A 144,179-nucleotide genomic window follows, 5' to 3' on the forward strand; every position below is an offset into this window, starting at 1 on the left:
TGAGCCACTGAATACCCATCGCCATTGAGCCATTAAATACCCATCGCCATTGAATACAATACCCATCACCATTGAGCCACTAAAAACCCATCGTCATTGAATACCCATCACCATTTCGCCACTGAACACCCATCGCCATTGAATACCCATCACCATTGAGCCATTGAATACCAATCGCCATTGAATACCCATCACGATTGAGCCACTGAACACCCAACGCCATTGAGCCACTGAATACCCATCGCCATTGAACACCCATCACCATTGAATACCCATCACCATTGAGCCATTGAATACCCATCGCCATTGAATACCCATCACCATTGAGCCACTGAATACCCATCGCCATTGAACACCCATCACCACTGAGCCACTGAATACCCATCGCCATTGAGCCATTGAATACCCATCGCCATTGAATACCCATCACCATTGAGCCACTGAATACCCATCACCATTGAATGCCCATCGCCATTGAGCCACTGAATACCCATCGCCATTGAGCCATTAAATACCCATCCCCTTTGAATACCCATCACCATTGAGCCATTAAATACCCATCGCCATTGAGCCACTGAATACCCATCGCCATTGAATATACATCGCCATTGAGCCACTGAATACCCATCGCCATTGAGCCATTGAATACCCATCACCATTGAACCATTAAATACCCATCGCCATTGAGCCACTGAATACCATCGCCATTGAAAATCCATCGCCATTGAGCCATTGGATACCCATCGTCATTGAGCCACTGAATACTCATCGCCATTGAATACCCATCGCAATTGAATACCCATCGCCATTGAGCCACTGAATACCCATCGCCATTGAATACCCATCGCCATTGAGCCATTGAATACCCATCTCCATTGAATACCCATCGCATACCCATCGCCATTGAGCCACTGAATACCCATCGCCATTGAACCATTGAATACCCATCGCCATTGAGCCACTGAATACCCATCGCCATTGAGCCATTGAATACCCATCGCCATAGAGCCACTGAATACCCATCGTCATTGAATACCCATCGACATTTAATACCCATCGACATTAAATACCCATCGACATTGAAGACGCATTTACGTTTTAAACGCATCGTCGCTGAATACCAGTAGCTAAAAAGTTGAATATATTGAGTACTTTGGCATGTAAAAGTTTTACTTTCGAAACCATTTGTAAACGTAGGCTATGTAGTCAGCGCGAACTGATCGTCCGTCTGTCAACCCTAGTAAAACCGCTTTTAAATTGAACAGCCACAACTTACAGTGTACTTAACTATGAAGGACCCACTTATGTGTGTTGGATTAATTAGTAACCATGAAAGGAATGCGTTGAAAAGTTTGTTTTATAATTCAATCCTTATCTCAAATATTTGATTCCTTCGGGATACAGTCAAGTATACTCAAAATAAAGAGTATGGTTAACCTCCTTTTACATTTTTCATGAGATAGGGACATTCTTTTGTTTTGCATGTTACAGGGAATGCACTTTAAGTATCCGATTTACAAATAAGTTTGCCAGTGTCCTCGGGCCATACAGACAACGTTTTTAAACTTGAATGACCCCGTATATAGTTGGTACTATTTGAAAGCGTATTGCATTGCTTGCTGGTCACTTATATGTGACTGAACAGATGAGCGATTATTCACTACATATACATTTATAGTGGTATTCCAATGCCAAAAAAGTGTTGTTTTTAGTATATCTTGTACATAATCTTTCATGTAAAACCGTTTCAAATGATACCCAAATCATATGGAGTCGTCAGCTAAAAAAAATGAAAATGCACATTCTTGTACATTGGATACTTTCAAGGGACACGCTCATGTTTTTGGACCATTTTGTTCATGGTAATAAATCTGAAAATACTTATATCATAATTATTTTACCCTTTAATACCCAAATTGCAGAAAGAAAATAAAATTAAAGTGTAAATAAAAACCATGCCGGTACAGTCAATAAATTAATAGAAAACTGACTCGTCCATACGAACACTTACATATTAATTAGCTCAGTAATAATTTGACCTTTGATCCATTTGTTGAAAACGTTACGAACGCTTTTCAAATTCGTGGACTTAAAAGACAGTATTTTGGTATATATCAACATTTGTTGAAGGGTTCGTCAGTACTGCTAGTTTTGACACTCCTAATGATAACCACACATTATTTTGTCATTAAAAGTGCTTTTTACAAAACATGTATCTTTAAAATATACTCCAATTTATTATATACTCCAATGAAACAAGAGCTCCGTGAATCATCAGACCTTTTTAAACATTTAGTGAAGAACCAAGGTTTTAAAAGTAGTAGAGAAATTTGTCAATACATATTGTTACCAAATTCCATGAGAATGAATAGAAATTGTTGCTTAAAGAGGGTTATCCGTGGTTTTCAAACAATTTACCCAGTGAACTTGTATTTGACACGACTTGACCAATATTGGTACTTGACTTAGATTGTAAGAGGACAAGCATCTTAGCCAGTTGCTTTAAGATTTGTTGGCAAATGTGACGGCTAAAGGGTTAACAAGTTTCGTTTTATTCAAATATTTGACCTTTTTATCTACTTTTGGCCGGCATGACCTATAATCGAGCTTGACCTATAGTTTATAGATACATATATCATTTCTGGCGAAGTTTCATAGGGTAAGCCTAGTGTCTTCTCTATAGATTATATATTTGTGTTCGAACGTTTGACCTAGTGACCTACTTCTTTGCCAAACATGACCCGTAATAGAACTTGATTTATATCGCATTAATACACACATCCTTGTCCAGTTTCGTATATATCGGAGATATTATGTTGCCTCTAGAGTGTTAATAACATATTGGAACATTTGACCTATTGACCTAATTTTGAGCCAGGCATGACATGCAATAGAAGTTTACCTAATTATATAGGTACACACATTTCAACAAAATTTCAATACGATTTGATAAGGGTAGCGGCAAAATTACATTATACTAGGATAAGGGGGAAAAAATATAATTTTATATTAAGTTTAGGGGCAATCATTATGATAGGTCAAGGGTAGGGGCGAATTACAAGAAACTAAGAGTTATTGGTCCCTGATTAAGAGAAGGGGCAAAATAAGTACAGATGGTGGAAAAGGGGATAAGAATGCCAGTTTCTTTATGTTAAAGCTGTTATCTGCAAATATAATTAATATAATGAATATACTGTTATGTTCACTCTTAACTTCGACGAAAATAAGGCATATGCAAGTTATGGGTTGCTACGAAATATCGAACTGGCGATTGCTGCGCGGACGCATATCCGGGGATACGACCCGGTGTCGTTCAGAGATATTTTTGTTAAGTGGGTAGAGAGACACCCAAATTGTGTCTGTGCGTGCGGCGAATATATTGAAAAGGCGGAACGTTAAAGCTGCACTCTCACAGACTGAACGTTTTGACCAAATTCTGGAACGAGACAATTTTTACGAAAATCCATAGAACCGGTTTAAGCCATAGAACGTTATTTTTCGAATGGAAATTTGAAAATCTACGATCTGATTTTTTGTCAGCAATCTTTTATCATTGGCTTGCAGATATTTACGTAAACATTTGCCCTTTCCAAGACAAAAAATAAAAATGTTGTAAATATGGTATATCTGTGAGAGTGCAGCTTTAAACGTGACGTCGTGTGCAAAGTGCTCCGTGTTGTTCATGGTTATGTGTAATACGGTGATGCAAATTTATTGTATGTTGTTTCTTTCCTGTAGATTTTGAAACACCACTTCCAAATACATTTGTCTTCCGTACTGTTGTATTATTTTGGTTTTAACGTAAAACAGTTTCGATATCATAAGCAGAGTCCAGAAACTTTACGACTGACCCTCGTACGTGTCCATCGGTAACTACATGTATATATATAAGCTTAACAAATCTGAATAAAATACAACCTTGTACTTTAGTGTTGTATAACCAACTCAATGGGTGTATATTTATAAGGCCAACAAATAAAACAACACGATGGCGATAATAAACTGGTGATCAAAGGATTAAGGCTCTATAATCCCCGATAAAGAAGACCAAGTGTGTCTTTTAACTGATGTGTTTGTTATGTGATGTCCAAGGACGAGACACAGGCAGCTAAGGTTTATTGATACTTGAATTATTTATGAAAGCTTTTCTGTCTCGATTTACATTCTAATATACTTGGTCGCCATAAATAAATAAATAAACTGGGACTTTATTGGTTTTATATAACTCTTAAAGTGTTATGTTTTAACGAGAGAGTACTTTTATTTTTTACCTGCAGTTTACCCGGTTGGCTCGAACTCACAGGGACCGGCGAAAATACCTCGAGCCTTGGATAAATTCGAACCAAGCGGGATTGTTTACCTTCAGTGTAAAGAATCAGTCCTTAACATCTACTTTGAACCAACGAGGAATTCGAGCCAAGCGAGTTTGAGCTAACGGGGTTTGGCTGAATATGATTCACACTTTCGGGTCCGGGTGGTGAATCTTTCATGTCAATTTGGTATAAGATTAAAAGTGCATAATCTACACAAGAAGGCAACATTTCAGAATTAAATCAGCCGCATGTTGAATTGTCAAGAGGGAGGTCCCAAAGACACCAACCATTATATCTGGTGCAAATTCTTGGTTTCTTCCAATGACAATTTCCTACAGTTCATTTAAATGCTTAAGGAGACATAAGATGTAAGAGAATGCATTTTCCTGCCCCATTGAGATAACGCGGAGATTAAATTCATATTGAAACTCGGGATACAGACCCATAATCCTCGCTCATTGGGGAAGACCAATAAGGTTAATATGACTGAGAATAGTTCCTGGTAAATAGCATGTTTACGACCCCCGGGCACGGTAGATATCTTAAAGGGACTCGCTCATGTATTGGCTTCAAATTATGTTTTCCGTATAATGCGTCTGAAAACACTTTTATTACAACTATTTTACTGTTTTATACTGAAATTGCAGAAAAAATACATCTAAAGAATAAAAAAATATTCTGCTTTTAGAGGGGTGCTGACGCTATTCAGAATCGTGGACTTCAAAGACAGTATTTGAGCATATATCAACACTTTTGAAGGGTTTCAGCCGTCAGTATCTAAGTTTTAATACTCAAAATGATTTGTCAAACTATAATTCGTCATACAATAAAGTGCATTTTGCAAAAAGAAAAACATGAACAAGTCCGTTAAAAAACTCACAATCCCGTCTGAAATTAATTATACGCGTCGTATTTCCTCAATACAAGGATAATCATTCGATCTGTTTCCTGAATATAGGATCAAGTTTCAAGCTATTTAAACTTAAAAGTGCCGCTTGAGAACCATATAAAATAGTTTTTTACGACCTCTTGTTGGAAAATAAATCCTCGGTTTAAGTGAGTTCATAAATTAATGGGTTATCACGGATAAAGGACATGATATAATTCAGAGAAGCGGCGCCCGGAAGTAAAAATAACCGATTGGAGGCATCTGATAGGTCAAACTATCGGCATAAGCTATACCATGAAAATAATGAAAATATCCATAGATTGTATTCTATGGATATTTTCCTTATTCTCATGTTACAGCTTTGTCAAACATAAATACGTTCGTAAGATTAAAAAAAATGGGATGGGAGTGACCAAAGGCAAGACAAAATACAGTATTACCTTACGCTGGAGGGGGTGGGGTGGAATATAACCTATCCTTTCAGTCATTGAATATAGGCAATAATTTAGCAATAGGCTTAATCATTAAGTATTTCAACTTTCGCGGGTATTCAAAGGTTCGCCTACTGTACACACTCCATGTGTCAGATTTTGCGTTGACGAGGTGTCATCCAATGAGGCTGTATTCTAAGTCAGTTAGAAAATAGTCGATGTCATTCGCTACGCTCTCTCCGCCCATTCTTAATCATTGACATCATCTATTTCTGAAAGCATACTAAGACTTTGACAATTTTTCGGCGCGATTGAATTTATTACATGCAACTGTGCTCATTTACAAAGGAAGTTTTGCATAAATTGACAGCCAAATCTTGCCAAACGACTTTTTAATATCTCTGAGTCACGCGGGGACTTTTGGAAAACAATCGCTTTTATATTTCAAATAATCAAAGTTTTCAATTTATTTCGATTTTTACATAACATTTCTTCGTGCATGCATAGAAACGAAAGTCAATCGAAAATACATTTATTCTACATAACTATAGTGTAATATCTTACAAGAGCGCGGCAAGGGGTTCCAATGCTCGTCTGTTGTTGGTTTGAAATCGAATACATGGTTCGGAAATTATTACACCAGTGGTATAGGCATTTCGGTCTAGACCATAGTCTCTGGCAACTTGCGTTTTAAGTTATACATGGCAACATGCATTTTTAATTCTACATGACATCATGCATTTTAAGTTCTACATGGCATCATGCATTTCAAGTTATACATGGCAACACGCATTTTAAGATCTACATGGCAAAATGCATTTTAAGTTGTACATGCATTTTAAATTTAAGTTATACATGGTATCATGCATTTTAAGTTATACACGGCATTATGCATTTAAAGTTATATATGGCATCATGCATTTAAAGTTATATATGGCATCATGCATTTAAAGTTATACATGGCATCATGCATTTAAAGTTATATATGGCATCATGCATTTAAAGTTCTACATGGCATCAAGCATTGTAAGTTATACATGGCATCATGCATTTTAAATCATACATGATATCATGCATTTTGAATGTTTTTGAGAATAAAACTTGTCCTGACGGCGACAACAAGGACACAAAGGCTATGACAACGCCTCGTTCTTTTTTCTTCTTTGAAAACACATCTTAACTAGAAAGAGTAGACGGTTACCATAACAACAGTTAAATTAAAGAAGTTTATTCGTCTTTATAATGCAAAACAGTTTTATAATATTATCAGAATCGACAACGGTGAAATGGGAATCTTTTAACAATTAGGTACATCTTAATAACACATTTACATAAGTTTTCAACATTATACATTTGAAAAACAAACATAATACAATTACCACTGTCACTTATAGTGGATTATAAACCCTGTCAACCTTTTACTAAGTTTTGTTATACTATTTTTTTCTTATTTTGACGAAAGTTGATAGCTATTAGAATCACTATCGAGCCTGTTACCTGGGTAAAAACCATTTTGAGAGACCACGAGAAGGTTTCCCAGGTGGGGACTGAATCCACGGATTTTAGAGTGAGGATCTGACACCTGTATCGCTTAATCAGTCTAACGGCCTGTAACTTAAGAGTTGAATGTATACTGTAACTTTACTGTTTTTTTAGGCCATGCTCAGGGGCGAATCAAGGATTCGAAGTTAGAGGGGCGAACCTTAGGGGCGTACCCTTTTTACTTGCGCTCATCCCTCAGAAACAAAATTTATTTGGTTTAAAGTGTTGACAGGCGTTTTCCCCAAGATAAAATTAACAATTTCTAGTCCTAAATGGTGCATTTTGGGCGTATTTTATTACTTTTCTTCTGCTATATCGAAATCAAAAGTAAACTTGGAAGCTTTTAGGGGGGCGCGCGCCGGGTTACCCCCTCCCCCCTGAATCCGTAGTATTACATAGAATCCATAGTATTGCTAAACTAATTTGGTTTTGCGTCAGACTACGCACGTATGCAAGTTTCAGTAATGGCATCAATTACTAAAAGCCAAACTCGGCAAAAAATATGATTTCCTCATTCTTAAACTCTTCATGTGACAACCGCAAATCGAAATCAGGTATCTCTAGATCTACTTTTTGACATGACATATTAAAGAATTAATGCGCCGGGCTTACAAATTGGGGCGTATGGGGTGGTGATACAAGGCAGGCTTTGCAACTTTATAAACTTTGTTATTATTCATAGTTCGGGTAGTTCCAGAAATTAACACGACGCGGTCTGTCAATCAAACCAGCCGCTAAATAATCGATTGACCCATCATCGTCCAGTACTTAAAGTACCATTAAAAGAAAATTAGCGCATTTTGCCATACGCTATATCTTGAGTTATGGTTACCATGACAACACACGTGTGTATTTATGACCTAATGTCGTGACATCAGCTATGGTCATGGTCGCAACACTTAAAAAAATATGACTTTAATTTAAACATTTTTTTCTCAATAATATGAAAGTGCTATCTTACTGTTTGCTTGCATTTTGGGCTTTGGTGTTTAATTGTATTCTGATTTTCGATAATTTTTCTTTTTTCTTTCAAAGGTACATACGACTTTAACAATTTCTAATTCTCCACTATATATAATAATGAAAATGCTTCCCGATGGTAAAATACCCCAGAATTCCATATTAAAGAGTGAACGTAGAAAGGTTCTATGTGTCAATGAATAAAGTACGTAGCATATTTGAACCCCTCCCTACCAACTCCATCCCCCCCACCCCCCGAAAAAATAATAATAAAATACATCATATTTGTAATACTGTCGCTAAATTAATATATGCATGCAAAAATTATTATACTCATTTTTTTAGACAGTTACTTTGCAGTGAATAAACATAGTGCAAATACTTAATATACAACGCTAAAAAGGGCCTAAGAGAGGTAACTCTTGGACATAATACGTACGTAAAAACAATCGCGCTTAGTTCCCTTATCATTATATTTTCGAAAACAGATATAACACACATCTATATGTATAAGAAGTTATGTATATGCTTTCCAGGGTTTTACTTTGTAAACAATATTATATATCTAAGGATAATACCAGACAGAAAATCCCAATGCTGAACACTGAGTTTAAATATGAAGGATTATGCTAACCCATGATACTGACTAAGAGGCCTTATGTTTATAAAACAATCATTGTCAAAGTCTTAATATAATATATTTTATTTGTGTGTCAAAGACTAAGGATCAACTCAGATTCAGCCTCAAATCAGGATAAAAGGGCTTGTAACCTTGTTTAAGTGGTTTGAAAAGCCATGTATATCCATTTCAAGCTATTCATACGTGTTTTAAATGCAAATGCTCAACAAAAATCAAACTACAACTAAAGAGAAAATCGAATGCTCTTAATATTATTGACCACTTTATCATCACTTTAATTATCAGTGAAATATGGTTGATAAAACATTTTATGAAAGTCAATGTTATGAAAATTTCGTATGTTTTGCTGATGACAAAAACAATAGAATTGGCGTTATTCTCAAATTACACTCAATTTATTGTTATTTTAATGGTTTTAACCCTCAGTTATATAAATAACAAGTTTGATTGTTTCGGTAAGAAATCTGATGATATATTTTATAGATATGTATATACTACAATCATAAATTTATAGGCACTAAGCAAAAAGGTATCTTTAACAATATTATATCTTAATAAGTCATTAACATAGGTTTTAACATCATACATTTGAATAGCAAATATCATAATACAAGGTTAAGGTATTTCCTCATTCAAAAATACATTCTATATATAAATGTACCAATTCTTGTTCCTTATTTTGTTCACACAAAACTGTTATTACTCATGTGGTACAGTATTTCATAACAATTGAATGCAACTTTACCAACATATCATAATACATGCCAGAAACTATAAAAAAGCAGACATATATTGAAATAAAACCTTTTTAAATGTGTGAATACAAATTTAACATTTCGTAACAATATGTAATATAAAACCAAGAAACTACGAAAGAGCAAAAAATATGAAAATAAAACCTTGTCAAATATGACTTTCATTAGAAATTAAATTCAATAAAAACTACGGCTGTCACAGGATATGATGAAGGCCCCGAATAAAAGCCTTTTTAGAAGGGAGGCAATTTGAAGGCTTGTTAAAAGTCAACCAGGATAACTATGCAATATAGACCATGCAGTAAAAATTTTGCTCTTAGATCCTTAACATTTTTCTGCAATATACTTTTGTATTGAATTTTTTTCGAAGTTCTTATTCACAATTAACTCACCCTATTTTAAAATTAATCAACAGAAATATCATATGTACATTTACACATACTTCAAAATATGGCTAAATTTTTAAAGTTCCTACATTACCTGTGAAAGTTAACACTGCAATCTGGTCCAAGCAAAAGTAGCATCAGTATATATCTTAAACACTTTAAATATCAATGGGAAGTAACTCTCAAACCTATGGATCATAGAGTTATGATTCTACAAATGGGTACAAACACTTATTGCCATCAACCAATTTCATTATTTCACTATTTAATCGAATAAATTTTTAAACAATATACTTGTTTACCAAGAAAGAAAAATTGGGAGCAAAAAGTCAATTAAGTTTGTTTCAATTGTGTACATGACCCATTGTTATTAACCAATCTTTAAAGTTAAAAAAATAACAAGGGAGGCAATTTGGTAATAGTGGGCCATATAGTTATGGTTCTTGTAAAACACGCACCATCACTGTTTACTCTATGACTGCTTCAAGTTTCATTCACTTTCATCAAAAATCTGATGAAAGCAAATCCATTTGCTAATACCCTTTGTTTCAAGGGAAACAATTTAGGAACAATCATAAATGGGTTGCAGAGTTGTGATTCCTTAAATATGCATGAGTCTAAAAATGTATTACTTTTTATCAATATTTCCATTCACTTATTTTAATAAGTAATATGATGCTTAAATGTGGATAGACAGACGAATAGATAAGGTGACTGGCTACCTGCAACTCATTTTGATGGGCCCAAAATATCCCATAACTCAACAACATACGGTAAAGTTTTACTTCAGAACAAATACTAAATATTTTCAAGATCATTTAAAAAAATTCAAACGTATAAAGCAGATTTGATTTTTTTTTCTTTTATAAACATTAATCACTCGTTTCAACATGATAAACAAAACATCCAAAACAAAACAATTACATTGACCAATTATCTTCAATATCAAGGAACACAACAGTCCAGTAACAATAACAGTTCTTAAAAAAATATATGAATTATTAATTTTAAGTAACAACATATTTCAATAACAATCAAATGAACACTCAAACAAAAACAAAAAAAGAAAAAGGTTAAAATGAAACAAATATATAAAACTTCATACAACCAATGAAAGACTTGTAGTTTAAAATTTATGCAGGAAATATTTGCCCACTTTAGTCAGTTCCATTTTGTTCTGATTGACATAGAGCAGGCAATCAGATGATGACGGATGAACATAACTGATTCTTGCTACCAAAACAGCAAAGTCATTTCTTGCAATTTTAGTTAAAACTTGCATATTTTTTTTATTCCTTGCAATGCTAGTAAACAAGAACCTGTTAATTCTGATCAATGTTGGTTGAAATATCAACCAGTATATTCCTTGCCAAGCTAGTTAAAATATAAGTTTATTCCTTGCAATGTCACATGAAATACCAATCAGTCCATTCTTTAAAATCCCCGATGAGATGAGAGGCAGTCAGATTCTTTTAATGTAGGATGAAGTAACAAGTCATATATGAATATTGCTGGATGAAATAACCAGTCTGTTGCTTGCATTGTCAGAAACAAAAAACAACCAGTCCATTCCTTGAAATCCCGGATGAGATGAGAGCCAGTCTGTTCCTTCCAATGTGTGATGAAATAACAAGCAGTCTTTTCCTTGAAATCCAGTATGAGATGACAACCAGTCTGCTTCTTCTAATGTGAGATGAAATAACCAGTCTAATGTAAATATTGCTGGGTGAAATAACCAGTATCTATTGCCTGCACTACTCATTGGTTTTCACCTGCTGGTTATCACAAGTTTTCAGCAGTTTCTCCTTCAGGTTTTCGGCAGACCGACCTTCATCAATCTCAGTACACAGGTTCTTCCACTAAAAGTGCAAACATATATATATTAAATTCATAACAGTGATGCAAATGAGATTGATCAATGATTGATTATTCTAAAATAAGTTATATTTAAAGCACCCACGACCTGAGTCATTGAGATTTAACACGAGCACTTTGATGCTGCACTCACACAGATTGAACATTTGACAATTTTTTATTTTTTTTGTCTTGGAACGAGCCAATTTTTGCAAAAATCCATGACAACCAGTAATATAAGACTGCTGACAAAAAATAAGATCGCATTTTTTTTATTTAAGTTCAGAAATTGATGTTTGATGCATTTTTCTTACACCATAAGTAACAATTTTAGCTGTAAAAGATTACTTTTTGAACGGAAATATGAAAATCTGCGATCTGATCCTTTGTCAGCAGTCTTTTATCACTGGTTTGCAGATATTTAGCAAAAATTTGCCCATTCCAAAACAAAAAGTAAAAAAGTTGTAAAACAATGAATCTGTGAGAGTGCAGCTTTAAGGCAAGGGAATAATTTTAATAAGAAAATCGGTCAAAAGATCAGAGTCAATGTCATCCAAGGACAACATTGATAGTAGTAATCAAAACTGAACACATGGTCCAAATTTCATTGATGTAGCTTTAAAATTAAGAAAATAGGTTACATAGTTATAGGGCCAGCTTTAACCATTTCTTTGAACTATTTGGAAAGGGTACCACCCAGGGAACATCAAAACTGTTTCATCAAAATCTGACCCTTTTCTTTCTGTCAATTTGTCCAGACAAATTGAAACCTCTTTCATCAGGCTTAACAGTGGTTAAAACACACCATGTTCTTCCACCATTCAAAAATTGTTAGCTGAATATCATTCTGAACAGCCCCAATAAATCTAGACACTTTCTGATGAATTAACTTAAACAATTGGCTTTTCTGATTGACCAGTGCATACAACTTCTTGCAACCTGAACCAATCATCCATATCAGAGCTTTTTGCTACCTTGACCAGTGGTCCATACAATGCTGATTCTGATTCAGGCGTTGTATCATTAGTGTCAGGCATGTTCTTATCACCTGAATTACCCGGAAAGCTTGGTAGATGAGTAAGCTGGAGAGTTTCTGCCCTTTTTGGTTTGCATTACTTCTTGTTTGATTACTAATAATCCGATTTTTAATCAATAACGGGAAAAAAAAAAAAAAAATATTATTGATTAATCAGACCATCACAAACTGTAACCCTTATTTACATATAATAAACAGTGAATACTACCCTCTGTTATAGAAAACAAGAGGCCCAAGAGGGCTTATGCTCTACTGGCATGGCTCTTGTGTTCATTTTCAATACAGAGCATGTATGTATGAGTAATAGGCAACAAATATATAGTTCACTTTTTGTTTGGGTTAGCTAAAAAACGCTGCATGTTAAACATCTGAGAAGAGAAAGTGTTGTAAGCAGATTAGTTGCATGAACTATTTTAATATGTGCCAAGTAAAGGTAATCTGAGGGTAAAAAAATATTTGCTTTCAAAACTGTACTCATGGTCAAAATTTCATTTCTATAGCTTTAAAAATAAAAAAAATTGGTCAAAAGATCAGTCAAGGAAACCTGAGGACAACGCTGATGCTTGTTTGCAAAACTATGCACATGGTCATAATTTTATTGCTGTAGCTTAAAAAATTAAAAAAATAAGTCAAAAAAGGTGGGGCCAGCTTTTGCCCAAAGGGCATGATTTCAAATGTTTTGCTAGACAGTCATCATATGATGCTCCAGAACAAATATCAAAGGTATGGTCCTTGTGGTTTGAAACAAGAAGATATTGAAAATATTTCTTAAATAAGTCTCTAGGAAACTTGTGACCCCCGGGGGCAGTGCCAGTTTTGACCCAAGGGGCATAATTTGAACAACCATGGTAGTGGACCACTAAATAAAGCCTTGTTCAAAATAGCAAGGATCTGCATAGCTGTTTCAGCCAAAAAGGTTTTTAACATTTCCCAATTGAAGTATACCAAACCTGTGAACCCTGGGCGTGGCCAATTATGACCCCAGGGGCATAATATGAACAAACATTTACAAGCAATTGTGACTTTACATGTAAACTTGGTTAAAAATAGACTTTGCTCATGTAGACTTGGCTAAAAATAGCATTTTTTTTAAACTTTCAAGACCCATAATCTAGGCATGCATGGGCAGATCTGGCTGGTTTCCGGAAGGAACCAAGCTCTAATGGATATCTAAATACTGTACAAGTTTCATCGAGATACAATCAAAACTGAACACTGTATTATGTTCACAAGCAATTGTTTATACAATAGCAATTTTTTATACTATCAAGGCCCAAAATCTAGGCATGCATGGGCGAATCTGGCTGGTTTTCGAAAGGAACTGAGCTCTAATGGATATCTAGATACTGTACAAATTTCATCGAGAAACAATCAAAACTGAAGACTGTATCATGTTCACAAGCAATTGTTTACAGACACACTGATTTTTTATACTTTCCAAGGCCCATAATCTAGGCATGCATGGGCGGATCTGGCTGGTTTTCAAAAAGGAACCGAGCTCTAATATATATCTAAGTACTGTACAAGTTTCATCAAGATACAATCAAAACTGAAGACTGTATTGTGTTCACAAGAAATTGTTTACAGACGCATGGATGCACATACTACGTACACATTACAATCGCATAAGCTCTTCTGGCCTTTGGCAAGTAGGGCTAAAAAGAGTTTAAACCCCTTTAATATTTCAAACCCTATTATGAAATGAAATCACGTTAAAATGTGCTCCTTTCCAATATTACCACACTATTTCGAGCACCTAGCTGGAACACTACTATCAACATTATCATAGTACCTTTACATAAACTTAAAAACTTTTAAATACCATTTCCATTTCCTCTCTTAGAGCAAACACAGCCTTCTCCCTGTTGGCCACCAAGTCTTCAAGGTATTGGTATCTCAGCTTTTTACGTGCCCGACACTCCCGTGCACTCTGTCTGCTGCGCTCAAGTTTTGCCCGAACATCCATTTTCGCCGTCTTCCTGCCTGGCCGGCGCCCAGCTCGCCTCGCTGGTCGATCTCCCGACATCTCACTGGGTCCTGGCTGCTCTGTCTACAAAATGTCCAAACATATACATGTATTTTTATGGTAATGACTAAAGTTAAACAAAATTATTTAAATGGCAAATTAATGCTTCACAACTGTTTTAAAGCTCCATTTCACAGATTTAACATTTCAACAACTTTTATGTTTTGTGCATTTGTCTTAAAGCATTAGTAACAGTTTAAGACATAAAACATGAATTTTCAAACGGCAATATAAAAATATGCGGTCTGATTTTTTGTCAGCAATCCTTTATCATTGGTTTGCAGATATTTACGCAAAAATTTGCTATTTCCTAGACAAAACAATTAAGAAGATGTCAAAATGGTTTATCTGTGAGAGTGCAGCTTTAAGCTTTGAACATTTACATGATTTGGTTTTACACAAAAAACATGAAGAAAAATCTTGATTTTGTTTGTTAGCGTATCTTAATAAATGATAACGACAATAGATGCACTTAAACTGAAAAATATAGGCTTTCATTAATGAGTATCCACTAAATTACCGTATTGATGATTAATTTAATAACTATCACGCCATCTTGTCAAATCCTTCATGGCCAACAAATTGGCCAGTAATTGGATGTTAACGTTTATATTAGCCTTGAAACACTCTGTAAGCAAAGTTAACCCGATTTACCTGCTCTTCTTGATGTTGTGGTGATTCAATGATCTGAAGTTTGCTGTCTAAATCCTCTGTGTTATTCATAAGTTACAAAAATAAGATTTACGTGAACAGCTAAACATCATTTCATTCTTTGTTGTTGTTTTGATCATTATGTAAATAGGTTGCACGTTCCATCGTATAGTCATGTGACCGTTAATCAGCCATACGATTCGTCAAGTTATGAGATCATGGCTTAAAATAGTAACATATGTGGAAAGCTGCTTGACATTATTGCGCAATAGTTAAGGCTAAACACCACTAATTGTTTTTGGAAAACTATTTATAACCAACTAGCATTATATAACATACTCGCTTCCCCCCACACAAATTCTTTGTTACGAATATGGTTTAGGTTTTAAGCATGACTTTACAAATATGTTAGCTATGCAGTTTTCATAAACTAAAAATACTAACTTTGACCCAAAATAGATGAAGGGTACACGGTACTATTAAAACTTCCTATATATTTCTGAATCTCATATGCAGTAATTTCCCTTGGCGCACAGCGACAAAGGCAGTTTAAAAAAAATAACATAGCTTAATTGGTTGTTTTGCATATATTATTCGAAAGAATAAATTCCAAAGGATTATATTCTTTTTTATCCCCGTTGTATTTATAAAAGTGTGTTCACAAAAGACGAATACAATTGCAACAGTAACTGTATTATCAACAATAATGTATGTGACCTAACATGTTATCATTGAAGTGAATAACAACTTCATTTTTGGGTGATCTACATGCATATTTTTCTTCTGTTTTTATTGCGCCCATATATGCATCATTTTTTCTGGTGATTTCAATGAGTGGAAAAAAAACATAGCGGTGAACTGAAAGCTAGCCTCCAACAATACCCTTATAGCTCAGTGGTAAAGCGTCCGCTTCGGGGCGGAGAGTCTCGGGTTCAATGTCGGGCAGCTTCATACCGATACATGTTAAATAATTGTACCAGAATATCCCTTGTCTATGTAGTATTCGGGTACTGGTTTAATCCAGTAAAAGTTGTCTCCATTGTATCGGTGCTTTACACAGGGCACGATAACGAACCAAACGGTCTTTTCTCTTCGAAAAGAACTAGGGTATCGCACTCGGACATCCTTTTCTCACACTGTGTTTCTATACCCTATCTTATATATGGATGCTCCTGGGAATTGCAGTCATTTATGGCTTTTACAAACATTAAGTTGGGATGGCACCACTGCAGGGTGAAACCGTAATGCAGCCAATGGGCGAAAGCAGATCTTCATAAACTGCTAAAACAATTTTAAATCAATCGTGAGGTCACACGACCAGGTCAGGCCATAATGTAGCCAATGAGAGGGACTCGCGCGCAGATGGGACTCACCACAATGTGGGTGAGAGCAGATGAGACACAAGGCCAGGTCAGGCCACAATGTGGCCAATAGATTCGGGTGGCGTTCGTAAACTCTTAGCTATACGCCAAAGGGCGACATGTCGAGCCCGTTGAAAGCGCCCTTGGCACAGACAAAATGTCCTCCATGCAATTGCAGCACATAATAGCATGTATAGTTGAAATAAAACGTGGAACATGCGATACTACATCTCATCATGGTGACCATCCATGGCAAGTGTTTCGAAAATCCTATAATGAATGGTAAAAATAAAGCCCGGACAATTTAAGGCTTAGTCCAGACCAGTCCTATCAACAGTATTCGCATTTAACCTTTAAGTGTGACCTTGACATTTGAGGTACAGATTTGGGATTTGTATGCGACACAGCACTTAATCGTCATAATCGTTCATGTCAAGTTTCTTGGAAATCTTGTAATGCTTTGTCAAGAGGCAGCCTGGAAAAGGTAGTCCTATCAAGAGTACGCATTTTAACCTGTGACCTCGACCTTTGAGGTACATACCGGAGTCTTCACGCCGCCTTATCATTTTCAACGGTCATGGCAAGTTTTTGAAAATCCTATAATGCATTGTCAACACACAGCCCGGTCAATGATCATTTTAACCGTTGGCCTCTAAACTATGTCGAAGTCGTTACGAGCTAAGGAAAACCTTCGAGAAAACGAACATTCGATATAACTAAACTGCAAACAAATGAATAACTAAACCAAATACATTCGTAAAAAGTTTGACATAGCCAGAACGTCGAGATAACAGATTAAGACATAGCGAGTTTCGAAATTATGAATTTGTTTATGTAGTTTAACCTCAGATGGTCACAACAGAGTGGAAAGACCAACTAAAATAGTATTTACACGGACGCGAAACAGTGGCTCTTGCTCTTTTAGTTTTATAAAAGAGCCAATGGCTCTTCCGAGCTAGAGCACCATGCCTCAAGCTCCTTGGCTTTTGGCTCCAGCTCAACCCAGAAAGAGAATAAACATGCTTATTCAGGTAAAGACGTGATCTTATTTATTCCCGGTAAAATAAAAGCACTCGATTATCCTGATTTTAACTTAAATGTTATCTTCTTTAGTGAAATTAGGCTGAAAATTGATGAAAATATTCTATTTTCGTTTGTACACATGCACTTGATTGATTGGAGAATCGTTCTTATAACTCCATTAACTGTATGTTAACAAAATAACCGAAATATGTCTTATGTGCATATTAAACGTATTTATATGCATTGAATTCCCAGATTTCTAAAAAAAACCTCAATCATGATATTAAGTAAAATAACGAGCCATACGAACTGTTTATGATGATGTCTGCTCTAGCTCGGAAGTGTCAATAACTTTTTTATGTGTATAATTGAAAAATAAGCTTGGATGTTTTTAAGTGAAGTTTTCTTGAAGTATCAAATGAAATGAGATTTGTAGTCAGGTACTGCGCTACCAAATCGGAAACGATTTATAGTCAATGACCTCTCTATGTAAAGCACTTGGAACTAACAGGAGCTTCTACAAGGAAGCACATACATCTCAGAATTACTGTCTGTGTGAATGTTTAATTTAATATATACGTTAATCGAATATAAATGGATTTCTGCGCTAGATCACTCGACTTACAATTTGAATCATAGCTGAAACGACGGAACCAGCGCCTGTGTCCCGTCTGAATATGGACGATTGTTTAATACGTACATAATGCAACATTTGGCGGGTGAGCTGTTCTTAACGGTCCAGAGTGGCAGGAAGTTATCACTCTGTGAATTTTGAACCATACATAATCCCGATTTGAACAATGCTGTCAACTTTGTTACTAGCACCAGGACTAGGACTCGATGGAGTAGTGTTATTTCTGCTTGCAACGCATTACCGCTGAACAGACATTGCACCAATAATACGTACGTCACGCAAATGACTGACGGACGTCGTATTTCAGATATGGTTGTTCGGTTTTAAATTGCCATGTCCAACTTTGTCAAATAAAATATTTTCTCCTAATAAACGATTAACCTCACAACCATCTTGCAATCTGGCTTTGCTGTTTTTATATGGACATAACGTAAAATATGTTATCTCATGATAACGCCTGATCACTAGCCTGCCCATACCAAAAATATGATTGTCTCTGTAATTCACCTACATGTTAGGCTAGTGGTTATTCAAAATTGTACACACCTGTGAAACAGTGATATTTCAGTTGTAAAGATAAGACATGCGTTTTTTTCGTGTTTTTACTTAGTTGTAGGAACGAATGTGGAGTTAATTGTTGGAACGATATAGGTATAAAATAAAACCCATACGTCGCTCTACCACAACGTTATATTTAAATGATTATGCGTCGTCGCATCAATTTCAATGCATAGTATATATAAATATATAACAAATTCACCATCCATCACACCATTTGTAACTGCACATTCGATTGTATACCTATTGTTTTACATCAGAATTTTGATTATTAAAGTTTTAAAATCTGAGAGGCAATATTGTGCTAGTAGAAGGAACTATACAAAGACAAACAGGATGTTTTTTTAAATTTATTTTACAACTAATTAATTCATTTTCATAATCGATTAATGCATTATTTCTGAAGTCGTGGACATGCATAAGTCTCCGTAATTGGATACGACGGACAAACTCACCTCACATGTAATCATTTAGAAGAGCTCCGACAACCACAAATCAATTCGGCCGCAAAATGTCCATTTAGTCATTGCTTTTATTTGGCGAGTTATTTAGAAGATGCTGACGACATAATTGTTTAGAAGACCAAATGTAAACTGCAAACTATTACAGGATAGTTGTTTTAACATCCAACGAAATCATTAGCATAAATTTGTATTTGAAAACTAAATAGCATCAAGTGTTCAGGCTTAAGACGCCGCCCCCGGATCGCCCACCAGATTCACATTTAATCATTTAGAAGTACATTAAACATATAACAAAGCCAATTTTCTGTTAAGTTACAAAAAAGACTGCCGAATTTCCATTTAACGATTAATAGGTCCTATTAAAAGAGTTATTTAGAAGCTCGCACACTGGCTAGTATCGAGTCATTTGGTAGGCATTTCGTGCTGAACACTAAGAAACTCAGCATCAACATGTACTCTGCACTAACAATTACACACTAGTGTTTGTTGAGACCCATGGTGTTGCTTTATGTTCAAATATTACTTGTGATAAGTAACAAGTCATTAAAGAATTCATAGTAAATTGTTTACTACAATGTCTTAGAAATATAAACATAAACCTAATAATGATCTTTATATGGGCACCCATAGAGAGATATTTTTAACATTGACAAAACAATCCATTAACAGCCTTTATACTTGTACACTGGATTAAAGGAAATTCTTATGTTAAAGCTGCACTCTCACAGATATACCATTTTTACAACTTTTTAATTGTTTGTCTTGGAAAGCGCAAATTTTTGCATAAATATCTGCAAGCCAATGATATAAGATTGCTGACAAAAAATCAGATCGTAGATTTTCATATTTCCGTTCGATAATTAATGTTTTATGGCTTAAACCGTTACTAACGCTTTAAGAATGCATAAAACATAATTTTTTAACTTAAATATAAAAATCTGCCATCTAATTTTTTGTCTGAAAACGTTCTTATATAACTGGTTTCCATGGTTGTCAAAACGTTTTCAATCTGTGAGAGTGCAGCTTTAAGATGTAAAGAACTATATCAAGTTACAGTGTTTATTATTGGCACACTTAATAAATAAATGGCAGGCCGTGCAGTCTGGAGCAGACCTATCGTTTTAAAGACCTTAAATAAATGCTACTATTCTTGGTGTTTAGCGAGAAATGCCTATGAAATGCTTTTGTACTAGGCTGAGTGCATAGTTCAACAAATAATTGACTATGGCAGAGGCACAAGTCTGAACAGTTATCTAAATGCGTTCAAATAGAATGCATACAAATATGTTTGCGATGTTAAAATGTAAATAAAAACAACGATTCTTAATTCAATCATCAACTGTATGAATCACACTACAACCTCATCCAAATACAATGTTTGTATTAAGAACACAATTTTGGAATAAAAATAATATACAATGAAACTCCCCAACAAATACAGCCATTATTAGCTCTTGGTCACACACTCAAGTCTTCACAGTTCTGGTTCCGAGACAATACATGTTTATTAGCAGGGGTCATATAACAGAAGCGCCTTAGTATGTTAAATATGTAAAGACCAATAGCCACATGTATTGTTGACTATATATATTGCATTTTGGATATCATTTTCTCAAGCAAAAGTACTTGAATCAGGAATTCCTGACTGGCTTAATGAAAATTCCTATTATAGTCCGAACTCACGTTAAAAAAAGAAGAAGTAAAAATAGATTCCTGTCCCATGACTTTCAATTTCATTCAAAGTTTAAACCGTCCACAACAACACTTTAAATTTCTATCATTTTGTTACTTGATATCTCTTTATATTTAGAACCCTATCAAATCCACTGTTTAGTTTTAGAGCAGACATATGGACTATGGAGAGCTAATAGTGAATGTTTATTATATGCAGTTCAAATAAACAATGATCTTATCACTAGTTAAGCGTACGTTTCACTTAAATTTCTGTTAAAGTTTTATTCCAAGGGTGGAATGTGAAATGCTAAATCTATACTATCTGATTAAAATTTATTAGCTCAGGTTTAAAAAAGATAACACCATTAACAACCAAGCATAAGATTGTTTAAGAAATAGAGCATTTCAAAAATTTACACTCAAATAAAAACATTCTAAAATGTTACAGTAAAATTACATGAGGAATTTTCTTGGAGAACCGGTAAACACCTTCATGTACACACAATTAACCAAGACAGTAAAATCCAAAATCTCAATAATCAAGGAATCTGAGAATTAACTTGGTACTGTGGTTGCAAATAATTTTATGCATTCTGTTCTGTGGTTGCTCCAAAAAATGTCATTTTTTAAATAAAAGAAATTCTTCAGTATTTCAATAAAAGATGGTCCAACATCTTTTGAAAGGGATGCAGCATCAAATAATTTTCTGGTTTAGCCAATTCTCGGCCAACGCTCTAATATATGTGTGTATTTCCAAAAATCTTTTTTGTTCGACACCCTTAGTAGTGAGTTTAAGGTTCTTGACAGCAATGGCAGTATTAGTTTAACTTATGGTTATCTCAATCCTTTCTTGTTGTTTCAAATCCTCCTCCTCTTTATTCACTTCTTTGTCACTGTGCTTTTTCTTTGTACTTTTCTTGCCATCCTTTTCTTTCTTTTCCTTTTTCTTTACTTTCTTTTCTTTGGGTTCTTTATCATGTGATTCACTTTCCTCTCCATACTCATCTTCGTCATACTTGTCGTGTTTCCATGGCTCCGCGGAACTTTCGTACGTACGCTGTTCTGTAAACCCTGTCAATTAAACAGGCATAATGATTAAAAAAGAAAATCATACAGTTGTTCTATGTGAAACACATACAGTGGTAATATGTGAGAAACATAGTGTTAATATGTGAAACACATACATTGGTTAAATTTAAAACACATACTATGGTAATATGTGAAACACATACATTGGTTAAATTTAAAACACATACTTTGGTAATGTGTGAAACTCATACTAAGGTAATATGTGAAACACATACATTGGTGATATGTGAAACACATACACTTGTAATATGTGAAACACATACATTGGTGATATGTGAAACAAATACATTGGTTATATGTGAAACACATACATTGGTAATATGTGAACACATACATTGGTAATATGTGAAACACATACATTGGTAATATGTGAAACAAATACATTGGTAATATGTGAAACAAATACATTGGTTATATGTGAAACACATACATTGGTAATATGTGAAACACATACATTGGTGATATGTGAAACAAATACATTGGTGATATGTGAAACAAATACATTGGTGATATGTGAAACAAATACATTGGTAATATGTGAAACACATACATTGGTGATATGTGAAACACATACATTGGTGATATGTGAAACAAATACATTGGTAATATGTGAAACACATACATTGGTAATATGTGAAACACATACATTGGTAATATGTGAAACACATACATTGGTAATATGTGAAACAAATACATTGGTAATATGTGAAACACATACATTGGTAATATGTGAAACACATACATTGGTAATATGTGAAACACATACATTGGTGATATGTGAAACAAATACATTGGTAATATGTGAAACACATACATTGGTAATATGTGAAACACATACATTGGTAATATGTGAAACACATACATTGGTAATATGTGAAACACATACACTTGTAATATGTGAAACACATACACTTGTAATATGTGAAACACAACACATACACTTGTAATATGTGAAACACATACACTTGTAATATGTGAAACACATACACTTGTAATATGTGAAACACATACACTTGTAATATGTGAAACACATACACTTGTAATATGTGAAACACATACACTTGTAATATGTGAAACATATACATTGGTAATATGTGAAACACATACACTTGTAATATGTGAAACACATACACTTGTAATATGTGAAACACATACACTTGTAATATGTGAAACACATACATTGGTAATATGTGAAACACATACACTTGTAATATGTGAAACACATACACTTGTAATATGTGAAACACATACACTTGTAATATGTGAATCACATACACTTGTAATATGTGAAACATATACATTGGTGATATGTGAAACACATACATTGGTAATATGTGAAACACATACATTGGTAATATTTGAGAAACATACTATGGTAATACCGGGGTATGTAAAACACATATAATATGGCAATATTGAATCAAAAGAACTCATTCTAGTAACACTTGAATGTACCACTGCGAATACAAAAACCCCTTTTTGAGTTAATTATGAATGCTTGTTACAAAATTTATGTGTACACCTTTCACCTTGCTTAACACCGATTTATACTTCGATAGAAACCGAAACATACTGCAACTGAATATTTAGCAATGTTTATCAATTATTTTTCAACAAAGGTCAACCATGATCAAACTATCTGAGTATCCTACCAGGTTTGTATCCGCCCCTGTAGAACCCCCTACCGCGACCCCTTGGCACGAACCCTCGTCCTCGCGCCCTGAATCCGCGTCCCCTTTGACCCCGGCCTGGGTAGCGCCCTGTCTGTAGGTACATCTGCTTGCGTTCCCAGTAGTTCATATCATCACGGGAACGGCTGTCATGCTGAAATCGAGTACATATGTATAAGTTAATGATTTTGTGCAACAACATTTTAAGAACAACGTCCAAAAATATTATTTCCCTGACCTTCTCAGTATCACCATGGAGACAGTTGCCTTCGATAATACGATATGGACACTTTCGTTGTGATTCGGTTGACCACAAGAATCTATTTGTCCATAATCACTCTCTGAAAATTTTTTGGGGTCGAAAAGCAGACACCAACACAGATCCTTTGCAAAAAAGTAGTCTCCATTTAATAGTAATGGTAATACGGACAGCAATAGTAACAATGACAAATAAACACTGTGAACAACCCACTACCCCTAGCACTGGTATAAACAGTATTCAATTTTCAAGTATCGCTTCAAATATTCTGTGATTCCGGAATGGACTAGACAGGATCACTGCAAAAGGATGAATATGTATCTTCAAACAGTTTTTGAGTTACCACCAGATCAAGTATTTGCACAAAGACAACACCAATGCTATTGAAATACCTTGAAGCAATGAAACAATGAAACGTCATTCATACCAAGAAATATCTGAAGTTCCGCGGCGTGGCTGTTGGATTGTTTTCCCAGTCTTCTTTGAACTTTCCTGAAAAAAATAGAAACCACTGAAAACTTGCAGAATGACAAAAATGTTTGGTGTAACAGGGAGCATTTACCTGGAAGTACAAGAAATGTCAAGTATTAAATTACATAAGCATTTAAGAGAAGTAAAATTCAAAGCAATTTTTATTGGTTTTTCCTAATTAATTAAAATATATAAAATGTTTAAGCACATACACAAGTTGTGAGAGAAATATTTCAGAAGCATCAATTGCACAAATCCAGTCATCAATTGAAATTGTTCCTATCTACCGTATTTAATAACAAACACAACAGTCTGAAGGGTGTTTGACTTTTATAGATCATTAAGGCGATACAGGGATGTGATTGACCTGGCAGACCATTTTGGCAATGGGTTTGGGCAACGCTTTAGGTAGGCCAATGCAAATGGGGAAGCACCCTAATGCAGAAGCAAAATTTGCTTTTAGAAGCTATTTTGAGGGTTGTTCTGAAATCAAATTTGAAGTAACTTACGTGTCAATACCGACAAGAAATAAAGTAAAAACCAAAAACAACAACAGAATTCTTTATTTCATATTTTTTTCAAGTTGCACCAATATCCACCGGCAAATCACATCCTTGCATTATTTATTTTTTAAGAGCAGCATTTAGTTCATGGTAAAACTATCAGGTAACATGCAGATCAGTGTTTATAGGAGAAAAACAAAATCAAACTTGTATTCTTACCTTTTCTTATTGGTGAAAAGTACACAATATTCAAAATTAACGTTATTTTTGGTTTGTTACCAAAATTAAATTAAAATTCAAACTCAACACCATCATAGTGTAGAGATGACATCCTTTCTCGGTAGATATTACACAGATAAATGTTTGATCCCCACCCAACCTTCCGAAATGCAAGGAAAAATAAAATCAAAATGGTTTAAAAGTGTGAGTATATTCAAGGTCATCTTGAACCTTTTCACTTTTAACCACTTGTGGTGGTATACAACAATTGATAGTTTTATTTCAATTAAATAGAATTTAATAATTCATGTATCTTGTGTAAAATGTGAAGCATTTCTTGATTACTAGACTGCACAAAATAAACCAAGATCAATGCTGAATACCATCACAAAATGTTTAATTTACACTTCTTCCATTTATGGACTAAAACAAACACTCAAAAACACACAATAAGTCATTTATTCCCAAGTACATTACAAAAATAGTTAAATAGCACATGATTAAATTCTAGAAAGTATACCAAAAGAGTATTGCAGCTTGTGACACTGCATCAACCTTTCAAAATTTAAGCCAAGTTGAGGCGTCAGACCCACACATAAACTGGATAAGCTAGCCTTCAAGTTAATCCATTTACCTTAAGGTTAAATTTTGATGCCTGTAGTTATAAGACTGATTATTACTGTTGATAGGTTCAAGTTTGCCAAATGTTTATTGGCTGGTCAATATTTATTCATTAATTGGTTGACCAATCATATTGCCATATTGGCAAACTAACCAAACTGTAACATGTTGATTACTTATCCAGTTTTACACAATAGCTGCAGCAGACAATTGTATGAAACCTGTTATGTGTTTTGATTGGTCAATATTTATCCAGTAATAACTACTGACCAATCAAATAATTTTAATGAGTCAACCAGCCAAAATAGAACTTGTAAGCAACTTATCCAGCTGTATTAAATAGGCTGTAGGCGACCCCATATGATTATGGTATCACTTGAAAGGTTTGATTTATTTTTTTTGCACACATAACTCTTTCAAATGATTTAAAATCAATATGTGACCAGGCATCCAAAATTCACATACATATATCTGTGTATCAGGTATCTTAACAGAACATTATTCTTCATAGAATTACACTCTTCCATAATAATACATGTAAGTTTTAGAACAAACAAAAAGTACACTGACATTTTACAACATTAAAAAAATAGACTGTTAATTTTTAATAAAAAATAGATGTCTCCCCCTCTGCAAATGTCTCAACATGGTGAACATTTGTGGCAAGTAATTTCAAAATCCTTCAAGTCGGCCAAGAGATATCGAGCAGACACAAAATGCAACCATATGACCTTTGACCTCTAGGTGTGAACTTGACCTTGAACCAAGCTGGTTGCAACATGGGCTCTGAACATCGTCTTAATATGGTGAACATTTAAGCTGTTCAAGAATTATGGAGCGGACCCAATTTGTGACGGACAGACAACTCGAGCAAAAAACTTTGTCTCACCATTTTTTCGGGAGACATAATTTCAAAAAAATAAAATATTATGGCACTTCTGGTTAATACATGAAGAAACAAGAATTTGTGAACATGATTTAACCCATAAGAATTGAAAAGAAAAATACTTGAGCAGGTCAAATAATGAAACCCTTTGTCTTACAAAGAAAGTGATCAATATGAAACAAAATGAATGAACATTTCAATGTCCTCAAAGTTACAAATGATATCAAGAATCAACAATAACATCAATAAAACAAAAATAATTCATATCATCTGTACAGATATTTTTGAATTTAGAATGGATTTAATGGAATGTTGTTGGCATATCAAACTATTTACACATTTGAGTTAAATCAGGGCTTTTCAGCAGAGGCAGAAATTCGACTACCAGTACCTCCCCATTGAAAAAAATGCCTCCTAATCTTTTAAACATTTGTTTTCTAACATTCTTTGTTTTAAAATCAATAAAATCATTGAATCATTGTTTGCACTGATGTCATAGTTTAATTTGTTTCTTATTGTATGGCAATCGTCCATTATTTTGACTAAATGAGCTTAAAGCATTGACTTTCTCAATTTGAATCACGTACGCATTAAAATACCCCAAAATGGAAAGATTTAACCTCTTCAAAATTTTTGCTAAAAAAGCCCTGTAACTACAATAATTCTTTTTAAAGGAAAACAAAATCATCTGACACAGAATAAACCTTTCAATTCAATAAATAAAACATTTTTAAGCATGATTATTGACAAATACTATAAACAAGAGTGCCACTAAGCAAACAATAATGCTCATCTGTTTTTGGTAAAGAAAGGGGCATAACTCAATAATTATTAAAGCGCGAGTAATGGGCCTTGTTGTACATGTGATATTCTCTCTGACTACATGTATGGGTATATTTTGAGTGGGTTTCAATTTATGGCCAAGGTTCAAGTTTTGCCACAACGGCGACAATAGCACCACGGCTATGACAACACCCGAAAAACAGACAAGCCTAAACATTGAATTATAACAAAGAACAAACAATGAAAAATGTATCACATAAAGCAAAAATACTCTGTAAATTTCTGAAACCAGAGAACATAATTATGAAACAAATACAAAATGTAGATAAAGATTACAATCTGATTAAAATAACCGGTATGGCAAAACTGTAGCATTTTTTTTTTATCTTAAGTAGCCTTTTAAAATAATTGTGTGACATAAACAATGTAAGTTTTATGAAATTTAAAACATTCAAAACTGTAAAATAGAACATCTCACTTCGTCAATTATTGTTCATTAGATCTCTGACTTAGAGGAACAAGCACAAAGTTTATTCCTGGAACCTTCTCCGCTTGCTCTGAAAGTTTGGGTTATAAAAGTTCTTACGTTTGTATTGGTAATTATTATTAAACGGACGGCTAAACTTGTTGAAACCTGGCCGGAAGAATTTCTTTTGCACAGAGGGAAACTTGTGCTTGTTCCGACCTACATACCTGTGCACCGGTAAGGACAGGGCCTTCATATCGGGAACAATGTACATGTTCCGCTCGACAATCGAGACTAGAGAGCTTTGCAAATTCTCTTCAAACAGAGAGATGCTGTACTTGGTCAAATTCATGTGAATATTGTCCTTAAATTTGAAGTAAGTTCCAAACTCCCGATAATCGTGTGGCAGACGCATGTAATGGCCGCCCTTCTCTAAAACATGCACAGCAATCTCGCCGTTGACGGCCCTCCGCTTCTGGTCAACAGTGTTCAGCTCGTCCCTCTCGCCAATGCTCTCCATTAACAAGTCAATCCAAACAATCTTGGTCTCGGAAAAGCGCTTCATCAACCAATCAATAAGCTCGGTGGTGCCAGTACGAAACTCGGTCTCTGTCGAGTCAGCAATTTCCGACCCACCAACATGCAGAAGGATGAAGTCCGGCTTTGTCCGGTCGTATTCGTCCTCGACAAGGTCATGTATGTCCTTGAATGGTGGAAAAATGTGAGATAAATTTCATAAGTAAAAAGTTTCTTGGTACCTTTTTAAAATGGTACTCCCTATTTTTAACTGTATGCAGATATTCACTTGAACAGATACATACCCCGGTAACTTAAATAAATTCAATTTTCAATAGAATTTCACTTTCCTCAAAATAAAGCATTTTCAATCATATTTATAAACATCTGTTAACAGAGCTCTTATTTTATCTTTTACAAAGTCTAATCTTTGTTACAAGCATTTACTTTGACAGGAATAACAACTGATGAATAATCGTGAATATAACTGGTTTGCAAGTTCTAAGGATTTCAGCCTAGGGCAGGTTTAAGGGCTCAGGAGGAACCTGTTAAGAATGTTGAAAGAGCCTTTCACATCCATTAAAGTGCTCCTTACTATTTCTCAGGCAAATGTCCTGCAAAAAGGCAACACTTTACAACTGCACTGGAAGCTGAAATTGAAAGCCTTTTATCCTACTTTCAGGATTAATTCTTACTTTTATCATCCCCATTAGTATAAATTAAAATTAGAGCTTATATGAATTGTACAGTGTTGTCGCTTGTTTGAAATGTACAGTGTTGGAGCTTGTGTGAATTGTACAGTATTGGAGCTTGTGTGAAATGTAGTGTTGGAGCTTGTGTGAATTGTACAGTATTGGAGCTTGTGTGAAATGTACAGTGTTGGAGCTTGTGTGAATTGTACAGTATTGGAGCTTATGTGAAATGTACAGTGTTGGAGCTTGTGTGAAATGTACAGTGTTGGAGCTTGTGTGAAATGTACAGTGTTGGAGCTTGTGTGAAATGTGCAGTGTTGGAGCTTGTGTGAAATGTACAGTGTTGGAGCTTGTGTGAAATGTGCAGTGTTGGAGCTTGTGTGAAATGTGCAGTGTTGGAGCTTGTGTGAAATGTACAGTGTTGTAGCTTGTGTGAAATGTACAGTGTTGGAGCTTGTGTGAAATGTACAGTGTTGGAGCTTGTGTGAAATGTGCAGTGTTGGAGCTTGTGTGAAATGTACAGTGTTGGAGCCTGTGTGAAATGTACAGTGTTGGAGCTTGTGTGAAATGTGCAGTGTTGGAGCTTGTGTGAATTGTACAGTATTGGAGCTTGTGTGAAATGTGCAGTGTTGGAGCTTGTGTGAATTGTACAGTATTGGAGCTTGTGTGAAATGTGCAGTGTTGGAGCTTGTGTGAAATGTACAGTGTTGGAGCTTGTGTGAAATGTAGTGTTGGAGCTTGTGTGAAATGTACAGTGTTGGAGCTTGTGTGAAATGTACAGTGTTGGAGCTTGTGTGAAATGTACAGTGTTGGAGCTTGTGTGAATTGTACAGTGTTGGAGCTTGTGTGAAATGTGCAGTGTTGGAGCTTGTGTGAAATGTGCAGTGTTGGAGCTTGTGTAAAATGTGCAGTGTTGGAGCTTGTGTGAATTTTACAGTATTGGAGCTTGTGTGAAATGTAGTGTTGGAGCTTGTGTGAAATGTACAGTGTTGGAGCTTGTGTGAAATGTACAGTATTGGAGCTTGTGTGAATTGTACAGTGTTGGAGCTTATGTGAAATGTACAGTGTTGGAGCTTGTGTGAAATGTACAGTATTGGAGCTTGTGTGAAATGTACAGTGTTGGAGCTTGTGTGAAATGTACAGTGTTGGAGCCTGTGTGAAATGTACAGTGTTGGAGCTTGTGTGAAATGTGCAGTGTTGGAGCTTGTATGAAATGTACAGTGTTGGAGCTTATGTGAAATGCACAGTGTTAGAGCTTTGTGAAATGTACAGTGTTAGAGCTTGTATGAAATGTACATTGTTATTTCAAACTGTTCATATGAAATTAATTTTAAAACAGTTTTCAAATTTCAGTTGTTGACTTTAAATAGTAGTTATCACATCGAACTGAGAATATGAAAAGTTCTGAACATTTAAAAATCTGTCATTATAATCGATCCAAAAGCGTTAGTTCAACGGATCAATAAAACAAATTAAGAAAGAGGTAAAACCTTCAACATGAGTTGCCTTCGTGTAAGCCAGACCAATTCCCAGTTACGATCCTCTAGCCCTAGACTTAAACTGTTGCCACGATTCATCAAGTTGTTGCTTACAGCACCCAAGTGGTTGGATCCGATCAACCAGATAACACGACTCCCACCACCTTTCCGGCCTCCTAGAAAAGCAATGGAATATTCTTCTAAAGAAGACAAGACTTTACAACTTGTTTTTGAAATATGAATAAAAAAAAGTAGATTAGCGATACATATCTTCTAGCCTGGTAACTAATGACAACTGATATGGTTCAATTGAATAAAAGCATATACTCCATGGAGTCCATATTCTTTGACAAATTTATATATACCATGGTCTCGTTTAACCAAACAATTTTGAACAAACAAACGGAGGTTTTATGTGCAGCATATTAAAATAACATTATTACATTTCAATATTTTTTCTACAAAGATTACAGTTCGTCAAAAATACATTTCAATTAACATTTCCCCCAGTGATTTTTTTAAATTATCATATATATATATGCCTGTGCCTCGACATGGGAAAAATACAAAATCAGGCCAAAATATCTAATTAATGGCAAATATAGATGTTTTCACTTTTTTATGCTTACGTTATGCTGTGAAGGATTCCTTGTTAGTCTTGTCAAGATTTCATTTAATTTTCAAAAAATAATTTTTGGAGAAAAGTGGACATTCTCAAGGGGAAACAGCCTTTAGAAGGCAGTATATTGCACCAAAATAACACTGTGCCCATAATAAAAGACTTGCCTGTTGAACGCATGCCTCTGTCATCTCTGTAAGCACAAGTTGGCTCATCGTCCCTCGCTGACCGTCTCGATCCAGAATCATCCGAATACCTTCTCCTTCGTCTCGGCGTACCACCCTCACTCTTCGAATCGCTAGAACTTGATGAACTCCGTGAATCCCTCTCACGCGAATTCCTGTCCTTCTCACGAGAAGCCCTATCTTGTGAATTACTCTCTTTCTGAGCAGTTTTAGTTTCCCCAATAAACGATCTATATGCTTTCGGCAAAGAGCCTTCTCTTTCTCTTTTTCTGTAGTTATTGGCTTTTGCAAACATTTTCTTCTTTTGTAAAATCTCCTTAAATGTTTCCTTTTCCTCATTGTCGGAGGCCCATTTGCCATAAATATCACTCCTCATCTGTTTTTCATATTCCTCGACAGACTTTACTCCTCCCATGGCCTGTTGTTCAGTTTTAACACTGGTGTTTCCTTGTATAGAAATACGAAGCCCACCTTTAAAAATGGAAGGTTGCTCTTCCCGATCCATATATGCTTTTGGAAACTCCGGAGACTTATCATTGGACACTGACATATCATCATCATGAAGGCTTTTATCCACCTCTTCCTTTTTCACATCAGTAGAACTCTTGACCTCTTTTTCTTCTTCCTTCTGTTTCTCAGAGCTTTTTCTTTTTCTTTTAACTTTCTGCTTTTCAGAATCCTTTCTTTGCTTTTTCAACTTCTTGCTTTTTTTAGCTGAATCTTTCTCTCTTTCAACAGATTCTCTTTCATATTTTACATCATCCCTGCTTTCTTCAGATGAGCTGCGACTACGACTACGACTTACTGAGTCCCTCCTCCCAACCGAATCTCTACTGCGCCTATCCGATTTACCTCCCTTTTCAAATGAATCTCTACTATCTTCAGTTTCATCTTTAGCTATTTCTTTAGGTGATACTTTTCTTCTTTCGGAGTCAGAATCTCTGAACTTGGTGTTCGAGTCATCTTTTTCAACAGACTCACGTCTATCTCTCAATCTATCAAAGGCATCTCCACTGCGTCTGTCTAAATCCCTTTTTCTTTCAACTGAATCTCTGTAATATCCGTCTGACTCTTGACTGCTTGCAACTGATTCCTTCTCCTGCCTTAATGAATCCCTGCTGCTCAAATGAGTATCTCTACCTGATTCCCTTCTCTCAGTTGGTGTGTAGTTTCTTCGTTCATTTGGTGTGTAGTCTTTACGTTCATCTGGTGTGTAATCTGCTCGTTCATTTGGTGTGTAATCGGCTTGCTCACTTGGTGTGTAGTCTGCTCGTTCATTTGGTGTGTAACTCCGACGCTCATTTTGTGTGTAATCGTACTGTGATCGTTTCTCATGCTTCTGCCGATGATCGCTAGTCTGCAAGTATGGTGGCGAAGTCACTTCAGGGGGAGGAGTGAAAACCTCCGGCTCGGTTGCAGGGGTATGCACTCTTTGTGCCGAAGAGACTGGGGCATATCTGGAATCATGGTGGGGTGAAATATCCCTATCTCTTGGTAAAGGCGCATGTGAGTCATCCTTGCGTGAAGGGGGGGTATCCCCATGAGTCCTGTAAAGCGGAGAAATATCCCGATGAGCCAATGGCGGTGAAACCATCCTTGGTGGTTCGTCTGATCGATCATTGTCAATTGGCAGTCCCGTCTCTTCATCTAAAAGACCCTCGTCAACCAAGCGCTCGTTAAGCTGGTGTTGTGCGCTCTCAACATGCTCATTGGCGTGGATTTCAGAGTACAAACTGAGCTGGCAAAGTGTGCAGAAGCCCCATCGCTCGACTGGAGACTCTGAAAACAGATGTAGTACATTAAAACAATAATAATGGTGGATATGTTTAGTAGTTGTGCTCTACACGGTTTAAAAATAGAATATACATACTAAGTGTTTCCATAAATCTTAAACAGGATAAACTTTAATGATACTGATTAAATAATTTTAATACTTTTTTTTATTCATGCAATTAAAACATTTCTCTAAGAATGTGTATTCTCACTAAAGATGTACACATGAAGACCTTTTAAATTACACAACATGTATTTTTTTACAACTTTTAAGGTTTTTTTTTTGGTTATTTTTAAACTTCTCCTTGTTAGTGGTTTTTCTAACTAGGGTGCATGCAAACGGCCCACAACACCAGCTTATACATTTCCACTTGCATAGCAAGTGGAAAGGCTAATTCTTACCAGTATGCACACAACTCTCGTCAATATCTTTAAGGGCAATACATGTGCACGTGTACAAAGAATACACGCCACTCTCTAGCAAGGGCAAAAGGAATAAAGAGCAACTCCAATGAAGGTGCAATCAAATATTCATCACAGGAGAGAAAAGATAATAGAAGCCTCTGTTCTCAAGATGAACTGCATTCTCAATATAAAATGACGATCTCCCAACGAATCGATGTCGTCAATCCGTGCAGCTTCCTGTTCACATTGCCAAATATTTCATAAAGAGTAAACTGTTTCAAGTCTCAACTTCAGCACTTTCTCGGGAAGACAAAAAGCAAACTGTTCTATGACCTCAGCGGGTTTTTTTCCACAAAGCTAGAAGCAAACTGTTCCAAGACTTCAGTTTTTTTTCACAATGTAAGAAGCAAACTGTTTTAAGACCTCAATGTTTTTTTTTAACAAAACACAGCAAAAATCTTCTCCAGTAAACGTTTTCATTTAAACACTTCTCTGGTATAACATTTTCATATAATAAATTCTCTTTAGATGCATTCTGAACAATTTGGAAGAACAAAATGCTTCCTTTTTTCATACAAATTGTGTCCCTTTTATAAGGATGTTCAGCACCCTTATACAACAAGATTACATGAAAACATGACTGCAATTATGTGAAAAATCAACATCATGCTTAAACTGATTTATTCTGTGATTCAAAGCAAAACCATAACAATGAACACTTATAAACTTCATGGTTCAAGCACTACTTCAATGAATACAGTAATTGGATGGAAAGGATTTCGGAACTAAAATGCAGGGTAAAAAGATCTATTAGAAGAGATTTTTGCAAAACAAAAAAGATTTCTTTTTATACTGAGAAACAAAACACTATCAAAAAGATTAAGTAATAGCGAAAACACATTGCAAGATGTTCATGTATGTAATTCAATGGACAAAATAAACAAACACAAATAAGATGAGCCTTGTTCTCATGTTAAAACATACATGTATACAATATTCGTAATTTTTTTTTAACTATTATCCCTTACAAAGGGTAGGGAACTTCTATCCACAAATTCTTACCATTTTGCATATGGTACAAACTACAAAGTATGTATTCAAAGTCAGTCTGTTAAGGATTTGAGATTGCTTGAGTTAATCGATCTTTGCGGTGGCTGACTTGAAACAGGTGGCTGATTCAACACTGGCGGCTGGCCATAAATTGCTGGACTAGGGGGTAGAAATGGGGGGTAACCCGGCACACTGTAGGGTAGGGGCATGCCTGGAAAGTAGGGGTAGCCAGGATACATGATGGGGGCTGGGGGCAAGGCACCGCTGACCGGTGGCCCTGTAGAATGAGAGGGTGAATAGTGGGAGCGCTTCTCTCCTCTGTGGTCATCATGTGAAGACCTTCTACCATCTAAATTGGACTTAAATTTCTCCCTTGACCTACTTCTGCTCCTTGACCTTGACCTACTAGATCGAGATGAATACTTTCTTGGCCTACGACCTCCACTTGGTGACCTTGACCTGCTTGACCGAAATGAAATATTTCTTTGCCTACGACCTCCACTTTGTGAATTTGACCTAGATCTACAAACCCTAGACCTTGACTGTGACCTACTCCTTGATTTCCTTGTAGGACTCCTTGACCTTTGACCCCTGTTAGGTGACCTACTTACTGACCTGAAGGATCTACTACCACCTTTCCTAGATTTTGACCCAGAATTGTTTGAATACCTTCTTTCTGACCTATTGACCTTTGACGGTACACCACCTGACCACATGCGACCATGGGCAATGTTGGAAATGGGTGGGCCATAAAATGGAGGAGGGAAAGTATTGAACATTGGTGGGGCATCCATAAAAACATTTCCTCTTTCATTTCGGTGGGCAGATGGTGTAGAGCCTGATTTAGACGATCCAGCTTTCCTTCTTTTCTTTGCTATATAATCACTAACAGGGACGGTCAGCCATTTCATCTGTTCTTCCGTAATAAAGCCCAACTGTTCACCACTTAAATGGAAGAAATTCTCCTTTGTAAGGTTATTCAGTTGCTGAGGGGTCATGTGAGGCACAAAGTGGTAAAAGACCATGGGCAAGTGAGGTACTTGGAACATGTTCAATTGCTCTCCCGTAAACTTCGCAATCTGTGGGGGTGTAAACATGAAAATATCTTCTGGGTTCAGGGACTGAATATTCTCCTTGGAGAGCATACAAATGTAAGCTGGGTCAATTTCAGGAATGGATGGGGATGGCCATTGAATGTATGGAAAGAATGATCCATGACCAGTTATGAAGTACTTAATCCCTTTGTGTAGCTGTTCTACATAGGCTTTCATACCTTTCTCATTTAAGTGGAGGAAGCCATCAGTTTGAGACTTAAAATATTTCTCTTTCAAGTTTGTGCGGAATTCATTATGGTACAAATAAGCCCCGCCAACTTCTTCAGAAACAAAGTACTTCATTAAAAAGCAATTAATGCGTCTCCTAGATTTAGCCAAAGTTTTCCCTTTGGCCGCATTACTGTGCCAGGGGGGCAAAGCTTGCGACCATACCAGAACCACACCAGGAAACTCCTTCAAAATCCATTCACAAGCTGCCTTTATATCGTCCACTGCATCCACATTGCGTCCTTCACAAACATTTTGTTCCCCACACTGAAAAATGATAATTTCCGGACGTTCATCTGGATGACTTTTCATCATGAACTTCACAGCCGCTCCGATATCCGCAGTCATCATTTCCATTTCTCCATGGAGACGGACCGAAGAAACATCCTCACCAAGCAATGTTGAAAGGCTCAAATCTTTGTTCATCTCGCAAAAATGCATAAGGTCCTTTATAACAGAAGAGCCTATCACCCAAACAAGCGGCTTGGTCAACTGTCGTCCTGAAAATAGATATTGGTAAGTTGACTTTATTTAATAACAAGCTAGGTTTATTTTGCTTCACATGTCTGTATTAAAACTAACATCATTACCAAAGCAAATACGTAATTTACAGATCAAGTACCAAATTAAATAATTCCGTTTTCATAAATACAACCATTTCCTTCAGTCTGGCATTTAGCTTCCTTATTATAACAAGTACTTGATCTTTTTAAAAAACACATATGGTCAATTGCTTGAACAAACTTTACCTTAAAAAGTAGTTCATCAAATGTGACAACTTACTACACCCGATGATATCACTACTCAGTGACTTCAGGCATAAGTAAGGCAATCACTACATATTGCAAATGCCGGCAGTTACTACAATCAATCAACTATTGACAATTGAAAATTACACCTTAAACAATTAAGATTAACAAAATCAACTAGAAACAATAATGGTACAAATTTCTCAATGCTTGGTTTGCTATACAGCAAGTATTGATCCTATGTGAGAGATCTTGGGTGCCAAACACCTAGATCTGGTATTTTGTTTGCTTCTAGGCTAATCCTTGTAGAAGTTTTAAGCAAGAACTAAGCCTATTCCAAATGTTAAAATACTCCATTTCAATTCAGTCCATCATTATTGTTTATACTGTCTAAACTGTCTCAATGTCTTCAAAACATTTTCCAAACATTTCCTTGGCAACGCTTTTTCAACCTTCCAATAAAGCAAACCATTCAACTATTGCCTTGTCTTAAAAGCCATAACCGTCCTTTCAAATCAGCTCATCTTCCAATTTTACAATGCAATACCATCAGCTCGATCCGTATTAATTTAGTTTCTGTAAAAAAAACAAGAGATGTATAAATTTATTGCAACAACAGAATATCTTTCTTAGGAACAAATCAGGAAAGACAAACCTACACGTAAATACTGGAATTGATTATAAACATCCATAGAACAAATTCAACACTCACCTCAACTCAGCATTTTGCCCCGATCTTTATATACAGATTATTTGCTGCATTTATGCTTTTATTAATTTCTTTTTTCCCTTGTTCCTGGCCTGGATCTAGTCTGGTCATCTTCGCTTTATTTCAACAGCTCAATTTCAGTTTCTATACCATTTATTTAAACATCAAAATTGCCGCTTTGATTTATTTTTTTGTATACTCTTATACCTTTACCTTTCGTTCCCTGAAGTTTTCGTTATCTTTTTTCCCCCATTTCATCATCTCCGTCATACTTAAAATCAGCTCTACTTTTATCAACTTCCGCTTTACTTTTCATTTCATTTTTGATACTTTAGTGACCAAATACATTCTCTGCTCCCTTTATTCGACCACGGCTACTCTGTACTTTCACCAATGAACATGGTAACCATTGGTTACCAACCCTTCAGGTTTCTTTTCCTATATGTGATATCTTTGCTCTTTGTTATCACTTTATATAGACCTGTGAACTACTTTACCTGGACGGTTCTTGAAATCTGGTAAGTCTTGTTTGTATGACGATCGCTTTCGGTCCATGTCTGTAAATGTAAATATTTTCTTTTATAATCATTATTTTACAAAATACACTTCTAGTTAAACAAACCATTGTTAAAATTAATCTTCATACAGGCTACTTTATACTAGTTTTACACGGCATGGTAAAAATCAGTCCAGTCCGGCAAATTGTCGGTTTTCAGAAGCCGTTAGCTTACCTTGTGAATGTCTGTCTGGTGATACATCGTCTTCCTCCATTCTACGCGCATCAATACGACTCCTGGAGATACAAGATGGTCACATTTACAACTGACTGTATAGCATTAAATGGTAAGATTGTGAAATATTTTTTTAGTTTGGATTAAAACTTTATGATCATATTTACGAACAAACTTAACATACTAGTCAGTGGAAACCTAATATAACTGAGCAAATCACAATCACTAATATCTTCAGTCAAATTCATATTTAATTAGCTCTTCACAGCCAGGGACCAATAACAACTCCTTCTTCCAGCTACAGCTTGATAGAATGTATTAATTTCCCCTTAGCACCTTGTTCCTCTTCTGCAGCACCCTGTTCTTCTAAAACCTGGTTTAAACCCTACATGTCTGCTTCTTGCTGTTCATATGGGGGGGGGGGGGGGGGGGGGGGGGGGGGGGGGGGGGGGGGGGGGGGGGGGGGGGGGGGGGGGGGGGGGGGGGGGGGGGGGGGAGGGGGAGGGGGAGGGGGAGAGAGATTAAGGAGAAAGGTTTTAAGACATCAAATAAAAAACAACTTTTCCCACCTTGCATCAACCATGCCGCCCTCAGGTTTGCGCCGCAGTAGACTGTTTCTGAGATCCCCTGGGTCCCGAAAGTTCTCAGGCTGGTCACCATGTCTCTGCTGCGATCGGTAAATCCTTTCATACCTCGGGTCTGGCTTTGGGTCAAGTCTGTTCACAGTAAATATGTTTCTATCAATCAATGAAATATATGTCAATCAAATTTCGTGAAACAGGGTTTATCTGTTACACTGTTTGCAAATTAACTCAACAAAATGTGCTTGGCAATCAGTTAAACAAAGCAGGATTTTCACCGAGGAGACAGTCAATTTGTATCGCCCAACCATATCAAGGTTACTGTTTTTTTTTGTTTTATGTCAAACTTCTTAACTTATTTCTTTATTTTATAAGCTTTATAAATGCAGTTTCTGCTATAATTTTATTGTTGACATAGCAGGGCTTTCACCATTTTTGTCCCTAACATACTTTTTAAATCCTGGCTAAAACACTTGTATAGATAAGTTATCATGTTTGCAACAATACTGAATATAGTACGGCCATGGATGCATGCTATGGTCTTCAGTTTACCTTGTTTTAATTTGACAAGCAAAAATGCAAACTTTCTCATATGACTTCTGCAATGTTCAATGCACTTCTCACAGTAGAAAACTTTCAAATTATAAATAAATCAGTGGTCGAAACTAGTACAAGCCCTGCATTGGTAAAATTCTATAAAACAGAGCTTGTTTAAAAAAACGGACACCAAGCACCAGGTATTCATTTTAGTGACTTATTTTGATGACAGGTTAATTAAAAATTATAATTTAAAAAAAAATATTTCTTTTTTTTTGCTAAACACCTCATATACCTACCTCACTGTCACAGGGATGTCCTCATATCTTTGTGACCTGCAACATTTAAATGAGCCAAACTATGAGCTCATGCTTTTAAACACATGTCTGACAAGAACTTAAGTTCTGCCATTTTTTAGGTGTTGTATCTTTTAAACCAGTCTTAACTAGTGTTACATTTAATTTAAGGAGGGAGTGATATGATCTAAAAAAAAAAATTTAACTGAAAATAACTGAAAAATGTCAAAGTATATTTCACTAACACCTAAAACTTTGAATGTTCCCTACCGTTCATGTGATCGAACCATCCTTCTGTCCACATATGGGTCATCTCTATCTGTCCGGTGAGTGACACGGAAATCAATCTCATCTCTCATGTCATCTCTGCGATCATCTCTCCTCGGCTTGTCAACAGGCTTGACAGAGATGGTACGCTTTTCCACATAAGCCTCTTCATCTAAAATATCATCGTGATGAAACGCCTTGATTTCATCTCGGTCAAAAATTGCTTTCTCATAATACTTTTTCCGATGCAGCATTTTAAATGTTTTCGTGTTGAAATCATAGTTAACAGGGACGTCCTCATCATCGTATAAATGAACATTAGCTGATGGTCCCCGATGTATCCCAATTGTGATGTTCTCCTCAAAATCAAATGGCCCTGCAGCTTGTTGTTCCAAAGTCTCAAATCTTTTGTTTAATCTTTCCATTTTGGGACCCCGGTTGACAATAACGACGTAGTCAATTTCCCGTTTTTTTCCTGTGCCAGCTGAGGGGAAAAGTGGGGCACGCGCTGAGGAAACGTGTTCTGAGCGTCCAGAAGAATTGTGTTCAGAGCGGGAAGAGGAAATGTGTTCTAGGCGTGATTTTCGACTGGGACCTGGGGAAGGGGACCGGCGACGGTGATCATATGGGCTAGTCTCTTGCTTTAATCTGTTGAATAATAGAGGTCTGTCAAGTTTAACAATTACCACAATGAATTTAAACAAAATTAATCTGAACAAGAGCTTTAAGAACTATACAAGATGTGCCCATAATATACAATTTCTTGTACAATACAAAACCAAGTGTTTAGAAAAAGCTTAAACTTGCAAATTTCTAATCATGGAGTCAGACATTTACACAATGCAATCCATGATACATGTAGTTCTCTGACCCTCTGTTTATATTACATTTTCATTCAACTATATGACAAGCAACTAACAAAAGTTTCATGAAAGGCGACAAATTATTGTCCATTTACAATGGTTAAAATTAGCAAAAGCCTGCAAACGCTGCACTGGTAAAATGCCTTCTTGGCTTTCTCAAATTCTGCATTTTATATAGCAGGGGTTGTTAACACTTGATGCCAAGCACTAATGTAAGAATTCAGGCATGTTCATCCAAAAGTCTTTTTTCCATGACTGCATTGAAAGCAAATGAATAACTAAATAACACAATGTTTGCTTACTTTTTGTCTCTACTGTAAGGACTTGGCGTGCGAGATCGGCGTGCGGACCTCTTATCAGGAATATCTCCGGAATGGGGCTTCACCTGTTGTCTAGCGTAGTCTCTCTCTGACGACTGAGATCTATGACGTGGGGACCATCTTTGACTGCGCTCTGGGCTCCTTAACAACACAGTCAACACAACTTGTCAAGGTGCGAATAACCATTCATAATTAGAATTTTGTTTCATCTTTCCCAAATGGTGGAAAATACCTAGTGAGTTGCTAGTAAAGACTTAATCAAATCTAGTCGCTATCATTTTGATTGATATTACCATGTCATTTGCAATAAAAGACATGTTATCTCAAACATGGAAATTAATTATGTATAAGCATTTACAATTCTTGTCTTTCATTCAGGTACTTCCTAAATATTATCATTATTATTAAATTTATTACTATTATTATTGATTTACAATATGCAATCATTTCAAGTATTTCATTGAACTGAGGAAAAATAAAAAAGCGTTAAATGGTGAACATAGTCTTTGTAGGCATTTATTGGTTCAATTTGTATCATCTTTATATAGCTCTGAAAACATCTAGAAGTCTGAAGATGATTATATAATTATGAATAATTTTAGAATGTATTTCTCATGTAGTTATCGGAAATAGTGTTAAATATTGATGTTGTTGAGAAGCTGAGGGAAAAATTGCTGGTGCAGTTAAAGCGTCATATACATACAAAAGAACACATACATTCTTTAATATTGTAAAGGTATATAAAACACTGGCAACCAAATATTTTCTAATTTATTGAAGTTAAATTCAAAACTTGTTGCAAATTTTAAACCTTTAAAAAACATGAATAGGGAAAAATAATTAAATTCATTAATTTAATACAAATTTTAAAACTGTTGTAAGGCAAAGTACTTAACCACATATTTACAGTTCTATGCTCAACAAATACCTTTTTCTTGGAGGTGATCTTCGTCGTTCCCTAGAGCGTGAACGGTCTCTAGAGTAAGACCTTGACCTTGATCTTTGACGCCTCGGTGAATATGACCTTGACCTTTCGCAGACAAGAAATCAATTAATATTTATTTCATTCAATGTGATGCAGTCTCATCAGTGATTAGCCCATGAGCAGCACAAGTAGATGCTAATGCTTGTCTCTTTTTTCAGCTGATAAAGGGGCAGACTAAATATCATTTTATTATTTATTACAACCAGTTTCGCTTCAAACTCTTCAGGGTGAATCACAATAACAAATGAAAGCCATCATAGATCCAGTGTCACCAAAAAACATTTGTTCATAAAACAGATAAATGGGGACAAATTATATGCTCGGGCACCTCTGAATGAAACAACCTCCATTTAAACTTATGTAAGGCCACTAACAGTTTTCTTTTTTTATATGTAAATGCAACATAACAATTCGAGGGGTGAATGCGAAAAGGTTCTAAGTGACATTAAATAAAGAAGCAGATAGAACCTTTTCGCTTTCACCCCTCGAATTGTAACCCAAAAATGTGCGTTGACATCTCGACGCCTTTGTCAGGTGCAAGGTGCTTTGTGATAAACCTATGAGGAAAAGCCCTTTGCGCTCAACCCACAACTGCCAGAACACTTGCACGGTGCTCTAACCACCGAGCTAACCAGGCAGCTGGTTCTAACCCACACACTACAGCATTAACCTTTTTATTTATTCAATGAGACCCCGATTGTTGCCGAAACTGTTGGAAGTACCTGAAATGTTTTATGTGGCCCGAGTTGAAATGAAACCAAGCAATCACCAATAGTGAGTATTGATCATAAAAGGGTTGGTAAATGTGACTCACATTATTTTATTGTGTTTTATGATAAAATGTGATAAAATTTCAATCATTTTTCCGGCCAATGGGATGAATTATTGGACAGGCAAATACTGCAATAGCGAAAGTTGGACTACGTTTACACGCGTGTTACCCAAAATACATAACAAGAGGAGAAAAAACAAGATTTGGTTCGTAATATGTGCTATTATTTTAAACCTGCGATCTTTGTTCCTTGGCGATGCTCGCCTTGGTTGGGGCATCTTGCAATATTTAGTATTTGTCAATTTGTTTTAACTTCCTCTTTGCTCGCCATTGAAATAACGCCTCGTGTAAAATCGATAAATCAGGTTATCCAATCAGAATGACTGTGACATAGCCGGAGATAACCGGAAAATATTTCGATCATTCGTCCGGGAACAGAGGAAGTGACGTTACTCATTTTCAAGATGGCAGACTTTGACGCCTTCGATAGCACTCCCCAACAAAATACCGAAGAAGATCCTGCTGCCGACTTTTTGGCGAGAGAACAAGATGAACTGAAAGGTCTTGAAGACGACAACTTTGGCACAGAACAAACAGATACTGGTAAAATGCGTTTTAGAAATAGAAACAGCGTGGTGTTGGTAGCAGTCAGATTTTCCTTAAAAATGGGCGTTTTAACCTTTATTATGTTAAAAAGATAATCAATTTTTTGTACATTTCAATTCAACTTAAGGTATCCATGTTGTGAAATAATTGGACGGTTTGTACTTCTTTATATATTTATATATATGATTTTGACATTATCAATAATTCATTATAACATGCAGGGTTGGAATTTAACTTTGAGGAGCACTCGCAAAATTTTGCGAGTGCATTTTGAGGCAACTCGTAAAATGAAAAATCAACTTGCAATTTTATAATTTGCTTTATTCCCTTATAATATTGTCAGTATCAATCTTACGTGACTCGACTACTAGAACTTGTTGATGGCTTATTCAATTTGGGGGGTACGAAAAGACTCATCAGATGCTGGCCACTTTTTGATAACAAAGCTGTCCAATAATTTGACATTGTTCACTTTGTATATTTACCCTCGCCATCGGGTAATACCGATTCGGCAAGCACGCTACACATTTCATTAAGTATTAAAAACAATAGCATAATAAATTTAAAGTAAATAAAGCAACAGTAAATGTAGCGTCTATACTTTGACAGTTGGGCGGAAATATATACAAAGGTTGATGGGGTTTACATATAGTGCGCGAAAGAGCTAAATTTATCCAATTATTGAGCTAGGTGATTACGTCATTTGTATTCACTTTGTATTATGCACGCCTCGGAGCATCCCGGAAAGATTCGAGATAAAACTCGGTCTATTCCATATTTGTTCTATTTTTGAAAACTTACTAGAGCGTGACTCCGTACTGTCTTCTTTATACTGGTAGTGTAAACATGCCATTTATAGGCTGTTTACACTCGACTACGTTGCAGAGTTAATTTCATGTTTATTCTATTTTCCTTTTAATACTTTGTGGTCTAGAAAAAGCCACTCGCAGAATTTTGCGAGCTTGAATAAAAGTCACTCGCAATTTGCAAATGTCGCTCGCATTTTGCGAGTATGCGAGTCTAAATTCGAACCCTGACATGAATCAGAAACATAATGAATTTTGTCTGATCGTCCCAGATCGTAAACCAATATGAACCGTTTCAGTCTGGGCTGTACCATTTTTAGCTCGACTATTCGAAGAATAGGTGGGCTATACTACTCGCGTCAGCGTTTGCTTCCGGTTAAAGTTTTAGGGCAAGTTGGGATTTTCACTTATAAGTCCAATACCCTTCATTCAATTGACTTAATACTTCACACAGTTGTTCAGGGCCATCACATGATGAGGTAAGATAACTCCATATTATTCTTTACACAGATTATGGCCCCTGATTGACTATGGAACTTAGGTTAAAGTTTTAGGGCAAGTTGGAATATTTATTAATAACTTCTATATCCTTTGTTCAATTGACTTAATACTTCCCACAGTTGTTCAAGACCATCCCTCATTGAGGTTACATAACTCCATATTATCCTAAATACAAGTTATGGCCCCTGATTGACTTAGGTTAAAGTTTAAGGGCAGGTTAAAGTTTTAGGGCAAGTTGGGATTTTCACTTATAAGTCCAATACCATTCATTCAATTGACTTGATACTTCACACAGATGTTCAGAGCCATCCCATAATGAGGTTAGATAACTCCATATTATCTTTTATACAAGTTATGGCCCCTGATTGACTATGGAACTTAGGTTAAAGTTTTAGGGCAGGTTGAGATATTGTTTAATAACTTCTATACCCTTCATTTAATTGACTTAATACTTCACACAATTGTTCAGGACCATCACCCAATGAGGTTACATAACTCCATATCCTTAATACAAGTTATGGCCCCTGATTGACTTTGGTTAAAGTTTTAGGCAAGTAAAAGTTAAGGGCAAGTTGGGATTTTAATAAAAAAACTTCTATACCGTTCATTAAATGCACTTAATAATATTCAAAATTATTTACGACAATCTTACAACAAGAAAAATAACTCCGTTTTAAGCCTAAATACAAGTTATGGCCCTTGATTTTTTTAAATTTCCTTTGAAAGGCATATTTGTATATTCTTAACCACATTTTCATAATGGGAAATCAAGTTATTTGAATGACTTGCGTCATTGTTTGGGCGGGCTGGTGGGAGGGCAGCATCAAAGTCACGTTATGTATCAAATAATTTTAGTTAGGTTTGACATAAAGAGACCAAACTTGGTATTATTACATCGTTATTGTATTCTAAGTCAATGCGGCATAGTCGAGCGCACTGTCTTACGACGGCTCTTGTTTAATTTTGGCAATATCATTGGCAAACCTCTGCTGCTTTTTTCCCCAATCTGAGTATAATGGTCTGCTAGTCCAAATAATTGTACGTTGACGGATTTTTTTTAGATTTTTGATATGTCAAATCTTTCACGTACAAATTGTTTAGTATCAAAAGTGGGTAGTTGTTCCGATCAGGATTCCGGGTTAAAGCATATAGCATCTATAAAATATCATTAAAACAAGAAATATTACCAGTTAATGTTATTTTATATTAGTTCCTTACACAAAAAATAAATATCCAACTTATAATTATGAGTTTGATGGCTTTTCTTCATTTCATTCTGTCAAAACATAACAATATATACATGAAGGGCACCTGCAAGGCTTCAGGGCACAGTTTTAAATCGCTCGGAACATTTCGGCCATGGCCGAGTTGTTACGATTGTATAACGAGGTCTATCTCGAAGCTTTGTCGGAGGAGGCCGAGTTATTACGATTGTATCGAGTTGTTCCCCTTCGCATAATTGTTGTCTGTGCCAGTCAACTTTCGTTTTATTGGAAAGGTAAACAACTTGTTTTAATGCAATAAATGCTTGTTTAGTGCAAAATAACATTTCACTTACATTGTAAAATATGAGTATAACTCTTTATAATCAATTTCAACCATAAAATACTTCACTTTAAACAATTTCAATATAACACCCCCGTTTTTTGCACATTCCCGTTTAGACGTTAGGGATTGGAAGAATCCCGTATATATAACACGTCTATTATTTTGGACTAAATGGTCTGCTAATGGGCTGTATAGGTAAGCTGCCGTGTCGGTTCAGCACTGCAGACTCAAACCTTCCAAACTGCAGAGTATGGGGCACTACCATCTGAGTTAACAGGGCATCGGGATCTTTTCAATGCACACTACATTTAAATTATCTTTATGTGATTTTTCTGGCAGAATGAAAGTCTAGACCATATTTTGAAATGATTAATTGAGGTGTTGAACAATGAGGTTATTTTTTTATTTTTTTAGAATGTTTTGTTAACATATTTACAGGTGCTGACTTTTTTGGTGATGAGCAACAGGGAGGAGACCCATTTGGTCAACAGCAGACAGACTTTGCCCCCTCCCCTACCCCAGGGGATGTCTCTCAGCCAGCTCAGGTAAACAGAATTAAGTTGAAATGTACAATAACAGAGTTGTGAAATTTGTCTGACCCAATATAAATATATTTCATCAACTTAATAATCTTATATCCAAACATCATTATTTCTCTTTTCCTTGTCAGATGTCCTGAATTAACTGAAACTACCCCAACTTCTCAAATGAAAATGTTTAAGAAATCTTTAGTTATGAAATGATGAAGCTAAAATGCAAAATGTGAAGGCAATTGTTCCTAATAACATGAACACATAAATGAGATGATCATTATTGAATCTCAAATAATCTATAATTAAATACTAGAAAATATGCTTGGTATAATTAAGTTGGTCATTTTTCAATTTACCATGATTGAAAAGAGCTTATCATTAATTATTAGCTAATGATTTCCAATATATGGCTTGTAAATGTATCATGAACATTTGCAACTGTAGTTTAATGCCTGAAACGAAAACAAAGTTCTGGACAATCAGCATTTTAATGATTCTTAGTAAGGAATATGTTAGAAATTTAACGATTGTTGGTTTGACGATTGTCTAAAGTTTAGCAATTTTTAGAAAAACAATCAGCTCTATGTATAATAGACAATCGAAACCTTGTTCAATATATAAAAAAATAATTAAGTAGGACCAAATATCTGATCCATGTACATATTTGGCACTGCAGTTTGATAGTTTTGACGAAAATGTGCCATCAGGGGAAGCAGAAACGGTAAGACTCTAGGGACAGGGATGCTTACATTGTACACCGCGCCCTTGACTCATGAAATGAAATATGTTTTTCCCATATAAAGATAATGATTCTATATATCTTTAGGGATAGGGAGTAAAATTCTATATATCTTTAGGGATAGGGAGTAAAATATGTTTATCAAGGTGGCTCATAAGACCAAATGGGTAACCTTGACACAAAAATATACAAAATACACATTCCTTACTTTTATACGCCATGTTTGAAAAAAAAATATGGACGATTGAATCTGGGAAAGAGCCATGGGTATTTACTTTTCTGGGTTTGTTAAAGGCATACAAATTGCTTTGAATGCTCTCATAGTGATGTGGGACCTGTTCAATTAACATGAAACCACCCTTATCATGCATGCCTGCTTTAAATTCTTGTTAGACCAGGGAGAGACAGGCTTAGTGGTATTGGTGTCTGCTTCTAAGCCAAGAGGTTGTGGGTTTTAGTCCTACAAGGAATCTGTTCACATGGCCTCTATATAGTATTCATAAAACATATTAAGTAATTTCATCGCTTTCGTAATATTTCATAGCCAAACTAAGATAAAAATAAAAAAAATGCATTTATTGATGAAATTTAATTAAACAATATTGAAAAAAGAACTTTTGGCAATATCAAGAAATTGTATTCTATTACAAATGAGATACTTAAATCAGGAGAAGAACTTATGTTAAGAAATAAACAAGAACACTTAAGGTGTTTGATGAATACCTCCAGAATTCTGCTTACAGCTGTCTTTACAATAAATCTATAAATAATAAGTATTAACTTGTAAGCACTTGTTACTGAACAATAATTTTTGTTGATTATGCATTGTAGAAGTTTAATTTACAAATCATTTCCCCAGATTGGCAAACTCCATTTATTAACGACTTCATTTTCTTAGCATGTAATGCACATGTCCATATGGATATTTATAACCTTAGCAATGAAATGAGACAATTTTGGTTACAAGTTTGTTATTGAAATATAATATGATTTATTCATATTTTGCAGGAGACAGGAGGATATAGCGCTATCACCCAGGTAGACAAGCAGCGTGCTGAGCCTGAGAAGATAAAAATCTGGCGGGAAGAGAACACACGCAGGATTGAGAAGAAAGGTTTGTGATTGGCCAATCAGCACAGCACTTCTGACTGAGATTAGAGATTAGTTTTACTTTCATGTCTTTTATAATGGAATCATGAGGCTTATAAATAAAAATGACTGCCAAAATGTTCACTATATGACTTAAGTTAAATTTGATGAATAGTGATGCAATTTGGTGCATAGGTAGCTCCAGATGTGAAGATATAGCTTGGGGTTGCTAATTTTGTGGGGTCAAAAAGGCTGGTACTAAAATAGAAAAATTATTTCCTCTCAATAATCTGAGTTAGGAATGATGTCATGGTGTTGAAACTTGGTATATGCTCATGTGGTTCCTTACATTGGGATTGCCTATGGGGTCAGTTGGACAGGTTTCTGTTTGTAAAAATTGTTACACTCCATTGGTTAGAATAAATGAAGAAATGATACTTGTTGTGTGAAGATATACCTTGTTTTATTACTTTCATGAAGTGGGTTTATTTAGCAATTGGGGAATGGATTGTATAGCAAAGACATTTGCACCAACACTAAGAATAGGTTTCCATTTTGCTTCACTAGTCAGCAACCTTGGATTTGAACAATAACTACTTAATAAATCTGAGGAAGAAATAATACTTGCTCAGGCTAAGGACCAGTTAAAACAGACTATTTAAATGGAACTTCATGTTGTCAGAACATGCACAAATAAAAAGGATATATATTTCAGATTCTGAAGAAAAAAAACGTATAGAGGAATGGCGCGATATTGCCAAGAAAGAGCTTGATGATTGGTATAAACACCATGACGAACAGCTGAACAAGACTAAGGAAAACAACCGGTAGGTTTGTTATGGTCGACACCACAGGGCTTGAGGAAAGTTTAAAAGTTTTTGCGGTGTTATTGGCTTGAAACGAAACTCATTTATTTTGTGTTTCCCTGTAATTTCAGCGTAAATACTGAAAAAAATCTGATTGTTTATTAAATGATGTTGCCAAACATATATTCATGTATGTAATTGTCAAGTATCAATACAGGTTGTACTGTAGAATTACCACCCATATATTTGAATTGTCAATTTATTTTAAAGATTGTATATAAGGTTTACATAATGCATTCTTCACAAAATAGTAGAATCTGTATAAAAATGGTTTAATTGTAACTGGCAGGCATGCTAAAATAATGGAAAAACCTGCATATGATGAGTTCCTTATAACGAACATTAACAAATCCATTGAAAACCTTTGTATTCCTGTAATCACCTTTGCCATTTGTCTTTGAATCTGCAACAAATTGCTGTGGTTGCCTTGTGTTATGTTTTTTTATTTAGGTCATTAGAAATGACTTACAGCTTTAAGGTTATAGTGAAATGCATGTACTAACAATTAGATTTCATTAACAATAGTCATACGAAAGGTTGTTTTTTTGCTTTAAAAATACTTAAAACATAAGGAGAATATTATAAAGGACATTGATGATATTTTGTTGTTTCATTCATAAAAGAATTCAATTGAAGCTCTTGTAAGTATTGTAAAATTGTAATGCTATGAATGACATCATCAAAAATTATGAGTATGCATTATATGGTTGTGATGTGGGCATTTTATTTGCATTGAAAGGGGTGGGATTTAATTTTCTTTTGATTATTGGCAGAGGTTATAAGTTTAACATTCATTTCAGCAGCCCATCAAACAGAACATTTCCTTTGAAAATATGCATGTTTTTCTAAAAGCAGAATATTGTTTACACACATGAATACAAAGATTTCCCTTTAAATCTTCAAAAATATCTTGAGAGTGAGTCCATGGCAAATATTCTGGCTAGGACCCCCATTTCCACTTTACTCGGCATCATCAGGAGCCCAAGCTGAAAAATCGTAAGGAATACCCTGATATGAATATTTTTGGGATCAAAAATATGAACTATTTGTCCATCTGAGTGGGAAGTCATGGGTTCTATTCCAGGCATAATTATGCAAATAGCAATTTGTACAGTCTGTCACATATGTTGGACACATGATAAAATAATTCTTCTCTCAGATAACGACTCGCATCACATTCAGGCTTGGTTTTTTGCAAAAATTATTACCAAAATTTACCAACAATTATTCAAGGATAGATAAAAAAAATCAGGTCAAATCGGATTTCATTTTCAAAATATGAATTCCCCCAGATCTCTGAAATAAGCCTGAAATGGAAAAGGAATAAGAAATGTCAAAAACTTAAATATACTATGGTATGCAGGCAATTGTATATTCTGTGGAGAATATCTGCATTCTCTTTGTATAGTCAAATGCATTTACTATACAGCAGTGGTCAAAATTAACACTGGTAAAATGTCTTCCGGGCTTGCTCAAATGTAAATAGCAGGGCTTGTTAAAGAATTTGATGCCAAGCAATAGTTATAAGAATTCAGGCTTGTTCATCTTATTTCAATGACTGATGTAGGGCACTATGTCTATGTACATGTTACATTGTATGATATATTCTGAATGTAACAGGGCTGATTTCCAGATCAAGGCTTCTAAATTATGGCCCAACCTCCGTGAAGAGACTCAATTATATTTTCCAATAGTTATATCATTAGCAATTCTAAAGAGTACCTTTCTAAAGTCTAGCTTGATCTATGGGATCAAGTTATTTGTTGGAAGTCCCCAACTAGATGTGCCAATAGTTCCATTCAGTTTTCACGTCAATTGGATGGACAATTGGATATAGGGCCCATGCGCGAGACTGACATATTCCTTCCATATTTGAATAGAGTAACACTTGCCTTATGCCGACCCTTCAAAACGCTTTATTCTGTTGATTGGGCTTGCAGTTGCACTTGTGTATAAATCTATACGTCCCTTCCTTCCTAACATTTTCATGTCATCTTTCCTTTCCGTGTCTAGCTCTGGACCGTAAGTGATTATATAAATGTTCCGTACACTTGTATGTTGTGTTTGTCTGGTTTAAACAAGGAACTATATTCACCAACTACTTCAGTCTGAATTTGATACTGAGAAAGTTAATATTTAAATTCAAAAGAAAGTCATCAATATTATTCCTTTTGAGGAAAAGTAAGTAGTTGATAGTGAACTGAGGCATGTTTAACGTGTAACTCACATTTCATCATCAATATGGATATTATTTTGCTGATTTTTTTACAAGAAAATAAAGGTTGGCTAATTTGCAGCTTTTGTCTCAAACACAGACTCCCGATGTTGGTGAAAATGGGCCCAGTGTTCTCAATAAGAACAGGCCGCTGACGATAAAAGGCATCTTCAGGCAAAATTTTAGCCTTTGCGAACTTAAGGAATGAGCTCTCTTCTATGTCTTCAGAATTAAATGCTACTTTATAGGTTTTGGCCTGTTCAAGTTATTCTATTTGAGAATACTGGAAAAAATACTGTGAAATCATTCATTTTAATGGTGGTTAATTTCAAACTTTGCTTATAAATGAAATTATTTCATATATCAAATTAACTAGGCACAACTCAAACTTCAAATCCTTATTTTAGACAACTATTATTTGAATATTATTCTTCACTTTTTGATGGAAATTAAACCTAACAAAAAGATGATTTCACAATCTTTGTGTTGTTTGCTTAGAGCTGGGTAGCATGTTATAGATGTTTTGTCTTGTTTGTCTGTCTGTCTGTCTTTTTGCTGTGAATCATTAATATTCTTTCTTCCAAGAGTTAATGGAAAATATTCTTCACTTTCAAAATATGAAATGTATCCAAGAAAACTGAAAAATAAAACACATGTTATAAGCCTCTATAAGAAATATACAGACCTTTTAAATCATATAAACTAGAGAGGCTGGGTGTGATGGGGCTAACGAAAGCAAAAATGTCTTGTAAGATTTTTGTGTACAGAAGCAGACAAAATTAAATGCATAGAAGCATTGTTTGCTTGCTACGGCTTGTTAAGGTGTGATCACTCTTTAATGATATATATGGATGTGAATTTTATCTTGACAAGTGAGAGCATCATCAGAACCCACACATTATTATTTTGATTATTGTACAGGAATGAGGATATACCATGGGAAAATAGGCTAGCAAAACTTTGTCATACTTTGTAATGCATGAATATTCATGCGAAACTTATCGGCTATTTCTATATTGTCTGACCAATTGGTTGGAACTTGTCAAAGTTAACAACAAGGTTAATGTCAGTGTTAATGTCATTATTGCATACTTTCAAATCTTTCATTTTGTTCTTAGTTTTGTGCACACACCTGTGATCTGCAGTATTTCTTTGAAGAATTGATACAACTGCATCAGCTGTGCTTGTTTAGTTTTTACGTATGAGCACAACATACAAATTAAATATTTTAGCTTAAGAGTAAACAACGATGCCGTTATTCACATTGTTTACTTGAAGGAAGCTCCTACAATTTTGACATATTGCATATTGCTATTAGACAAATATATTTGTGTTGGAAATGGGAAAGAAATATATCTATATATAGAGAATTATGGGTTAGTGCAGTGGGTGGGAAATTTATCTGGCAAGGGCGTTGGAATTCATTGGTTCGAACCAAGATCGAACCAGATCGATTCCCAAGTGCAGCCAGATACAAAAAAACAACGCATCCCCGCCACTTTACCTATTATTCTGTTTATTCTGTCAGATAATATGATATGTTTCATTTCATCAAACACTGGCTTAAAACATGTTTTTATGTTTAAGTATATTTCTTTAACTACTTAACATGTAAAAGGTTAGGCAGATTGTACAAGATTTTTAAGATAGATCTTCATGGATACATGATAGGTATTGGATCATTTATGAAGCATGGTCAATGTTGTTTTATTTTGTGTAAAATATTGTGCAATCTTCATTTCAATCATTTTGTTATTAAATTTGTCATTTGTTGAAAAAATTATGTCAGGAATTGTAATGACATGTTAGCTCTCATTCCATGAAATGAAATGTTCATGAAAAAAAATGTTAGCTCTCATTCTTTTTAAAACATTGTTTAACAAATTATATTATAATTGATATAATAAGAAGCAAAATTAATACCCACTGCCTGCACTTACACATTAATCTTTATGTTTATCAGAGCAATTTAAATTCTAATGAAAACAATCCTATTTTGATTTATTTCCACCATTTATACCATGACGCTCTGCTTCATCATGTACGGTGGGACTAACATTGTATGCTCCTTTCTTTATATTTAGTACTCATCTTAAGTAAGGTAAATGAAATGAAGTACCAGGATTGCCAAAGATCGCGGTACTATATTCATAAAATAGTTTGTTTTTGATTTACCCAGGGATTTACTTTTTTGTTTCATGCATAGCTGTGTACATAACACAATTTTACTCAAATTTCAGAGAATCAGAAGCCGCTTTCGTCGCAGATCGGGACCAGACTCAACCAGGAGAAGAATGGGAGAAAATCTGCCGATTGTGCGAGTTTAACCCGAAAAACTCCAAAAATACAAAGGATATTTCCAGGATGAGGTCCATTCTCCTTCAGCTTAAGCAGACACCCCTAGTCAGATAAATGGATCAGTCCATGTTATAAACTTTTGAACACAATTTAGCGCATAACAGCTAAACAAATTTTTCAAAATCTGAAGAGAGTGACGTTTCAGTAGTTTTACCCGGTACAATACAGTAAAAGGAATAAATCACTCTCAGAAGTCTCAATTACACAAGAGGAATTTATCTAGATAAATAATTGCCAATGAAATGATTGATTTTGTTAATATTAAAGACAAGTTGTCCAAAAAGATCAAGAATATCTATGTTGTTATGAATGTTTAGCATATCATTAAACAAAACAAAACATAAAAGTTTGAACCATATGTTTGGTACAAATAAATTGATGAAACAGTTTCATTTGTAGAAAGAATAATGTGTGTTGTGATTTGTGCAATATTATGCAAAAATGTCAGATTTTGTTTTTCGAAGTTTTGTAATTAATTAGTGTACGGATTTTTTGCGTGAAAAACAGTGAAAATTATCACATTCCAGTTCTATAATAATAAAAATATTTTAAATTTAGCATAGGTTTGTCTTCATTGTGTTTATCAAAAAAATATTACAAAACTGTCCTGAAAAACAGAAGTATTCACACATTAATTTTGTTTTTAAAAGTATATGTTGTATTTATATGATTACCATAGAATAAATATCCATTATGTACAGTTTGTTGCTTTTTAACCTGACTACTTAAAGATTTCAAGTTTTTATATTTTTTGAGATGGAAAAAATTAATTGCATGACCTTGAAGCGTGTCCCTGACCTCTTGACAAATTGCTATTCATGGATTCATTCACCTTGAAATGTGATCTTGACCTTTTGAAACATTACTATTCATGGATTCATTGACCTTGAAATCTGTTCTTGACCTTTTGACATATTACTATTCTGGATTCATTGACCTTGAAATGTGTTCTTGACCTTTTGACATATTACTATTCATGGATTCATTGACCTTGAAATGTGTTCTTGACCTTTTGACATATTACTATTCTTGGATTCATTGACCTTGAAATGTTTCCCTTACCTTTTGACATCCGACTTCTTGGATCCATTGACCTTGAAATGTGTCCTTGACCTTTTGTCATATAACTATTCATGGATTCATTGACCTTGAAGTCTGTCCCTGACCCTCCAACAAATGACTATTCATGGATTCATTGACCTTAAAGTGTGCCCCTGACCTTTTGTCATAAATATTCACGTCCCAGGTGTACCTCAAAGGTCAAGGTCACACTTAGAGGCTAAATGTTAAAATGAGTACTTCAAGAGACTTGCATTGAATTTTCACCATGATCAGGTTGGGTATCGGGCACAAGTTCCCGATCTGTACCACAAAGGTCAAGGTCACACTTCAGAAATCAAGGTTGAGATGATTCCTGTATACAGGTCTGTTCCTTCTCAATGCCTTTTCTTTACCATGCATTATAGCATTTTCAAGAAAGTAGAAATGGTGTGCGAGACAAAGCTGTCAAAATGGTTTTGTGTATGTGCATGAGCACATCTCTCGGGACTGAACCGTGTCCGGGCTGTATCTTGACCATGCATTATGAAATTTTCAAAAATATTGCCATGAAGGTTCACAATGATGAGGTGGGGTATCATTCATGATCCAGGTCTGTACCTCAATGGTTAAGGTCATGCTTAAAGGTCAAAGGTTGAAATATGTCAGGATTGACATATCTTGACTTAACTTGGTATTTAGGAAGAGTTTATGGAGACCTTTCATGGGATTGCATTTGGGGCCACTAGGGTCAAGGGCAATGTCACTGTTACTTAAGTAAGGGTTGAAATATCTTGACCAAACTTTCTATAGAGCAAGAGTTAATGGATATATTTCATGGGATTGCATTTGGGGCCTCTAGGGCTATTGGATTGCATTTGGAGCCCCTGGGGTCAAGGTCACTGTAACTAAACATTGAAAAAAATGTTGAAACTGAATAACTTTAGTTAGGGTTGACATAATTATCATGACCAAACTAGGTATGTAGGAAAAGTTTATTGAAGACTTCCATGGGATTGCATTATGGGCTCCTAAGGTCAAGGTAAGTGCTACTCAAATTAGAAAAAAAAGTTGAATCCCACTATTCAGGCTAGAGTTCTTCTGTCAATCATTGAAATCCTGGTTTCGTCACATTACAGTATTCCATTTTTATGCCCCCACAAAGTGGCGGCATATAGGGTTGCCCTTGTCCGTACGTACGTCTGTCTGTCTGTACGTACGTACGTCCCGAAGATTGTTTCCGATCTAATTCTTGAAAACTGTTTGTCCAATCCTCACCAAACTTTAAACACATGTTTGTGACCATAATATCTTGATCAAGTTTGATAGTCATGGAAATCGCTTTAGTCATTTAGGAGTTACGGCCCTTTTTTGCCAAAAATACTTCAAAAATATATGTTTCCAATCTAATTCTTGAAAAGTATGTGTCCAATCCTCACCAAACTTTACATACATGATTGTGACCATAATATCTTGATCAAGTTCGATAGCCATGGAAATCGCTTTTGTCATTTAGGAGTTACGGCCCTTTATTTGCAAAAAAAGACTTGAGATTATCCTGAATAATCATTATGGCTTATTTTCTGTGACAAAAAATCGAAGTGGGGGCATCCGTGTCCTATGGACACATTTCTAGTTTTTATTAAATGGCAACAAATGTAAGATCCTATTCATGTTAACATACAAAGACCCATTCTGTGCCCTCTTCTTGATGTGCTTTCACCAGCAGTCAATGAAGCTATTCAAATGTAGCAAAAACAACAACAGGTATGTACTCATGATATTTATTTGTTTTGTTTCACATTTTAAGCACAACAGCATTTATATACAATGGTTTAATATTAAACCTAGTCCAAACACTTGAAACTTTTATTTTATGTGCTGTGAAAGTGAAAAAAATCATTTCTTTGATGCTTCGATATTTTATGTTACAGTGTATTTTTTCCCTTTCAACATCGTAAATTGTATTGAAATGCAAAGCTACTCCCGAGTTCAATATCTGCTTACTTATAACAATATCCCAGTAACAACTTATGCCATTCATAGATATATTACATGAGAAACCATTCATTACAGAATTGATTGTCCATGTTTTCTAAAATTGAATCAAAACCAATCCCAGTTTAATCAATTTCCTGTTAAATGGCCACAAATATAACATTCTATTTATACAAAAATACTGACTTGATGATTTGAAGTGTGATTCATAAAATGTCGCTACTTAGCGCACAAATTTTCAACACATTCATTGATGACGTCACGTCAAAAGTTATTACACTAGTAGTATACCAAAAATATATAATGAAATTATTTCACAATGGTTAACTCATTCATTAATTTAAATCAATGTTATTTATTCATCTACATTTTACCATGATCTTTTCTTAAAGGGACAAGACACCAGATGATAGCATTGCAAGAAAAAGAAAATTATCAAAAACTTAATAAAATAATTAATATCGCTGTGTATAACTCATTGAATCTGACTTACTGATGTATCACATCACCTACAACACATGTATCTTCCGCTTGTTTTGCATATTTTTCCAATTCAAAATTTACGGGGTCCGTCTACCACATAAATCCCAGTAACTTTAAAAATAGAATCTGATATTTATTTGTACTACGGTAATTATGTGACTTTCACAAGGATGTATTATCAGTCTTAATCTCATACTAGCTAGTATTGACAATTCTAGGGTTGTTTTGAGGAAATACGGTATTTGCCAATATTGGAACTATCTGGTGTCTAGTCCCTTTGAATGAGCTGAGCCAAAATAATATTGAAGTAATTCATTTTCACCCAAATGTTATTCTGTTTAAAACAATACTCCAGTACTGTACTGTACAGAAAACATTAAATCGAGCATATCAGACTTATTACATTCTGTACAACGGTATTAAAGATGTGCCCTTACTCCCAAATTTACAACAATTAATACAATTGTTTTAATATAGCAAATAGGATGATTAATGTTGAAAACAATGGTTCTGATGAGGGATACCGAGTTTGATTTGAAAGAAATGAGCATAAAACACAGTATTTTACTTATGAGACCACAGTAAATCTTTTAGCATTCACCAATGATTTAATATTTGTGTGCTTTCTGCTATTATATATACGGTTACAATCTTGTTATCAGTAATTAATATTTTACATAAATGCATTATTAAGCAATTAGTGAAAGGTTTATCAGTCAAAATTGATATTTGTTATACATGTGTATGTATTGGTTTTGAAAAAGAGTGTCACTTTAAGTGAAAAAAATTCCTTGTGCAAGAATTCAACTATAAGTACTCATCTATTTGCATACCTGTACCTGTACCAATTTTACGTACCGTACAAACACAGGCATGCGCATCAAACAAACAGTAATTAAAGGGTTTAAGTGCACAAAAAGGTTGAAAACCCTGTACATCCAATATACACAGCAAATACTAATGAACATGATGCTGGCTGTCAATCATCAATTTAACTGACCAATCAAAGACAATAGCACATGGTCATAACACTCAAACAGATACATTTCAACACCTCTGACAAACCACCTCCTACAATTCAGCAGGACTCTCAGACATTTGGTTCATCTTAATTCACTGCAGTCCATGAAAGTATGCCACGTCGGAAAAGAGCACCAGAGACACCATTCAATCGATCTCCAAAATCCATCACGTTCCACTGATCTGGTGTGAATTTCATTTTCTGTAATTGGGATTTCTCCATCTAAAACCACTCCTATCATCAGCACTAAAGTCAGAGAGTCTACATTCGACATATTCCTTACTCTGTTTTTGGTGTGAATTTCATTTTCTGTAATTGGATTTCTCCATCAAAATACACTCCTCTCATCAGCACTATAGTCAGTGATTCTACTTTCGATATATTCTTTACTCTGTTTTTGGCGGGTATTTAATTTTCTTGATTACGTCCTTTAAAACAACTAGAACGGTCCTGGGCGAGGCATTCCGTACGCCATCATGCTCTGTTGTTGGCCTCGGAACAGCAGACTCTGTTGTGGCTGCACATGTACGGGGTATAAAGCCTGAGGGACCATTTGTTGCTGGGAGAAGACCATCCGACCCCCCATCCCCACCCCCGGACCACCCATGCTCACCCCTGGGGCACCAGGACCCACCCCAGGGACGGACTGTTGCAGGCTTACATGAGGCTGACCTCCCATCATCATCTGAAATTATATCATATATATATATATAAATAAGATAATGACAGCATCCTAGGTAAAGGTTGTAAGTAAGATTACATGTTATTTGTTTTTTCCCGTATAAAAGACCAGTTCATTTTTTTTTAATCAGTGTATGTCATTTATACGTTGAAGTTAATATTAAAACAATCAACTCTAAATAACTTTATTCTAATTCTTTAAAAAATATAGAGCTAATCATATTTTCAATTTTTTGTTGTGTATAAAAATGAATATTAAAAGTAAAAACATCAATTCAAATTTAAAAGGAAAACTTAAAAAAAGGCAGATAGGCATGCTAAAAGGGTTGCAGGTCTTCAGAGAAAAGCTTTTAAAGTACAGTATCTGATGTGCTAATACGATTTTTGTTTTATCGCGTCATCATTGACAATAATTTTTTATACTTTGATACCTGGTGACCACATTTAATTTTAGTATATTTGAAAGGGTGTTTCATAAAGTACTGATAACTAATACATTAAAAAAAAATGACCAAAAAATATAGATCAATAAAGTTATTACAGATTTTGTGTCTTGTTCTTTATTTCCACAAGAAATAACATATTTTGTTAACTTTTCAAGACCAAAAATGTTTATTTGTTTAAAAAACCATCAATCAGCCGATTGTTCAGACCGTTTGTTAAAGTTAACAACGTTTTTAACATCATCTTTGTTAACTTTCAAATATTTACTGCTCTGGAAGTTTAAATTCATACACTTGTGATTTGCAGTAATTCTAACAGGATTAGAGGCATTTATTTGTCAGTACCTTTTTTATTTAATATATGAGATTTGTCGGTACCTTTTTTATTTAATTATATTTTTTATTTAAATATATATGAGATGTCGGTACCTTTTTTACTTAAATATATGTGATTTGTTGGTACCTTTTTTATATAAATATATGAGATTTGTCAGTACCTTTTTTATTTAAATATATGTGATTTGTTGGTACCTTTTTTATTGAAATATATGTGATTTGTCGGTACCTTTTTTATTTTAATATATGTGATTTGTCGGTACCTTTTTTATTTAAATGTATGAGATTTGTCAGTACCTTTTTTAATTAAATATATGACATTTGTCAGTACCTTTTTTAATTAAATATATGACATTTGTCAGTACCTTTTTTATTTAAATATATGAGTACATCATCACAAAATTCACGTTTAAAAACTAACTATCTTGTTAATCACACTGAACAATCGGCCCAATGTATGATTGACTTATTTTGTTCTCTACTGATATAACCCATTTACATGACACCTGCATGATAAAGGGTCACTAGGCACCCAAAATTTACAAAATTGTGCATCTCCCAGCTTGGATATTATGAAACAAATAGCTGAAATTCCCTAAACCATTAAAGGAAAACATCCTGTGCATCTCGTATTAACAGAAACTAGACACTTTTGATGCAATTTTTTAACTGTTGATAATCATGCAAAGAGATTCCTATAAATTTTCACTGAAATTTATATAATTTAACCAAAATTAAAAACAATGTGCATGTCATGTGACTAACTGGGTGGAAAAAAAGGTAAGAAGAACAGGCAGTCAACAGTTTTGAATATAATGATGTGTCAAGAGTTGCCTTCCCTTGCATAAAATATGAACCAAGCCAAAACAAAAGCTGTGAATTAGAAACATGTCAAGTCATCCAAAAGACGACTCAACAGAACATATTTCTTACACATGCTTCCCTGATGATAGAAAGAATTCATGCGGATTAATATAAGGCCACAGTTTTTAAATATTTTGTTTTGCGTTACACTACCCATATTTTGAAGGGAGATTATTTTATTTTTTACTTCCTAACCCCTTCTTTATGGAATGAAAAACCTCCAAAAATATGACAATCAAAGATTTTTTAATTCGGTCTTGAGTCATTAGACTCTTGGATGAACAAGCCCTTATCCTTTCACTAGTGCTTGCCATAAAAAAGCACAATCCCAGCTATATAAAATCCAGAGTTTGAGTAAGCCCAGAGAGCATTTCACCAGAGCAGGGCTGGCATCTTGTGTCAATTTCAACCACTGGTCCGTCAGAAAACACAAAACAAACTATTAATTGTGGCCTAAGTAAATTAATGAAATGCGACCAGCATGCTGCAATAGATAAGACGGTAATACCTTATTTGCATTTGTGTTAGTAGTCTGAATGCTGGAAGCTAGAACGACCTGTTACACACACAACACAGGATGCTAGGTTAAACCAAAATCTCACTACATGTTTTACTCTACTTTTAGTACTTCTATACAAATCATATATTTTCTGATTTTGTTGATTTCAAACTCGAGCAGTAACATTTTCCAGTCAATATCAAAATCAAAGAATATAGGGACATGCTAGCACTTCTTGGGAAATTTTCTATCGGTCCCTCCTGCGTTCATACAGCATGAACATAAGAAAAATACTATGAATCGCTATTTTACATCTCAAGATAAATATTCATCACGATAAAACATAAGTAACATATTCTGAACCCGAGTATTTATTGTTAAAAAAAGGATATCGCTAACATACATTTGTATAAAAGAATAACTGATAATTGTAACACTTTATACCACTGGTTAAATGAGGTCTTGCGAATCCAATTATTGCGCAATATTGAAATAAACTATGACTAAATAACCAGGGGCGTACATGAAGCATTTTGAAATGTACGCCCATACACTTGAGAGCGGTGAACAAAAGTAAAGGTATTTCTATATTCTGGTCCCAATACAATATATGGGGTTCGAGCAGGACCAATATCCCCTGACAGGGGACTTTTTTACTGGCCATTTCGCGGAAACCTTGATTCATTTGTACGCCTGGGCGTACTGGAGTATGTCTAGATACGCCCCTGATAACCCTGTGTTTAATAAAACAATATGAATGTTTTCTATGCACATAAGACTAGGCAAATGAAAATATTTGGTTATACTCAAGTCATGTTGAAAATTATGTTATGCCATAAGCTGAGTATAAACAAAATTAGATACTGCAGAATCTTAGGATAATGATATATTGAATTTCAGCAACTTTTACAAATTTGCGAAACATGAAAATATTTCAATATCGTTCTAAACAAAACTGAACATATCTCTTACACATGCTTTCCAGCAGACTGCCAAATCACAAACTCAACCAACACCTACAACCAGATATACAGTATTCACACCATACAGACACACAGCAACACTCGATACATAATATAACCCCAAAATGGCGGCTGGACTACTTACAGGTTGAACATTGAATCTCTGTCTCGGCATCTGGGCCACTGCTGGATTCATGTTGAACATCAGAGGGCTGCCCATCGCCTGGACTGACCCGGGCTGCAAACATAAGCAGAGAAATATATATACATAGAATAAACCCTTGTCGGACTACACAGGTCATGTAAGATTCATGTTCAACATCAAAGGGTTATCCATCACCTGGACTGAAGCCGGCTGGAAATATTTAGCAGTCATATATATATATATATATATATATATATAATATATATATATATATATATATATATATATATATATATATATATATATATATATATATATATATATATATATAATATATATATATATATATATATATATACATAGAATTAACCCCTGTTTGGCATCTCAGCTACTGTAAGATTCACTTTGAACATCAAATTTTGAACATTTATTGCCTAGATTGTGGAGAAATACAGCAGTGAAAGATATACATAACATATCGGTTCAGCCATATTTTTGGGACTGAGTGCTGCAGAAAAGGGACAGAGTGCAAGGAAAAAAGGGCACATTGTTTTGCGCTGTGAAGGATATAGTGCAGCACCCTTTCATAAGTCTTAAGCTAAAACCCTAAAGCCTAAACCGCTGTCGAAGCATATGGGATACTGTAAGACACTCATGTTAAACATTATATGTCGAAGCATATGGGATACTGTAAGACACTCATGTTAAACATTATATGTCGAAGCATATGGGATACTGTAAGACACTCATGTTAAACATTATAAAGCTGCCTATCACCTGGACTGACACAGGCTAGACAAATATAGCAGATATATATCACTGGAAACTCTGAGATAAGAAATATCCATCAAGAAATTCATCAGAGGCAACACTTCAGAACACTTTCAAGACTTTATTGAAACATCCCACTGTGTTTGAAGCATTTTAAGATCCTAAAACCGCTTTTAAATGTGCAAAAGTTGTCAAGAGCTAAAGAAAAAATCATGGAAATCTGCGGAAAATTCTCACCCCTCATGTATACATTAGGGATTGAAAATCGGACCAAAGTCATAATCGATCATCGAAAATAATCGGACGAGCCATTTCGATCAATCATCGATTATATAATCGAAACGAACAAGTGAATATATTACAAATATATCCCAAACTATATTGGTTTGTACATACATGTCATTAAATGAATAAACATATTACAATCAGTTATGTTTTATATGCTGTTATGTTATACATTCCAGGTTACAATTGATAATTTAGTAAAATGTTTTTAGGAAATAACATAATTCTAAAATAATTGAGAATAAAAACTTGATTTTTCCACACTACAAGTATATATCAGGCCCGTAGAACGTTCGCACGTGAATTCAATTTTCGCCTTAAAATCAGTTTTGGCGACTGCAAAATAATGTCTTGACTAAATAAATAAAATTTTATTGATCTGCTTGAACATATTTATATTATGAACATATTTATATTATTAAAATCCTAAAGGGACGCAAACGCGAACACATTTTAGGAAGATATGCTAGTGTTTGATAACCAGTGTGTACCGTTAGGGCGGCGTTTTTTATTCTGCTTTAACATTCAAAAAACAAAACAAAGGAAGCGGCAAATTGAATTAACTTGAAAAACAGCAAATGTTCATACATGTTGACAACAATAATACGAGGTATTGGTTTATTTAAGTACAGTCGTTCTACTTGCTAAGTGTTAATGTTAATTGAATTGAATTCAGTTATTCAGGACATGAACAGACAGATGTCAGTGATTCGTTCAGAATAATTCGGATAGACGTGTTGTGGAATTTTCAAGGTGATCAATTGAAATTGGAATGGCAACATAAAAATGACAACAAAATGTTGTTTGCCTGTGTGTCCCACTCTCAAAAATTAAATAATAAAAGTAAATTTAATTTGAGAGTGAGTTAACTCATCATAGTCAAGCCAGGGCAAAACTAGAGATTGCTTTTTTGAAAAAGCGCATGTCTCCCCCATTGTGTGGTCGTAGGTGAGAAATAATCAATGATGGATCCCAAAATCAATAGGGGCCATCAACTAGTCATGACTAACTGGCATACCAAGTATGAAGTTCCTGGGTGTAAACGTTCTTGAGTTATTGAGCAGAAACCGGTTCTTCACCTCAAGGTCAGTGACCTTGACCTTTGACCAACTGATTGCAAAATCAACTAGACATCATGACCAACCTCACTTCAAAGTTTGGTGAACCTAGATCAAAGCATTCTCCTGATATTGCACGGAAATATTTTTTTACATTAGAGGTCACAGCGACGTTGACCTTTGACCTTGTGACCCCCCAAAATATAGGAGTTTTCTAAACCTCATGATCAACCTCCCTACCAAGTTTGGTGAACCTAGGTCAAACCATTCTCAAGATATTGAGCGGAAATGTTTTTTACATTGGGGGTCGCCGCGACCTTGACCTTTGACCTAGTGACCCCAAAAACAGTAGGGATCTTCTACACCTCATGACCAACCTCCCTACCAAGTTTGGTGAACCTAGGTCAAACCGTTCTCAAGATTTTGAGCAGAAATGTTTTTTATATTGGGGGTCGCCGCGACCTTGACCTTTGACCTAGTGACCCCAAAAACAATAGGGATCCTCTACACCTCACGACCAACCTCCCTACCAAGTTTGGTGAACCTAGGTCAAACCATTCTCAAGATATTGAGCGGAAATGTTTTTTACATTGGGGGTCGCCGCGACCTTGACCTTTGACCTAGTGACCCCAAAAACAATAGGGATCCTCTACACCTCACGACCAACCTCCCTACCAAGTTTGGTGAACCTAGGTCAAACCATTCTCAAGATATTGAGCGGAAATGTTTTTTACATTGGGGGTCGCCGCGACCTTGACCTTTGACCTAGTGACCCCAAAAACAATAGGGATCCTCTACACCTCACGACCAACCTCCCTACCAAGTTTGGTGAACCTAGGTCAAACCATTCTCAAGATATTGAGCGGAAATGTTTTTTACATTGGGGGTCGCCGCGACCTTGACCTTTGACCTAGTGACCCCAAAAACAATAGGGATCTTCTACACCTCATGACCAACCTCCCTACCAAGTTTGGTTAACCTAGGTCAAACCATTGTCAAGATATTGAGCGGAAATGTTTTTTACATTGGGGGTCGCCGCGACCTTGACCTTTGACCTAGTGACCCCAAAAACAATAGGGATCTTCAACACCTCATGACCAACCTCCCTACCAAGTTTGGTGAACCTAGGTCAAACCATTGTCAAGATATTGAGCGGAAATGTTTTTTACATTGGGGGTCGCCGCGACCTTGACCTTTGACCTAGTGACCCCAAAAACAATAGGGATCTTCTACACCTCATGACCAACCTCCCTACCAAGTTTGGTGATCCTAGGTCATGCGGTTTTCCAGTTATCGATCGGAAACGAAGTGTGACGTACGGACGGACTGACGGACTGACGGACTACCGGACTACCGGACTGACGGACAGGGCAAAAACAATATGTCTCCCCCAGAAAGGGGGAGACATAATAAGAATGCACAACTGGATTGCAGGTAAACTTTAAATAGCAAACTTTATACTTGCAAAATAAGAAAAACAAACATATGTATTAAAGAGGTTAATACATGGCGTAGCCGGGCCATTGAGTGAAAATTGGCCCTCGTGCTCAGAATGTCCCTCGACTACGTGTATTAACCTCTAAATAATTATCAGCATTTTCATCACTTTAAAACAGATATTACATAATTTGGAACAAAAATGTAGTACAAAATGTATTTACATGTAGCATTTTAAAAAATGTTCCAATCTTTTACATGAAATACTTATCAATTATCATGACATCATGATGAAATGAATTTAATATTTTTCTAGCAAGATATAACATGGGGAAATGCTGAATAAATAATCATTTTTACTTGATAATTTTTTTTATATTTGATATTACGATGAAGATGATTTTTTACTTTAAAAGACACGTTCGTCCATGGGAGCTGACATTTTGAAACGGATGTTGCGAGAGTTAGCTCCCCTGATTTCTAATTGCCGTATAACCCCGTATAAGTCCGTACCGTTTCCCGTTTTAAAGAAAATAAGTACATACACAAAACGGTTACTTCCCTTTGCCGTACATTATTGATAATCGATTATGGAATAATGAAATCGATTATCGCCGACCTCGGACACAAATAAACGACTTTCGACAATACTCGATCATCATTTTATCCCTAGTATACACCATGTTCTAAATATAATCACGTTTCCCTATTCTACCTGTCTGATATTCTGCAGTATGTTCATGGGGGGTGCTGACATGGGTGCCCTGTATTTTGGACTGCTGACTGTCCGTGCCTCTCCCTGCCGTTCCTCCTCGCGCTGGATAGCGGCAGTAATGTTGTTCTGTAGCAACCGCAGGTGGTCGGGCTCCTAGGATATATAAAATGAAAATATCAGTACCCAATGTAACCAACAATTTAGCAAATTTATTAACCCTTAACTTTATAGACAAGTGGCCACATCATCTGCCCCTAGTTAATGCCCTAATTATGTAACTTAAGCGTAAAAAGCGTATCTACGAGGTTATGGATGCAGAAGTCAACCGATGTATCTATAAAGGAAATGGCTAAAATGCATTACAAGACACTCAAAAAAACACAAGCTACTGTCACTAACTTTGCCAACAGAATCATAATTTTTTTGATGAAACTTAGTATGAGTATAGCTAACTCCAGCTTAATAAATTAAATATTACATGTTTGTGAGATTTATACATTATTCATTAAAATGCATTGCTACGGCTAACTGTTTTAGAAAAAAAGATTTTCAAAGATTTTTCCATATGAGTATGTAGGAAACTTTTGACACCAGAGGCATTCATTGAACATACTTAGTATACAACCACTTAACAATGTAGCACTCCAAATATCTAAGCTCTAGGCTTCATGGTTTTGGTCAAGAAGATTTTTGAAGTAGTTTTATCATTTGGTTGCCATAGCAACAAGAGTTTTGCATGGAATACATGTCTTTGAACATTTTTTTACAAGGCATGACCCAAGGAACATCCCTGTCAAAATTGTTCAGGTGGTAAGCAGGAGATGATGTTTATAAGCAATTGTTGACACCTGACGCCTGCCAGACCTATCACAATAGCTCACCTTGAGCATTTTGTGCTTAGTTGAGCTAAATATCATATATTCTGTGGAGAATAACAGAGTTCTATATTGTAAAGTTTGGTATATAACCACATGGTATTATACTCACTGTTGTGTGAGGTGCTGAGACAGCTGCTGTGACAATGGGAACTGTTGTCTGCACACTGGACGCCATCAAAGCTGAAACACAGGGATGGTTCAAGATAAATTAATATTGATACACACAAATCTTATTGGGATGTTTTACCTTATTTTTATTTGTTCTGATGCCAGTGTCATTTGTCAGAAATAAAGTTGAACAGAGATATATCTTTCGTGGTTAACTGAACGATTTAGGGAAGAACTAAATGTAGGAAACACCTGGAATGTCTGTCTGTGTCAACATTATTAAAACAAAATACTCACAAGTTCAGCTTACAACTCAAGTTAAAAAGGCTCACATATCAGAGTGATAGCAGAAGTTAAAGTTATTGTTGCTATAGTGACCTCAGAAGACTTGTTTTTGTTATTCTGGTTAAATTTGTTCACATTGATTGTTCATTTATATAAAAACACACTTTCCAATCTAACTCAAAAGTCCAGGTGTCATGGCTGACTTCCCTGAGGAGACAATAGTCAAGGCTGTTGTTGCCATAGTGACCAAGCAAGACTTGGTTTTTACTCTGGTGAATCGGTGCATGCAGATAGGATAAAATTAATCGAAAAAGATAAAATTAATCGAAAAAAATAATCAAAATTAATATCAAGGCTGACTTACCAGTGGAGACAACAGTCGAAGTAGCTGTTGCCATAGCGCCTATGGGGGGCTTGTTCTTGTTTGTCTGCAGACATGAGTGCATATGTACTGGCCAGTGTTTCTGTTGACATGGGTAGTCGCAGTAGCTCGTGTTCCAGCAACAGTAGAATATGGCCTCCTTACCGCAGGACGCACACTGTACCAGAATTAAATCAATAGTTCAGTATGGCGACTTTAATCAGTACTTAAATGTGGTTTGATGTTACTCATGTCAATGAAACTTGTGTCTCAAAGCTCTTTTCTTTGCAAATTGTCTTCAGCTATTTGCAGGAGGGAGAATTTCTGAAAGCAAGTATCCCTGAAATTTACGCCGAGGATCCAGGGAGTCGAGTCAGGCCCGTTGACAGGTCCAGGACAAGCTCCTGGGATTAAGTACATAATAGCCTACAATTGCATATAAACATATCTATACTAGTTGTAAGGAGTAAGTTTGGCTATGTTTGAATGTGTTTTTGGCCCAAGGGAAGAAATATTCCTGAAAACTGCGGAAGACTCTCACCCCTGTAATTGTCAATTACTAGTACTAGACATAGTTACTGTTTTGTTTTATTTGATACCACTTATAACTCATAACAAAGGTAAAACTGTTAAATGAGAAATTGAATGATGGTGAATATGTTATTAAGATGTTTACATATTTTTCATCAAAAAAGAAACATTCTGTAACCTTTCAGATTTTACATTTTGTAAGCTGGATTGTGTTGGAGAATATGGACCCCCAGTTGCTAAATTATCTCACCCATTGTTTTCTTTTAGCATCTGCTACAGCAGCCTCTTTCTCCTTATCAAACTGAGTTTTCTGAGATTTTAGTATTTGTTCCTTCTCTGCCACCCAGCAAGCCTTCAGCTCGGACATCGTCAACTCTGAAAAACAAGGTTAGATTATACTAAATAATTTCAGTTGGACTAAAAAGCCATGCTATAAATGACACTCGAGAGCATTTCTCTGCCACCAAGTAAGCCTTCAGCTAAGACATCATTGACCCTGCAAATAAGGTTAGATTATACAACAAGAGCTGTCACAGTATGTGACGAATGCCCCCGAATGTGACATTGACCTACGAACAAGGTCAGTACATGAAAAGTTGATCTTGCCTTTACGTGTCAAATACATATGGCAAGTTATTTTAAATTGCCTCTGAACATAAAAAAATACCACCCATACTTGACAACCTACACTGTTATGTCCTTATATTCAGAATTCCCTTGTGAATAAACACTTAGTGTATCTTTCACCTTAGAGGTAGGGACATGGGTCTTGCACACGACACGTCGTCTTCGTATGTGGAACACATGTAGCAAGTTATTTTAAAATCTGTCCATACAAGAGAAAGTTACAGCCCGGACACGACAACCTATACCCTATGTCCTTGTATGCAGCACTCCATTGTGAATAAACACTAAGTGTGACCTTGACCTTTGAGGTAGGGACACGGGTCTTGCACGCGACACGTCGTCTTCGTATGTGGAACACATGTGGCAAGTTATTTTAAAATCTGTCCATACAAGGGAAAGTTACAGCCCGGACACGACAACCTATACTCTATGTCCTTATATGCAGCACTCCATTGTAAATAAACACTAAGTGTGACCTTGACCTTTGAGGTAGGGACACAGGTCTTGCACGCGACACGTCGTCTTGGTATGTGGAACACATGTGGCAAGTTATTTTAAAATCTGTCCATACAAGAGAAAGTTACAGCCCGGACACGACAACCTATACTCTATGTCCTTATATGCAGCACTCCATTGTGAATAAACTTTAAGTGTGACCTTGACCTTTGAGGTAGGGACACGGGTTTTGTACGCGACACGTCTTGGTATGTGGAACACATGTGGCAAGTTATTTTAAAATCTGTCCATACAAGGGAAAGTTACAGCCCGGACACGACAACCTATACTCTATGTCCTTATATGCAGCACTCCATTGTTAATAAACACTAAGTGTGACCTTGACCTTTGAGGTAGGGACACGGGTCTTGCACGCGACACGTCGTCTTGGTATGTGGAACACATGTGGCAAGTTATTTTAAAATCTGTCCATACAAGAGAAAGTTACAGCCAGGACACGACAACCTATACTCTATGTCCTTATATGCAGCACTCCATTGTGAATAAACACTAAGTGTGACCTTGACCTTTGAGGTAGTGACACGAGTCTTGCATGCCACACGTCGTCTTGGTATGTGGAACACATGTGGCAAGTTATTTTAAAATCTGTCCATACAAGGGAAAGTTACAGAGCCGGACGGACGGACGGACGGACGAACGGACGGACAGACGGACGGACGGTGCGATTTTAATATGCCCACCTTCGGGGGCATAAAAACTTTCAGCCTGACTAAAAAGCCATGCTATAAATTATACCCAAGAACATTTCTTTTTTTCAGTAACCCAGTATGCCTCAACCTCCGCTCTGCAAATGTAAGTTGGATTATTCTAAATTATTTCAGCTTCAAAGAAAAAGGTTTACTATATTCTTAACTCAGGTGCATTTCTCTGTAACCCAGCAAGTCTTCACCTCCGACATCATCAACTCTTATACATAGTTAAGCCTGAAGTTGTCCCAGATTTCGTTATGTTTCAAACACACCAGTTGCCGCTGTTTATGATCGTATATGCCAAATATATATGAGATTTCAATACACTACAGATTCATACGGAAGTTAACTAGAAAAATAAACTTTGACATACGGAAATTGTGCCTAATTTCGTTAAGCTCGGTGCTGTATTCCCAGCGCGCCAGTTGCAGCTGTTTATGAAGGGTGTCAAGGTTGTCCGGCTTGACTTGCTCCTCCATAACTTCTTTACACATCTCCTCAAGTGTAGCCTGAATGCTGACCAGCATCTGTAGAATAATGGGGCATAACTCAATATATGTGCCAAGTTTCATGTCAGTATCTTGATATATTTTTAATTATAAAGTGTTTGCTCCATGTGTCCACCAATGACAAAAAATATCTTGACTTGTTTTCATCAAAATTGCAATTTCTGATATGAATTGATGAAGACCATACATTCACAAATGGGTGACAACATTATAAACATGTGTGTAAAATAAAATTTCAAGCAAAAAAAAAGATGAAACGAAGTCGCCTTCATGACCAACATCATCTGTGGGAAGAACAGAACTAACGACAAATGTTGTAACCAGAGTTGTGGAACTTGCTATGTATGTTCATACTGACATAGTGAAAATCCAGTGACATTTACAATTATTTGCAAAAACCAATTACTGTACGTAATACAGATAAATTACCTTTTTCGAGAACTTCTCTGCTATTTTGCTGGATGTTGGCAGTTCAGCATTTGGGTCAACGTCTGGCTTAGCAGGTGGCTGGGTTGGCAGCTTACCAAACTCTGATGAGTCCCTAAATAATAGGGCAAAAATTGTTGGTGTCATGGACACAGAGCAAGATGGACATAAGTCTAATAAGACTAGAAGAAATTATGGATCATCCATCTTGCGCTGTCAAAGCCCTTGATATGCTTATTGATAGTCTATACCAAGCTTCATTCTGCACACTCACAGATTGTTCCTTTTGACCATTTTTAAAAAAAAAAATGTCTTGGAACGAGCCTATTTTTGCGAAAATGTATGGAAACCAGTTATATAAGACTGCTGACAAAAAAATAGATTGGAGATGTTTATATTTAAGTTCAAAAATTGATGTTTTATGCATTTTTCTTAAACCATTAGTAACAGTTTACGGTTTAAGCCATAAAACATTTATTTTCAAACAGAAATATGAAAATCTGCAATCTGATCTTTTGTCAGCAGTCTTACATCATTGGTTTGCAGATATTTACGCATAAAATTTGGTCTTTCCAAAACAAAAAATAAAAAAGTTGTCAAAACGCTTAATATGTGAGAGTGCAGATTAAAGGGGCACACTTACATTATCATTTTTAACGCATTTAACTTTAATGGTAAAACAACAACATTATTTTCGCATCTATCAAGTGTTAACATATTTTGTGCACCTTTAAAGGGTAAACAATGGTATTATTCATATAATTTACTTGAATATTAAAGGCCAAGTTTAAGCCTTCTATAAGTGACCCCCCCCCAAACCGTGTATTTGTACACAACCTCTGTTAATTGATCTTAATCCAATTGCCTAATTGTCTTATCTGATCTCCGATCTGAGTATCCTGCTGTGCAGTTTGGGATAGTTTAAGATACCGTAAATGACTGGGTATTAGACGCACTTTTTTCCCTCGGATTTCGATGCAAAAAAATGCCTGCATATAATACCCAGTAACAATTTTTTGAACTTTTTTTCTGAGGTCAATTTCAAGCCGAGAGTTTGTTTAGATTTATGTAGAAAGGGATGTTACTCGTGTCATATTGATCGAGTATATACCGGTTAAAACGGCAGTTGAAGATCGGGATACGGTATATCATAAGACGTTTATAATTTCAACAAAAATATTTTTCAATTAAAGTTATTCAATATTATTTTGAATAATAATTTGAATTGAACAATTATCAAACTTGCATATAAAAAAGCAAAGTTGGGCACTGTCAAAATATTTGACCGATAAGGTGTGAAAAACTCGACTGCTTTAACCTGTTTAACATACCAATACTACAAACTGTTGCAATAATGGTCTTGTTTTTTCGCACTTTGTCACGTTCTTTATTCTTTTCTGTAGGTGTTGACATTTTGAGAAAGAACCTGTACAATATAAGGTTTTAGCATAACTTAACTTTTCATTCTCGACAGTATGGTTGTATGGTTTTAAAGACAACCATCGCCATTTTCACGAAAAAAATAATTTCTTGTCACTGTCAACAAACATGGTGGCCGAAAATGCTGGACGATTTTGACATTTTTTCTATGCGTCTTTTAACCAAAAACTATATTAAAAGTTTTTTCTCAGGCTTTTCACAGATTTTTTTCCCTGCGTCTAATACCCCCTATCGTCTTATACCCAGTCATTTACGGTAGAAATAAATTGAACAGAAACCATTTAAAGCATGAAGATATCAATGACAGAGTGGGGCTGTATTCCATAACCAACTAAGGTCTAACCTCAGTTTAAGAGCAGAATTTGAGTGTTTTGATTAGACTGTAAAAATAACTGGCCAATAGACAGAATGGAATCACTGAGGTATATTTAAGGATAAGAATAACATTGAATACTGCCCCTGCTCTACCAGTTTTATCCTTATAATCTCACGAAATTGATGCAATATTTTTGTTTCAATTATGCTTACCCACTCCACATGACTTCCAATCCATCAGTCTCCAGAGTGGGTGCAGATGCAGATGTAGATGCAGAAGAACCAGGTCTAAGACTAGATGCTTGTTTCTCACCTGCTCTTAACATACCCTGCATATCAATTTTTGTCACAAATGTGTCATTAGAAGATTTTTCAGATTGTTTGTCTATCTCTGCCGCTTTATCATTGCTTGAATCCTTGTCTTGAGAATCACCTGTACCCTGTTTTTGAGTTTTTGTTTCATTGTCTTTTTCAGAAACACTTTTCTCCTTATCCTGATCCACACTTTCATCAAGATCTATTTCCAAACAACCTGCTTCAGAATCACTTGCACTTTCTCTCACTTCCATTAGCTCTCCACTAGAGGAATCAAGAACAGTATGCACATTTAAACCAACACCATTCTCAATCCCTTTATCAAGAGTGACTTTAGATTTCTTACTTGTATCATTCTCTTCAGAGCATTCCGTGTCAGTATCAAGTTCTGTCCTTTTTCTTTTTTTCTCACTTGTAGCATCTTGACTCACCACTCCTAATTCATTTAATACCTTTTGACCCTCAGTTTCATTATGTTTATCATTTTCCATATCATTTTCCTTTATTTGCTTGTCCTTTCCATCACTGTCTTTAGATTTACCATTGTCTTTGTCAGTAATCTTTTCATTAAGTTCTTTGTGTAGTATTTCAGAAGCTCCTTTCTCTTCCTCCATTTTATCACTTTTGTCAGATCCATCATTAGAATTCTCAGATTGTTGGTCTTCTAGTTCTTCTGTTTGCGCCTCTTCTTCACTTTTCTTCAATTCTTTTGTTTGTTCTTCATCAGCCAGATTACTTTCTTTTGTATCTTTAACACATTCAACTGTCTTTGATTCTGTGGATTCTTTAAGACTATCAAGGCTCTCTTGACTAGATTCATTAACTGTTTCAACAGCTGAACAACTGTCAACACTGTTACTGTCCATGTCACTCTTTTTCCCCTCTGTTTCATCGTTACCACTCTCTTCTTCTGATGATAAATCGTCAATTGTATCTTCCACTAACTCACTATCGTTTTCATCTAAATCAGAACTGACACTTTCCGAATCTTTTAAATCTGCATTTAGTTCCTTAACACCAAGTTTTTCCTTACCAGAATTTATCAAAGATTCTAACTTCTTCTGATACTCCTCTTTAGACTCCCTTTCTGTCTTTTCAAGAAACGTTTCCATAGTATCTTTACCTGTTGAACCTTCCTTATCAGATTCATTAGAAATATTAAGCTGCTTGGTTTCTGTCAGTAAAGCTACATTAACAGAATCCTTTTTATCAATTTCATGATTATCATTTTCTTTCTCTGTTTCCTTTGGAGCATCAGTTTGTTTGTCTGCCTTTTCTACAACTTCATTTTGAACACTAGAGTTTAGCACTGTCAAATCATCCTTCTGACTCTCATTACTTGTTTTTCTAATACTATCTGCATGGTTATCCTCCTCCATTTCTTGCAAAGCTTTAATCTTACTTGCCAGTCTGTCAACAATATTTTTGGATGCATGAACTGCTTCGGTTTTCTTCGGTGTTTCAGCCTTCTTATCTGCCATTTGAACCACGGTTTTAGTCACACAATCTGTTTGTGATCCATCTTTGCCAGTTATAATTTCTTCATGTGTAGTACCTGCATTATCTTTGTCTGTTCTACTTTCTTCAAGTGTATTAACTGTCTCATCTGTGTCTGTCCTACTTTTTCCACCTGTACTATCTACAGCCACATTATTAGTTTCATTTTCTTCACCATCACTTTCCATATTGTCATCAGCCTCACCGTCATCAACATCTAAACCATCATCATTATCACTTTCATCATCATCCTCTTCATCAGCTTTTAGTGCTTCCCTTCTATCTGACTTCTTAGCGACCCTAAATCTTTTATTTTTATCCGGACTTAGGTCAATCTTTTTTAATGAAACCATTGCACTGTATTTGTTCCTGAGGGCAGTGGCAGTTTTGGACATAGCTGAACGTTTGGATATGATATTTGGTCGAGGTTTTGCGTACATCGATCCTGTGGATGAAGATTGTCTTTGAACTGAGGTGGTCGAGGGCTTTTTGGGGCTTTGGTGAACAATGACGGGTTTGTACGAGTCGGATTTGTCATATGGCGTCCTAAATGGGGCGTACTCAAAGTTGCCAAATCGCTCTCTGAAGATAGAGGAGACATTATTTATTTTTTATACATGTTAGGTGTTTTATCATGGCTGCTTTTAGTAAGAGTCTTCAAATTAAAATTCAATATAATATGCTTGAAATGTAATGACGTTACTTTAGACGACAAAGTATATGTTTGGACATTGGGATCATTGTCCAATTTCAGGTTCAAACCAGAAAAAAACACTGCTGTATGATCATCAATAGAATAGACCTCACCTGAGTTTCTTAATGTGAATGTTGAGCTCTCTGATGGCCATATCAAGGCCCTGGTTTCTCTTCCCCTTCTGTAACGAAGTTGGGATGTTCTTGGATAACAGAAAACACTGCGATGGTGGTACCCATGACCTAAATGGATGGGAAAAATATCATTCAAACTTCAGTAATGGATGTAGGTTGGGGATACAAGTTCAAATTCTAGTTCTTCCTTCCCTTCTGTTATCATATAGGGATGTTCTTGAAAACAGAAAAAAACTTGGGCACTTGTGCCTATCACTTAAATAAAAGAACAAAATATCATTCAAAACATCACAACTTAAATAATTGGGGGTTTAGGAAGGGATGGGGGCCTGAATTCTCTTTTCATTCTGTACTGGTGTTTGGGATTTTCTTGGACAACAAGATACAATGGTAAATTAACACCCATGGCCTAAATTGAATGAAACAATGCTTGAGGTGGAGAGAGAGTTTCTGACTTCCCTTGATGTTCTGTAGCGTGGTTGGGATATTTGCAGACAAATCACTGTAAAAATTGAATCCATGACCTAAATAGGAAGTTTTTGAAAAAAAAAAATTCCTGCTGATCATTTTAAATGGTAAACTCAACAATACACCATTCTCTGTTGATCTTTACATAGTGCTACAATATGATAACATTAAGAAAGCTTTCCTTGAAAGTAATACTTGTAATTAAATGCCAAAAAAGTAAAATAATTTAATCTCACCTGTCATGTGCTCCGAAGAAGCGTACATCAACCTGACCATCCGATTCCCTTAACGCCTTAGATGGCCAGAATGGGTAACCTTTCAGCTTTGCCCAGACTAGCGTGTGGGGAACCCTCTAAAATATAAACAAGAGAATACCTATGACGGCTTTTTACAGCTTTATGTTGATGAATCGCCTTGAATGTTCAAGGAGACTGAACTCTTATTTTCAATGGTACTTAAGTCTTTAAAGCGACTAGACACCAGAATCTGATGATACCATTAAAAGAAAAAAAGAAAATTGTCAAAAACTTACAAAAAATTGATATCATTGTGTACAATGTATTAAATCTTACTTACACCACGCTTACATCGCTTACGACACATGTATCTTGCACAGTTTTTGCGTATTTTCCCAATTCAAAATTTACTGAGTTTGTCTATGATGTAAATTCCATTCAATTTAAAAAAATAGTGTCAGTATATGTATCTGTACTAATCATGTGCTACTCACATGCTAAATATATACAGTATAGACTGGGACACCATTATGGGCTATTCTTAAACAAGTAAACACAGCTGAGACAGCAACAAAATATCATTTTAATCATGTTAGTTGATGTATTATTGGCCTCCTACTAGTTCCTTTTGATAATTCTTGGCTCGTTTGATGGAAATTCTGTGTATAGCGATTTTGGTACCATCTGGTGTCTGGTCCCTTTAATAACTATTCTAGCACACCGGATAGGCATTTCCGGTGACGTCAGCTGTGCTGGAAAATTCCATCTGGCACCCCCCCATGCCAGATGAGTCACGCGCTGTGACGTAATACTTTTTATTTATTTTATTATATACTTTATGTAACCATAATTATGAGATTTCAAAAGATGAGTTCCATAAACATTAACTTTGCAAAAATATATCTTCATAACAAAACAAAATGACCCTTAAAAGACGTGATATCGAAGGAACTTATTTACGTATGCAGTGAATACAAATTACTGCGCGTCATGACGTCAGTAAACGTCACCGCACGCGCTTTTTGGTGAAATGTACAAAAATGCGCCTTTTTATGTATTTTCTTCACAAATTATGTAATTTAAGGTATGCTAGAAAAAATATCTATCATGTGTGTCCGTTCTGGATAGAAAAATAGCTTCCGGATTTTTCTATGACACCAGATGTGTCAACGGGAACACATGACAGATATTATTAACCAAACTTATTCTGTCAGTGAGATTTTTCAATACAATCTCTTTCCTAATGCAGTACTTAACAGAATGTACATACACAAGTTTCGGAGAACCACTCGTCATTTTTGCGTACACAGGAGTTGAGGTAGCAGTCCGGACACAGCTCAATTTCATTCATCTGGAAGTACATGAATCATACAAAATTTAAATGAAATACCGCAGATACTGGACGATATAAAAGAATGATTCTTTGGCCTTTTTTGCTAGTGCCCAAGTCTTTTTTATTATGACTTTTTTTTCAATGCAATGTTGATAAAAAATCACTTCCAAGCTCCATGCATGTATATATATAAAGAATGGCTTTCACAGACTGAAAGAAAAAATGCAAGCCCAGATATGTATTTACAACATGATGAAATCACAAACTTAAGAAATAACAAGTGCCAATGCTGGAATGTTCTTGTTGTTTTTCAGTCAAACAAGGGTCATTACTATACAACTTAGCCAGAGTTTTGAGTATTTTCATAAATGTGTGTATTGCCTCTGGGACCATGTGTACCAAATTACATTTGAATATCTTGAACTGATTTTGAGCAATGTGACAATGTTTTTGCAAGATGCTGCCACATTCAACAATGTCATCAAAGCTATGACAATAATTTTTTTTAAAAGACAAGCTCATGAAATGTTTGTAAAACGAAAGCAGTCTTCATGTTAAACTTTAAGACTTACCTCGTGCTTGCAGATCTTTATTATCATCTTGGCACTGTTTGTCAATATACCAACAGCTGAAAACAAGAACACAGGTGCGTTCGGTGTATTTATACATTCGAGGATGAAAGTGAGAAGGCTTGAAGAGACATTAAATAAACAAACCTTGTGCAACTGCCCCTCGATATGTTAATACCAGAGAAATGAGAAATGCGGAGAGATTACTTGCCTGTCAAATGCAGGGAATCCGACCTGGGTTCAATTGCCGGCCTGGGCGCATGTACGTTTGGTTTGTGGTCAAGCTTGAAAAGTGGATTTCCTTCGTGTACTTCGGTTTCCCCCACAACACAACACAAAACCACACTCTCGTGTAAAGTTGTGCGAGAGTGATTAATATAATCTTGTTGTAACTTGTTTAACAATCGTTGTAAAATAAATAAGTTTCAACAAATGGAATCTTTTTGGTCATTCTGACCATGTCCTAATTTAGTCTGATTGTAAAATAGATTACAGAAAGACATGAGTCTTTCATCAACTGTAATGAAGGTGAAATCAATAAATGTGGATTACTTTATTTCACATAGTACTTCTATAACATTTTTTTGGTCAATTAAGTGATGCTTACAACATTTGCCACGCCATTTTAATTTGTCAAAGGTTAATCAATTATTTTAAAATGTTTTTAATTCAGAAATCTGATTGAATTCACATGAAAGACATGGGAAATAACCATAAAATTGAAGCAATCTCTTAATACAACACAAGTAAAACACAATCTGAATCATTGTCACCCATACCTCCGTTATAGATGATGCAGTTATGCAGGATCCATTTTGCATCTGCCAGAAAAGCCTCTGTACAGCCGTACTGCTTCTTCTTGATATTCTATCCACATGAAACACAGATTATTAAATCAGTGAAATAAAAATGATATTTCACTGTTTCAAACAATGAAAATATAATGAACAATATTCTGCCAACCCAGATTGACTTTGAAGTCATGCTAAAGCCGGGCTGTCCAACATCATAGTTTTTGTAAGACATTGAGTCTTATAACCATGCTACAAGGCTATGACAATAATTTTATTTATTCTCTTCAAAACCCAGACCAGCTTAGAATTTAACACGTGCATATAAAAGTTAATAACAAAAACAGCACCAGAAGTTGATGGCAATGCTGACCCGGTCATTGGAAACATGTATACAAAATCTTATGAAAATATCTTCCCAAGTTTTAGACTTAAATCCAAACAGGCAATTGAAAAAAAAATCCTTGAAAATCAGTCAAGCATATATATTTACCTTTTCCATCATTGTTAGATCCATGGGGTGGTACACATAGTCTGAGTAGTTGCGGACAGCGTTCAGGTCCACTGGTCTCTGGAATGGTTCACTCTGAAAACAGGGAGAGAAATAGGTTATATACAGAATGGTACAGTCCATGGAATGATTCTCTCTGAATATAGGGGGGAGAGATAGGTTATATTCAGAATGGAATAATCCATGAAATCACTCACTCTGAAAACAGGTGGAGAGAAAAGTTATAAAAGAAATGGAATGGTTTACTCTTAAAACACGGGTAGTAGAAGGTTATATACAGAATAAAACAGTCCATGGAATCTGACAAGAATGCAACAATCTTCAAATTCTCATACATTCTCTAAGTATTTAAATGTTTCACAATAACAAAATTTGACTGTTTTTTCTCTTTTCCTTACACTTTCATGCATTCGAGGGTGTAATTAATCTATGGTGACCTTCTCAAGCATATTAAATGCGTTCAAAGGCATATTTCTTCGATGCAAACAGAGGTCTGACTAACCTCAGCATGACTCATTTCATCAAGGGCATATTTCAGCAGTTTACACAATGGTGATATACCCTGGCATGTCTCATGACATCACAGGAATATTTCTGCAGCAATACACAACTTAGTAACCCCAACCTGGTGCATTGTTTGACATCATATTTCAACGAGGTACACAGCAGTCTGGCTTACCCCAACATGTTTCATGCGATCAAGGGCGTATTTCAGCAGCGTACACAACTGATCGATGGTCAACATCTCCATGGCCTTTGACCTCGTGTCCACACACTCTGCCCGCATGATTTTCTGACAAAAATAGAACCAGGACATGTAAGTTATTGAAAACTGTGAGGCATTTATGGTTTTATGTTTGTAACATAAATTCTATTTCATATTAAACAGGCTCATATATAACAGCATAATAGGTAAGACACTTTTTGCTTGCACTACCTTTTTATTTAAATGTGACAGTGACCTTGACCTTTGACCTAAACTTCATGGGGTCATCTACAAAGACAAACCTTAAAACCAGATTTCACAACCATCTTTACATCTTAGAAACACTGAAGGACTAAAAATATTTTCATTCTAACCTCACATTCCGGACAGACCCAGTCTTGGGGAAGGGCCTCACTCAAGCCCAGACATCTTGAGTGGTAGACCCGTGGGCACAACTCACAGCAGACTAGGGTTCCCTCCTTATGGCACAGCCAGCAGAAATAGTCATTACAGTTGTCCTGGAAATTGGAATTTTCAGAAGATTGAAAAGAAACTAGAATTATTTCTTACAGGGAAAATAACAGTGTGTAAACGTGGGAGGAAAGTGGTTAAATGCAGTATGAGTGAGCTTATAAATTGAGTTTATAAAGTTTAACATGCAAATGTACACATATAAGTTCATGGCACAGCCAGCAGAAGTTGTCATTACAGTAAATCTTGATTTAAACATTTGAGTTCTTAAACGATTAAAACATCTAGATGTTTAAATAAAAAGAATTTCTTGTGTATAAAAGCATGAGGAATGTGGATAACTGCAGTATCAGAGTGCTTAAAGTGACACTTTTATTCAAAATCAATACATACACATGTATAACAACCATAAATTTTGAGTGATAAACCTTTAACTACTTACTAAATAATGCATTTATGGAAAATATTAATTACTGATAACATGATTGTAACCGTGTATTTAATGGCTGAAAAAGCAAAAAATATTAAATGATTGGTGAGTGCTAAAATATTTATTGTGATCTACTATCGTCTCATAAGGTAGAAATACCATGTTAACTGCACCTTTCTTTCAAATTAAACTCAGTATCCTTCATAAGAATCATTGTTTTTGACATTTATTCATCCTTTTCGATATTTTTTAACAATTGTGGTAAATCTTGTTTGGGAGTAAGAGTGCTTCATTAAAGAGTGATTTTGAAAACAATTTTTAAATTTTCACATGCAAATGTACAAGATCACATACATGTGATGTATCATAACCATTCTTCAAACTAAATCTTTCCAATTTTCGCAATAAAGATACTATGGTATTGGTAAAAAAATTTTTTAATCATAATCCCCACAACAAGAATGGCGTATGCTGTTTGTAATATCAAGTCAAACAAGGGTTATCACGTGAATATCATTAAGGCCCTTAGTTGTCAACAATCATATTGTCACTAGCAACATGTTATTCCAACGTTTTTTCAGCTATTGCCTAGATGTAAGTTGTACACAACATCACTACTGCTACCAACAACACCAACGTTATGACAATACCTTTCATTATTTCTCTGCGAAAAACTGAGGAGGGAAAAAGCATTACCTGACCACTTCCATTATTTCGCCCAATCTTGCGCTTTTTCGGGGGCGGGTGATCCACTGTGACAACTTCCATGATGGCAGAGGGTGTCTGGGACGATGGCCGCTTCTTTGTAACTGCCGGGGTTGGCTTTGCGGGTGGGGACGACTCAACTAGGAGAGAAAATGCGTGGTTACATCATATCCTCTACTTGTCAACATAAAAATTTGCCTAAAGACGTCCTCCACTACAAACAGGTTTATATTTTTTATTTAAGGCTCCAACGAGATAAACATGTACTGAATTTTCCTGTGTATAGGACGCTGGCATAGATAGGACGCAGGCAAAAAATACCAGAATAATCGGGTAAATAAATTCAATACCATTGATTGGACACCGTGGAAACATGTCAAAATCAGGTGTCACCATACAGTGGTGAACAGACAGCTGATGGCGTCTCATAAAGCCGTGGACCCATGTATGTGATGCCTTGAATGTTGAAGGAACTATCTGCTTTTCGGCCAACTTCAGTGCCTCTTGGTGAATATCAAGAGTGGATACAGTCATGCCTCTCTCTTGTCTCTCCTTGACGTATTCTAGAATGTCAGTCTCCATAGCGGGATAGAGTGCTCCTCTTCCACGGTTTGCCTTTTTTGTTTTCTTCATGGTCATTAGTTCTGACTTCTGTTTTCGCCATTTGCGAACGTTAACCTCATTCATTTTGTACTTGCGGCCAGCTGCACGATTGCCGTGCTCTTCAGCATAGCTGATGATGGCTAACTTTTCTCGTACTGTGTATGCTGTACGGAATCTCCCCATTGTGGGAAGTGGGCAGGCACCTTTCGAGAATGGTACAAATTGTAAAAGCAACAGCCTTATACATGTATGGTATATATGTCAACACCTTCAGCTAAGTAAAAATAACACATGGCATAGTGTGAACAAACAACACTGCCATTGTAGTGTTATTTTATTCTAGTAGATGGAATTTTTCGCACCTTCACACTTTAAACAGCATTGACAGAGTACAGTTATGCCACTTCACAGTTAGCATGTTTATTTATTACCATTCAAGGCAATGTGTATTGTGAGTTATGTCCCTATGAAGTTAAAAAAGTAATCAAACCATTTATTTCTCCATCAAATCATTTTGAAGTAATTTAATATGTGTTAAACTAACTTCAATATCCTTTAAGTCAGTTGTCATCTTTGTAGTCCACTGTACTTACTGGTCACATGTAGTACTGTGTCACTATAGAGCCAAAATTGATGTGTAACTTTTATGCGTTAACTTTTGTGAATATACACAGTCAGTTGTTTCCTTCAGTGTTCACTGTACTTACTGGTCACTGTGTCACTGTTGAGCCAAAATTGTTAGAAGCAAAATACTCTAGATTGGACGCATGCTTTTTTTTCAAATCTAAATTCTGGGGAATAAAAGTGCGTCCTATACATAAGAAAACTCCTCATGTATAAGCTATACTTTTCCATTCATCAAGTCTTATTTGAAGTCCTATGTAGAGTCTTGTCCATATTTCTTTATTTGAAACTGGAGAAATGTAATCAATAGTTTGATTTTTTTTAAAGTTTATCAATAAAGATATTATAATCAGGCGTTGTGCATCTAACAGGGTGAGGGCTAATCCATTTTAACACATAACCCACTGCGGGAAGGCACTTATGAAATTATGCCACTCCCCTTATACAGAAGCAAATTTACCCTTTTGGGGTCCAAATAAGCGAAAGACCCAACCAAATATTGTGAAAATAATTGCCTCCCCGTGGGTTATTTGTTTTACTGGAAAAGCCCTGAGTTAAAACTATATATAAAAAAAAATATACACTGTTTTCATTAGATATAGAAGAAAAAACATTTCAGAGTGGTTTGTCATTAACTTACTTTTTGTAATCTGTTTTACGATATTTTCCATATCAGCTTTCTCCTTTGCAGCAGATATTGTCATGGTCCCGTTCATCTGGATACTTCCAGACTTCAACCTAGTTCTTATTCCGGCACTTCCCGGAGTAGCACCCTTAGTGTCAGGCTCAGTTTTCATTGTTATTGGTGTCTTTGAACCTGCTTTACTATCTACAGAGGACTTTGTCTCTGACTGGCCTCTTTTCTCAATGTCTAGCTCACTTGCTTTCACTTCCACAGTATCCAGTTTACCTGAAACTTTTTCATGACGTCTACGTTCTGATCCTCTCTTACTACCATCATGCTCTGGTTGTTTGTCAGGTGTTTTTTTGGTACCATCAAGCTCATATTCAGACTCGGTGTCAGTGTCTTCAGATGAAATATCTATCGAATCTGTTACTTCTATCACAATGTTACCATCATTCTCTGCTTCCTTAGATGTTTCTTCACTGACACTTTCCTTTTCAATAGTTTTACAATTGTCTGTTTTCTCATCTTTCCCATCAGTGCTTCCATCAATAACATCTTCAACCTTGTCAGTAATGTCCTGCTCAGCATCTAAGTCATTTTCCTTATCTTCATTTTCATCACCCTCTTGTTCTGTTGATGTTTTTTCAGCAGATAGTTTATTGCTTTCTGCTACAATGATGATCTTACCAGTGTCAACTTCATCCTTTGCTTCAATAACATGTTTATCTTCCTCCTTTCCTGTTTCTTCCAGTTCAGTTGTATTACTTTTGGTGTCTTTCTTGCCTTTACTTTCTTTTTCTTTGGAGTTAACAGCTGAAACATACACAATAGTGCCCATTATTGCATTTATAGGACATGAATTACTACCAGGGTCAAAGAGATGAAGTAGTTCAAGTATTCTTCAAACTTCTCCCATTCATCGATGTTAGACTTTTGGATGAACAAGCCCGAATTCTTATTGTATTGCTTGGCATAAAAGTTTTGAACAAGCCCTGCTATATAAAATTCAGAATTTGAGCAAGCCCGGAAGACATTTTACCAGTGCAGGGCTTGTGGGCTTGTGCTAATTTCAACCACTGTAAACTCCTCATGCTTCTGTTTGCAAAAATATATACAGTTTCAAGGTATTGAAGTGTTAAATAGTAGCAATGTTAACTTCCCCCTAACCAGGATTGCCTGTACAGTGATTTAAGTTTCAATTGGCCATGATTATGTACAGTGACAAGTCTGAGTTCAGACTCAAGCCGCAAATCTGCAAGTCTTTGTTTCATGATAACTTCCTTTCTAGTTGAGTTTTGATGATGAAATTTGCTGGCTTTTATTACTACTCAAAATTTTACAGTTTATACGAATGAAATAAAGATGATTCTTTTTTATCTTATAAAAGTGCTTTTCTGAGTATAAGTCTAGTCTTGGACTTGAGACTGTCTGTAACCATGGCTCCCCTGAGCTCCCCTGAACACCAGTAAGACTGCCAGTTAAGTATACACAAGTGTCACAATCATCTAGTGACATGATAAAATCACTGAATTTGAACTTCCAGACCAGGTTGAAACTAAAATCTGATAATCTGAAAATCTAATTGGTGTTGCACTTATAATATCTAAAGTCCACAACAGGTACAAAATAATGCAAATGCAAAAACATGGTGCGTACACTGATTTCAAACACAAGATCAATATTTACATGAAAAACAACAGAAAACCTGTTTGAAATGTTGAGTCTAACTCGTTCTAGAAGAGCTGTATACAGGGCTTCCATTAAAGGAAGTATATTACTCCCTAGAAATGGGTTAAAACTTCTAAAATTGATCCTTGGAAGTACAAAAACTTCCATAATGTTGAAGTTCAAAATATCAAAACCTGTTGTCAATATTACTTTTATGGTCACAATATCAATCAGACTGATGTACTTTATATTGTCATAATAAGAATCTGTGAATTTGGCATCTTATAGTTGCAAATAATTTGATTTTTTACGTACTAGGTGAAAAACGCGAGAGACTTAAACTTCCACATTTCGGTGAAAACTTGTAATATTGATAGACAGAAAGTTAATACTTCCAGTTTCAAATTCTTAATGGAGGCACTTAGTATAACATGATCTCAACATTGGGCGGAAAAAAGGTAATGAAAATGCTTCGTTTTAATGGACTCACTCACAGCTTTTCTGTAGACAATGCATTTTTCAAACTCTACAAAATTTCCGTTCACTTTACTTACTTTTTATCAGTTTTTTTAACAAACACCAAAGAGTAACTGGCAGATAGCCATTGAACTGAATGTTGTAAATCCAGGCCTAAATTGATTCAATGTTTAAGCTTTTGCGATAAATAAAGCATTTCTGTCCCATTTTTAGATATTTATTAACAACAGCGGTGTATCACTGTAATTATTCCTCAGCAAATAAAACTGTTCAAATCCTTTATTGAACTTTTTTATTTTTGGCCTTTAGGCCTTTTTCAAAATACTTACTCTTATATTTGGAGCTTAACATGTAAAAGTAATATATGGATTGACGTTATACAGGAAATGACATCATAATTTAAAATCAACACATGACGTTTGTCGCAAATCAACAGAAGCAGATTATGTTTATAAAGAGAGCAAGAATGCCTTATTAAAATAAATATATACCAGAAACCTGAATATGATGAATAAAAATATAGGTAACAATGATTAATCAATATAGTAATGCGTTAATTTCAATCGCATAGAAAATTTTCCTATCAATTTTAGAATTTATAAATTCATAAAAAAAATCAAAAATTAAAAATATTAGTTATGATTAAACTTATAATGAGAAGAATAATTCGATAATGTGGGGAAAAAAATAGTAAAATGATACCCTATTATCATGAATATAAATAAATTGCACAGGGAAGTGATTATTTCAATAACAAGATGTTGTAATTTATAGGTATTGCTAAATATCACATGTCAGTAACAGCCACATATATATTAACATCCATCATACTATTAAAACTTCTGTCCTCTTAATTATAACACATCCAGTTGGGTTTTAGTGTTCAGACCACCAGGGTACTAAGTCTCCAGCCGTTCAATCCATTCTATCTCCGTATCAACCTGTAATATCTAGACCCATGTTTTATTGTCTGTAATACCGAGACCCCAATGTCTTTAAGGGAAAGGCAATTGTCATTGAAATGCTCCAACACTGGTTTACCACGCTGAAGCCTTATATCTGCCTCCTACTCCATAAGTCCCTCCTTACAGATAGAGATGTCTCCCAGACATTAACCATTTTGTCACATTTGTTTCAGAATAAACCATACACTGATTTCCATACCCTGCATTCTTGTTGGCCAGATATCTTTACTTCTTTTTTGTTTTCTTCTGTATGCATGTATTTGCTTAAGCAGATTTAGGCCGAAATGTCAATAAAGAGTTCAATAAAGGAATAGTGCTGTACTTTGAACTTTAATGATGTACTATCATTTAAACAAGCATTTTTTCACATTCCACACGACAATGGTTTTTTCTATGATTGACCCAATAAAATGTAAACCTTTAGATAATAGACAATCTAATTTCATCTAGTTTATTTGCTTACAGAGGTTGTATCTGAACCTCGTTAGAAGGAATTAATTATGCATTCATAGCCTGTGGAAAAAAAAATCTACAAACATCTTGCCATTTTCAAATTCTTGTTTTAAACCAGTGATAAAAATGGAAGTTTTCTTGAACAAGACTGAATGCATAAACATATAACAAAATTCAAAATGTTTTACAAGCCACCTTAGGTTGTCTAGTTAACACAGCGGGTAGCTCACTCGCTTCTCACCAAGGCAATTTGAGTTTGATTCCCGGCCTGGGCTCATGTGAGTTTAGTTAGTGGCCACCATGCCAGACACGTGGGTTTTCTCTGGGTACTTCGGTTTCCCCAACAACACAAGACCACACTATGGGGCAACATCATGCCAATAAGGGTGACTTAGCAAAAGTTATCATAAATTTCTTCACAATCATTAAGCCAGGGGTTGAATTTTGATCACTGTTAAACAATGCAAATACAATGTCAGGTGACATTACAATTGATTAATGTTTGTCCCCAATTAAACTTTCATGACTAAAATAAATAAGTTTCAAACATAATTATAATAATAGAATACAGAAACGTATATATTATGAAGTACAGAATACCAAACATTTAAGGTACTAGTATGGAAAGATCAGAATTGATTTGGTTGTAAAACTTCGCTTTCAAATCACAATAAATCAAAATCAATAGAATTACTTCAAAGTTTATTCCAATCTATTCCAGCTTGATTGTGAAGATAGCTATTAGTTGATCAATACTGAATCACGCTCAATTTGTTCAAAGCGGTTTTCTTGGTAGATACATGTATCTGCGGTGTTTTTTAAGAGGCAATGAGTAAGCGACCTTGAGCAAGTTCAGACACGTGTAAACATCGAGACCTAAGATCACCTCATGAAATGTCTATAACTTTATTTGAAAACTAAGTAACTTTGACCTAATCTGACATTCTTTATTTCATACTGACTGCTTTTCTAAATATCTAAAATTAATCTGATTTTTTAAGTCGTTTTTTTTTTTAAACTTTGTTAATTGCTTTTTTTACCTAGTACATCAATTTTGGAACATAATATAGAACAATGCGTTCTGATCACAGATCTGTCAGCAGTCTTGAATCACTGGTTTCCAGACATGTACGCTAAAATTGGCTCCAAGACAAAAATAAGAAAATGTCAAAACGGTCAATCTGTGGGTGCAGCTTTATAAACAAAAATTTGTAATTTAATTATCTATAGCCTTAAAACATTTAATAATCGTTATATCGTTACCACCGCTTTACGTAAAAAAAGCATTTTATATCACATTTTTCAATATCAGTTAAAAATGGAGCTCTTAACAGTATTTTGTTGACATTTCACCTGGATTTTTTTTTTCGAAATTCTGATCCGATACCATGTGATTAGGTCCCTTTAATTAACCACTTCAACCAGAACACTGAACTTAACATATACATATCTAAAAAAAAGTTAGGAATTAATTTAGAAAGACAATTTTATCACAACATCAATATCATTTATTGCATGACCGTCAAGCTGATTCCAGCCCTTTAAATATCGAGGAAGATATCTAAAGAAACATTATTTTCAACATAAAACAACAATTTATTTTTGTACTTCAATCCCTGACCTACATTTTATAAAGACTTTAACACATTATATGAAATACAGCTATGTTTTTCTCTAAAAGACTACCGCCTTACAATTATGTACCAACTTATGTAGAAAATACTTCCATCACATAACACAATTACTACTGACAAAGTTTTAAGCCTGATATAAACCATGCAAAACATCCATTAAGCCTGCCTATACATTACAATGTTTATGTCGGCATGCAGTGAATGTTTACAATCTAAAAATAGAACTAGACAGATAGTCTCTGATAGGCTGATGTGTATTGATCTGAAAATAGCAGTGTAAGATTAAATCAATACATATATGTAAAATTAGCATTGACATAAACTTTGAATTTGCTCAGACTTAACTTAGCCAGCTCCTATTTTGAGTCCATTTCATAAAGTATCTTTCATATGTAGTTACATATAATAACAGCTGGTTTATATCTGAGTCAGGATTTAATTATGTCAAATAAACAGCTAACACTCATAACTTTGTTTTAACTAAATATTAAACAGCATGATTCAGTTTTTTCTTGGTATATATTCCAGTGAACTTTCTCCTTCGTTCAAATAAAGCAGCGCCTGTCACATAAATGATAAATATCCCCGAAACACATTATTACCAAAACATATAAGATTTTTGAAGGTCACAGGTACATGTGTTATATTGATAATAAAATGAGAAGGGCGGTTACAGAACACTATATGTACATGATGTTTTTTGATAAGTAGCCTGCTTTTCAAGCGCTATACTATCCAGTTTTTGTTCTGATATTTGTATTTTACCATTGAGATGACAGACGTGTCAAATATTATTGTTGAAATATTTATTCTTCGTCATAGATAACACGAGATAATACCTAAGTTACTAAATAATACCTAAGTTACTATTTGTTATCATAATAACCTCCTGTGGTTTATAATGGAAACATGGATCTGGTTCACCAATTTCAATTCAAATCTGTATTATGCTAACTTTGCAATAAAGCGTCATAATAAGCTAACTCTACATTTATATGTGATAGCATATTCCCACCTTTTCCCTGTTTTTCTAACTTTTCCCTGTTAGCGCGCAGTTTATCAAGCACACTTCCTCTCGATGCTGACCCCGGTGCCGATCCCGGGGTAGATCGCTTTGATCTCGAAGGTGTAGCCTTCAGGGTCACTCCAGGGGTTACAACCTTTGACCCCAAGGCTGCAGCGGCCCTCGTGCTTGGCGACTGGCTAGGAGTGCTGGACCGGGAACCAACAGGAGATGGGCCTGCAGAACCAGTGCTTAACCGACCTGAAATTTATGATTATTATAATTTAGGATATATCATATGTAATCTTTATGATTGCTGTGACTTTTGTCTCAATGTTTAGTCCTGCAATTTTGTCACAATTTACAGAAAAATGTAAACAATGAGTTATTATTAGCATCAAAAATCATTTCCAGAAAGAAAGCATCAAGAAAGGCTTAAAAGATAATGTGGCCTCTTATCCATAAGTATACTACACATTTTTTGTAAAATCAAGAAAGTGCATTAGTTAATAAGTCAAAGTAAAAAATTAAACAGAATGTTTTACCCACTAAATCTAATCAACTAAGTCTAAAATAATATTTTCGAAATAGACATTATCACTACTTTAAAAAAGCAATCTTACAATACCTTTGTTGATAAATATCATAATGCCACTATCACTTTCTAGTATTGTTCAGCGCATGCAATTTTTTTTCATAGAAACCATACTAGAATTTTAAACATAAAACTTATCAGTACTAATTCATCGCTTGTTAAGTGTCCTCCTAAAAATTATTTTAACTACTAAAATATCAAATAATTTTTGTTTAAAAATAATTTCCTTTTCCGAGTACTTCACTTCTTGAATGGAAATCATAAGTGATTCATTTTGAAATCCCCAGGACTCAAGTATTTCACCACCATGGGTCTAGAGCCCAAAAAAAGTTGGTAATCCGGAGTCCCAAGGGTTATTTTCTGCACAAATTACTTAAAAAAGTGTGTAACCCCACAATTTAAATATTTAGAAAAATAATCGCAATGCGGAGCAAAATAAATCACTAAAACTTACCTGTTAGATGGTCTATAAAACACTTATACAAACACTTATGTTGACAGAAGTATAACAATTAGTAGTAGGGATTTGCATTGTTTATATTTATTGTTAAGATCAAGTTAACCTGGAGTCAACAATAATGATATAATGCAATAATTTGAAATAAGGTTATCAGGTATAAAATCAATTAATTTCTTTTACATTAATTTATAGGTCAAGTAATGATATAATAACATCACGCAAGATTTTCAAAACAGGGTCATCTAAAAAACAACATGAATAGGCCTCAGCCCCCATCAAGTAGGTACTGACCCACATATGACCCCTAAACAGCTCCCCTATTACCCCAACACAGCCCCTTGGGTAATAAATCTGGCATTCTCAATAAATCCAAACTACCTGCATTACTAATTTAAACCAGCTGAGTAACTCAAGAGTTGAAGAAGCCATGAAATACTGATCATGCTTAGTTTACAAGACCTTCTGATTTCTGAATCTCTAGGGTAATCAATACTTTCAATATAATTGTGTTTCAGAAAGATGACAGCTGGTACCTTATGCAATCATTTTTACTATATATATGTAAGATCACTGATTACACAGACACTCATATACTCAGCTATTTTTTTCTTTAATTCTAATTTATACAGTTGAATTGCTATACATATAACAAGAGCTGTCACAGAGACAGCGCGCTCGACTATTCCGCCGCTTTTCAATGTAAGGATTGAAAAGTTTTGGCGAAACATGCATGGATCACTGTTAGATTAGATTTCAATGCAATACATGGTGTGCTGAGATATAAACATAAATGTAGTTTTATGCAAAATATTTGCACAGAGTTTCTAAGTCTAATAATAAAGGGCCATTATTTGCAAAATACAGTTTTCTAACTTGGTTATTCAAGTAAGTTGGGTGGTTGAAAACCATTGTATAAAGTCTCAATGCAATACATCAAATAGTTGCTGAGATATTATCCTATGTGTGCTAACATGCAAGACCTTAACCAGAATTTCTAAGTCGCATAATAAAGGGGCAAAAATTATATATTATAAAAGATAGAGTTATCTTACTTGATTAAATAAGAAGGTTAAATAGATGGGAGCCTGTGTGTAAAGTTTCAATGCAATACATGATGTATTCGCTGAGGTATTGACTTTAAAGTGGTTACATGCAAAACCTTAACCAGAATTTCTATGTCGAATAAAAAAGGGGCCATTATTTTAATTTAATGCAAACTGGAGTTATATTACTTGGTTATTTAAGTAGATGGTTGAGTACCATTGTATAAAGTCTCAATGCAATCCATCAAGTAATTGCTGAGATATTAACCTACATGTATGTGTGCTTACATGTAAAACCTTAACCAGAATTTCTAAGTCAAATAATAAAGGCCCATAATTTGCATTAAATTAAAAAAAGTGTTATCTGGGAATACATATCTAATGTTTCAATGCAATACATGATATATTTGCCGAGATATTGACTTAAATGTGGCTACATGCAAAACCTTACCAGAATTTCTAAGTCAAATAATAAAGGGCAATTATTTTGCATTAAATGCAAACTAGAGTTATCTAACTTGGTTAATTTAGTAGGTTGGATGGTTGAGTAACATTGTATCAAGTATCAATGCAATAACTCAAGTAGTTGCTGAGATATTAACCTATGTGTGCTTACATGCAAAACCTTAACCAGAATTTCTAAGTCGAATAATAAAGGCCTATTATTTGCATTATATTCAAATAATTGTTATCTAACTTCATTAATTTAGTATGTAAGATAGTTTGGAATACATATTTAAAGTTTCAATGCAATAACTGATGTATTTACTGAGATAATGACTTAAAGGTGCTTACATGCAAAACCTTAACCAAGGTGTGACGCCAACGCCGACGCCACCGCCGACGCCAGGGTGAGTAGTATAGCTCTCCTTATTCTTCGAATAGTCGAGCTAAAAATAAACTAGATTCTTCTTGTATCAAAACAAAAGCTGTTGTCATAAAACTATCTTGAAGCTAAAATAACATCGGACAATTATTGAAAAGATGGAATTTCAATGTTTTTGGCATTTTCTTAATACATTAAATAATAGCCTTAAGAACTTTTTTTTAAATTCTATAAAATTGAACCATCCTGTGAGTTCATTTGATGACTTGTTGAGTGTCTTAATTGAAGATTATTCTGACAAAGGGCTGCATAATTACCACTGAGAAGACCCTCAAAGCTTATATATCAAATCCACACACTTCTCCCCACCTGAGCACATGTGAGTTTGGTTTGTTATTACAAAGCCAGACAAGTTGGTTTGCTCCGGGAAATCCTGTTTCCCCCACAACCATTGTTAAGACCACAGTAAACTTAACATCTACCAACAAAAGTAATATAATGTTGTAAGAAGTTGTTAAACAATTGCTGTAAAATTATTGAGCTTCCACTAAACAGATGTAATTTGGTTTAAAGTTTAAACAATTCATTTTTCCAATAACCCTAGACATAAATTGAGGGCAGAGATTATCCAATTTAAGCATGATTTCAATTTTTTTTAAACTAAGAACATTATGATAATCCAATGAGTGAACTTACGACCACTACGCGTGCTGATAGGACTTGACTTGGCTTCTTTCCCGGTGTTTGAGGCTGGTCCGTCATCACGTGCTGATCGAGAAACACTCAACCGACTGCTACCTGTGGTGTACATAATATATTTAACCTTAACTTGATATAACGTTAGTTACACAAAATTGCTACTACGGTCGAAACTCATTGTCTCGATATCACAGGAACTGGCCAAAATACTTCGGGCCTCGCAAAATATCAAGCCAAGTGGGACTGCTTGCAAAGAGTAAAACAAAATCTGTCCTGAACAGCCAGTTCAATCCAATGAGGAAATCGAGCCAAGCAATATCAAGTCAACAGGTTTCGATTGTAAATGTGAAATCATCAAGTGACCCCTTATGGTAGCCAGTAAGATGGTGCACTGGTTCTTTAGGTGTTGGCCACTTACTCAGGATTGTTGGTCTAGTTGTATAGGTGTCCGCCTCTTACCCAAGATATGTATGTTTGATCCCTAACAGGGTTACTTTTAACAGCCTCCAGTTCTCTGATTTCTACCAAAGACTCGAGAGTGAATCTTTTGTCACAATCGAGCATAAAATAAAGTCTAAAGAACTAAGAGGTTGCAGAATGATCCGTAACCAGGATCTTTCTCATGATGTTAACACCACTACTGGGGCATGCCGCTTAAGCAGTTAATTAAGTTTTTAGGCAACTAATATAATAATATATACAATAGTCAGTTACCAGAAATCCCTCTAGGCAAGAATTTTACCACCTAATGATAAGCACCTTCTGGGAACATGCTGTTGCATATAGATAATTTCATGTGTTAGACACTGAATTGTATTTTCATTTCTTCCTTCTCATGAAATAAGTTGAGAAGGACTTCCACCTCCAAAGTCAAGGGGTCCCAAACCGCCAATGTTGAACACTGATCACCATTTAAAATGTAAATTTATAACAATGATTACATGGATGATTTGGAGGCTAGGTTTAACTTTCTTAGCTCTTTGCACATCAGAACTATATGCATACCATTGAAACTGAAGGCTGTCTAAACACTTGCAACTAAGCTAACCAGGTGGCTGGTTCTTATGCACCAGTCAATTGTAATCACAGCCCGCGAAAACAAAACCATAACCATCGCATACCCCTAGACCTTGGGGGGGGGGGGGGGGGGGGCAGTCGTGGTTACATTGGACTGGTGCATTACACACACAACACTCCTTCTCCCTGTTAACCTCCAGGCAATGCTGCCTTTCACTTCTGTTACTGGTAAGGATGAAAAGTGTGCCCAATGTGGGCCTGAACCCATGACCGTTTTAACACTAGCATTGAGCTCTACTGCCTGAGCCTTAACTGGGGAGCTGGTTCTTACCCCCACACACAATACAAAATTGTTATGATGCTACAGCTAGACTGGAAACACTAATTGGGTGCTAACTGGATACTTAGAGGAGAGGAAAGACCGCCTTACTGTAAGACAAGTAAACTTTTCACTTCAGGAAAATATTCTTAAAAAACGCTTACTGTTACAACTGATTAGTATCAGCTACAGTATATGACAACATCATACAGAACAAGATTGAATGGAATTTCATTCTCACTTTGTTTACCTTTTTCTCAAAAGCTCGAAATACACAAACCAAAAACGCAAACAAAACTCAAATTTACCTTTCATTGCAACTTCATTAATGTTCTTGTGCATTTATAAAACTGTCAATACTTCTTTTTCACAAACTGCCTTCCATGGCTTTCATGCTGTGTAAACTAACTACACTGGGAAAGCACATGTGTACATAATTGTTTCTATTTTAAGAACACTTTCATGGTTCATTAATTAGGAAAGCCTTCGTTACACTCAACGTACCAAACGTACCTACTCGGCCATCTCCGGCAAGCTTTGGGATTGTTATCCTACAGTAGCTATTTTAGTTTTGTGTATATATTGTTCTAATAAAATTTGCAAAGACTGGTAAATAAATGAATTAAGTACTGATTTCTTTTTTTGTTTTTATTGAAATTGGATAACAATTTGTAACTGACATAGCAAAAAGTAATAGAATCATAAAATATTATGTTTCCTAAATTCCAGACATTTCAGTAATAAAAATAATTTAAAACAGTGCTTTATCTGCCATATTACATAAATATTTCATCTTCATTAGGTTCTTGGAAACAGTTAAACAAAAAAACAGGTTTAACAAGTGGATCCACCAAAGGGGGTTGGATCGAGCTCTGAGCATTCCATATAAATGTCAATTGTCCTTACTTGAAAAATAAGAAATAAAACGTGTTAAATCTCCCCATCTCTCATTTTCTACTTCTGCATTTTAGCCAAAAAAATTCAGATGAATCTGGGACCAATAATATTCCCAGGATGAATTAATATTGCGATGTTTCTTTGGGCCCAGCCTATAGTCTTCCTATGGAATAAAATGGATTATACTTTCTGTTACACCCATTCAAAACCATAATTCAATTTAAAAAATCAGAGTATTATAACATTATTATAATTATGTTCAATTTTAAAACAATGCTACTTTAAAGTTTAAATTGTGCCGGGCAAAGCAAGGCATTGGACTCCGGCTTTTAGCTGACGTATGACAGCCAATCAAAACGTTTGTAACAAAACCTTGTTTATGGAGCAAAGAACTCTGGGTAAACTGCCAATCACTTCCTCTTTGTCAAACCGGCCAGATTCGGAAGGTGCAGCAAACAAAACTGCATTCAACATGGGTATGCGTGGTCGCAAAAGCAGCAAGAGTCCTCCGGTGTTTAGCCATGAGTTCGTTATACAAAACCATGCCGACATCACATCGTGCGTGGCAATGGTTTTCGTGATAGGACTGATGTTTCAGGTGAGTTGGTTTTGACAGTTGCCACATGGACTAACATATGGTTTGGAATATTTCGAGTTCACATTATATTTGTGTGTCAAATTTGATAAATACTTTTCATTATTGTTAAAGTATTCATTTTTCATTCATGTGAGTATGCATTTTTCATTGCTGTTAAAATCATGCTGACAATGCAAGTTTGCTTTTTAAAGTCAAATGTAATTTCATGATCTTCAGATCCAACTAAGACCGTGTTGAATTTACACACTATCTATAAATTTACAGTTATATGTTAATCAACAGATTTAATTATGTGTAAATTAACAAATCATTTATTAGAATTTATTTTTTTATTGTCTTATTTTTATCTTAAATGAAAGATTGGGGAAATGGTAAATAACATATGCTATGACATATCTGAGGTGTCATAGTACATTTTGAGGAAATGCATACTTGGATTGAAGATAATTTATTGCAAGGCTGATCCATATGCAAATAGGAGAAAAAGTTGCGGACATAAAGTAATGGTACTGCAAAGATAATGTGTAAGGAGTGAGTAATTTTGTGCATGTTATATATTTTTCTTTGATTTTTTTTCAGGCAACTTCTCCTGTTGCATCTTTGTTTGTCACACTCCAGCACAACATCACGGTAAATGGTAGGTAACAGCAAACATTTTTCTGGGCATAATTTGTCCATGGTTTATTAAAACATCTAACAGCAGCTGGTATATTAAAAGGAAATAGAAAATCCCAGTTGATGAATTTGTTCAATGAATTGTGGACTTTGCTCCTGCACAATCATATAAATTGATTATAATTTGCTGTTACTTGTAATAATGTATTAGTTATCTGATTTCAAAAAAGAGAAAATCCAATCTTTAATGTTTATGTAATGTTTTGTTTTCAGCAACAGATTCAACAGAGCCTCTATTCCTGTTTACATGCGGCCTCAAGGACATTTTCACAACTTTCTTCTATCTGCTCATCTGTATCATTGCTCATGCTGTCGTGCAGGAGTATGTTCTTGATGTAAGTACTAAGTCTTTGTAAAATATTAAAAAGGTTCATACACGAAACAGTTGATATTTTATATGAAGAATTATGGAAAGTTGCAGCACCCTGTCCTTTTCTAGTAGCACTACTTCTACCTTCATAGAAAGAAATACTTAAGACTGTAAATGCTTAAGAATGTAAAGGATCTCTTTTGTTTTGATTAAAACTGTATTTTGCTGTTGAAACCTTATTATACTTGAATTAGACACAGTAACTAACATTTTCTGTGATATTCATAATGTTCAAAATCTTTACAGCCAGATATAGAGTACCATTTTCTCCATTAGCACCCTGCCCATCTTTTGCAGCACCATCTCCTCTTATAAACCTGCCATAAACCCTACTATATAAAGAATCTAAAATTTTATAGTTGTCTTTTTATCAGGTTTCTGAGGTACAGTTGCATTTGTTTTTATTTTTTCCACAGAAACTGAATAGGAAGATGCACCTGTCTAAGGTGAAGCACAGCAAGTTTAACGAGTCTGGACAGTTGATGACATTCTACTTCGCGTCCGCTGTCTGGGGAGCAGACACCATCATACGGGTACTTTCAAATTGTGTATTTGCAAACAGCACTCTTTGTTATAAAATAATTGTGTCCATCATGTGTGAAGTTTAAAATAGGATTCACTGATTTCCCTGCATTTGAATGCTAGTTTCTTGCTTCAATTTTAGTTTCTTTTCACAATAAGCGCCAAGTTTTGTTTTTTTGGAAGTCTTTCACAACATATTGACAGTTCATACAATTTTTCTTGTATTCTTAGGTTTGCCATCCATCGACAAACAAAGCAAGTTCATCTCTGACTTGTACTTTAAGGGATCATTGTGTGTGAATGCTCAGGATATCTTAGAAAAATTAAGCAAACTTTCAACTTGGATTTCTCTCTACCTTACTTTAAATTCAAATGAGGAAATGGTTTGTTAATAAAATGGTTTGAAATCTTTAAACCAATAATTTCCTTGTACAATTTAACAGGTCAATGAGTAAGGATGTAAAAATGGAGGCCCACATCAAGCATTTATAGTATTCTACCCAACAATTCTCCTTAAGTCTATCTCTTTTGTGACTGGATATGAAACAAAATATAACCTCATAGCTCCAGATATGGTTTGGGGTCAAATGCTATCTCACTGTCAGATGTTTATCCAAAGATATCATTACTAATGTGATTGCTGAAATATGCAGTTACACACCATATATGATACACTGTTTTCTTCAGGAAATTTCTGTAATAAATTATTATTTTTTACCTGCCTTAATGTGATGCTGTGTTTTCTAGGAGGGCTTCCACAATATCAACCAGTTATGGGAGGGCTACCCGACATCCCACGCCAACATGACGTTTATCGTCAAGTTCTATTTCCTGGTTCAGCTGGCCTACTGGCTTCACTGTTTCCCCGAACTGTACTTCCAGAAAATTAAAAAGGTAAAGACTGGGTGTTTTAAGCATGTTCAACTTCATGTGTTTTGTTTATTTTATGTAGTTGTTTTAAGCTGAGGAAGGGTAATTGGAGGTTATTTTTTCTGCTGCATTTTGAGAAAATGACATATATCCTTGGAATTAGGAATTTTCACATTGGAAAAAATTGGATGTTTTGGGGGAAATTATTATATAGATTAAATATAATATACAAATACTCTTTTAGCCATTATTTGTGGACTTATATAACTTATGTAACTAAAGCAACATTTAACCATTGTTTTTAAAAAGGAACTTTAAAAAAAAAAATTATTATTGGAGTAGAATATCCGGTTGGGAAAAGACAATATTTTTTTGCAATTGAAATAGTACCGACTATTTGCTATTAAAATCACTGAAAAATACAACCTTGAAAGTGGTCGTAGTGAGCTATTGTGATCTGTCATTGGTTGACCTGGCGCCATATTTAACATGATTATCATGTTTATCCTTAGTCATTCCTGAGTGATTCCTTTCACTTTATTGGCCAATTAAATTTCAGGCCAATCTAAACAGATTTTTTCAACCTCCTTCAATAAATCTATAAATCTATAAAATAGCAAAATGTTGACGTTTGATGTTTTAACTTTCAGGAGGAGATGAAAGGGAGAATTACCTACTGTATGTTGTACCTGATCTTTATTGCTGGTGCATACGCCATGAAGTAAGTTTCAATTACGTTGAAATTTTTATTAATACACTTTTCATAGTCTTGGTGTGGTTGTGCAAACACTTTAACCTTTGCTGTAACCCAAAACTGTTCCAAGATACCTGATTGAAACTTTGCACATTTATTGCCATCAACAATACACATCTTTGCAGCAGGGCCCAAAAGTCCTGTATTTGTTGTAAAAAAAATAAGTTTACACTAATTTTTCTAAAAAAAATAACTGAAGTCTTCATTTCACAATGAGAGTTTGTTCATTTCTGGCGGCGGACATCAAGCATAAGTCATTTGCATTGCTTTGTTCCTTAAACTGGTATGTTACTTTTTTCCAGTTTCACGCGTGTAGCCATGTTGATGTTGGTTCTACACTACCTTGTGGAGTTTGTGTTCCACCTGGCCCGCCTCATCTACTTCGCGGACAAGCAGGAGATGGCTGGGCACTGTTTTATGGTGTTTGACGTCCTGTTTGTGCTTGTGCGCCTCGGATCTATTACCCTCGCTGTTCTGACATTCTGGTGAGATGATTTGTTTCAACTATACATAAATTATTTGGTTTTTGGCAAAAATTGTGAAGAGAGTGATATATCGTTAGACAAATATCTTGTAAATCATTGTTTTAGTGAGTCTCATAAATCTTTAAATCTTAAAACTTCACACAAATATTAAGCAACTTGATGAAAATTATTAGGGATGCAAATGAAGGGCAAAATTGATATTCGATATTTGGTCATTCTTTCGATCGAATATCCGATTATTTCATTACCAAAATGAATCTTTTAGAATCTGTAGTAATAAGACACTAAGATTATACCAGCCTAATTAATGATGTCACCCTTAAGTCATTATTTCACGATGACAACCTCATGTGTAAACTAATGACCATGTTTATGTATTGTAGGTACGGGCTCCAGCAGTCTAGTCAAGACTCTATAGACATTGCCACAGGCAACTTTAATACAAAAATATTTAGGTAAGACTTTCTTCTCATATCCTGGTATTTATATTTTGATTGATTTGTGTTTGAAATTTGATTGTTGATTGTAACACGATCATATTGTGCCATTACTGTTCAGGTTAGTTGTTGGTTGGGAATTTCTCAGATTTTGAAAATGAAGTTCATTGCATACTTTTGGAAAATCTGTGTATTCCGCCAAACGCTATATCTAGATATCTGGTATCCATGACAACACATGTACTTAACGGCAGGTCCAAACTATCTTAATATAAGAAATTGGTATTATATCGCCATTACTTGATAAGTTGTTATACCTGACAATTGACATTGAATGTTCATACCAGTAATAGTCTTGCTCAAAACCCTGTTTTATTTTGCAGAATCTACTGCCTATTGGCAACATGTCTGCTGCAGGCATGGATGATGTGGAATTTCCTCACCTTCCAACTGCGTCGCCTCCGGGAACGCACTGTGTACACTCGCAAACTTCGCTCCCCGACCAAGAAAAAGGGCAAAGGTGAGTAATGTAGGTATAATTTGTGCATTTTGAACCTTTTTTAGTACTCGTTTTTAGCACGTCTTTTTTAGAAGGGAATGTCATAACATTCAGGTGGTTGTTGGCCTCATCATGCAGAAACTTACCTTGTCAGTTACAAGATTTGTCTGTTACTTTTTTGCTGTTTTGTACCTATTCTCTAGCCATTTTCTGTAAATGTAATCGATCCTGCGTGGTCTAAATCAGTCAAAATGGCCAGAATTTAGCAGTCCTGCTCGGTACACCTGATGCCAGAAAAAGGCAAATGTATAACAAGTCCCATAACTCTTGCTATAATAATTGATGTTATGCCCCAATGGTCCAAATTAGCACAAGCCCTGCAGTGGTAAAATGATTTCTGGGCTTGCTCAAATTCAGGGTTTTATACAGTCAAAAATGTACTGCTAAGCAATAGTATATGAATTCGGGCTTGTTCATCCAAAATACTAATTTCAATGACTGATGCCCCAGACAAGTGCTGATGTAAGCTCCATGCTGATCTGCCCCAGACAAGTGCTGATGTTGGCTCCATGCTGATCCAGGGTTCCAATTTAACTTTGAGGAGCACTCGCAAAATTTTGCGAGTGCATTTTGAGGCAACTCGCAAAATGACAAATCAACTTGCAATTTTATTATTTGCTTTATTCCCTTATAATATTGTCTAATTAAAGTAGAAATTAACACCTAGGACATATTATGAATATTGAAAAGTATCAATCTTGAGTGACTCGACTACTAGAACTTGTTGACGGCTTATTCTATTTGGGGGATATGGAAAGACTCGTCTGATGCTGGCAGCTTTTTGATAACAAAGCTGTCCAATAATTTGACATTGTTCACTTTGTATATTTACCCTCGCCATCGGGTAATTTAATACCCATTCGACAAGCACGCTACAGATTTCATTAAGTCTATAAGTATTAAAAACAATAAAATAATAAATTTAAAATAAAAAAGCAACAGTAAATGTAGCGTGGATACTTTGGACCATGAAATACATCGATCAACGAAGTCTATTCATTTTGACAGTTGGACTGAAATATATTCAAAGGATGATTGGGTTTACATATAGTGCGCAAAAGCGCTAAATTTAGCCAATGATTGAGCTTGGTGATTACGTCATTCGTATTTACTTTGTATTATGCACGCCTCGGAGCATCCCGGAAAGATTCGAGATAAAACTCGGCCTTTTCCGTATTTGTTCTATTTTTGAAAACCTACTAGAGCGTGACTCCGTACTGTCTTCTTTATACCGGTAGTGTAAACATGCCACTTATATGCTGTTTACACTCGACTACATAGCGGAATTAAGTTCATGTTTATTCTACTTTCCTTTTAACATTTTGTGGTCTAGAAAAAGCCACTCGCAGAATTTTGCAAGCTTGAATAAAAGTCACTCGCAATTTCCAAATGTTGCTCGCATTTTGTGAGTATGCGAGTCTAAATTCGAACCCTGTGATCATGTTCTCATTGCTTGTAATGTAAGTTTTGTAAGATAATAAGAATGGTGTGATTTATCGTATTTAGCTCGTCAGCATTCATGATCAGAGCAATGGTATTTATGCACATTATAACATAGAGAGATAAACAGGATCATAACTATCAACATTTATCACAATTGAGCTTACAGGTGCATAAGTATTTACTTCTTGCCTATATTTTCAGTTCAAGAGGAAGACATCTCATCACTGCCCGAGGTTGACCAGAACACCGCCCAGAATGGTTTACGTCCCCGGAAAGTGAAGAAATAGAACACCTAAATCAAACTCTAACTTATCTTCACTTCGTTGGAATAGAACGTTTGCAATATGTTTTCTGTAAATTACATTGTAAAATACGTAATAATCAATAAAAATGGACATTTTCTTATTTTTAAACAAAAAGTATTGGGTTTAAGAATTACCAGCATTTTCTAGCAATTTTTGTCTTAGGCTTGTTTGGGTTTCGAAATTAGTGGTATTATTTTAGATTTTCTGGGTTTGAAGTAATCCAATGATATGGTATTAGAAAATTAATTGCACATATTCTTTTTCGAATGAGTTTGTTTTGATAGTATTTTTTTATGGACATTAACGTCTTTAGCAATTCAGTAGCTATAATAAATATTCAAGAATCTGTTTTAAAAATGAGTGTTTTCTTTGACTTCTACTAAGAAAGATTTTTACTTTCAGAATGTGATAAAACTATTTCATAGTCAATACTGCCTTTGTGGTATTGAAATTTTAAAACTAACTTATGTTCAGACAATTTCTTACCGCCAAACCCTTGTCTACTACACAAGTTAACAATATTAAGAGTTTAAGCCTGGATTTAAAAGGACATGTTTCTGCTTAAAATAATAGGGTTTTAAGGGAGAAAATGTGGCATTGTATCGGACATTGAAGAACTTTAATATAATAAATTTTAAAAATGAAAGAAAGTAGGTTTTAATTGCCAGATATATCAAATTTGTCAGTGATGTATAATCATATAAGTAGCTTGAAATCAAAACGGTAACTGGTTGATTCAATAAAGGCAGAAGGGTGCCCATAGTGGTCTCCATGACGGCAGGGCAGAATGGTGCTACAGGGTGCAGCACCCTCGATTATATCTGCCTGGCTATCGCCGTAGTATAACAATAAGTAGTGCCAATTTAAAAGAATGCCTCAATCGCAAGGTTTAAGATAAAGATTGCCATATAATATTTTAGATTTTCTGTATGATTGAATAGCAAAAAAAACAATTGTAGAAAGGCAATGATAGGTACGCAATAATGTTGTACGGTCCAGGTGGTCTTACAAGAGATATTAATCTATTTAATCTTTACGTTTTGTTTTGAATGATTATATTAATGATGTTTTTATTGTTTATATTTTTTTCATTTTGTGTGTGTGAGCTTTGTTGATAAAATGCTTCAGAATGTGTCTTCATTAAAGTTATTAATTGTGTATACATTTTGAGGCCATCTATTCAACTAAGACAAATTACTGAAACATCCAGAAGAATATTAAATACTAGGCAAGTGTCAAAAATTTGATATTTTTTAAATAATGAATTAAAATAAACCTTATCTCATATTCTAGTCTGAAAATTTGATTCAAAATATATCTTCTAACTGCCAAGAATTACCGATTTGAAGAATCGAAAATAAAATGTTTGGGGATAATTTGGCCATTTTGTTTAAATATGGTCGTCGTTAAGTATAAAGTATTTAGTTTACTATATGCATGTCATGACTGGGTGGGGAAGTCTATCTGAAGGCTTAATTGCTCTTTTGACAGTTGCAAATCTAGCTTACTATTGGAAAGAAAAGCAAAGTGAGTTAATAAGTTATGGGTGGGGGGAAGATGTAATGTTTTCTTTATTCTTAATAGTACAGTTGACATAGTGAAAGTATTAGTGCTTTTTAAAACGATGAACTGCAGCATCTTAGGTATAAATAGCCTCTAGTCTATTGATGCCATTTTGCATGTACTATGTACATGCTCTCTCGTATCTTATTTGTGCTGTTTCTAATAGTTATCCTGTATAATTATGTAATTTTAGCTTGTAAGAATAAAATGTCACAAAAAAATGAATTTTAAAAAATTAATACGACGGATATTCCCTTGAAATATCTTTAATATGTTACCTTTTTGGTATTAGCTAGCTTTATGTAATGAAACCTGTTACTTCACCAACGTCATGCTCATGTCGGAAAATAGCTCATCGAGCTAATGTTTCTTGTTAACACATAACTGACTTTAAATAAAGATTCTTGTATCTTGTCTTGTCATATGGCAAACAGATAATTAACTATAAGTATTTGAGTTTAAAATAGAAAATGCGTAGAAATTTAAGGGTACAGCATAACATGTGCTCTAAATAACTGTTCTTTTTGTTTCTTTTTTAATGTACCTTGGTTCATTTTTTGCTTTTTTAAGTATACTTTTTTCTTAATTTGAAATAATGTATATAAATGTGTTATAGCCCTTAACACATTGAAATAACTTAAGGGTAAACATATTAATTACCATGTTGGAATGAAAGGCATTACTTGCAAATATTTTTTCTTTGTAAAATGTAATTGTTTAAATAAGAAAAATGATCTGTTGTAAATGTTTATTGTGATTACATGTTTTTTCATGTTAAATTGTCTTGCATATTTATGAACCCCTACAAAGAGAAATTTGTCGAATGCGAAAATTTATAATTTAGTTTTAGATTTGTAAACTACCATAAAAGCATGTTATACTTTGGGTGAGGGCATTACAATTATAGTGCCAGGAAACGATGACCTCACATTTTCCGATTTCATAAGGGCAATATAAATTTATTGCTTGATTTTCATCCAATTTTTTGTAATGGATGTGGGTGGTAACATTCTATTTTACTTAGATGACTGTGTCGTCAATGAATATGTGTTCATGTTCTTTCTTTTTGCCTAAGGGACCATATACATGCGTTGCTAGACTAAGTATCAATTCTCTGGTCCTTTTTTACATGTGAATGTTATTCATTTACACTCTGTACGAATAAAAGCCATTCCCAGACAGTACCAGACTGATGAGCAATTACAGACCCTAGTCCGACATCTTAATTTGTGTCAATAAGATTTAAGGGGAAGCAGAAAAACGAGGGGATGGGCGGAGATGAAAATCTGGCAATTGATTTGTTATCGCCTTATTACAAGAAAACCAATTTCTGTTTGTCAGGGTTCATAAATTTGATCATTCATCAGATTAAATGCATTTTACATTGTTCTTGACATATAATGTACTGTTGATCATATTAAAGAATCAATCTGAATGACTGTTGATGTGTTAAAGTATTACAATATAAAACAATAATTACTGTGATGTTTCTGTGAAGAATTTGTCTGTATAAGATGGTGCATGAAGTCGAATAAATGTGACAACCGAAAGAATATGTTGTTAAAGCTTGTCAGTCTTATGAAGAAAGTCTTCGTATTGTGATCTACTTGTGGCAGTGGTGTCATACAAACATTCAGCTTGGACGAACTTTAAATACCCTTTAAGAGAGTCAATGGAACTTGGTACACATGTTGCCAGAGACAATATTGAGCATGTATAGCAACGCCCATCATTTCATTTCCTATCCGTAGGCTTGGAGTTACTTCTCTTAATTTTGAAAAACTTCAGTCTAGCGCTCCACGACACCCGTCTTTGTGTTTGTTTCTCAACTGCTAAAAAGATATGCTATGAAATAACTTGCCGTCAATATCCCCATTAAAGGAGCTTTCAGTTCTTTTGTTTATGTTTACATTTTTACTAGAGTGCGTAGCTGCAAACCATCTTTCGAGTCAATAATGCATAGATGCCCTAAAATACCATGTACCCAATACTAGGTAATAGTTAGATGACATGAAGTGAATTCTAATTGATTAAGAATGGGCGGAGTGAGCGTAGCGAACGAGTCCTTCTTATCCTTCTTAATCATTATAAGAATTCACATCATCTAACTGACTTAGAATACAATCTCATTGGCTGATACATTGTCAAGGCGGAATCTGACGCAGGGAGTGTGTATCGGATGGTTGGCAGTAGGCGGATCTTTAAATACACGCGGAAGTTGGAATTCTTCATGATTAAGTCTACTTACTTAATGACTGCCTATCTGCAATTTTATTGGCTGGACATGTATGTTGTATTTTAATAAGTGTTACAGATCTTAAATCTGACCCGATGGCATTCGCAGAAGCCGGCAATATGTCCGTCAAGTTGCCGAGCACGCAGGGTTTCCAATGGCACATGATTTTGTCTCTTTTCATGCATCCTTTTAATATTTTATTTGGGTGAAATTGACGTAGAGAACTCATTTTTGTAATACCTGACGCGTAGCTATTTTTACATCAATTTTAAACTCAAGTTGTTCCTAAAAATGAACTTTTTATTTTATTTTGTACTTATTATTGTGTCGCCTGCAAAGCCACAGCGGCGGCGTTCATGGCTAAGTCATCGTCAGTCTGTTGTTTCTGATCAATAACTCTCGATTGACTTGACCCCTATTGATTTTGGGTAAAATGTCAAGGTCATGGTCATTTTTCTATAAAAGGTCAACATGGACTTTCCAGCATGGCCAAATTAACAGAAATTCCAGTGTATCAAGAAATATTTTACAATGATCTTAGCAATAAAAATATTACCCTTGTTAGAACTATTCGATATGTGAAATGGAACAAATTCTCTATAACTGTAAATTCAAAACAACACATTTGCAACCCAAATGGGACAAAGGCAATTGAATAACAACACAGTGATTCAAAACGGAATGGGGGAGATTAAGTTTATTTTACATATCCAAAATGTATGACAAAATGGAATGTTTCGTTTAGTTGCAGATACAGAAGCGCTCAATGCTATTGCTGAATGCTTCAGTACATCTGGCTGTCATGCGCGGTGGACATCCGGTAGCAGCGCATTGACCATCAACAAAACACACTGAAACAGATGGAATGGAAATGACTAATGGAGATTTCGTTCGAAGTAGATGCGACTGTATTATGCTGAGCACTTGCAGTGAAGACTTTTGTAAAGTTTATTAAGTGGGATCACTGTAAATGTCACTCAGGTAAATGGTTAGTGTTGGGTAGTGGCAATCGTAACAAGTCAGCCATCCCCGACAAGCTTTGAGTCAATTTTGTTGGATAGTGGCCGAGGTGTTCCGATTGAGGTATTTCTACACATCCGCCGTCTAATTTAAATATCAATATAAGTATGAATGCTATTTTCGCCCGTTTACCGGATGTCATATAGCGATTATATAATTATATAAAAAAAACACTACAGAACCAAACTAAGTACCCGAAAGTTTAAACAACCCAAACTGTGACAATATCTTACGTTTTTCGCAAGTACATTGGCCGTTCATGCCTGTGTTATTGGAGATCTGGTGGCAGTATGGAGTGTAGTCGGCCGTCTTACAATGCATGTTCTCTGCCTCGCCACAGTGGAGGCTTTTCTCTCCATCCACGTGACAAGGGTTGCACATGGTCGCGCCTGCGAACAAAAATACTGAGTAATGTTGAATTGACTTTTTGATATTTCAGCATGGGCTGTTTCACATTACATGTTCTCCGCCGCGCCACAGTGGAGGCTTTTCTCTCCATCCACGTGACAAGGGTTGCACATGGTCGCGCCTGCGAACAAAAATACTGAGTAATGTTGAATTGACTTTTTGATATTTAAGCATGGGCTGTTTCACATTGCATGTTCTCCGCCGCGCCACAGTGGAGGCTTTTCTCTCCATCCACATGACAAAGGTTGCACATGACCGCGCCTGCGTACAAACATTACTGGGAAATCTAAGAGAGAATCGATCTTTTGATATTTCAGCATGGGCTGTTTTTACATTGCATGTTCTCGCGACGCCAATGTAGGCTATTCTCTCCATCCATGTGACAATGGTCGCACATGATACTTGACCGTGGGCTTTTTTAACATGTATACCAAGTTTCAACTAAAAAAGCGTTTTTAGTTTATATAAATCTAAGCAGTTTTCATAACAACATATTGCTTTTGCAATACCGTATATGAAAACAGTGACAACACATAGGCTCAGACAATACGTGATGTTTAACCCTGAAGAGCCAATATCATTTTCTTAACTCGAGGATATTGTGTGCGATGAGGCTGTTTTTCTTCATTATTTTGGGGAAATGACTTTACCCAAACTGGGATTCATTACCTAAACTGGGATTCATTGCATCGTTTGCTTTGTTATTTTCTTCAAAATTTGATTTTTTTTATAAATGATTATATAGGTTAAATAAACGCATATGCTCGTTTTAACCATTTATTTGTGGGCATTTTTAAAAGATTTACAAGTATAGCTTATTTAATTAAAAATAAATAAATACAAGCATTGTTTGCTTTCTTCCCTCTAATGGAAATTTTCATTCAATATTTGGGCTATTTCTTATACTTTTTGTAGTTCGGAACATAACCGAATATTTTATAGAAAAATACCGCAAAATAACTCTGGTGAAAATTATAGGGAAAAAAATGTTATGGTAAAATTTGTAAAACAAACATTAAAATGTGCGTGATAAATCAGGATATTGATGTAAGCCCAAATAATGCGTATAAAGGGAACACTTAAAAATTTGACTTTTAATTTAGTTCGTATAGTCTGCCAAGCAATATATCGTCGAAAATACTCTGTGGCGGCTATTTATATCATGACTTGTATTGACGTGTCATGTTACGAAGGGTGATCTTTATAAATTTGTTTATGACTTCTCTGTCCACTTATGACCTTCAAACAATGTCTTATCTTTATCGACTTTGCTCCTGGGCCTCCATACATTTATAAAACTGTCAAATATGTCATCAACACATCATTGTTATAGTGGTAAATTTACCTATATTTCCTGATACAGTAGCCACACTTGATTGAATGAGTTGAATTATTAGTCCAAAATATCAAATCCAAAATATGCCATTTAATGCGAATGTCTATGGGCAAGCTCAAGCTATAATTTTAAGCAGTTAGGCTAGACCGTAATTATTCTATGTTTCCCCTCCCATGGCCCAGGTAGATTGTATGTGAGCCTGTCGGTTGATAAATTGTTTCATATTCATTATTGTAAACAGAACAGACAACACACGTTTATGCGAAGGCTGTATTGGTTCTTGTTTTATTGCATTAATGATGAATTGTTTTGTTTTACATATCTTTTTAGAGCCTAATGTGCCAAGCAAGTTTTCCATACATAATAGTTGTTATTTCTTCTTTACTTCTATATTCTCACAATATGGAATGTCAGGCGAGTCATCGAAATATACCAAAAATGTAACTTAAAATATGATAGTTTTACACTAAATCAATACCTTTTGAAAAAGTTTTGATACATATAAGAACAAGAATTACATCTTTAAATTTTTAAAGTGCAAATTGGAGTGAATTTATTTAAGGCGGTTAAAGCTGTCATAAGTCAAAATAGCCACAAAACAACAAAACAAACTTACCCACAAAAGAAATAATGAAAAACAGTGTAATTTTCATAGTTGCACTTCGGGAGTCTCTTGAAATTCTGATTTAGAAAGATGAAACCTTACACAAGCATACGAATATGGAACAAAGTGTGATAAAACTTGCAGAGATAAGAGACGTAAGTGTTCTAAATGTGACAGACCTGCCACAATAGTTTTAAGGTATCGCATACACAACTACATGTATGTGAATTTTGTATGATGGTGACCCCAATGGTATCATAAGATGTTTCAACAAACAAGCTGTTATGGCCTTACAAGGTTGCAAAAAAGATAATTCCATGTCCGGTTTCAGTTGAAATACAGAGCATACATGTATATAAAAACTGTAATACTGTACGTTTGATTATTTATTTCACATACTTGTACTACTGGTAATCATCAAGAAATTACCTGAATTACACGCGAAATGGTGTCGTCAGGGATCAAAATTAGACATTATTGTTAAAGGAGCTACTAGTACCATAGAACTAGCTTATTTGTGGGTCGGTTTCCTTAAAAGCTGTGTGTGTGTTTGTGACTTTAAATGCAGTATGACGAGAGCAGGCATCTTTATGCCAATGCTAGAACAACATTATGATGCCAATGCTAGAACAACATTATGATGTCAATGCTTAAACCGCATTATGATGCCAATGCTTAAACCGCATTATGATGCCAATGCTCGAAACGCATTATGATGCCAACACTTAAACCGCATTATGATGTCAATGCTCGAAACGCATTATGATGCCAATGCTTAAACCGCATTATGATGCCAATGCTCGAAACGCATTATCATGCCAATGCTTAAACCGCATTATGATGCCAATACTAGAAATGCATTATGATGCCAATACTAGGAACGCATTATGATGTCAATGCTTAAACCGCATTATGATGTCAATGCTTTAACCGCATTATGATGCCAATGCTAGAAACGCATTATGATGCCAATGCTTAAACCGCATTATGATGTCAATGTTCGAACTACAATATGACGCCAATTCTCGAACCGCATTATGATGCCAATGCTCGAACTACATTATGATGCAAATACTCGAACTACATTATGATGCAAATGCTCGAACCGCATTATGATGCCAATGCTTTAATCGCATTATGATGCCAATGTTCGAACCACATTTTCGCTAATGCTCAAACCGCACTATGACACCAATGCTCGAAGCACATTATAACACCAATGCTCGAACCACGTTATGACACCAATGCTCGAACCACATTATTACACCAATGGCAATGCTCGAACCGTATTATGACACCAATGCTAGAACCACATTATGGCGACAATGTTCGAACCATAGTATGACAGCAATGCTCGAACCGTATTATGACGCAAATGCTCAAACCACATTATGACACCAATGCTCGAACCACTTATGACACCAATGGCAATGCTCGAACCGTATTATGACACCAATGCTCGAACCACATTATGACGACAATGCTCGAACCATAGTATGACACCAATGCTCGAACCGTATTATGACGCCAATGATCAAACCACATTATGACAAAAATGTTCGAACTGTTGTATGACACCAATGTTCGAACCACATTATAAAGCCAATGCTCGAACCGCATTATGACACTAATGCTCGAACCACATTATAACACCAATGCTCGAACCACATTATAACGCCAATGATCGATCCACACTATGACACCAATGCTCGAACCAAATTATGACACCAATGCTCGAACCACATTATGACACCAATGCGCGAACCGTATTATGACACCAATGCTCGAACTACATTAAGAAGCCAATGCTCTAACCATATTATGACGACAATACGCGAACCATAGTATGACACCAATGATCGAACCGTATTATGACGCCAATGCTCAAACCATATTATGACACCAATGCTCGAACTGTAGTATGACACCAATGCTCGAACCACATTATAACGCCAATATGCTTGAACCAATTTATGACACCAATGCTCTAACCACATTATGACACCAATGCACGAACCACATTATGACACCAATGCTCGAACCACATTAAGAAGCCAAAGCTCGAATCACATTATGACGACAATGCTTGAACCATAGTATGCCACCAATGCTCGAACCGTATTATGACACCAATGCTCGAACCACATTAAAAAGCCAATGCTCGAACCACATTATGACACCAATGCTCGAACCACATTAAAACACCAATGCTCGAACCACATTATGACGTCAATGCTCGAACCACATTATGACACCAATGCTCGAACCACATTAAGAAGAAACCAATGTTCGAACCAAATTATGACGCCAATGCTCGAACTGTAGTATGACACCAATGCTCGAGACGTATTATGACACCAATGCTCGAAATTTAGTATGACACCAATGCTCGGACCGTTTTATGACGCCAATTCTCGAACCAAACTATGACACCAATTCCCGAACCGTATTATGACATCAATGCTCGAACCGTATAATGACGCCGATGCTCGAACCACACTATGACACCAATACTCGAGACGTATTATGACACCAATGCTCGGACCGTATTATGACGCCAATTCTCGAACCAAACTATGACACCAATTCCCGAACCGTATTATGACATCAATGCTCGAACCGTATTATGACGCTGATGCTCGAACCACACTATGACACCAATACTCGAACCGCATTATGACACCAATGCTCGAACCGCATTATGAAACTAATGCTCAAACCACACTATGACACCAATACTCGAACCATATTATGACACCAATGCTCGAACCGCATTATGACACCAATGCTCAAATCACATTATGACGCCAATGCTCGAACCGTATTAAGACGCCTATGCTCGAACCACATAAGGACGCCAATGCTCGAACCGTATTATGACACCAATGCTCGAACTGTAGTATGACACCAATGTTCGAACCACATTATGACGCCAATGCTCGAACCACATTAAGACGCCAATGCCCGAACCACATTATGACGCCAATGCTCGAACGGTAGTATGACACCAATTCTCGTGACACAAATGTTCGAACAACTTTATGACGCCAATGCTCAAACCACATAAAGAGGCCAATGCTCGAACCACATTATGACGCCAATGCTCGAACCGTAGTATGACACCAATGCTTGAACCGTATTATGACACCAATGCTCGAACCACTTTAAGACGCCAATGCTCGAAACACATTATGACGCCAATGCTCGAACCGTATTATGACGCAAATGCTTGATCCACATTATGACGCCAATACTCGAACCACATAATGATGCCTTTGATCAAACCACATTATGATGCCAATTCTCGAACCGCATAATGACACCAATTCTCGAACCACATTATGACGCAAATGCTCAAACCACCTTTGACGCCAATGCTAGAACCGCATAATGACACCAATACTCGAACCGCAGAATGACTATAATGCTCGAACCACATTAAGACGCCAATGCTCGAACCGTATTATGACACCAATGCTCAAACCAACTTTGACGCCAATGCTAGAACCGCATAATGACACCAATGCTCAAACCACTTTAAGACGCCAATGCTCGAACCACATTATGACGCCAATGCTCGAACCGTATTATGACGCCAAAGCTCGATCCACATTATGACGCCAAATACTCGAACCACATAATGATGCCTTTGATCAAACCACATTATGATGCCAATTCTCGAACCGCATAATGACACCAATTCTCGAACCACATTATGACGCAAATGCTCAAACCACCTTTGACGCCAATGCTAGAACCGCATAATGACGTCAATACTCGAACCGCATAATGACTCCAATGCTCGAACCACATTATGACGCCAATGCTCGAACCGTTTTATGACACCAATGCTCAAACGACCTTTGACGCCAATGCTAGAACCGCATAATGACAACAATACTCGAACCGCATAATGACTCGAATGCTCGAACCACATTAAGACGCCAATGCACGAACCGTATTATGACACCAATGCTCGAACCATATTATGACACCAATGTTCGAACAACACTATGACGCCAATGCTCGAACCACATAATGACGCCAATGCTCGAACCGTATTATGACACCAATGCTCGAACCGTATTATGACACCAATGTTCGAACAACACTATGACGCCAATGCTCAAACCACATTCAGACGCCAATGTTCGAACAACACTATGACGCCAATGCTCGAACCACATAATGACACCAATGCTTGAACCATATTATGACACCAATGCTCGAACCGTATTATGACACCAATGATCGAACCACTTTAAGACGCAAATGCTCGAACCAGATTATGACGCCAATGCTCGAACCGTATTATGACGCCAGTGCTCGAACCACATTATGACGCCAATGCTCGAACCACATTAAGACGCCGATGCTCGAACCACATTATGACACCAATGCTCGAACCGTATTATGACGCCATTGCTCGAAACACATTGACATCTTAATGTGGTTCAAGAATTGGCGACATACTGTGTTTCAAGCAATGGCGTCATAATACGGTTCGAGCATTGGTGTCATAATGTAGTTAGAACATTGACATCTTAATGTGGTTCAAGAATTGGCGTCATACTGTTCTAATTACATTATGAAGCCAATTCTCGACCGCATTATGATGCCAATGCTCGAACTACATTATGATGCAAATGCTCGAACTACATTATGATGCAGTTGCTCGAACCACATTATGATGCCAATGTTTTAATCGCATTTTGATGCCAATGTTTGAACCACATTATCGCTAATGCTCAAACCGCACTATGACACCAATGCTCGAACCACATTATAACACCAATGCTCGAACCACATTATTAAGCCAATGCTCGAACCACATTATGACACCAATGCTCGAACCACATTATGACACCAATGCTCGAACCACATTATGACACCAATGGCAATGCTCGAATCGTATTATGACACAAATGCTCGAACCACATTATGACGACAATGCTCGAACCATAGTATGACACCAATGCTCGAACCGTATTATGACGCCAATGCTCAAACCACATTAAGACACCAATGCTCGAACTGTTGTATGACACCAATGTTCGAACCACATTATAAAGCAAATGCTCGAACAGCATTATGACACTAATGCTCGACCCACATTATAACACCAATGCTCGAACCACTTTATAACGCCAATGCTCGATCCAAACTATGACACCAATGCTCGAACCACATTATGACACCAATGCTCGAACCGTATTATGACACCAATGCTCGAACCACATTATGACGACAATGCGCGAGCCATAGTATGACACCAATGCTCGATCCACATTATGACGCCAATGCTCAAACCACATTATGACACCAATGCTCGAACTGTAGTATGACACCAATGTTCGAACCACATAATCGCTAATGCTAAAACCGCATTATGACACCAATGCTCGAACCACATTTAAATGCCAATGCTTGAACCACATAATGACACCAATGCTCGAACAAAATTATGACACCAATGCTCGAACCACATTATGACGACAATGCTCGAACCATAGAATGACACCAATGCTCGAACCGTATTATGACGCCAATGCTCAAAACACATTATGACACCAATGCTCGAACTGTAGTACGACACCAATGTTCGAACCACATAAACGCTAATGTTAGAACCGCATTATGAAAACAATGCTTGTACCACATTATAACACCAATGCTTGAACCACATTATGACGGCAATGCTCGAACCACATTATGACGCCAATGCTCGAACCACATTAAGACGCCGATGGTCGAACCACATTATGACACCAATGCTCGAACCGTATTATGACGCCATTGCTCGAAACACAGTATGACACCAATTCTCGAACCACATTAAGACGCCAATGCTCGAATCACATTATGACGCCAATGCTCGAACCGTATTATGACGCCAATGCTCGAAACACATTATGACGCCAATTATTGAACGAAATTAAGACGTCAATGCTCGAACTGCATTATGATGCCTTTGATCAAACCACATTATGATGCCAATTCTCGAACCGCATAAGGACACCAATTCTCGAACCACATTATGACGCAAATGCTCAAACCACCTTTGACGCCAATGCTAGAACCGCATAATGACACCAATACTCGAACAACATTATGACGACAATACTCGAACCACATTATGACGCCAATGCTCGAACCACTTTATGACGCCAATGCTCGAACCACATTATGACGCCAATGCTATAACCACATTATGACGCCAATGCTCGAACCACATTATGACGCCAATGCTCGAACCACATTAAGACGCCGATGATCGAACCACATTATGACACCAATGCTCGAACCGTATTATGACGCCATTGCTCGAAACACAGTATGACGCCAATGCTCGAACCACATTAAGACGCCAATGCTCGAACAACATTATGACACCAATGCTCGAACCGTATTATGACACCAATGTTCGAACAAACCTATGACGCCAATGCTCAAACTACATTAAGACGCCAATGCTCGAACCGTATTATGACACCAATGTTTGAACAACACTATGACGCCAATGCTCAAACCACATTAAGAAGCCAATGCTCGAACCACATTATGACGCCAATGCTCGAACAACATTATGACACCAATGCTCGAACCGTATTATGACACCAATGTTCGAACAGCACTATGACGCCAATGCTCAGACCACATTAAGACGCCAATGCTCGAACCGTATTATGACACCAATGTTCGAACAACACTATGACGGCAATGCTCAAACCACATTAAGACGCCAATACTCGAACCACATTATGACGCAAATGCTCAAACCACCTTTGACGCCAATGCTAGAACCGCATAATAACACCAATACTCGTACAACATTATGACGACAATACTCGAACCACATTATGACGCCAATTATTGAACAAAATTAAGACGCCAATGCTCGAACCACATTATGACGCCAATACTCGAACCACATTATGATGCCTTTGATCAAACCGCATTATGATGCCAATTCTCGAACCGCATAATGACACCAATTCTCGAACCACATTATGACGTAAATGTTCAAACCACCTTTGACGCCAATGCTAGAACCGCATATTGACACCAATACTGGAACAATATTATGACGACAATGCTCGAACCACATTAAGACGCCAATGCTCGAACCACATTGTGACGCCAATACTCGAACCACATTATGACGCGAATGCTCAAACCACCTTTGACGCCAATGCTAGAACCGCATAATAACACCAATACTCCAACAACATTATGACGACAATACTCGAACCACATTATGACGCCAATTATTGAACAAAATTAAGACGCCAATGCTCGAACCACATTATGACGCCAATACTCGAACCACATTATGATGCCTTTGATCAAACCGCATTATGATGCCAATTCTCGAACCGCATAATGACACCAATTCTCGAACCACATTATGACGTATATGTTCAAACCACCTTTGACGCCAATGCTAGAACCGCATATTGACACCAATACTGGAACAACAGTATGACGACAATGCTCGAACCACATTATGACGCCAATCCTATAACCACATTATGACGCCAATGCTATAACCACATTATGACGCCAATGCTATAACCACATTATGACGCCAATGCTATAACCACATTGTGACGCCAATGCTATAACCACATTATGACGCCAATGCTATAACCACATTATGACGCCAATGCTATAACCACATTATGACGCCAATGCTATAACCGCATTATGACGCCAATGTTATAACTGCAGTATGACGCCAACGCTCGAACCATATTATGACGCCAATGCTCGAACCACATTATGACGCCAATGCTATAACCACATTATGACGCCAATGCTATAACCACATTATGACGCCAAGGCTTTAACCGCATTACGGTTCTAGGATGGCAAGATATTTGATTCTTAGTTTCAAACGTTTTTACTTTTTACACCATTAAGAATATACTTTTGGACAGAATAACATCAAGGTCGAGTTGTCTGTTTGCAAAATCTCTTGTCACCAAGGCTTGATTCTCGGACTGAATTAGGTTTGTGGTCACTAGGCATGACAAATTTGTTTTCCTAGGGCGGCTTCTCCCACAAAACATGACCACACTGTGATGCGACATCGTGCCAACATGAGTGTCTTTAGGGCCATAATCTTGTGTCTCTAATCAGGGTTTTTTCTTCAACATTTGACGACCCGGCTTGTCCCTGTAGTTTTCATTATATCACTAGAAAAAGTTTAAACTAAGATTGGGCTAGAAATGAGGCTCCTATAGTGACAACAATGTGGAGTTGACTGTGTGACCGAGATGATCAGGTGTTAAACTCATCCCAAATATCAAACTTGTCCGACTCAGTGCACGTGATAGGGCTCAAGACGAAGACCCCTTGCCCTCGATTAAGAGACTTACTAGTCATTAAGTCAAGCCGGAATACAATGCATTTTATACAAGTCTCTTTTTTGCGAAAATATGTTTTAATCTAGGTTGGTCGTAATCAGATTTAAGCTTCATTATAAATTCCCTTAAAGCACAGAATTTGTCCTTGACGAAGGGTTTTATTCAACAAATTTTATTTAAAGCTGCACTCACACAGATTTACCGTTTTGACAACTTTTTTATTTTATTTTTTGTCTAGGAATGAGGCAATTTTTGCGTAGAAATCAGCAAATCAGTAATATAAGACTGCTGACAAAAGATCACATCGCAGATTTTCATATTTCTGTTCGAAAATTGATTTCTCAATGATTGCAATTCAAAACAACACATTTGCAACCCAAATGGGGCAAATGCAAGATGCATTACAACACAGTGATCCAAAACAGAATAGGGAACATTAAGTTTATTTTACACATCCAAAATATATGACAAAACGGAATGTTTCGTCTATTTGCAGATACAGAAGCGCTCAATGCTATTGCTGAACGCTTCAGTACATCTGGCTGTCGTGCGCGGTGGACATCCGGTAGAAGCGCATTGGTCATCAACGAAACACACTGAAATAGATGGAAATTACTAATGGATAGTTCGTTTAAAGTATTTTAGGCTGAGCACTTGCAGTGTAGATTTTTGGTAAGTTTAAAAAATATCCAGTGAGCTAATTATATATGTCACTCAGGTGGTGGTTAGTGTTAGGTAGTGGCATATAACCACCGTCTACAAAATATCTATATAAGTAGGAATGCCATTTTCGCCCTTTTTAATACCGGATGTAAATAAACACCACATTAAATCTGAATATTGCAGTATAGATGCAAATAAATTGCTTAGTGACGAAACAAATTGTTAAAAAAACTTATTAATTTATATCCTTAAAATTTGGAGCAAAAAACATAGTTTTAATATAAGATTTTTTAACCAAAATATTTGATAGTATATCCGTCTATCTCATAAGAATTTGGAGTATATACGCTTTATTTCTAACCAAAAACCCCTAACAGACTTACTTATATCTTACAAAGCTCTTAAAACATACTTAACTGTGATAATAGCTTACGTTTTTCGCAAGTACATACGCCGTTCATGGCTGTGTTACTGGAGATCTGGTGGCAGTATGGAGTGTAGTCGACCGTCTTACAATGCATGTTCTCCGCCTCGCCACAGTGGAGGCTTTTCTCTCCATCCACGTGACAAGGGTTGGACATGACCGCGCCTGCGAACAAAAATACTGAGCAATGTTAAATTGATATTTTGATATTTGGGCGTGGGCTGTTTCATATTGCATGGTCACCAACTCGCCACACTGGAGGCTTTTCTCTCCATCCACGTGACAAGGATTGCTCATGACCGCGCCTGTGTACACAAATTACTGGGAAATGTAAGATAGATTTGATCTTTCGATATTTCAGCATGGGGTGTTTCACATTACCTGTTCTCCGCGTCGCCAAAGTGTGTTTTTTTCTCTTCAGCCATGTGACATGCGCCAGTGTACAAAAACAACACCATGATAAGTAAAAGAGAATTGACCGATTGCTATTTAAGCGAGAAGTGAGCAGTGTTACATTGTGTCTAGTCATAGTTGACAATTTTACCAAATTTTAACTTATTTTTTCAAGAGTTTTGAAGTTAAGTTTACATAAATATTAGCAGTTTTCATAACAACATACATGTATTATTTTGCAATACCGTATATGACAACAGTAACAACACAAAGGCTCAGACAATACCTTTTTTTGTTCTTGATTTTTAACTCCGAAGAGCCAATAACTCGAGGATATAATCAATTGTGTGCGATGAGGTTGTTTTTTATTCATTATTTTGGGAAAATGACCTTTACCCAAACTGGGATTCATTGCATCGTTTGCTTGTTATTTTCTTATTTTTTTTATTTTTCTAAAAAGTGATTGTATATATTAAATAAACGCATATACTCGTTTTAACCATTTATTTGTGGATATTTTTAACATATTTACAAGTATAGCTTCTTTAATTAAATAAATAAATAAAAACATTGTTTCTTTCTTATCTCTGATTGGGAATTTTCATTCAATATTTTGGCGATTTTTGGAACTTTTTTCTGTTCGGAACATATATATTGTAGAAATACCGCAAAATAACTCTGGTGAATATTATAGAGAAAACATGTTATCGTAAAAATTGTAAAAAAACATTAAAATGTGCGTTCTTAATCAGAGTATTGATGTAAGCCCTAGTAATGCGTATAAAGGAAACCCTTAAAATGTTGACTTTTATTTTGGTTCGTATAGTCTGCCGAGCAATATATCGTCGAAAATACTCTTTGGTGGCTATTTATATCATGACTTGTATTGACGTGTCATGTAACGAAGGGTGATCTTTATAAATTTGTTTATGACGTCTCTGTCCACTTATGACCTTCAAACAATGTCTTATCTTTATCGACTTTGCTCCTGGGCCTCCATACATTTATAAAACTGTCAAATATGTCATCAGCATATCATTGTTAAGTGGATAGTTTTCTGATGTTTCCTGATACAGTGGCCACACTTGATTGAATGAGTTTGAATTATTAGTCCAAAATATCAAATCCAAAATATGCCATTTAATGCGAATGTCTATGGGCAAGCTCAAGCTATAATTTTAAGCAGCTAGGCTAGACTGTAATTATTCTATGTTTCCCCTCCCATGGCGCAGGTAGATTGTGTGTGAGCCTGTCGGTTGATAAATTGTTTCATATTCATTATTGTAAACAGAACAGACAACGAACGTTTATGCGAAGGCTGTATTGGTTCTTGTTTTATTGCATAAATGATGAATTGTTTTGTTTTAAATATCTTTTTAGAGCCTAATGTGCCAAGCAAGTTTTCCATACATAATAGTTGTTATTTCTTCTTTACTTCTATATTCTCACATAATATGGAATGTCAGGCGAGTCATTGAAATATACCAAACTGTAAATATGATATTCTTGAAGTGCAAATTGGAATGAATTAATTTAAGGCGGTAAGAGTGGACGGCTGCCATAACTCAAATAGCTACAGAACAAAAACAACAAAACAAACTTACCCACAAAAGAAATAACGAAAAACAGTGTAATTTTCATTGTTGCACTTCGGGAGTCTATTGAAATACTGTTTAAGAAACGTAAAACCTTACACAAGCATACAAATATGGAACAAAGTGTGATAAAACTTGCAGAGATAAGAGACGTAAGTGTTCTAAATGTGACAGACCTGTTACAAAATTTGTATTCAAGTATCGCATACATAACTACATGTATGTTAATTTTGTATGACGGTGACCCCAAATTATGATGGTATAATAAGATTGAAACGTTATTGGCTATTTATAACTTGTTAATGTGCTAAACGGCACACACTGTATTTTTGTATTATCAACGTTGTAAGCATCTGTGACGTAATAAAATATGAAGGCTCAATAGCATTGATAATGTTACATGGTGTCAGAAATCAGGAAATATTCGCGTCCACAACCATAAATAATCGTTAAAAACGGGTGAAACATGGCAATGAACATTCCATTTGACCATTCCAGGCTGGATTGGGGTGCGCGTGACCTGTATAGCGAATTTCAGCGGTTTAAACAACACGTAGAATTTACGTGTCAGGGCCCTCTCGCCGGGACGGAAAAGAAAGTCCTCGCCTGCTGGGTAGGCATGTGGATCGGCCAGGAAGGTAGGGAGATCTACAAGACACTCGACTGGAAAGAGGGAGAAAAGGATGACAATACTAAGATCCTTAATAAGTTTGAGGAATACGTGAGCCCGAAGAAAAACAAAAGGATCGCACGTTTCAAGGCTCAACAAAGGAAACAAAAGGAAAGTGAGCCGTTTGACTCTTACATAAAAGACCTGAAATTACTTGTGATGGATTGTGAATATACAGATTCGAGTGACATTCTAATTGATCTCATAATAAACGGTGTCAGGCAACCCAAAGTGCAAGAACGAATGTTAAACAAAGGCAAAGACTTGACTCTCAATGATGCCATTGACATTGGACAGCAATTTGAACTCGCACAGACACAACTCAAACTCATGCGTGGGGAAGAGGTTCTCCAGGTCAAATCCAAGACCCACAGTCCCAAACTAAAATTTAAATCCAAAGCCAAGCCTTGGACCAAAGGGAAACCATCAGCCAACCAACCAAATAAATTCAACTGCACTAGGTGTGGCAAGCTGCATGAGACGGGCAGTTGTCCTGCTAAGGTTACTACATGTAGTTACTGTCACCTGCAAGACCATTGGGCAAAAGTATGTAGAAAAAGACTTGGGCAGAAAAAAGTGTATGTGGTACAAGGTACCGATTCCGATCACGACACAGAAGACGCACTGCACATAGACGTATGTACTGACGTATGCACCGCAGTAATCAGTGACAAATGGGACACAGAGCTAGTGATCCAGGGTAAAAACATACAATTTAAAATAGACACTGGTGCAAAATGCAACATTATAACCAAAAATGCACTCAATGACCGGCCAGTCAAACCTATACTGGGCAGATCAGCAAGAACATTAAAGTCGTTTACCAACCACATTAATAAACCAGTTGGAACAGCAGACATGCAAGTGCGTCACAAAGGAGCCAGGCACCAGATTCAATTTGAAGTCGTTGACATTAACAATGAAAATATTCAAAGTGGAAACACGGCTGAACAAATAGGCTTAATACAACGTACTCTAGGAATTCAAGAAACTCAGGTTCCGCAACCTGATCATGAACTATTTCGCGAGTTTCCCGAACTTGTCAAAACAACAGGTACTTTACCAGGGGAGAATAGTATTGAGATTGACGAATCAATCTCAGGAGTTGTACATCCGGTGCGCAAACTTCCGGCTGCGATTAAGCCAAAAGCCATAGAGGCACTACGCGAAATGGAGCAAAACGAGTATATCACGCGAATGGACGAGCCTACAGAATGGGTAAGCTCAATGGTAGTTTCGCTCAGGAAGGACAAAGTCAGGATTTGCTTGGATCCTAAAGATCTTAACAAAGCGGTAAAACGCGCCCATCACCCTATGAAAACAGTTGAGGAAGTGGTACAAAACATTCCAGGCGCAAAAGTGTTTTCAGTGCTCGACGCGAAATCTGGCTTCCTGCAAATTAAGCTCGACCAGAAGTCCTCTTACCTAACGACTTTCAACACACCTTTAGGCAGATTCCGATGGTTACGTCTACCATTCGGTATCAAGTGTGCTCCAGAAATATATCAGAAAATCATGGATCAGATGATTACGGGAATCGATGGAGCTTTCGCGATTATAGATGACATACTCATAGCGGGAAAAGATGTAACAGAGCATTACAGAATACTTAAGGAAGTAGTGTCTAGAGCGACGAGCTACAACCTTAAACTCAATTTCAATAAATGTTTGGTCCGTCAACCGTCCGTTCGGTACATGGGTCATCTTGTGACGGAGCATGGGCTGATGGCGGATCAAGACAACGTGTTCGCGATTGTCAATATGCCCGCGCCAACAGACAAAGAAGGAGTCCGAAGACTTCTCGGTCTAGTGCAGTATCTCGCGAAATTCATACCGAACATGAGTGAAGTTGACACCCCAATCAGAACGCTACTCAAAAGTGACATTGAGTTTGAGTGGGGGCATACACAAGTGAAGAGCTTCGAAAAGCTCAAAAAGCTTTGCAGCTCACCACCGGTACTTGCATACTATGACGTCAGCAAAGAAGTTCAAATCGAGTGCGATGCCAGCAAAAATGGGCTCGGAGGCGTCATAATGCAGAGTGACAAAGTAATTGCGTACGCTTCGCGAGCTCTAACAGAGACAGAACAACGGTATGCGCAAATCGAAAAATAGATGTTGTCGATCGTTTATAGTTGTCAAAAGTTTCACAGTTACATCTTTGGCAAATCGGTGACAGTGTACAATGATCACAAACCACTGGAACAATTATTTGCCAAACCACTACTCGCGGCACCCATGCGTATCCAGAAAATGATGCTACGCCTACAGTGGTACGACATTGATGTGAAATACCGCAAAGGAAAGGAAATGCATGTGTCGGACGCGCTATCGAGAGCATTTCCAAAGGCGAACGCGAAAGACAGTGACATTGCTGAAATGATTCAGTTCATATCGATTAGCCCTGCGAAATACTAAGAAATCAAACGGGCCACGAAGGAGGAACTCGGAATCCTTCATGACATTATAGTGAAAGGCTGGCCCGATACGCGATCTGAAACGCCGTTTGAAACGAGACCGTACTGGGACTCGAGGGATCAGCTATCCGTGCTGGACAGTATCGTTTACAAGGGACTACGAATCGTCATCCCGCCAAGTCTACGCGACAACATGTTGAGGCTCGTACACAAAACTCACCTCGGGCTCGGTAAAAGCAAGCAGAGAGCTCGTGAAGTTATGTACTGGCCAAGGATGAACAGTGACATTGACACTATGGTAAGCAACTGCTCAGTGTGTGCAGAACAACAGAATCAGCAACCAGCAGAGCCACTGAAGCCAACACTGACGCCAGATCTGCCATACGACATGGTCGGTTGTGACGTTTTTCAGTTTCGGTCAGAGAAATACTTGGTAATTGTTGACTATTATTCTAAGTACATTGACACTGAAAAGCTAGAATCGGAGACAACTTCAGATATAACCAGTGCACTCATGAAAGTGTTCAGCTCACACGGTATTTCGAACACTCTCAGATCTGACAACGGACCGCAATTTAGTTCAAGACTTTCTGTGAGGAGCATGGAATCATTCATCAAACTTCCAGCCCACACTTTCAAAGCTCGAACGGGGAAGCCGAAAGAGCTGTACAGACTGTGAAACGCATGTGGAGCAAGTCTCTGAACAAAAACTTGGCTCTGCTGGACTACAGGACAACCCCTCTGGATGGAGTGAATCTATCACCAGCACAGCTTCTTATGGGAAGGAGGCCCAGAAACTTGTTATTTGCCTACAAAGCAGTGCTTAAGCCAAGCTCAGTTGATCCTAATACAGTTAAAACGCATTTAGATCACCAAAAACAACGTCAAAAGCTGTATTACGACCAGCGCAGAGGGGCAAAAGAACTCGTGCCTCTCCAAAATGGACAAGATGTGAGAATAAGTCCAAATCCAAACTCACAAAACCCAGGAAAGTGGACACCAGGTATTGTCGTAGAAAAACACGACAAGCCCAGATCTTTCGTAGTGCAGAGTGGAAACCGCCTGTACCGACGTAACCGAAAACACCTACGAATGGCTACTGAAGGTGCAAACAACACGGCACAGTGGTCCGGACCAGACGACACACCAACGCAGACAACTGCGGAAACGCCATCTTCTGCTCCGAACAGCCCAGCGTCAAATCCCAAAGTGCCAGACAAACCAACGTGTACTAGTGAATACAGTACCCGCTCTGGCAGATCAGTGAACAAACCTCAAAAACTTGATTTATAGGCAAAGTTGACATTTCAACAGCATTGAATCATTAATGTGCCAGTCAGGTCTAATAATTACATTCTGTTAGATCACACAAGTGTCATAGTATCAAGGGGCAGAATAATCCCCAGTGTGACACAAAGTTAGATTTACATGTTTAATTACTTTTTAGTTTAAAAAAAAAATGAGGCAAAGAAAGACAAAAACTTATTACAGATCATTTGAGACATTTAGCAAAAAGAGTTGCTTCCCTTAGACTAGCATATCATCATACATCTACAGTGAAATCAAATAGACAATGCTTGCAAAGCAAAAGTTGAACATTCACATGTGTGTATCATTTAGGAAACTTGAGACACTTACTAGCTTTAGTTAAAGAAACCTAAATATAAAATTGCATCTAGTCAGTTAACTTAGTCAAATTCAAATATATATGTCATACCATCTAGTCATACTTAATAATGTTTATATCCAGTTTCTAAATTTCTTATTTGTAAAGAAAGAGGGATGTAACGTTATTGGCTATTTATAACTTGTTAATGTGCTAAACGGCACACACTGTATTTTTGTATTATCAACGTTGTAAGCATCTGTGACGTAATAAAAGATGAAGGTTCAATAGCATTGATAATGTTACAAAGATGATTCAACAAACAAGCTGCTTTGACCTTAATAGATTGAAAAATATTTAATTTCATGTCCAGGTTTCAGTTGAAATACAGAGCATACATGTATATACAAACTGTAGTAACTGAATGTGTAATGTATGTTTTGTCATTTATCTCGCATAATAGTAGTATTGGTAATCATCAAGAAATTACCTGAATTACACGCAAACTGATATGGGTTACCAGACATGCTAGAAACGCATAATGACGCCTATGCTAGAACTTCATTGTGACGCCTATGCTAGAACCGCACTGTGACGCCTATGCTAGAACTTCACTGTGACGCCTATGCTAGAACCGCACTGTGACGCCTATGCTAGAACTTCATTATGACGCCAATGCTAGTACCGCATTCTGACACATGCTAGAACCGCACTATGACGCTAATGCTACAAATTAATTGTGGCGCCAATGCAAGAACCGCATTATGACGCTAATGCTACAACTTCATTGTGGCGCCAATTCTAGAACCGCATTATGACGCCTATGCTAGAACCGCATTGTGACGCCTATGCTAAAACCACATTATGACGCCTATGCTAGAACCGCATTGTGACGCCTATGCTAGAACCGCATTATGACGCCAATGCTAGAACTTCATTATGACGCCTATGCTAGAACCGCATTGTGACGTCAATGCTAGAACCGCATTATGACGCCAATGCTACAATTTTGTTATGGCGCCAATGCTTTGTTATGGCGCCGCCTTCTGATGCATATATTGGAACCGCATTATTATGACGCCAATGCTAGAACTTCATTTTGAAGTCAATGCTCGAACCACATTTTGACGCCAACGCCAGAGCTGCATTATGACGCCAATGCTAAAGTTGCGTTATGCTGCCAATGCTAGAACCAGATTATGATTCTAGGAAGGTAAGATAGTTGATTTTTAGTTTCTTACATTCTTACATAATTTACGACATACTTTCTGACCAACTGACATCATGATTGGTTTGTCGGTTAGCTCAATGTCTTCTCACCAAGTTCGATTCTCTGCCTGAATTTGATTCGTTGCCACTAGGCCTGATAAGCCTCTTTTCTTAGGGCAGTTTCTCCCACAAAACATGACCACACCCCAATTTAACATCGTTCCAACATGAGTGTCATTTTTAGCCTTAATCTTGTGCCCCTAATCATGATTTTCGCTTAAATATTTGACGCCTAGGCTTGTCCCTGTAGTTTTCATTGTACTAGCTGAAAATTTAAGATTGCGCTAGAAAAGAGGCTAATAGAGAGCCAACAATAGGATTTGACCACGTGGCGCTTGATTTACCACAATAAATACTATTGTTTTAATATTCCAAAATGGAATAAATATCGAAAACAGTGGTTCTTATGTAGGTACCGAGTTGAATTTGAAAGAAATGAGCATACAACACGGTATTTCTACCTTATAAAACTATAGTAGACCACAGTTAATCTTTTAGCATTCACCAAATAATCATTTAATATTTTTGCGCTTTCTGTTATTAAATACACGGATACAATTTAGTTATCAGTATGCATTTTGTAGTAAGTAATTAAAGGTTTATAAGCCAAAATTGATGTGTGTTATACATGTGTATGTATTGTTATTGAATAAAAGTGTCACTTTACTCCCGAAAAAATGTGCTTATTGTGGCGATTTTAGTATTAATTATCGTGATGCATTGATCCTACGAACAATGGAAACAATAAAAAATACATGATGTATGTCACATAACAAAAACAAGATTATTAAATCAAAATACATGCAAAAGATACATGGAATGTAATACATTTTTTTTTTACATTAATTCGATCTTTAAAAAGGGCAGATTCGTAAATAATGCAATGAAGATTACAGGGACATTCCAAATAAGACTGTTGTTTAAGCATACCATGTTTATTAACATCTGTCAAATGTCTAAAACATTTTAATGTTATACATTAAGTATTACTTTTAATATTTTCTTGTTTTACAACTAAATAACGTTATATTGAGGGTTACATGCAAAAATTGAGATATTCGTCGAAAATATTTTCACTTTTATGCTAGATATAATACAATTCCAGGATGAGTTATCATGTGACTTAAAAGGGGTTCTTAATTTCTGAACAATCTTTTTGACAGAAGATATATAAAAAATATTTCTTAGCCTAAAAATGACGTTATGTTTACACGTGTGAAATATTTTGCTTCCATTTTAATGATGTAATCATTGGCCAAAATTTCAACTTGACGGAATTTTGTAGAACGATGCAAAGCTGAAATTTTGGCCAAGGATTGCATCATCAAAATAAAAGCAAATCTAAATTATTTTACACTTGAAGAAGCAGAAAATAGTTAAGTCTTTCATAGACTAAGAAATATTTTCACAATTTTTTTGTCAAAAAGTAAATCAGAAGTTAACATCACTTGAATGTTTACATCGGTTGTGACCTATGGTGAACTGTGTGAAAACCCCTGAACGCCACGTGATTCTTTCCCCTGAATACAATCTGTACACGCAAGGCACTCAGGAGACTGATCAATAAAATTAAATCTTTTTGATAAAAATGATAATCCAAATATGTTTATGTTGCTCGACTTTAAAGATAATTTCCCCCGCATGTTTATATTACCTACTTTTCATGAAATACTGGAAGATAGGATAAAAAACAATGTAATTCAGAGTTCTATAAACAAATTCTAATAATGACGTTTCATAATTGTATTGTTAAACAATTGTCACCAATAAATTTCTATAAAGTATTTAAAGTGTGTTTTAAGGTATAAATATGCGGATCAGCGGTTTCGTTATTGAAAGGTGTTTAAACTCGGATGGCATTGTGCCGGCTCGCTCCTTCCGCTTCAGGAAGACCCTCTTGGAATATGGACCTGGCAGGATGTGGAAAGCTAGAAGTTTCCCTAATGACCCCATAGTTCGCCTACAGACTGAGGTCTTGCAAGTGCCACAAATGCTGGCACCAGTGAAGCACGCGAAGACGCCATGGAAAGTCTGCCTGAAATCTGAATAAGGAAGGCATACGATTTTAGAGAATATATAAACTCGTAGTTTTATTAATCAATTTTTTTTCATGTATTTATTACATATTTTACGTATTAAATTTTCCTGCTTTTAACTTTTAGTATACATGTTTATCAATATCAACATACATAAATGTCCAAAGTCGTGATGAGTTTCTATCTGAACTTCTAGCGGGACTTGTTGACCTTCCTCACCGGAATGGTTGGAAGCGGAAGTTGAAGTCTGTGCTCTCCAGCTGAAACATACTAACACACGCAGCAGAACAGAGAAACAGTTGCAGATGCAGCGATACATATCTTATAATCAGGCTACTTACTAGTAAATGGGATACGCAAATGAGCGACAAACAGATATTAAAGAGTGAAAGGAAAAATAAATTAAACATAGTAAATATGGGAGTTGAATATAACATACACTCCACTGGCCTAGTATGAACTGTATTGTAACAACTGTGATATTAATAGAGAGCAACTACAGATTAAAACAGAAATGAGATTGCGTCATTTGTCTTGCTGATTTATCCAGAATCTGGATGAAGCTGTTAAACTGTTTACAGATTTCAGAACTGACATTCTACTGAAGTCGAGAATCTGAAAAAAATCTAACGTTCTTGTAGGAGGCACTCTGTATCTGTGCTGAGGCAATATTCCTGTAAGTCACATACAAAGGCATAAAACACTGCATGTGGAGGTTTGGCTAGATGATCATAAGCTCATCTTTTCCGCCATCAGCCACTGTCATGTGGAACCCATAGCAATGACCGTGCAACACAAACTCGGGTAAGGCAATGATTTTAACAACAAGAGATGACGTAAGACAGCGCGCTCGATTTCGCCGCTTTATCTTAGAAGTGAAAACAATGATGTTATATGTGCCTGTCAAAAGCAATAAAATATGAAAGTAAACAAGAACCCCAATGTGACAAACCGTTTTTTTAATGATTGGCAGAAGAGATTCAGTTCCAACTGCTTTCTTTTATTTTTGTAAGACCTTGATGCTAGGGGCCACAAACGCGATCCCATGGGAGTCCTCCATAAACTCTTCCTACACACCAAGTTTATAGTATGTCAAACATAACTAAAGTTAAAGCAGGACCAAACATTAGTAACATCTATTTTAGAAACAGTGACCTTGACCCTAGGGGGCCAAAAGGCAGTCCAATGAAAGGTCTCCATAAACTGGTCCTTTAAACAAAGTTTGGTCACCATTGATCATAACTCTTGGGACCTAAAAGATCCACTCTCAAGAGCATTCCACTTCCACTATAAAACTGAAGAACTCGACAATTCGACGTTACACATGATATCAGTTAGTCAAGACAAGTACTGTGAACTTCAGGACAAAACAAAGCTGGAATTGACTTTGCTACAAACAGTTATTCTAGACGGTTGGACAGACACAAAAACTGAGTCACCAATTGAAGTCAGGAGCTACTAGGACTCTAGTGATCAGCTGACAGTTGCTTATGGAATCATATACAAAGGGACACGATTAGTTATTCCATCAAGTCTTCGAGAACATACGCTTAAACTCATAAAGTCTACACATCTAGGCATTGTGAAGTGTAAACAAAGAGCCAGAGAATTTATGTATAGGCCGGGAATGAACGCAGATATCCACTTAACTAAGAAAGACTAAGGAAAATGTGCGGAACTTCAAAATCAGCAAAGAGCTGAACCGTTAAAACATACACCAACACCGGATACAGCTTAGTAGGTTGTGACCTGTTTGATTTCGAGTCGAAGAAGTATGTATTATTGGTAGAATACTACTCCAATTACATTGATGTACTCAAGCTGCAAACAGAATCCATAACTTCAGTGGTACAAGCTCTGAAAAGTGTTTTCGCAAGTCATGGAATTCCTAACCGACTGAGAGGTGACAATGGACCTCAGTTTAACTCAAACGAATTCAGACCGTCTCTCAAACGCAATCCCACCAGCCGAACAATGACTGTCATGGATCTATATGAAAGAGTGTAGTGTTATACTATAGTAATTTCGTTAGTTTTATACTTTCGCTCATTTTTGACGATTCGCTTCATAAAGCACATGTTACTCTGGTTCCCAGTTTAAGTTTGTCATTATAACATTTCATAGAGTGAGCCGGACTTTAGTTCCGTACCTCCATTAGAGTGAGTATTTAGCCTTGCGGTTCCCGCAAACGTTGAGAGAAGCTCCTTCTCGCCAATTTAAGTAAATATTATTATGTCCTGCACACAGTTCTTTTACCATCATATGCACATCTTAGAATAAAGAATCGATAACAAGCTAGGATGTGTGGGTTTATACTTACTGCCCAATATAATCGACAAAGCACCGTCTTATAAAGGGACAGCACAGTAAAAGAATTGTAGACTTTATGGATACAAGAACTAAAAGAACACTAACAGCAAAAGGTATGGAACAATTTGAAAAAAGAGTGACAGCGTTTAATGCTAAACTGGAGAACAATGTGTCAGAAATCACTGCAATTGCATCCTCGCCTATAGACAGTTTAAACTTAAAACAGCTCACCAACCTTAAAAGGAATTTAGATCAAGTTATAGAAAGGTACGAAAACGTTCATGATGATTTCTTGGACTTTTTAAAGAGAACAGCAACAGACATAAGTCAGCAACAAGCTGAAAATTTTGTTGTAAGCAACAGAGACTTGCCGAAGTCAATAAAAGTAAAAGTAAGACAAATTGACTCGAGAATTGTGGAATTAAGTGAACAGTTATCCACATCATCCCATCGGTCAAAAAGATCGAGAACATCGGCAGCAAAGGCAAAGCTTCTTTACCAGTTTGCTCAAGAAGAAGCTCGTCTAGAAAAGGCAAAAGCGGATATGAAGCAACAACAAGCTGTAGAGAGGGCTGCTCAACAAAGACAGAGAGCAGACTTGGACACAGACATGAAGTTGCTAATTGAAACTCAGAAAGCTGCAATGCTAACAATTAATGATAAAGAAGAAAACGACGAAGATCGCAGTCAAGTGCTTAGTGATTTCGCAATAACATCACCACCTGATCAAAAGGTATCAGAGTTCATCAAAAAGACTGAAACTTATCACCGACTTAATGTAGACGCCAAAGAATTCCAGCCGAGCGCTCAGATGGACATCTCCAAATTCCTGTCAAAGAAGGACCTGATCCTGTTTAGGCTAGTCCCCTTCAACGACAAGCCAGAAACTTTCATCTCATGGGAGGGGAGCTTCAAAAGAGTGATGGAAGACCTCTCGGCAACAGCTGACGAAGAATTTGACATGTTGGTCAAATATCTGGGTCCGGAGTCAAAGCGCCACGCGGTGTCATTGAAATCAGTTTACGTTGAGAATCCAGTGATGGGACTGACCAAGCTCTGGACCAGGCTCAACGACCAGTATGGTTCCCCAGAACTTGTTAAAGCTTCAGTGTTAAAGAAACTTAACCTGCTTCCGAAACTTAACACGAAGGAGCCCAAAAAGTTTTATGACCTGTTAGACATTCTCCTGGAAGTCCAAGCCTTGAAAGAGAATCCAAGGTATTCAACTCAACTGTCCTATTTCGACTCTTCCGAAGGAGTTCTACCAGTTGTTCACAAACTTCCGTACGGTCTCCAAGAAAAGTGGGTGTCCAGAGCCTCCAGTTTCAAGAGAAACAATGATCAGAGCTTCCCTCAATTTTCGGTGTTTGTTGACTTTATCAATGAAACAGCCAAGATCAAGAATGATCCTGGTTTAACCTGTTTGTCTAATGAGAGGGGTAACACCTGCAGTAAGCGTTATGAAAACTGATATAAACAAAACTGCTGCAAATTCCGGTCAAGGCTTTAAATGCCCAATTCATAAAGCAGATCATCTTTTGGTCCATTGCCGCTGCTTTCTAACAAAGTCTGTCTTTGAACGAAAACAAATCGTCAAAGAAAATCGCATATGCTACAGGTGTTTGACCTCGGTTACCCACAGAGCTGCAGATTGCAAAGTAGAAGTTAAATGTTCCGACTGTGGCAGTCACAGACATTGAACTTTGATGCATGAAAGCAGAAAAAAAGACACTTCAGGTGCATATCCTCATGGCGGGGAGAGGGGTGGTCATTCACAGTTTAACGTAAGACCATTAGGTTCTCAGGACTCTGTCCAGACTAAGTGTACCCAAGTTTGTGGCGGGTTCACTTCACATGGAAAATCGTGTGCAAAAATTGTTCTGGTTAATGTATATGAGAAAACCCAACCCTGTCAACGCATGAGGATATACGCCATTATAGATACACAGAGAAATAGGTCGCTAGCTAGTCAAGCTCTTTTTGAAAAACTAGGTTTAAGTGGAGAACAAACTGATTATTCTCTGAACTCTTGTTTAGGCATGTCAAATGTACAAGGTCGAAAAGTGTCGAATTGCATGATAGAAACAATTGATGGCTCTTGTAAGTACTTGTTACCTCCTCTCTTGGAATGCAGTCAAATTCCAAATGCCAGAGATGAGATCCCAACATCACAAATAGCAACACAATTTGGTCATTTAAAGGGAATCGCTTCAAAGATTCCACCTTTAGACGAGAAAGCTGAAATTCTGCTTCTCATAGGTCGGGATCTCATTGCTGCGCATCATGTCCATGAACAAATTACAGGTCCCAAGAACGAACCTTTTGCACAAAGACTCGGCTTGGGATGGGTGATTGTTGGACAAGTTTGTCTGGGACAAATTCACCAGGACAAGGTGAATTGTATGAAAACGTACTTGTTGCCAAATGGACGAGAATCTATTTCCTCCATGCAGCAACAATTTCAAGGTGACGGAGAGAACACCTTCTTTAGCCGATGATGTTTTTGTTAAAACAAAACAAGATAACCAAATAAGTATGTCAGTAGAAGATAGAGAGTTTGTTGACATTATGAGTAACAAGATGGTGAAAGATCCAAGTGGTAACTGGGTAGCCCCTCTTCCGTTTGCTTCGGACAGACCTAAACTGCCCAACAATAGGTCACTTGCACTCAAAAGAGCTCACATGCTCCACACATCTTTAAGGAAAAATCCTCAGAAACTTGGTCATTTCTTGGATTTCATGGATGGGATTATCAGTAAAGGTCATTCAGAAATTGCCCCTCCCATAGCAAACGATCAAGAATGTTGGTACCTACCTCTCTTCGGTGTTTATCACCCCAAAAAGCCAGACCAGATAAGGGGGGTCTTTGATGCATCTGCCAAGTTTGAAAATTTGTCCCTCAATTATGTTCTCCTTCAAGGCCCTGATCTGATCAACAGTTTGCTTGGTATTCTTCTACGTTTTCGAAAAGACAAGATAGCCATCTGTGCAGACATTCAGCAAATGTTTTATAGCTTTCTGGTGAAAGAGGAAGATCGTGACTTCCTCAGATTCTTCTGGTACAAGGAAAATGATCCCAACAAAGAAATTATAGAGTATAGAATGCGGGTTCATTTATTTGGGAACAAGCCTTCTCCTTCTGTTGCTAATTTTGGCTTGCAGAAAACAGCCGCCATTAGCAAGACGGAGTTTGATAAGGATGTTCAGGAATTCATTTCCCAGAATTTCTATGTTGACGATGGTCTCGTTTCATTACCAACTGTCGAGCAAACAGTAGACCTAATGAAGCGAACACAGGCCGCTCTTTTACAGAATGGAAATTTGCGCCTACACAAAATAGCGTCTAGTGATGAAAGGGTTCTCAAAGCTTTCCTGCCAAAAGACCTTACTAAAGATCTTTCTTGTCTGGACCTGTCCAAAGACGAATTGCCCACTCAAAGAAGTTTAGGTCTACTTTGGGTTCTCAAATCAGATTGTTTCACATTCTCTGTCCCTGATCTTGAAAGGCCTTTCACACAACGAGGAGTGCTTTCTGTGGTGAATAGTTTGTATGATCCTCTAGGCTTTGTCGCTCCAGTCACCACTGTGGGTAAATTGCCGCTCAGGTAAATGACGTCAGGAAACTGTAGTTGGGACGAACCATTGCCTGATGAATATTTTCAGAAATGGCTTGATTGGACTGATTCTTTAAAGTCTCTGAAAGATGTATCGATATCTCGTGGTTATTTTGGTCATTCTTTAAGCCAGACCTCAAACAACACTGGTTTTGTTCTCGGATGCTTCAGAGAAAGCAATTGCTTCAGTTGCTTATTTGGTCAGTGAGACTGTTGAGAACGGTAAGACTAAAACAAAGGTGACTCCCACAAAAGGTCACACAATTCCAAGACTGGAGTTGTGTGCTGCGGTTTTCTCCGCCGAGATTGCAGAACAAGTTCTTGCTCAGCTCCAAGTTCATGTCAACAAAGTTAGGTACTTTACGGACAGTAAAGTGGTTCTAGGTTACATTTATAACAGGAAAAGAAGGTTTTACACCTACGTAGCTAACAGAGTAGAAAGAATTTTCAATTCTTCAAAATCCTCTCAGTGGTATTACATTGACACAAAACACAATCCTGCGGATATTGGCACCAGAGGTGCGTCTCCAAGTCAGATGTCTGACTGTATGTGGTTGAAGGGACCTCCCGAAAAGATCTTTATAAAAATGAATCAGTCTAGTGAGCATTTCTGCTTGCATAACCCAGATCAAGACAAAGAAGTACGTCCAGATGTCACATGTCTGGTCACGAGGTCTATGGAGGGACTCTCTAGTTTGGATCCCAAGTATCTCCAAAAGTTTTCCTCTTTCAGACGTCTGACCAAGACTGTAAGCAACTTGCAACATGTCTGCGAGTCGTTAAACAAATCGTGCGAGTGTGTTGGTTGGCATCTCTGTCTAAAAGCCTCTTCAGCAGAAAATGTTGATAGCGCCCAGTGTTTGATATTCCGAACTTTCCAGAAGGAATCATACCCTAAGGAGATAGACTGTCTGAAAGAAGGCATTCCCATTCCTGCAAGTAGTCCTCTTCTGTCTCTAAATCCCTTCTTAGATGAAAAGGGTGTTCTTAGAGTGGGGGGAAGGCTAAGACGCTTCATCTCTATTCGTGGGAATGTTTTACAATTCAGGTCTGACCGGGGCACCAATTTTGTGGGTGCCACATCTGATTTAGGGGTTGACGCTGTCAACATAGAAGATCAGCGTGTAAAGGGTCTCCTAGAGGAGAAAGGCACAACTTGGGTCTTCAATCCTCCACATGCTTCCCACATGGGAGGTGTCTGGGAGCGTATGATTGGTGTAGTGAGAAGAGCCCTAGATTCCATACTCACTGGTCATAAGCTTCAAAACCTCACTCATGATGTACTTGCTACTTTAATGGCCGAGGTGTGTGCTATTGTTAATGCACGACCACTAGTGCCTGTGTCACATGATGCAGAAGCACCGGAAATTCTGAGTCCTTCCATGCTGTTGACCCAAAAGTCATCCTCGCCTATCTCTTTCAATGAAAACTTGTACATCAAAGACATTTACCGAGCCGAGTGGAAAAGGGTCCAGGTACTTGCAGACCGATTCTGGGCTAGATGGAAATCAGAATTTCTGAATATGCTTCAGAACAGGCAAAAGTGGGCCACTTCAAAACCAAATCTCAAGGTTGGGGATGTAGTTTTGCTCAAAGACAGTTCAACCACTAGAAATCGGTGGCCTTTGGCAGTAGTTGTTGAGGTATACTTTAGCACTGATGAAAAAGTCCGTACCGTTCAAGTGAGGTCTGTAAGTGATGGAAAGTCGAGTTTGTTTGTTCGACCTATTACAGAACTCGTGCTGCTTTTAAGCGAGTAGTTGATGGTTAGTCGTGTTAGAGTGGGGATAAGTGTACATAGTGAACAACTAGTCATATTCTCTAGTCATATTTTGTATGTTAACATGTATGTTTGCAATAGTTTTTGAAATCCTTGTAGACTTTGGAAGATATATGTAAGATAAGGTTTGCATTTTGGAATATCTTTCAACTCGAGATGAGTAAATCTTTAGCTTCCTCATTTATGAAATTCAGTGAGCGTGGGCTTAGTTTTCAATTTTGTGTTTACGCCTAAAGTTGAAAACTTGCTTAATTCTACTGAATGTTTAACTGTTATACTATATTTGACAGTAACATTTCACTTTAATGTTTGTGTAGCGTAATGTTTCTACTATTGCGCTTAATGTTTGTGTAGTGAATAGTTGCGCTTTACTATAGCGATGCCATATTTCTATAACATCGGACGGGGAGTGTCATGGATCTATATGAAAGAGTGTAGTGTTATACTATAGTAATTTCGTTAGTTTTATACTTTCGCTCATTTTTGACGATTCGCTTCATAAAGCACATGTTACTCTGGTTCCCAGTTTAAGTTTGTCATTATAACATTTCATAGAGTGAGCCGGACTTTAGTTCCGTACCTCCATTAGAGAGAGTATTTAGCCTTGCGGTTCCCGCAAACGTTGAGAGAAGCTCCTTCTTGCCAATTTAAGTAAATATTATCTGTCCTGCACACAGTTCTTTTACCATCATATGCACATCTTAGAATAAAGAATCGATAACAAGCTAGGATGTGTGGGTTTATACTTACTGCCCAATATAATCGACAAGCACCGTCTTATAAAGGGACAGCACAATGACGCAAGTCATTTTAATAAATAGTTATCCCTTTGTGAAAACCTGGTTAAAAATGTGCCTGCAAAAAATGAAAAAAATAATACCCCAACTTCTCCTAAAACTTAAAACCTACGTTCCATAATCAATCAGCTGCCATTTTAAGTATAAATGATAATATGGAGTTATCTAACCTCATACTGTGATGGCCCTGAACAACTGTATTAAGTAAAATGAATGAAGGGTATTGAAGTTATAAGTGAAAATCAACTTGCCCTAAAACATTGGAGGTGTTTAAATTCACCGGAGCGATTCTTAAACAAGGTATTCCCATGTATAGGCTCTAAGATTTGAAGGACGATGGCATTAAAGGAGTGTTTATACGTTTTAGGCGTTTTATCTTTATTAAGGATTGTTGGGATAAAAGTGATGTTTGAGCACATAAACTGGTTTAAACCCCCAGTAAATTTACATTTTACTGACCGTTCCAAGGCAGTACCTAAAAATTCTTGATAAACATACCTAGATTTTTTATATATAGTATGTATGCACTGTGCTGTTTATGGAGTTTTGTGCTGTTCTTCCATGTTTCTTGTTTGTGATTTTATGTTCTATGTCTTTGGCGTTTACCCAGTGCCATTAAACCGGGTTTATGTTTAAACTTTTTGCTTCTGAGCTTGATTCTGTAGCTTTTCGCATAAATAATTAACACTAGGGCCACAACAAATTGATCATTTGTTCGTAGGATTTGTCGCACCTAAAATTCGAAAAACGAACAAAAAATTAAAAAACTTTTTTTTGCGCCCCGCACTTACTATTTGGCCGCGCATATTATTTTTTTTACTTCTGAATTTCCTCTATTTTCTGAAGTTTTTTATTTAAAATTTGAACCTGCAACGTCGACTTCGCCTTTTTGAAGGTATTTCCATGCTTTACATTCTCCGCGAGCAAACTTTCCCCGTGTCAGGACAAAATCAGGTCCGGGTAACCGCAAAACAGCCGATATTTGTTGACAGTCTTTTTTGTCGGGAATATTTTGCAGGACGCACCGTTGTTATCTATTTCCGGTATTAATTTGCAGGATACTTTCAGTTTTTGTTAATGTAAAATACACATTTTTAATTGAAAATCAGTGTCATAGTCAATGGATTATAGTCTTCAGTAAACAACAACAGTTTCACAGCGTCGAAGGCAATAATTATATATGTGTGTTTTAAGTAATTCATTGTTTTGTACTCAAAATTTAGTGTTAAATAATATCTAAATCAGATTTTGAGTGCAAAACTTATATTAAAATACTCGGACACTCGACTTGCAACAAATGAACATGTTTTCGTGAGTTATTTTTTAAATTCTAAAATGCATTTCTCAGTTTTATACTCGTAATTGATAAAAATAGAAGGACTTGTAAATGCTTCAGAAACAGTCTGTATTTATGCACCATTCAATTGTAACCATGCCCCCCCCCACCCCCCCCCCAGGACCGGGGGTATACCGGAGATAGCCGGTGAAATGGGCCGTGTTTTTCACCTTCCAGGTGGCCCCGCAGTGCCGTTGGTTTTACCCGGGGTTGGCTGGACCGAAAGTCAAAGTCCCCGCTATTCCCCGGACCTTGGGGGTCGTGGTTACAATTGACTAGTGCATTACACATACATGTACATGTACAGTATAAAAATAACATCAGTAAAATCAGAAAATAAAACCTTTTATAAGTAAAATGACTGTTTTAATTTTCTCAATTCTTTGTTCTTATCCATTTGTTTTCTTTGATCGATTTGTAGTTAAGTGGCCTGTTTCTTACGGGCATTGAAGCTATCGAGGCCGTCATGTTATTCTTTTCAAGGCACGGACCTATAAACCATTGGTTCGTGGTTAAGGCGAGGTCTTGAAAGGGAAACATCTTTATTCCACCACCTGCTCTAATATAATGACCGATGCCACATTTGTTTAATACTGCTTCAATTGTGTTGTCCCGCAATTTAATCGGCAGTGTCTTAAGTAATAGTAAAGCACTGGATCTTATTGCCATTTGTTATATATTGAGACAGATTTTCATGTGATACAATCAAAACTATGTTTGCAATTATAAAGCATTTCTTGACATATTGCATGATGAATTTAGTAAGAAATAAATTTTTTAATTTTTATTTTATTTTTCACCTTGCGCTCGCCTCTGAATTGCCTTAAATTTAAAAAAAAGTATTTATTTTTTTTCGCTCGCTCGCTCCTACTTTTTTTGGGCAAAGTCCGTAGAACAAATGATCAATTTGTTGTGGCCTAGTGAACTTTTAAAGGTAAACAAAGACGAAAACAGTTAGTGGTTCATTGAACGCATCCAGTAAAAGAGGAAAAATAAGAGGAAACTTGTGACAAGGCTTCCCCAAAACATACAACAGCAGGTCGGTAGATGCGGATGATATTAAGGATATTTCCCCTGACCGCAGCCTAGACATGAATGAAAGTGATGAAAGTACTGCGTACTTTTCAGAAAACCAGGTATATAGGTTTAAATATCGTTTGAATTTACCTTTCTCTTTGAAAGGGAACTGGAAGGTGGCGCTTTTGGAACTTTATGTGACAAAAAGTACTAAAACAAAGGCGGCGGAAGTGATTAACGTTTATACCTATACCTGCAAAGTAACGTGTACGGTGCGGAACAAATCCTGTTTAGGCGGCTGAAAAAAACTTTAAAAAGGGATGGAAATATACGTTTGATACGCCATACTATTTACCCGTAATGAGAAAAGATCTGGGAGAATTTCAGATATATATAAAGGTTCACGATGGGACTTGTGCGACAGACACAGCATCGCCGTTACACCTAACGCTTCATTTAAAGCAGTATCCGTTTTTATGAAACAAGAGTGCTCACAACGGAATTATACGTTCCAAGTCCGCAAAAGTTGGTCACGTTTTTTGACTGGTTCAGCAGCGGGAAAGCATCGTTCAACCAGATAGAATGTGGTAGACGCACATCCGTCATTCCTGAATCAAAAGTGACAAGTAGTGAATCGTACACCGGCGGAACAAACCGCAGCGCAGGCTAAATCCGAGCTGGAGAGAGAGGATATAACTCCGACGAGTGTGGTAAACATGTTTCAGTGCACAGCGGGAACACGATGTCGAGGGATCAAGCGTAAGAGATCGAGTAAAAAATATCATAAAGGAGTTAAACGTCAACGTTGTAAAACACACACGACGAAGTCACATTCGGGAAGGAAACCAGCCAAGAAGGGTTCAAAGCGGCAGACCAGTAACACAGATAGATTTGAAATAAATTGAGAATGTTTGTGTTAAATGAAGAGAATGTCCTTGTTCGATCTTGCCAGCACACAAACCAGTGTGACAAATGTTTATGATGACGAAATTCGACCTATGTCACAGACCACCGGCGATGGCCCGTTCGAATTTAGCACCAGCGGACAAAGTTCTACAGACTATCTTGAACTGAAAAATTCTCAGATCTTTGTAAAGTTCAAAATAGAAAAGTCGGATGGGACAGCCATGGGGTTGTTACGATGGATCAAGTCGGGCCTGCCAATTTATTTCTTCAAACGCTGTTCTCGACGGTGAAGTTACGCTTCAGAACAAATCCACTGTTACTTGCAACTCCAAACCTTATGGAGCAGTAATTACCTATGGGTCGGATGCTGTAACGAGCCAGCTCACTCAATACACGGTTACCTAACATCACATTATACACAATCTGCACAATAGCAGTTAGCTGATTTTTCGATATTTTGTAATAAAACCTTTAGCACTGAGGAGCAAACGCAGAAAATCTGCATGTGTCTTAATTGATTCATGCTGCTTTTCGGGTAGGTATATTTGCATTAACTGACCGGGTAATACGTAGGTTCTTAGTTTATATTTAGGATTCGAATGCGGAGACAAATCAACCATAAACTACCTATATTTTTTCTACAGTAGCCTTTTTGCACGTGTCCATAAAAACATGACTTGTTCCGGGAAAATCTGTCGATCTAACGTTAGTATGTGTTGTTCATCCCAATTGTTTTTAAACATATAAACGGACGGAAATAAGAAAAAGTACGAATCCTGGAAAGCGGCATTCAGTGCGTGTATAGAAAGTACTCCGGTCACAGCAGAGTATAAACAGTATTACAGTTGAGACAATATCTGAAAGGGGAAGCACTACAAGTAATAGAAGAGTTAGGTCATTCTCAGGAGGCATACATAGCTGCAAAAGAACGTTTAGAAAGAAAATATGGCGGAGAACGTAGAAAATTGATGCGATACCTCAATTAAATTGAAAGTTTTCCAAGATTGAAATATGAAGAGTCTGTAGAGAAAATTGCTGATCTTCTTCATGTAACTGTCATTAATTTAAAAGAAACAAACCATGATGAAGAATTGGGCCAAGGGGCATTGTATCTAACTCTACAGAAAAAAAACCCTGAGAAGATGTTGATCAGGTATCACAGATTCATTAGTGAAAATGAAGAAGAGGAAGGAGTAGAAACTTTAAGAGATTGGATCAATAAGGAATCTCAATTTCTTCAAACTGCACATGAGACAAAAATGGTTTAGCTAGTAAACTACAACAGCCAAAATCACATCAATCCTATTTCGTGAAAGATACACAACCAAAATATGTAAAAAGCTGTAAGTTTGCAACAAACAAAATCATATCATCTGGGAATGTAACATTACAAAGAGTTAGACATAGAAACTCGATAGGAAAAGGCAAAACAACTTCGTTTATGTTTTCGGTGTTGCGGAAAAATCATACTGGCAAAAATTGTAGGAAATTTTCTAAGTGCAACGTCAATGGGTGTACAAAGTTACATCATTACAAGTTGCATAAAGATGGCCATACAACAAACCAAAGTGGACTGGATGCTAATGTACCAAATATACAGCAACTGAATCACGATGTACAAACATTTTTGCCTCATGAACAACAACAACAACAATAACCCAATGAAAACTACCACAATACAGGGAACCGCATTGCCTTGAGAACTGTTCCTGTTGTAGTGTCCGGTGCAAGTGGAAGAAAAATGAATGTAAATGCAATTTTGGATGATGGTTGCAAAAAAACTTCTGTGAACAGTAGCTTGGCCGCACCATTGGGATTACAAGGATAAATAGAGAAAGTTAAAGTGAATTTGTTAAATGGCATAACAGAAACTTTCGACACTATGACTGTACATCTTAATGTAATAGGTATTAATTTCAGTGATGAAACCACCAGTATTGAAGCATTTGTAATTGACAATGTAACTGGCTCATTAAAAACTATTGACTGGCAAAAACATTCTTACGAATTTGACCATTTGAAAAACATTCATTTTCCAGCAATAGGAAAAAACAACAAAGTAGATCTCCTAATAGGTCTTGACTTTGCAAATTTTCACTCTTGTCTGAGAGAAGTGTGTGGTGCACCTGGTCAACCGATAGCCAGATTGACACCTTTGGGTTGGATTTACGTTGGCAAGGTAAACAGTGATGCAGATGAAACATAACTAACTTCTTCGTAACAGAATGCAGAACTGAATGTGATGATAAGAAATTTCTGGGAAATAGACAGTTATGGTGTAAACAAAGAGAAAATGCCACTTTCTCAATCAGAAAAGACTTCGTT

The 144,179-nt window shown here is 36.3% G+C and overlaps 9 protein-coding genes across 18 annotated transcripts; 3 read left to right on the top strand and 6 right to left on the bottom strand.

The window, feature by feature from the left end:
* Positions 1–6,845: 6,845 nt before the first annotated feature.
* Positions 6,846–15,646, bottom strand: LOC128205891 (cAMP-responsive element-binding protein-like 2). The gene is made up of 3 exons (XM_052907940.1): positions 15,487–15,646; positions 14,629–14,856; positions 6,846–11,775 (listed from the first exon to the last, which is right to left on the bottom strand). The coding sequence occupies exons 1-3, from the start codon at positions 15,553–15,555 to the stop codon at positions 11,671–11,673; spliced, it is 402 nt and encodes a 133-aa protein (XP_052763900.1). The 5' UTR covers positions 15,556–15,646; the 3' UTR covers positions 6,846–11,670.
* Positions 15,647–25,849: 10,203 nt separating this feature from the next.
* On the bottom strand, positions 25,850–43,385 carry LOC128206207 (zinc finger CCCH domain-containing protein 13-like). 3 transcript variants are annotated; one of them, XM_052908518.1, is made up of 12 exons: positions 43,249–43,311; positions 42,186–42,287; positions 41,240–41,398; positions 40,078–40,722; positions 39,811–39,846; positions 38,963–39,109; positions 38,394–38,455; positions 38,160–38,219; positions 31,637–33,433; positions 30,863–31,026; positions 29,276–29,330; positions 28,780–28,867 (listed from the first exon to the last, which is right to left on the bottom strand). In XM_052908518.1, exons 1-11 carry the CDS (start codon positions 43,290–43,292, stop codon positions 29,313–29,315), a joined length of 3,234 nt encoding a protein of 1,077 aa, XP_052764478.1. In that variant the 5' UTR covers positions 43,293–43,311; the 3' UTR covers positions 28,780–28,867; positions 29,276–29,312. The 3 variants fall into 3 exon arrangements, with proteins under 3 accessions (XP_052764476.1, XP_052764478.1, XP_052764477.1); XM_052908516.1 differs by lacking the exon at positions 29,276–29,330 and having other exon boundaries at positions 25,850–28,867; positions 43,249–43,385; XM_052908517.1 differs by lacking the exon at positions 28,780–28,867 and having other exon boundaries at positions 28,874–29,330.
* On the bottom strand, positions 34,497–38,132 carry LOC128206208 (uncharacterized). The gene is made up of 3 exons (XM_052908519.1): positions 37,666–38,132; positions 36,954–37,529; positions 34,497–36,704 (listed from the first exon to the last, which is right to left on the bottom strand). The coding sequence occupies exon 3, from the start codon at positions 36,643–36,645 to the stop codon at positions 34,936–34,938; it is 1,710 nt and encodes a 569-aa protein (XP_052764479.1). The 5' UTR covers positions 36,646–36,704; positions 36,954–37,529; positions 37,666–38,132; the 3' UTR covers positions 34,497–34,935.
* A 63-nt stretch (positions 43,386–43,448) lies between the features above and the next one.
* Positions 43,449–54,973, top strand: LOC128205837 (clathrin light chain A-like). Of its 3 annotated transcripts, XM_052907840.1 has the most exons (7): positions 43,449–43,617; positions 46,914–47,020; positions 47,685–47,729; positions 48,756–48,861; positions 49,552–49,663; positions 50,326–50,343; positions 54,158–54,973. In XM_052907840.1, exons 1-7 carry the CDS (start codon positions 43,479–43,481, stop codon positions 54,327–54,329), a joined length of 699 nt encoding a protein of 232 aa, XP_052763800.1. In that variant the 5' UTR covers positions 43,449–43,478; the 3' UTR covers positions 54,330–54,973. The 3 variants fall into 3 exon arrangements, with proteins under 3 accessions (XP_052763800.1, XP_052763801.1, XP_052763802.1); XM_052907841.1 differs by lacking the exon at positions 50,326–50,343; XM_052907842.1 differs by lacking the exon at positions 47,685–47,729.
* Positions 54,974–57,085: 2,112 nt separating this feature from the next.
* Positions 57,086–95,992, bottom strand: LOC128205613 (protein kinase C-binding protein 1-like). Of its 5 annotated transcripts, XM_052907360.1 has the most exons (23): positions 95,879–95,992; positions 94,232–94,333; positions 90,624–90,872; positions 84,424–85,224; positions 82,548–82,696; positions 81,325–81,468; positions 80,924–81,037; positions 80,227–80,319; positions 79,722–79,809; positions 78,946–79,001; positions 78,311–78,391; positions 77,041–77,156; positions 76,316–76,444; positions 73,910–76,090; positions 71,945–72,056; positions 71,380–71,533; positions 69,425–69,549; positions 68,647–68,821; positions 67,999–68,069; positions 67,012–67,164; positions 62,746–62,838; positions 61,648–61,695; positions 57,086–59,500 (listed from the first exon to the last, which is right to left on the bottom strand). In XM_052907360.1, exons 1-23 carry the CDS (start codon positions 95,910–95,912, stop codon positions 59,255–59,257), a joined length of 5,514 nt encoding a protein of 1,837 aa, XP_052763320.1. In that variant the 5' UTR covers positions 95,913–95,992; the 3' UTR covers positions 57,086–59,254. The 5 variants fall into 5 exon arrangements, with proteins under 5 accessions (XP_052763320.1, XP_052763321.1, XP_052763324.1 ...); XM_052907361.1 differs by lacking the exon at positions 61,648–61,695; XM_052907364.1 differs by lacking the exons at positions 90,624–90,872; positions 94,232–94,333; positions 95,879–95,992 and adding an exon at positions 90,211–90,232.
* An 871-nt stretch (positions 95,993–96,863) lies between these two features.
* On the top strand, positions 96,864–106,601 carry LOC128206048 (translocating chain-associated membrane protein 1-like). Of its 2 annotated transcripts, none has more exons than XM_052908181.1 (10): positions 96,864–97,065; positions 97,645–97,702; positions 97,954–98,075; positions 98,527–98,643; positions 99,380–99,526; positions 100,153–100,223; positions 100,559–100,741; positions 101,125–101,196; positions 101,562–101,707; positions 103,382–106,601. In XM_052908181.1, the coding sequence occupies exons 1-9, from the start codon at positions 96,940–96,942 to the stop codon at positions 101,704–101,706; spliced, it is 1,041 nt and encodes a 346-aa protein (XP_052764141.1). In that variant the 5' UTR covers positions 96,864–96,939; the 3' UTR covers position 101,707; positions 103,382–106,601. The 2 variants fall into 2 exon arrangements, with proteins under 2 accessions (XP_052764141.1, XP_052764140.1); XM_052908180.1 differs by having other exon boundaries at positions 101,562–101,698.
* Positions 106,602–107,954: 1,353 nt separating this feature from the next.
* Positions 107,955–110,718, bottom strand: LOC128205251 (uncharacterized). The gene is made up of 3 exons (XM_052906768.1): positions 110,665–110,718; positions 108,538–108,693; positions 107,955–108,135 (listed from the first exon to the last, which is right to left on the bottom strand). The coding sequence occupies exons 1-3, from the start codon at positions 110,699–110,701 to the stop codon at positions 108,026–108,028; spliced, it is 303 nt and encodes a 100-aa protein (XP_052762728.1). The 5' UTR covers positions 110,702–110,718; the 3' UTR covers positions 107,955–108,025.
* Positions 110,719–119,448: 8,730 nt separating this feature from the next.
* LOC128204172 (uncharacterized) lies at positions 119,449–122,203 on the bottom strand. The gene is made up of 3 exons (XM_052905544.1): positions 122,106–122,203; positions 120,118–120,273; positions 119,449–119,617 (listed from the first exon to the last, which is right to left on the bottom strand). Exons 1-3 carry the CDS (start codon positions 122,140–122,142, stop codon positions 119,508–119,510), a joined length of 303 nt encoding a protein of 100 aa, XP_052761504.1. The 5' UTR covers positions 122,143–122,203; the 3' UTR covers positions 119,449–119,507.
* Positions 122,204–122,562: 359 nt separating this feature from the next.
* Positions 122,563–125,862, top strand: LOC128204935 (uncharacterized protein K02A2.6-like). The gene is made up of 2 exons (XM_052906336.1): positions 122,563–124,815; positions 125,206–125,862. The coding sequence occupies exons 1-2, from the start codon at positions 122,563–122,565 to the stop codon at positions 125,860–125,862; spliced, it is 2,910 nt and encodes a 969-aa protein (XP_052762296.1).
* Positions 125,863–144,179: the final 18,317 nt, after the last annotated feature.

Source organism: Mya arenaria, chromosome 10 (genome assembly GCF_026914265.1).
Source record: "Mya arenaria isolate MELC-2E11 chromosome 10, ASM2691426v1".
NCBI classification, from domain to species: domain Eukaryota; kingdom Metazoa; phylum Mollusca; class Bivalvia; order Myida; family Myidae; genus Mya; species Mya arenaria.

Coding starts and splice junctions, on each gene's coding strand:
- LOC128205891 (XM_052907940.1), bottom strand. CDS start 15,555: ATGAATAACACAGAGGATTTAGACAGCAAACTTCAGATCATTGAATCA. Junction 14,857..15,486: donor CACAACATCAAGAAGAGCAG/GTAAATCGGGTT, acceptor GACATTTTGTAG/ACAGAGCAGCCAGGACCCAG. Junction 11,776..14,628: donor TAAGAGAGGAAATGGAAATG/GTATTTAAAAGT, acceptor TTGCACTTTTAG/TGGAAGAACCTGTGTACTGA.
- LOC128206048 (XM_052908180.1), top strand. CDS start 96,940: ATGGGTATGCGTGGTCGCAAAAGCAGCAAGAGTCCTCCGGTGTTTAGC. Junction 97,703..97,953: donor GCACAACATCACGGTAAATG/GTAGGTAACAGC, acceptor TTTTGTTTTCAG/CAACAGATTCAACAGAGCCT. Junction 99,527..100,152: donor ACTTCCAGAAAATTAAAAAG/GTAAAGACTGGG, acceptor TTTAACTTTCAG/GAGGAGATGAAAGGGAGAAT.
- LOC128205837 (XM_052907840.1), top strand. CDS start 43,479: ATGGCAGACTTTGACGCCTTCGATAGCACTCCCCAACAAAATACCGAA. Junction 47,021..47,684: donor ATGTCTCTCAGCCAGCTCAG/GTAAACAGAATT, acceptor TTGGCACTGCAG/TTTGATAGTTTTGACGAAAA. Junction 48,862..49,551: donor ACGCAGGATTGAGAAGAAAG/GTTTGTGATTGG, acceptor TATATATTTCAG/ATTCTGAAGAAAAAAAACGT.
- LOC128206208 (XM_052908519.1), bottom strand. CDS start 36,645: ATGCATTTTTGCGAGATGAACAAAGATTTGAGCCTTTCAACATTGCTT.
- LOC128205251 (XM_052906768.1), bottom strand. CDS start 110,701: ATGAAAATTACACTGTTTTTCATTATTTCTTTTGTGG. Junction 108,694..110,664: donor TTTCATTATTTCTTTTGTGG/GTAAGTTTGTTT, acceptor TTTTGTTCGCAG/GCGCGACCATGTGCAACCCT. Junction 108,136..108,537: donor CCAATGTACTTGCGAAAAAC/GTAAGATATTGT, acceptor CATCTGTTTCAG/TGTGTTTTGTTGATGGTCAA.
- LOC128205613 (XM_052907360.1), bottom strand. CDS start 95,912: ATGCACAAGAACATTAATGAAGTTGCAATGAAAG. Junction 77,157..78,310: donor AGTGGTTCTCCGAAACTTGT/GTATGTACATTC, acceptor TTTATATTTTAG/AGGGTTCCCCACACGCTAGT. Junction 68,822..69,424: donor ATGCTAAAAGAAAACAATGG/GTGAGATAATTT, acceptor ATTCTGGTACAG/TGTGCGTCCTGCGGTAAGGA.
- LOC128206207 (XM_052908516.1), bottom strand. CDS start 43,292: ATGCCCCAACCAAGGCGAGCATCGCCAAGGAACAAAGATCGCAG. Junction 38,220..38,393: donor ACCAGACAGACATTCACAAG/GTAAGCTAACGG, acceptor TTACATTTACAG/ACATGGACCGAAAGCGATCG. Junction 33,434..38,159: donor AGATTTCAAGAACCGTCCAG/GTAAAGTAGTTC, acceptor ATCTGTTTTCAG/AGTCTCCAGTCGAGCGATGG.
- LOC128204172 (XM_052905544.1), bottom strand. CDS start 122,142: ATGAAAATTACACTGTTTTTCGTTATTTCTTTTGTGG. Junction 120,274..122,105: donor TTTCGTTATTTCTTTTGTGG/GTAAGTTTGTTT, acceptor TTTTGTTCGCAG/GCGCGGTCATGTCCAACCCT. Junction 119,618..120,117: donor CGTATGTACTTGCGAAAAAC/GTAAGCTATTAT, acceptor CATCTATTTCAG/TGTGTTTCGTTGATGACCAA.
- LOC128204935 (XM_052906336.1), top strand. CDS start 122,563: ATGGCAATGAACATTCCATTTGACCATTCCAGGCTGGATTGGGGTGCG. Junction 124,816..125,205: donor TCATAATGCAGAGTGACAAA/GTAATTGCGTAC, acceptor CGGGCCACGAAG/GAGGAACTCGGAATCCTTCA.